Below are 128,293 nucleotides of genomic sequence, written 5' to 3' on the forward strand. Positions count from 1 at the left end.
TCATAGTTTGTTGTTTTTTATTAAGGTCTGCCCTCACTACAACGCGATGCGGTTTTCACGGTCTCGCTACTTCACTGATTTGCATCGCGCATTGTCTTCAGTTCTCTGCTTTCAGTTCACGTTGATTTTTAAAATTAGTATTTGAAAGTACAGTCTACAGTGGTTATTTGTGAGATAATTGTACACAGTACTTTTAATTGTTAAATAAATGTTTGGGTCTGTGTATAATAGAGTATTTATTATACAACAATTTTAAAAAAGAAATGTTTCCACTTCTGGGATTTCGCTGATCGCAGGTTCTTTTTGGAACGTAAACCCCGTGACAAACATGGGTTTACTGTCCAAAAATGACAACTCTTTTTGATTTGCCACATATTTATTCCCTCACATCAAAGAATTTATACTAAAAAAATCTAGAAATGAAACGTTCCGGTGGGTGTGGCTGTTATAAGATCTAAGCATTGAATTAAGGAAACATAACTGAGACTGCTGTGTGTCGATAACATTGTGCAGGTACAGTATTTTCTACTATTTTATATTTTCTTATTCAATGAGTGATTTATTTTGGTCATCGTTTTTACATCTTTTATGTGGCATTTTGTATCAGACTCTTTTTTTCTAACGCTATATAAATATTTTATTAATGGATTTCCTTCTATTTTTATGTATACTGTATTTTTTAGTTTGAATATTTCTTCATAATAGATTTATGATATTGTTGTTGAATGAAATAAAATAGTTTCTGGGGAACTAATGTCATGGGAATTAACTCAGTTGTCCCTCGCAGTTTAGAATAAGTTTTAGCGATGTCAGATTTCTGTTGCATGCTGCCAAATGGAGGAAAACATTTCTATTTAGGATAGAATAGAATAGAATAGAATAGAATAGAATAGAATACTTGTAGTCTTTATTGGCTTTGAAAACAACTGTCAAGACCCGAACAGACGGTGGACCCAGACGCGTAACGGTTTCACACAAGCTTTATTTTACGGGAATGGGGCAGTCATGCGCGTGAACACAAAGGTCAGAGATGCGGTGATCACTAGATAGATAGATAGATAGATAGATAGATACTTTGTTCATCCCCGAAGGGAAATTCACATTTCCAGCAGCATCCCTGAGCTGAGAACAATCGAGAACAATCGAAAATAACACGGGAGCTGCTGGAGTGGCTGCCATTCGTGACGGCGCCGGAAGAAAAGATTCAATTTGAATCATGTACAAACAAACAAACAATTGAATCATGTACAAACAAACAAACAAACAAAATATTCATGTTTCATCCATCTAGGGACAATTTGGACCGGCCAATTAACCTGTTTTTGGAATGTAGGCGGAAGAAGTGAGAGAGAAGTCAGAGGCAGACGAGACCGGGGCCAGACAGAACAGATGGGATCGATACAGGACGGGACAGACAGGATCGATACCGGACACTGGAGCAAGACACCGGGCAGCGCGAGACAGACGGGATCGATATCGGATACTGGAGACGGGAGCAAGATACCGGGCAGGAGTAGACAAACGGGATCGATATCGGATACTGGAGATGGGAGCAAGATACTGGACAGGAGGCGACCGGGATCGATACCGGATACTGGAGACGGGTTGCGTAGCCGGAACGGGAGATCGGAGCGTGGTCGTCGGGCAGAAACGAGTTGAGTAGCCGGGACGGGAGATCAGAGCGTGGTCAATTGAAAGAAAAATCAGGGAGTCGAAGACTGTGGTCTCTGCAGCACTTTGAGACTTCTTGTGATTAATGGCTTCACAAATAAACATGGCTCGACTTGTAGTTTAATAAACTCTAATTGACAAAAAAAATAAGATATTTCTCGCACGTTGATTGTTCACAAATAGCAGTTTGGTATCAACCACACTTTTTCCAGTTTATTATAAGAACACATTTCTTCCAGTCATACATTTGTGGTAGTTTTTATTTATTTTGCTTTATTGAACTTTTGCACACACATTACCATACAAACATTCTACATTCAAACTGTACAACAAACCAAAAAAATCAATACATTTGGGGTAGGTTTATCACAATTTTTGGGATCAAGAGGTCGCAGGTTCGATTCCCGGCTTCTCCGTGTTCTATGTCGAAGTGTCCTTGGGCAAGACACTGAATCCCTAATGCCCCCAATAAGCAGGTAGGCGCCTTGCATGGCTGACTCCCTATTGGTGTGTGAGTGTGTGTGTGAATGGGTAATTGTGAAGCACATTGTAAAGAGCTTTGAGAAGTCTTCATTGACATGAAAAGAGCTATATAAGTGCAGACCGTTTGCCATGTTACCATTCACAACTTTCTACATGACGTCACTGAATTGCACCTGATGCTTTTCCTCATTTGCATAATCGTCATAACCAATGGACGTCAGGCGTACTGGTCACCTAGCAACAGCTCATCCAATAATATTAGCGTTTGGCTTGGGGCTGTCTGTCTCGAGACTTGAAAAACATTCAAGAATTTCTGTCCTCTTTTCTTTCTCGATATTTTGAGATCATTTGTTTTTTTATCCAGCACGCTCTATTTAATGTGTTTTTACTTCATTTTTATAGACTTTTTATGAAAACCAATTTCGACTTCTTGTACGCCGCTGTCGTGGTAAGTCCACATTTTCCTGCACGATCGTTCAAACTCTGTAAGAAACATTTTTGTGTTATTTTGTTTATTTTCATGCTTTTTGGAAATTGTTTAATTATAATTCGACTTTGCATTAACCTTGGGCTTGCAACACCGTGCTCACGATGGTATGAAGATAAGCCAGACTCTAAAGACCTTCGGGGTTTTTTTCCACATAACTTAAATACTTTAGATTATTTTTGCTTTTTATACGCATTTCGACGTTTATGGTGTCGATTAAGTTGGTGGATTTATTGAAAATAGAAGCTTGCTTGGCTCAGCGTTTTCCTCAGGTGAGGTTTACGTGCGTTGCGTTTGGGAGCTGTTTGCTGTAGATAACTTAAGTTAATGTTGTTGTTGCTCTCTGCAAACGCCCGTCCCCCAATAATAAAAAGTAACTTACTTTAAGTACTACCTGGGGGTAAAATGTTTTGCAGTTGGTTTCTTTAAAAATATTTTCTAATCTAGAGCAACCCCTTGATAAGGATTTCGATTTTTCCGATTGTTTCTTAATGCGTCGCGTATGGAGGCATGTGTGCACATGTTGATCACAGAGGGCGTTGCTAGCTAGTTTAACTTTTATATCTAATAATTACTATCCTGAAGGGAGATCCATTTAAAAAGATACTCGAGGAAAGGTAAGAGACTGCAGTATTTTCAACTTTGTTTTTTAATGAGTGACTATTTTCTTGTTGTCATTGACATTTTTTTAATTGTGGCATTTAATATCAGGGATATTTTTCCTACGTTACAGAAACCTCATCTCATTAGCTACACCGCTTATCCTCAGTAGGGTCGCGTGGGTGCTGGAGCCCATCCCAGCAATCATCGGGCAGTGGGCAGGGGACACCCTGAACTGGTTGCCAGCCAATCGCAGGGCACACGGGGACAGACAACTCACTCGCTCAATCACACTTAGGGACAATTTGGACCGGCCAATTCACCTGAAATGCATGTTTTTGGAATGCGGGAGGAAACCGGAGTGCCCGGAGGAAACCCACGCAAGCACGGGGAGAACATACAAACTCCGCACAGTAAGTCCGGTAGTTGGATTTGAACCCACACAGGAGGTTCCCAAGACGCGCTAACCACTGCGCCGCCGTGCTGCCGTTACAGAAACGTTATGTATATTTTCATTATTGTTGTTATTTTATTTAAAAAATATTCATGTAGAACAGGGGTTAGCAACTATTTCGGTGTGGAGTGCCACTTTCAAATTTTCTTGGAAATCGGTGTGCCACACCAAGACCAATGACTCGCACACAATTTTTTTAAGCTGTCATTTTACACAAGTCTGAATATACAACATGATATACCTTAAGTTCCGGACTACAGAGCGCACCTGATTATAAGCCGCACCCACCACATTTTAAGAGGAAAACCGATTTTGTGCTTACTCAAGCCGCACCTGTATATAAGCCGCATGCGCCCACATGAAAAAAATGGAACACAAACACAAAATTAACCCAAACCCGACTAAGTCCTGCGATTGAAACTGAATGTACTTCATAAAAAGCAACACATTAAACGGGTCTGTTAAAAAAACATACCGTACTTGTAAAAATCACGGTAAACCGTCCTCATCTTCCTCCTTAGAACTGAAACCATCGAAAAGCAACTTTGTCATATAGACGTCGTCCCACGCTCCCTTATTCCAAAACACGCTAGCAATACGCTCGCAACACAGTAAACGGGTCTGGTAAAAAAAACTTACCGTACTTGTAAAAATCACGGTAAACCGTCCTCATCTTTCTCCTTAGAACTGAAGTCATCAAAGTCGTCTTCCTCAGTGTCGGAGAGAAACTTCGTCATATATACGTCGTCCCACGCTCCCTTATTCCAAAACACGCTGGCAACACGCTCGCTCCTTCTTTATCGGACTGCTCGATTGCTTTTAGCTTGAAAGCTGCGTCATGTGCCTTTCTTTTTGCATTTTGCATGATGAGGGTATGTTTACGCTAATTTAATTTACTGTATGCACAAGCCAAAAAGTTGCAGTCTTCCTCGTCTAAATCTTATCTTTTGTACTCGAGCGCCGCTGGCGGCCGTTAGAAAAATGACATAAATTGGCCGCATCACTGAATAAGCCGCAGGGTTGAAGGTTTGGGAAAAAAGTAGCGGCTTATAGTCCGAAATTAACGGACATTGAAATCGTATAACTGAACAATTTATCTTCCACTAGTCTTGTTCATCAATAAACTAGAAAAAAATAATAATGTGAGTTATCTATGACTTCAACTTTTTACCACATGAATTAACCAGAATCAACCATTCTTCATCAACAGTGAACTACAATCAAAAACAAGTGCTATGGACAGCTACCATACCATTCATCAATGAAATCTTATTGCAGAAAATATCAAAACTTGAAATAACAGCAGCAAGGCACAAGGCTACTAGAAAATAAGGGCAACAGAAATAACGGCTGATTTGGTCTCTGATATTTCCCGTGCTTTGCTATGCAGTGAGCAATGTGATAACTTGCTTCACTGGTGGCGTTTTTAGCAGTGACAAAGGTTTTCAGGGTCTGTGTTTTTTTGGCGTACCTGGACACAGCGCATTTTAATGTTTCCGCCTTGAATTAATGTTCATGTTTCGTCTTGTAATGACGTTTAGCACTTGATGCGCGATGTACAACGCTCTCGAGGCATAATGCACAAACAGCACGGTCATTTTTTTGCACAAAGCCCCAGTCACTTGTCCACGCTGGTTGAAAAGAACGAGATATAAATCACTTTTGAGAACTGTTATGGACTCTACCATAAAGCTTATTATGCTGAAATAAGCTTTATGGTAGAGTGCATACCAGTTTCAATACGAGTGATTTGAGTAGAAAAAGGCAAAGTAAACCTGTTACCTACTCAAAAGTGATTTATATACAGTGTGCATTACCGTTCGATTACATTCACAACAAATACAAAGACGCAATGGTTTAAGCTGTATTACATTCCCAACAAATGTAAGACGAAGTGGTTTTGGTTATATGTTCGCCATTACATTCCCTAAAAGTGAGATAAAACGAGGTAAAAGTGGTTGTAGTAGCGAGGGGGATGCAAATCTCGGCAGGGATGGGTTTCTTCGCATAACACCGGTCCATGTCCATACCTGGTATGAAAGTATAAAAGGAACATTTAGACCATAATGAGGGTTCAAGCCCTGTTTCGATGTCAATGCCTTTATAGATACCAAACTAAATTTTCTTAGGCCTTCAAAAATGAGCCAAAGTGGCTAACATTGGTTGTCACCCAGACTTCCCATTTAAAAAGAAAAGTCTGGCATTGAATGAGTTAAACAAATACATATTGTGCAGAAGTCTGGGGCAATAATTACAAAAGTTCTCTACAGCCATTTTTTTATCCTCCAAAAACGTACAATTAGAGCCATACACAGGGTAGGATATCGAGATCATACTAATATTTTATTCCTGCAGTCCAAATTATTAAAATCGGATGATTTAGTACAATTTCTCACTTAACAAGTGCTATTTAAGGTCAACAAAAACATAGTGCCAGAAAAGATCCAAAAATTATTCGCTCAGAAAGAGGGAAATTATAATTTAAGGGGCTGTAGTACATTCATAATCCCAAAGGTGAGAACCACCAGGAAAAGCATGTGTGTGTCTGTGTGTGGAGTCAAACTTTGGAACAATTAACAAGATGAGATCAAACGATGTCCAACAATTCATGTGTTCAAATTTAAATACAAAAAAACATTACTGGCAGAATACAGAGATTAAGAAAATTAGGTATGAGTAATACGAGAGGTTTGAAATACTGGGTTTACAACTGTAGTTAACCTTGTTGTTATTTTTACGATTATTACATCAGAACTGTTATAAGTATTGTGTTTATTTTATTGTTATTATCACTGGTGCCGCAGTGACATTATGCGCATTATGACGTTGAGGGATGGGTATTGCAAAGATTAGTGTATAAAATATGTGATTATTGTAACTATTATAATTACTGATATCTGACCTATGTAATAAGTATATCCATGAGATTTTGTTGTATCGGACACAAGAGGAGCTATCTATAAAATTTATTTAATAGGGAAGACAAAGGGGTAGGAAAAATAAGCATCTGCTTCTGACTACCCCTTTTCGAACATGTTATGTGACATTATTTTGTTGTTGTGTAGGAGAAAATGCAGGTTCGATAATCTTTTAAGTCTTCTTACGTGATTTAATAAAGTACACCAGGGCTTGCCATGAGGGGGAGCTCTTTATTTCGTCATCCCAAAGAAACTCAGAGAACTCCAGACATAACAATGCTTTTATAGCTTCAGTTTGAGTACAACCCAAAAGGCGGCCCTAGTCCTCAGTAACAACAAGGAAGATGCTGTCGTACCCTTATTAGGACATGTTGTTCGCCTCAGTTTGCTCAGAGAGTCCTTGAAGGTCCCAAGGACCTTCCCGAAATGATGTCAACATTCTGTCACACTGTAAGCAAGTCTTTCTACATTTCTTTCTAAATGTATGCAACTCTATTCTACAAATGCAAGTCTATTTTCCACAACAGTTGACTCATTGTTTTTGTCCTGTTTTTATTTTTATGTTCGAAATAAAAGTTTTCATTCATTCATAACTGTCATTATTGCTATTGCTGTTATTATCATTGGTGCCGCAGTGATGTTTGGTGACTAGTGGCATTATAACGTTGAGGGATGGGTACTACCATGATTAGTGTATAAAATATGTGACTTGTTATTATGATTATTGATATTTGACCTATGTAATATGTATATCCATGAGACTTTCTTATATTAGACACAAGAGAAGAGGATCTGTAAAATGTATTTAATAGGGAAGATGAAGGGGTATCGAAAATAAGCGTCTGCTTCTGACTACCCCTTTTCGAACATGTTATGGAACACTATTTTGTTGTTGAGTCATTGTTTTTGTCCTGTTTTTATTTGAATGTTCGAAATAAAGTTTTCATTCATTCAAATGCATTGGTCAAAAGATATACATGTGTCTGTCTCATGGTGCCTCGTGGTTGGCAGGCGACCAGTCAAAGCTGAAAAGGCTCCAGCTCAACTATGACCTAAATGTGGATACTCGAACATTATTAAAAAAATACTGCCCCACCCCTGTGATGTTTATTTTTATCTTTTTGAACCTAAATCCCACCCTTCCTGGTGCACATCTGCCTTTATAGCTTATGTCCTCTGTGCTTTTGGCCAGATTATCCATCGCCACTCCATCTCACCGTTTCATGCACAAGAGTCCCCAGCCAGATTTTGTGATCCACCGTCTGACAAATAATCCTCTCCGGCTGATAACTTGTGACCCGACGTCCTTGTGTCCTCATGCGTCGGTGAAATGGGTGAACGGTGGACATCAGTGTCAGGAGACACATCCATGGGTAATTTTTGGATTTCTTTTATTGGAGGATGACCCAGATCTGTGCTATTTCAAGCAGCAGCCTACTTCAGTTCAGAGAACGTTCCAGATAGAATACCGTTTCCGGATTCCTTTCAACAGAAAACGTGGACGTCTCCAGCATTTCGCAGGCAAGGATGTCTCCGTCATGGGAGAATAACCTTGCGCCCCTGCAGCCTTCGACCAGGAACTCGTATCGTCGGCTCACGGTCTTTTGCACTGATGAGAACATCCCACAATGTGTCTCCTACATCAATCAGGTACGACTCCGAAAGGTTTATGAATTGTGGTTGCCGCTTGCAGTGCTGGACTGAAGAACCTTTTAGTTTTTAAGGCTGAATTTTGAGCTATGTTTGTAACTCGTGTAGCATCCATCCATTATCTCCACCGCTTATCCTCAGTAGGGTTGCGGGGATGCTGGAGCCCATCCCAGCTATCTTCAGGCTGTGGGCAGGGGGACACCCTGAACTGGTTGCCAGCCAGTCGCAGGGCACACAGGGACAGACAACTCACTCGCTCATTCTCACCTAGGGACAATTTGGACCAGCCAATTAAATTGTCATGCATGTTTTTGTAATGTGGGAGGAAACCGGAGTGCCCAGAGGAAGCACAGGGAGAACATGCAAACGCCACACAGGAAGGTTCGATCTCATGACCTCAGAACTGTGCCGCACACGCGCTAACCACTATGCTGCCGTGCTGCCCAAGACTGTACAATACAAAAAAAGGCACATTTTCTGCTATTAGGATTAAAACATATTTTATATAGCCAGTAGATGTGCTATGCAACCTTCAAGGTCTGTACGGGTGCTTGAAATCCTTGAAGTTTAATGATGGTTTTCAAGGATTAAAAAGTGCTTGTATTTTCGGGTGAAGTGTTCGTAAATGCTTAAAATTATTCTCATGTGTCTGAACAAGTCTGCCTAAAAATAACGCCGACGCTGCTCTCTGGTGGCTCCGCTTTGCCATTGCATTTCTTCTTCCTTCGTTATTAACGGCACCTGGCATTAGTTTGTACGGCATTGTCCCATGAAGCGTCATCACAAACTACGGGTAGCGCCCAAGAAGACCGGTGCATGCTACACATAAACAGGGCACTATCAAATCTTTGTTAGTACAAAGTAATCGAAGGTTACCAAGTGACATTACTTTAATATTATAGTATTCAGATTACTGATTACATTTTCAATAGGTTATTAGTAACTGTATCAAATTGCCAGCCAGTCGCAGGGCACACAGGGACCGACAATTCGCTCGCTCATTCACACCTAGGGACAATTTGGACCAGCCAATTAATCATAGATTTACACTACATATGGATGGATATGACTGTTGTATCCACTAATATAGATAAATAGATTGATACTTTATTCATCTCCGTAGGGAAATTCACACTTCCAGCAGTATCCTTGTGTTAAAAAATAAAATGATAAAATAAAGATATAGAATACAAAAATACCCAATATAACATTTTGCTATAGAGTATTTAAATAGTGCTACGGAGAAAAAAAACACACTGTAATAAAAAAAGGTTAATATGCAAATGTGGGGTGGGGGTTAATGTGGGCTTTTACTCCCCCGGGTGGAGATAAAGAGCCTCATGGCATGAGGAAGAAATTATATCCTCAGTCTGTCCATGGAACGAGACTGTTACAGCAGTCTGTCGCTGAAGCTGCTTTTCTGTTTGGAGATGATGCTGTGTAGTGGATGTGATGAATTGTCCATGATTGACCGCAGCTTGTCCTGTGCCCGTCTCTCAGTTACAGTTGTCAGGCTGTCCAGCTCTAGTGTATATATATGACTGTAGGATTTTTACTGGGGAGGCAGAAAATAAAACGCATGTTTTAGAGAAATCAACAAATACACGTACTTTGTTTTTTTTTTTTTAGCACGTAAGTCAGAGCTTGCATACATGATTTGTCTCTGTACTACACAGAGTCCACAGTGCTTTGCTGCATATTAGTATCCGGGATGAGGGTAACTGCTCATACGTAAAAATGCCCACTCTCTTTCTGTCCTAGTACATAGTACATGGTGCCTACTTTGCAGAAATTAACTTGGAATATATGGTTCTGAAATGTATTACCCATGAAAATCGTTGGACTTCTTTAACTTTCAATTTAATTGTCAAATATGCTATATGCACATTATACAACACTGATGAATTATTTCCTCTTCCCCGCGTGCCAACATGCATATAAGAATAATAAGGTTAAGACAAAAAAAATGTGCAAAGTATAGTCAGAATCAAAAGAGAACAGTTTTGCATTGATTTTGCAAAAGGGTTGGACGGGGTAGGGCAGAGAGAGAGTTAAGAGTCCTGAGAGCCTGAGGGAAGAAGCTGTCCTTGAGCCTGCTGGTTCTGGCTCTGAGCCTCTGCAGTCTATTCCCTGACGGCAGCAGGTTGAAGAGGCTGTGAGATGGGTGGGTGGGCTCACCTGCAATCCTGGTAGCTTTGTGGGTGAGGCGGGGGGTTGTAGATGTCCAGGAGGGGGCGTGAGGGGACACCAATGTCCTTTTCTGAATACATTTCAAAAACAAAATACAGTACAAACTACAATCCTCTCTGTTGTACAGTACCGTACTGCAAAAAAAAGTAATTATTACACTACTTATTAAAAGACCTCTTTTGTCCCTCACTGCATGTCAAAATGTGTAGTTATTGACATTTTTTTGTTCTATCAACCTCATACAGGAACTTTCCTCCCTGGGTCTTTCTTCCTGCATTAAATTAAACTCAAAGAGCAGTGGCCTGAGCGCAGTGCCGGCTTTGAACGCTGCTTTTGAGCTGCTGCAGATCCACAGGCGCACCATGGACACCTTCGAGGAGCTTGAGAGTGAGCAACTTAAGAAGATCAACTCCTTGGATAACATGCAAATGAGCAACTCAAGACTTAAGGTACATGTGTCAGTTAGAGTTATTTAGTTGTTGTTTTTTAATTAATCAACCAATAAATGTCATGCTTTTTAACAGGATCAGCTTGAACTGTCCATTCGGGAGAAATCGGGGTTACATGAGACCGAAAGACAGCTTCAACTCAAAATCAAGACACTGCAAAGATGTCTGAAGATGGAGAAAGAGGAGGTAGATGCCACGCTGGCTACACTCTTATTGACTGATAAAATGTAAAAAAAAGAAAAAAAGAAAATCTGCTTCTACAGGTTCAGAAGCTCCAGAATATAGTTTCCAGACGAGCTTCGCAGTACAGCCATGATGCCAAGAGGAAAGAAAGAGAGTCTGCCAAGCTCAAGGAACGCCTCAGTCAGCTGCTTGTGGACAGAAAAGACAGGAAACTGGGTAACCTTATGTGTCAAATGTATGTAGTAACAAAGAAATGCTCAAATTATAAATAACTTGGTGGAAAAATGAAAATGGAAACAAAAATAAAAGCCCCAAATTGATTAAAAACTATAAACACGACACAAAATATAATTAAAGTAGAAAGAAAATGACTAGAACTCTATTAAACCTCAAATGAAATGCTTTGCTATCGTATTTTATGCTGCAGAAGCTGCAGACCTACTTAATATGTGAGTGCAAAAAAAAGGGAATTTAGTATTACTTAATAAAATACCTCTTGAATATATTATTTTATGACACATTTCAAGCTGTTATCAGTTTTGCGTGTATCAGCATGAAATAAATGAGTTGAATGCAGTTTTTTAATAATTTGTTTTGGAACTTAATTTTATTGTAGTTCTTTCCCCTTTTTGAACAAACACCAAACGTAATAAAAAAACTTTGCATTGTAGGGGAATATGTTAATGCTCAAGTTATTCAACGTCCTGTCTTCATTGTTCAGAATTTGTGTCCTTAGTTTTCCTATAGTTCATTCCTTTTTTCTCATTTGTCCAAGAATTGAGTTTAAATTTGAGGTTTGGGCAGGTTCGGGTTTGTATATCCGTGACTCGGGTCCGGTCTGGCTGAAATTTTTTTTTTAGGCCCGATCTTACCTCTACCAACAAGGTTGTTGAACCCCCAAAAAATCTTTCCTAATTTCGTTGGGGGTTCATAAAAAATCACGTTCTTTTCAGTTGACTTCTCTCCTAATCCTGTTATTTTTGATGATTTGATAAAAATTATGAAAAGAGAATAATGCCAGAGCCCGTGTCCCAAAATCAACAAACATACCACTTTAAACTTGTCTCTTTCTTTTACAATTACTCAAGATCGGTTAAACTCATTTTGACCCTTTTTTTTATATATATTGGTTTCAAAACGAGATGCAAGCAGTTATTTTGTAAAAACGTCACAACATTCTGCAAACAGGGAGCCTGTTGTGCTTACCTTTGGCGCAGAGATGGGAGGGAGTGCTTGCACTTTTTGCATAGCTCCACCCATCCCTCCCACTCACCCAATCAAATAACTAAGTTCTCTTTCCGGTGTTTTGGCGTATTTACAGTTTGTTCTGTGGATTCATCATAAGGTATCTGAACACTGAACACAGATTATATAGTGAGCTTTTATATAAATGATTCTTTACTGTTGTACAGCCAAAACGAGTTTTTTGGGTTTTTTTTGGGGGGCTTGACACCTTGACTGTAAATTGTAGTGAAAAACGTGCCCTATATATTCTGCGAAGTACTGCTTTGAAATAAGCTTTGGTTTGGCTTTGCGTGTATCTGAACAGGATTAATGGCTCAAGTTTTGAACGAGATGGAGAAAATTTGCATGCAATCAAATTTGTCTCTGAGCCAAAGGTACTCATAGAAAGAGCCATATATGGCTTGCGAGCCATAGGTTCCCGACCCCTGCTGTAGCTAGTTGATGTGCTCTGTATAAGATTCATTCTTTAATGTTTTATATTCAATTGGGGATTTATTAAATTAATAAGCCGATTAAATTTTCTTATATTATGTATTACGTTTTTTATTATAGGTTTTATTTTTATGAATATACTGGAGCAGGGGTTGCCAATCCCGTGCCCGCGGGCACGCTATCGACCATATCACATGCTCGCGGGCCCGTTCCAAAAATAGACCTAATCACGAAATATCGATGTCTAAAATGTGATTAAGGGCAGCACGGTGGATGAGTGGTTAGCGCATGAAGTTATGGGTTTAAATCCGGAGTTTGCATGTTCTCCCCGTGCTCACATGGGTTTCCTCCGGGCGCTCCGGTTTCCTGCCACACTTCCATTTTATCCAAGATCCAATGTACTCAAGATCTAAAAATCATATGTCTTGATAAATTCACACGCAATATTAAAAATCGTGTGTGTAAATCGCAAATATATTTGTGGATCTGCAAAATACATGGTTCACATCGGATTACGTCTTTTTAATGCAGGGATGTGATTTTTCCGCTAATTCGCGGAATTCCGCTTTTTTTATCTCCAAAAATAAAATTTTAAAATTTCCGGTGTTTTAATTGGTAAAAAAAAACGATTTCGTCTCGACAGCATGCCATTTGAGTGTTTCCGTAACTGAAATGAAACGTACTTGCGATTGGTTGAAGTCTCGTGTTGACCAATAAACGCGCTTGTTATAGGAGTGTGCCATTGTTCATTTCTCACACGTTTTTGCCGGGTGTTTAAAGAAAGATGTCCGTGATCGAACGCAAAGATGCTCCGCGAGCTAAAGAAATTGATAAGATTGTAAAAAACAAGTTTCGATGGGACTGGTTGGAGAAGGAATTATCTACGAATGTTGGAAAGAAGACTGTGACGAATTTGTTCAATGACTTTATTCGGAAGATCGATCGTGCCGGGAAAGCACTTTGCATTTGGTGTCATGATACCATCGACTATGGTGGGAGAGGTTTCAAAGCTCTTGAAAGTCACGCAAAGAGCAAAAAACACGTGAAAGAACTCCAGTCAAGAACGACAAATTATTCCATCGCTGGAAGTTTCGGTGCCCAAACGAAAACTCCAAAACTTTACGGCCTCCATCCCTTATTGACATCACAATCGGAAGCGGTAATAAAGAGACGTGATCCACCCCAACAACCTGTACCAGTTGCTGATAGAGTCGTGAATTTTGAGGTAGGTGGTAAACTTTTCAAATTTATTTGACAGTTTTCCCATTTTTTTCGAAAATATTATAACGTAATAAAAATGGCCATAAATATTTAACAATTACAATAATAGATTTTCATGTGTACATTACACCAACACTTTACTGTAGGGCCTATACTTATTGTACTTTCATTTATCAAATACTTGGATACGCTGCTATTAAAGAAATAAATTATTACATTTAAAATATGATTTAGGAAATTTAAAAATATTATTAAGCCTAATAGTAATCAAAACTATTGTCAGTATTTATATTTTTTAAATTAAGTACTTGTATGATATTCTACCATTGATTTTCTTAATGGCCACGATATTATTATGGTACATAATTTACTTAATATTAATAACATGGTTAATCATTGACACAAACTCAAATGAATGCTGCATGTTTGCACTTTTTAGGTTTCAAGATGTTGAGTGTCTTGATGTATGCAGTTACAGAGATGATCTTAGTCGAATGCATGATTGTGTTTTTATCAGAGCTTGCTGCATGAGGTATTTTATGTTTTTGTTATCCATTATGTATTAAGAATGATTGATTAAATGATTTATTGCATGGTAAATATTATTTCCAATGGTTTGTAGCTAATTTTCAACATTTTTTTGTCACCATAATAAATACTCTGACATGTGAATGTGCATGAAAGTTTAGACTAAATCCTTTTTTATTTACTTTGGTCGCATGACATTTTGGATTATAATTCAAATAATTATTTAAATTATTTAATTGTTTACTGATTATTGTTAAATTTCTTTTATTCTTCAGGCAATGCTGTTGGGAGTGCTGGCCGAAAATTCTCTTCCGTTCACCATGGCCCCAAAGCTCATCACACTGTCAAAGGAACTGGCAAGGGATCCAAAAGCTCTGAATGGACTGTCCATGGATAGAACCAGTGCATCCTACAAAACAAAGTATGGCCTTGCCCATACTATGCTTGATGAGACTTTAACAAACTTAAGATCCTCCCACTTTTCAATGAACATTGATGAGTCCACCAGCAACAATCTACACCGTGTCCTGTGTGTTCTCGTCAGCTATTTCTCCCCGTCGACAAAGTCTGTTGTGGTGGAACATTTAGCATCTTTGAGTGTTGTTAAAGTTGACGGCAAATCTCTCTTTGATGAACTCTCAGCCCTCATGACCAAGAACAATATTCCCTGGAGCAATTTGGTGTCTGTGTTGATGGACTCATGTGCAGTGATGCGGGGTTCCAAATCTGGAGTTGAGACGCGTTTGCGAGAGGGACCAGCACCACATCTCCTTGACATAGATGGGGATACCTGCCACCACATCCACAACGCCTCTAAGCATTTTTGCAAGCCATTTGAGTACAAGATTGAAGGACTCCATAATGATCTCTTCAACGATTTCAAGTGGTCAACCGATCTGAAGGAAGCTCTTCAAGAAATTTGCTTTCTGACAGGCATCACCTTCACCATGCCAGAGAGATTTGTCAGCCATCGATGGCTTTCAAACTATAATGTTTCAATGTCCACCTTACGCCTCATGGATGTCTTTACCATCTTCTACTATGCATTTCTTGGCAGAGGCGATAAAGAACTCTATCTTCCCACCATCATGGCCATCTACCACAAGAAGGATCTTTCAAGAGAAGTCAAAGCCAAACTCAAAGACATACAATCAGCTTTAGGCCAAAAGAACATGACTGAGGAAGGAAGGAAGAGGAAGCAGAGGATCTATGAGAAGATATTCTTCACAAGATTGGATACGCTTCTCACCCTCAACCTGTACACAGCAGTTCTGCCCTTGCTGAAGAACTATGTGATCACCTTTGAGACGAAAACGCCAATGATCCACAAGCTGAACGACAAGCAAGTGTCCTTCTTCAAGAAGTTCTTGTCCTGTTTCCTAAAGCCAGAGTCCCTTCAAGGCTGTAAACTGACAGAAATTGAACTGAACAACAAAGCCAACCAACTCCGAGAAAATGATATTTTCTATGGTGGTGTCACCAGCAAACTGATGGATTCTTCTAACAAGTCGTCAGTTGTGTTCAAGTTCAAAGCCAAAGCCAAGGCAGCATATCTGGCATGTGGTCTGTACCTTCAGAAAAAGTTGCCCATGAACAGCAAGCTTCTGAGAGCAGCCTCTGCCATTGACCCACTTGCCAGAGGACACAGCTCAACTTTAAACCAACTGAAGAAGCTGTCGTCGTTGGTCACCAATGTCCTTGATGAGTCAGAGCTGGGGAACTATGATCTCGAGGTGAGAGAATACCAGTTGGACAGTGAGTTGCCAACACCTTTGGACTCAGAGGGGAAGGCAATTGCACTGGATCGTTGGTGGGCCCAAGTCTTTGCTGTTGGAAGATACCCAACCCTGGCCAAGATGGTGAAGGCTCTCATGAGTTGCTTCCATGGGCCGCAAGTAGAGGGGGCTTTTAGTGTCATGGGTGATGTCCTGAACCCCAAAGCATGCAGAATGGACATAGCCACATACAGTTCTATCCAGACTGTAAAATATGCCCTAAGAGCAAGAAATACCACCTCTGTCAGCCATTTTGGAAGGAAAGACATTCTGATGGATCCTGTGCAGTCCATACTGTGCCTAAATCTGAGGACATCCTCCAAAAGGTACAGGGAGGAGAAGGATGCAGAAGCAGCTATGTTGTCTGCAAAACGAACAGAACTTGCTGTGAAACAGGACACCCAAATGAGCAAGGCTGCCTCAAGAAGAACCATCAAAGCTGCACAGAAGCAGGCTAGAAAGACCCATTCCAAAGCAATGAAGTCTAGGAGGAAGTAGTGTTTGGGTCATGTGAATGGATTTAGCTGTGTCCCGACGGATCACCACCTTATCGTGGTGGGGCACTTTGCGCGTCTCCATGACCCCCAGAGCTATGTCGGCGGGAGTCTCGTACTCCTGGTAGGGTTACCCAAGCCGAACAGGTCGAAGGGTAGAGTCCAGACTAAGAGTGATCCCAAAAGCTGGTGGCGGCACGCTTTGAGGCGGTTTCCTACAGACCTGGATCCCGTTAGCCGCCTGCAGTTGTAGAAAGATGCCGGTCGTCTAGGGTCTCCCTTGCCACTGGAACCATCTTCTTTACAATTAAGATAGTGGCGTTGGGGAAATGTTTTTTAATGTGACTGATTTTGAGTTGACTTAAACTGTAATTTTATATGGGATAGTTCAATATACATTGAAAATTTATGCTGTTGTCTTGTCTATTTCTTTGTCATCTGAGTGCATTGAAAGTACTTAAAAAAACCCATGAGCTCCGGGGGGGGGCTTCGCCCCACTTTTCCCCCCACCAGGGCACTGCCCTGGTCCTACCTGGTTTCCCCCCCCCCCCCCCCCCCAGCTAGCAATCACCCCCCCCCCCCCCCCCCCCCGCTAATTTTCAGATAATTTCACTTTGGTCAAATCACATCCCTGTTAATGGTACTGGATGAATTGAAAATTTGCCTTTTGAAAGTACCGTATTTTCCGCACTATAAGGCGCACCGGGTTATAGGGCGCACCCCGAAAAAATAGTTTTTGGTCCTATTTTTGACACACATAAGGCGCACCGGATTATAAGGCGCTACAATGGGAACGTCGACAAAACAGTCAGATAGTTCAGTCAAACTTATTACCCTCTTAACATTCCCAAAGCTTGCAAAGACGCAAATACGTGTCGAGAACACGTGTTGATGCGGTGTCCGTACGATGTCACTCAAATGCATCGTTCCATCATTCGTAAGGTTAAAGTCTTGGGATTCAAGAAATGCCAACCATTCCTTAGTTTCTATTTTCTTTTTCGCTCGCAACTTTACTGTGCATATGACAATAAACACTTGGAATTGAGTTTAATTTAAAAATAGACACTCCACTCCATCCATTATCTGCACCGCTTATCACAGAAACATCGAGTTCAGTCTGAAACAAGATACAGGGATAATATATAGCCGGAGTAGCTCACCGAAGTCGTTGTGTTCATAATAATGTGCAGCCAATGTCCTCTTATATCCGTGAGTGTAGTAAATCCAGGAGAATAAAATTTTACTAATACAGTATAGTAAAAAAAGTCTTTCTGTATGCCGTCAACCACGTGCTATTCACATTCATCTTTTTTGGCCAATTGCAGGCTTTGTTTTGCCGTTCAAGCCAATGCCAGCCTGTAAATGATAAAAAGGATCCGCCCCTTGACCTCCGAATAACTTTAGCCAATAGTGATCCATTCAAATGATGATTGACACATTGGTTAGCCAATGAAACGCCGGTAAATAAATCCCAGCATACACCGCGGACTACTTGGCGTTCGGCGGAAAATCTGGTCGGCGGCTGCAAGTTAGTTGCAAGACTTTGCGACTTAATGTTGATCCATAAATAAGGCGCACTGTATTATAAGGCGCATATTCAGCTTTTGAAAAAAATAAAGGCTTTTAAGTGCGCCTTATAGTGCGGAAAATACGGTACTTAAAAAATGCTAGAAATCTGTTTTGTTACTACTGCGTCCCTAGTTTGGATAAACAGTTAGGACAATGAATTGATTATATTTTTGTCCTCAAAATGTTTTAGTACCTGTCATACAGTCTTGACTACACTGTCCTAAGTAAAGGATTTTTAATCTATGTTCTAATCAGCTATCGAAATGCTAAATTGCCTTGGACGAGCAGATGGCAAAAGGAACCACTGGAGGACGACCAAAGTCGCAGCTAGGTACCGGGCGTAACCTTGTCACTTGTTTGTTACTTTAGTGTCCATAAGTTTGTAAAATACGTATCCATTTTACTTTGCTTAGCCATGAAGGACAAATGTACAATTCGCTGCTGCGTGACTACGAGGCCAGCCAGCGGTCACTGATGCTAGAAAACGCAGAGCTGAAGAAGGTCCTACAGCAGATGAAAAGGGAAATGGTAAACATGCTGAGTCCAAGACAGGCGCCGTGCAGAGGAGCCGGTGCTGATGACAACCAGGAGCCGGTAAAAATGAAAAAAGATGATGATGCGTATTTAAGAACTCTTGTTTTTTGGGGACATTACAAGCAGAATGGCCTGGCATTGCTGGGCATTCTCTTTGCATGGGGTTGTTAGTAGAATAGAATAGAATAGAATTTACTTTTATTGTCATTCTTTGTAACCATGCACACGGGACGAAATGTCGATACACCTGATCCATACAGTGAAACTGCAACGAGCCGATGCAGCCGCAGCCAAACATGGCGCCGCCATTTTAGACCCGACTGCTGTGTTGGGAGTCATTAGGTGACCAAACCCCCCCAATTCCAACCCTTAATGCCGAGCGCCAAGCAGGGAGGCAATGAGTACCAATGTTGTAAGTCTTAGGTATGACTCGGCCGAGGCTTGAACCAGCGACCTCCCAGTCTCGGAGCGTGCGCCCTACCATCTAGGCTACCGAGCTGTGAGCCAAGCGAAAGTGCCATTTCCTGGAAAAGTCCCATCACTAATCGTGTGTCCGAAAAGGACCTACCTTGCAAACAACCGGTCCTTCCCGGCACTCTTATCCCTCCCCCAGGGTTGGGTAGGGTTACTTTAACTGGATTACTTTCAATTACTTTTGGATTACTCCAATGCCAAATATGCTAATAAAAGACAAAAGAAACTAAATATGAATAAAATCATGACTCACAACACGTGGTAAGCTTTCTCTTCTGGCTTTGATCTCTTTGATCTTCGGCAAAACTGACGTAAAATGCGACAGAAACAAAATGAAAATAAATCCAAACAGCTTGCCAACATCATTTTTGCCGTTCTATGTATTCTGTTACTCCCCAAGCCTGCACAAAATGTAGTCATTTTATTCATATTTAGTTTATCTCATCTCATTAGCTACACCGCTTATCCTCAGTAGGGTCGCGGGGGTGCTGGAGCCCATCCCAGCAATCATCAGGCAGTGGGCAGGGGACACCCTGAACTGGTTGCCAGCCAATCGCAGGGCACACGGGGACAGACCACTCACTCGCTCAATCACACCTAGGGAAAATTTAGACCGGCCAATTAACCTGACACACAATTATTGGAATGTGGGAGGAAACCGGAGTGCCCGGAGGAAACCCACGCAAGCACGGGGAAACCATACAAACTCCGCACAGGAAGTCTGGAGCTGGATTTGAACCCACGCAGGAGGTTCCCAAGACATGAACTGTGCCGCACATGCGCTAACCACTGCGCCGCCGTGCTGCCCCATATTTAGTCTTCTATTAGCATATTTGGTATTGGAGTAATCCAAAAGTAATTGAAAGTAACCATACCCAACCCTGCCCTCCGCAGCTCGGTAACAGCTTGCAGGAGTACGGCTTCCCACTCCGCAGTGAAAGAATCCCCGCTCAAAGCGAATGGCTACAGGACAAAAGAGACCCTGCCTCACCAGCTCTCGCCACCAATGAGCTATATGTCCAATGGTTAATTGTAACGCACAAGTTTCAGCAAACCACGGCCCTCCAAGTAGAATGCCCGACAATTCTAGGCCACGTTTATCAATTTTGTTGGTATTGTTGGGAATTAAATAACAAAAAGTACCGTTTACCAAATTGTTCGAATTAGCTATCTGACTCCATTAACCAAACACAACCTACATTCACCCAACAATTTGTGCGCGCTCGTTTCTTGAGGGAAAAGATGAACAGGAAGCCGACATTTCCACACGGGGTTAGATTTATTTTCCCTAAAAATTTAACTAAGTGTAATCCATCGAAAACAGCCGAATTAGTGACGTTGGAGTCTATGGGAAGCCTTTTTCTCAAGTCCTTTAGTTTTCTCCTATTGGCCATCTTCTCCCTGCATAATGGCGTGCCGACTCCTCCCATGGGCGCGCCAAGGAAGCCCCCTGGGCTTGACCATCTCGTAGAAGAGCGTCCCGATGTCTGGGGTACTCAAAACAACACCAAGCGTTTCTACGTAATCAGGGCCTTTCTGCGTCAACAGTGTCTGGATGTGCTGATTATCTTATCAGCCGTACATCCCGTTCCTGCCGTTCCTGTAAACAACATTTTCCACCAGGGTGCCCTGACCTCGCACCACAGCCCTTTCAGTGAATATCTTTTGCATTAAATGTAATTTGTATTCAATCGTATAAAATCCTTTATAGTCCAACGTATAAAATCCTTCAGTATTCATTGGGGTGCCTTGACGTGAAACCTAGCTAAATCACTCCCAGAGGTGTAAAGTAGTACAGTTTCCTGAAAATTGGTTCTGCCGTTTCGGAGTCTAAAAGTCTCATACGAATATACACACACACACACACACACAAATTGGGATATATAGATGAGTTTAGGATTTGGATAAGTTACTGATAGATTGGCCATTTTTTTATGGTCCAGTTGGACTCAGATGGGGAGGAGAAAGATGGCAGCACAAGCAAGGAAATACTGGACCCGGCGAGGGAACAGCTCACTAACAGCATACGCCAGGAGTGGAGGAAAGTGAGGAGCCACATGGAGAAGTTGGACCACCAAAGTATGCAAAAAACAACAACCCATTTGATATATGAGCATAGGGGTGGTTGATATGATGCTATTAGCTCCATTGGATAATTAATGAGGTCATGATCTTATACAAATTACACGATACTTCGACCCTCTATTTATTATCTGCAGGGTTGGGTAGGGTTACTTTAACTGGATTACTTTCAATTACTTTTGGATTACTCCAATTTCAAATATGCTTATAAAAGACAAAAGAAACTAAATATGAATAAAATGATGACTCACAACACGTGGTCAGCTTTCTCTCCTGGCTTTGATCTCTTTGATCTCCGGCAAAACGAACAAAAAATGCGACAGAAACAAAATGAAAATAAATCCAAACAGCTTGCCGACATCATTTTTCGCCTTTCCATGTATTCCGTTACTCCCCAAGCCTACACAAAATTTAGTCATTTTAATCATATTTAGTTTCTTTTGTCTTTTATTAGCATATTTGGTATTGGAGTAATCCAAAAGTAATTGAAAGTAATCCAGTTAAAGTAACCCTACCCAACCCTGATTATCTGAAATCCAAACTTTATTGTTGAGTCTCCATGTGTGATACATTCATTAATTTGGGTTCCTTTGTGCTTTTCACTTTATTTAATCTTTAAACTGGATATAGCTTTGTATGACACACATACATCGTGCTAGGACACACATTGTACTCTCATTCCGTGTTATTACAACTATTAAGTCAACAGTAGATCAACTGAGTGTTCAATATTAATAGTTTTTAAATTGCTCATTGATGCACTCAGAGGACACAGCCAGGTGAAAAAATCTGGAAGTTTACTGATGGTTCAATGGCTTTTTGGTGAAAAAAACATTGAAAATGATTAATGTTTCGTGTCAAAATATAAAGTTTGAAAATGATATTATAGAAATGTTTAACTAAATGCATACAAGAAATGTACCAATAATGCATTGTTAGCATAATTGTCAGTATTATTAACCTCAATTGTGACATATATTTGGGGTTAGGGATTAAGCATATACAGGACTTTTTCCAGAAAATACGAATATTGTGATAAAGTTAAGTATTTTCTGTAATGCAATTAAAAAAACAAATGCCATATATTCTGTATTCATCTGATATATTGCAATTTTTTTTTTTAATATTTCAAAATATGACAAATACTTAAATATCCCATCTGAAAATATTAGAATATCATGAAAATGTGTAGTAGTAGGCTGTAAACCCATCCATCCATTATCTGCACTGCTTATCCTCAGTAGGGTTGCGGGGATGCTGGAGCCCATCCAAGCTGTCCTCTGGCAGTGGGCAGGGGACACCCTGAACTGGTTGGCAGCCAATTGCATGGCACACAGAAAACTCACTTGCTCATTCCCACCTAGGAACAATTTGGACTGACTAATTAACCTAACATGCATGTTTTTGGAATGAATGAAACCGGAGTGCCCGGGGAGAACATGCAAACTCCACACAGGAGGTTCGATCTCATGACCTCAGAATTGTGCCGCACACGCGCTAACCACTGCGCCGCCGTGCTGAGGCTGTAAACCATACTTAGCAATATTAAAATTAAAAAAGGCTTGATATGTCTCAGTTGATTTGTAATAAATCCAAAATAGATGACATTACCACAAGAAATATTTATCAAGATATTCTCATTTTTAGAGACAGTCTTGTAAAAGGAATCCTCTTGGTTAATTGAACAAAGCTCTATTCAGATTGTTGGGTCTAAAATGACCACTGAAGTGTGGGAGAGCTAAGAAAATATTGGCTAACCGTAAGAGGAAATTCGGGCAAAGACTATTTTTACAACTGCAGTTGGAGAAGGAGCGGATAATTTACCCGCTGATCAAAATCCTTCTGGCTCTTCCCCAGCCTGCCTTTGTGTTTTATTGAAACAAGAAGACACGGACAAAAGGCGAAAGACAAAAAATGAACCCCCCACCACTGGAAAAATACCCACACCTTCAAACAAAGACAGGGAGACTAAGAGACGCCAAAAGGGAACATCAAACTGATTATAAATACACACTTTGAGTAAATACGTTTAAGCCTACTTTACACAGATTATAACCTGTTCAAAAGGGCATAACTGGCATAACAAATAAGATTTTCCCCCCTTTTAAGTCAAAATTATAAAAAACAAAGGTCGGAAATTAGAAAATTACTTCAAAAAATAAACATATGTCATTAAGGAATCATAATTAGAATTAAGACCAGGATTATATTTCATAATAAACATGATTTTTTTCCCCTTTTTTTACTATATAGCGCACCCCTATATGAGTATATTTTATTGACAATTTGCAAACAATCATCTCGATATACTTGTACACCCTAAAAGTCCAAAATCAAGCCGTGTGCAACAAGGAGGCGATCCCGAGGGAAACCTACGAGGACGAGATGGAGAGAATGCAGCGGGAAGTGCAACAGTGCAAGGAGTTCATCCACACGCAGCAGTTACTCCTCCAGGTCAGTCTTGATGGAAATGCAGCACAGATGACGTCGTCCGCTGTAATAACATTTAGACTTTTTTGCAGCAACAACTGAACTCGTCACTGGACAGCGAGACGGCCGAGTTCCTCAAGGACTGCTACACCCTGGAGGAGAAGGAGCGGCTCAAAGAGGAGTGGGAGCTCTTCGAGGAGCAGAAAAGAAACTTCGAGAAGGAGAGAAAATACTTCACTGAGGCCGCCATCCGCCTCGGTCGAGATGTATGTTAATTTCTTGACATTCGCAGTGTTTTGCAAAACTAATAAACCCCATACATCAATTACCTGCACCGCTTATCCTCAGTAGGGTCGCGGAGGTGCTGGAGCCCATCCCAGCTATCTTCGTGGGAAGGGGACAACCTGAACTGGTTGCTAGCCAGTTGCAGGGCACACAGGGATAGACAATTCGCTCGCTCATTCACACCTAAGGACAATTTGGACAGGTCAATTACCCTAACATGCATGTTTTTGGAATGTGGGAGGAAACCGGAGTGCCCGGAGGAAACCCACGCAAGCACGGGGAGAAAATGCAAACTCCACACAGGAGGTTCATTCTCATGACTTCAGAACTGTGCCGCACAAGCGCTAACCACTGCGCCGCCGTGCTGCCCGACAATTTATTCATGTAACTAAATTGAGTCAAGTCATGTTTATTTGTATAGCGCTTAATCACAAAAAAAATTTATTAATGTGTTCTCATTTTCAAGACTTTGGCATTAAAATGTCATAAATCCCATTTTCCAATCTAGGACTTATTTATAGAATAAAGAACTCAATTGTCACGGTTGCCATGGCGCCCAATTGGCCCCGCATTTGTCAGCCCGCCAACGAACTTCTGCCCCGCAAGACATGTGTTTCGACTCGGTCCTGTCCCTGTTGGTATTTATTGTACGGTATTGTTCCTGTTTATTTTGTCCTGTTTGATATCGGTTTTCAGTTTAATTTCCGTCAATTTTCTTCCTGTTTATTATCTTCTCCAGTTTTCGTTCCAGTCTAGGTTTTCTTGTTTATTTTCGATATCCCGATTCATTATCTATCCTGTCTGTCCCGTCCTGTCCGGAATCGAAACCCACGCAAGCACGGGGAGAAAATGCAGACTCCACACAGGAGGTTCGATCTCATGACGGCAGAACTGTGCCGCACACGCGCTAGCCACTGCGCCGCCGTGCTTCCCCTAACCCCCACCCATTAAGAGGTTTTTGACATTTTGCCATTTTTCAGGCTCTAAACTTATTTTTTACCTATATCTTCTAAGAATCAACCACTTGTGAGACATAATCGTGAAAAGAATTCAAATTTATCCATCCATTACCTGCAAAGTTTATCCTCAGTAGGGTCCCGGGGGTGCTGGAGCCCATCCCAGCTATCTTCGGGCTGGGGACACTCTGAACTGGTTGCCGGCCAGTCGCAGGGCACACAGACAACTCACGCACTCATTCACACCTATGGACAATTTGGACCGGTCAATTAATTGGGAGGAAACCCACGCATGGGAGAACATGCAAACTCCACTTGGGGAAGCTACAGTAGCTGGACTTGAACCCTGAACCTCAAGTCAAGTCACATTTATTTGTATAGCCCTTAATCACAAAAATGTCTCAAAGGACTGCACAGGATTACGATCACACCATCGCCTGATCTTAAACCAACATGCGGGCAAGGAAAAACTCAAAACTCTAGCATGAGGAAAATGGGGGCCTCACAAGTGGTAATCCCCTTTCCATGGGGCTATGCGCTAACCACCGTTCCACCCGCAAAATGTATCCAACTTTATCTCGTGCTAACAGATAAAAAAAATGCAAAGTAGGTGTTGCAAAAGTATTGCCCCCTTCTCTGGGATGTGCGTGCGCACTGTTTTATAAATAGGGAAGTTGCATTGTGAGCAAACTGTTTTTTCGATTCCCCACAGAAAAAGGCGTTTGTGGAGGACCGGGACGCATGGCTTAAAAGTCAGTTCTTAAACATGACTCCCTTTTCCAACCGCAGTCGAAGTTCTTCGACTGATGATTACAGTGCCTTATCAATCTGTGAGTTTCTTGATTTTTCTTCCTGTTTGTCAGTCTTTTGCAATTTCCACCAGGACACGGGTTGAAGACTACTGTATAGGCTTTAAATAATTTCATGATATAGATATGATATCACATTTTTTTTTATTTTCTGTTATTGCTGAATTTTTTTTTTTTTTTTTTTTTTTTTTTTTTTTTAGATTTTTTTTTCATTTTATGATTATTTTATTTTTTTTATTTAATGGGTGGAGGGTTATTTAGTCTTTTTTTTTTTTTTCATATATTTGAGTTTTTTTCCCCCCGTATTTAAATTTTATACATTTTCAATTGCCCTGGACCACGACTTTAAACCCACTGTTGAATAGGCTTAAAATCTTGTTTTTATTTATATTGATTTCATTGAATCGCTTTAATGCCTCTGTTTTTTTGGAGGGCTTTTCATTTTTTTTGGGTGATTGCCGATGTATATTTACTGTAGTTTGTAATTTATTGTTTGTTGCTACTTAGTCATTTTATTTTTAAATTCTGATTTGAGGGTTTCGTCCCAATTTAAATTTTGTACAGTTTTAAATCACCCCTCAGTAAAATATGCTTTAAAAGGCGTTATTTATTGTTTTTGCTTGTTGTGGGGTCATTTTAAATTTTTATTTGACTACGGGTGTGTTTTTTAAAATTTTCTAATATATTTTTTTTTAGTTCCCCCCGCCAATTTAAATTTTGTACAATTTAAATCATCCCCTTGTCGTTGTTTAATAGCCTTTATAATTAGTTTTTTATTTCTCTGTATTAACATTTTATTTTGGGGAGACCTTTTAATTTTGCATAATTTTTGTTGGTTATTCTGTTTTTATAATAATATATTTTTATTTAGTCACTTTATATTTTTTAATTGATATTTCTAGGTATTTTTAGTTTTTTTTCCCCCCTTTAATTTAAATTCGGTACGGTTTCAATTGTCCATTGGGTTAAGACCATTGTTTAATAGGCTTTATAAACTATTTTTATTTATTTTTATTAAGGTTTACTTTATTCACTTTAAGTTTTTGAGGGGGTATTTATTTTATGCAATTGCTGGTTATTTAGTTGTTTTGGTTTCTTTTTTTTATAAATATTTTTGAGTTTTTTTTAATCTAATTACATTTTTCCACAGTTTCAATTGTCCCTTAAAAGGTGATTTTATTTATTTTGATGTTTATGCATTCACATTTATTTTAGGGGGATTTTGTATTTTCGATGATTTTTATTTATTTTCTATTTTTTTAAATTAGCTTATAGTACTGCCCAGATTTAATCAAGGAAGCATGGTTTTGTGTGCTCTGAGGAGAGTGATGAGCAACAAGAGTATGAGTATGGATGTTAAGAGGAGACTGCATGAGAGTGTGATTGTGCCGACTGTGTTGTATAGTGCAGAGACTTGGAGACTGAACGCAGATTTGAGAAAGAAATTAAATGTTTTTGAGATGATGTGCTTGAGGAGTATGTTAGGAGTGAAGATTAGATGGAATGAGAAATGAAATCGTGAGAGACAGAACCGTAGTAGTCGTGGAACTGAGCAAGCGTGTGGATAAGAGAGTACTCTGTTGGTTTGGACAAATGGAGAGGCTGGATGAGGAGCGAATGTTGATGAGGATCTACAGAGCAGAAGTCAATGGAAGGAGACCAAGAGGAAGGCCGCGATTGACGTGGATGGATGGTGTTATTGCAGTGTTACTGCAGGAAAGAGGTCTAAATATAGTGGAAGCTAGAGCTCTTGTTGGTGATAGGAATGAGTGGAGCAGTGTTATGAAAGGATAGTGTGATGTTTGGACGCGTTCTAAGGGATTGGCAGGGAAACTATGATGCAGCAGGGGTAAACCAGTGACCGCTGTCGGGCCCTGCTGTTGAACAGAAGAGTGACATGGCCGCTTTCTTGTGTCCCGTTTCATCTGGAGGGACGAAAGCATGACCGACTTGGGTGCCGAGGTGCTTAACTTGTTTGGGCGTTTGGGTTGGCCATGGTCCAAAAAATTTTGTGTGTGTTTTTTTGCTCTTTTTCCCTTTTTTCTTTGTTTTTGTATGTGTTTGTCTTGCTGTCGGTCACCCTTCTTGAGGGATATGACCAGGGTAGATAGATACATAGATAGATAAATTGCCTATAGTAATTTCATTTTGCCATTTATATGTAGGAGGGTTTTTTTCCTCTTAATCTAAGTTTTGTACAGTTTTAGTGGATTTTTCTCCTTTGCATCTGCTGTGCTGGTTTGAAATATGTTTATTTAATGTTCTTCATTTCAGTAAGCGAGCCAGAGACGAAGACTCCTTCTACCAAAAGCCAGCAGTCTAAATCCTCAAATTACGCGTCATTCTCTACTCCGAAGCCTGCGAAAAGCCCCGCTTTGCCATCCACTACCAAACTTAACCGGACACTCCATCTCGCCTCTGAGTCCAGGTTTGATAAACATCATCACTCAGACTGAAATCTTGTTCTATGGCAAGAAGACAAATCCAGAATGCACTTTTAATGCAGGCTTCCCCAAACGTTTTCTTGTGAGGGTCATATCACTTTCCCGATTGCACTAGTGGCTTAATGTATTTTTCTTTCTTTTTCCAGAAAGCCAGAATCAAATAACTAACGCTTCTTGATACTTAGCATGACGTTTACTTAGCATGACAAATGTCAAAATAATAATAATAATAATATTTATGAAATGAATAATGATTACAAAAAATACTATTTATTTAAAAAGTAGTAACCAGATAACCATGTAGGTTCTTCACGTAAGAATAGTAAATGGAACATAACCAGGGTTGGGTAGGGTTACTTTAACTGGATTACTTTCAATTACTTTTGGATTACTCCAATACCAAATATGCTAATAAAAGACAAAAGAAACTGTAATCGGGTAATAATGACAATTTTGTGTCAAAAAAAGTTGCGTCCCGGGACGCACGCTGATTTGACACTACGCGTCCCCAGCAAAAATAATGCGTCTAGGACGCAGGGACGCGGGCAAACGGGAAAACTGTGTTCAGTGTCATTTTATAACATTTTTGGTTAGTGGTGTGCCGCAAAATTTTTCCAATGTAAAAAACATGCCCTGGCTCAACAAAGGTTGAAAAACACTGGTTTAGATGGCCGGACCAAATGCGGAGGCGGGCCGTATCTGGCCCGTGGGCTGTAGTTTGGGGACCACTGCATTAAAGGATAAATATATTTTTTTTACGCCCACTGAAATATTTGTGACATGCTTTCAGTTCTTCTGGGTGCTCAAATCGAGGACGGCGGCGAGGGGCCAGCAGCATCACGGAAGACTGCGAAGACTCTCTGGTCAAGGTCCACACTGGAGACTCCAGTATCGTCTCTTTTGGCGACGATCACAGCCTTACTTAAACGAACACCCGATTTACACGCTTTTTGTTTAGTTGCGGCCGATATTGTATTTATTAATGATTTTTTTGTTGAATCACTCGTACCAATCAGTCAGTTATTTAAATATAAAGCACTTTGAGAATTCAGTGCTGAAAGGACTGCTCTGACATGTTTCTATATTTAATTGAAGGCCACTTTCGCGTCAACGTTTACAGAAATCACGTGATGGACAATCGCAGGTTCAGAAGTTTTAATTCAGCAATATGTTACACTACATTAATAAAATTATACGATTACAGTTGAAAGGCATGTTTTTTTTTCCTCACATACGAATCTTTCAGTTGTGCATGTTGAAAACGTTCCACAGTGACTTCTAACTACGTTAACTGTGACGTTGGCTTCCAGCAGAACTCTGAGCAGATCTGATTAGCACCAACGTGGTTCCCGGGGGCACCAGGTAGCAGTGTTCCCTCTAAGCTGCGCGCGTGCGCACAAGAAAATCGAGCCGGCGCACAAAAATGAGGGCTAAAAATTACTAATTAAGAAGCGACTTAAGTCAAAGTTACAGTGCATGAAGGTAAAAATACACGGGTTCCCCTGACGTGTCCTAAATGCGGTATTTTGAAGTTGAATCGAAGTAGAACGAAGTTGAGTAGAGTTTGTCGAGAACCGGCTTCTTCGGCTCGGCTCACTAAAAGGAACCGGCTCTTCAGGTTGTTTTTGCTTCTTTAATCCCAACATGACCAAATATTATGTAAAACTATGCACAAAATGACTTAAAATAAGGGGGGAATAGAACAAAAAAGAAAAATGAAAAAGTAGTGAAAAGCTGAGATAAAAGGAAACAAAAGGAAGAGGATAAAAAGAAGGAAACCTTTAGAAAAAAGCCAGAAAAAAAGAAAAAGAAATGTTGGAAAAAAAGTAAATAGACAACAAAAAGAAAAAAGTAACAGCTCGGAAAAAAATAAACACAATGAGATTTTTTTAAAGGAATTTAAAAAAAGTAGAAAAAAACACGGAAAAAAGAAGAAAAAGTTTGTGTTGCATTCAAATAATTTCCAATTATATCAAGTGAATCGTGTTGCCAACATTGTACTTCCACTAAAAAATGTAATTAAATACAGTTGTGTATCGTGCAACCGACTAAATAAGCCCCCAAAAATGTTAATATTATGCGACAAAATATATCAGGAAAAAAAAAGAAATGGATATCTTGTGAAAGAATTGTAAGAACAAACGACGTTTGTAGGCCCTGCAACCTTTGCAATCGTACATAAGTCAATTCATTCAAAAGAGAAAAATAATTTTGCATTGCCGGAAACTCAGCAAAATGCAACTTGATTGAAGTTTTGGACATGTTTGATAATTTTTTATCTTGCCACACTTGGGATTATGGTGGCTCACTGTTGTTTCAAGCGTTGCTCACTGACTTTGTGTGAACGCTCAGACCCGTAAGAAAAATTACAGGGAACATTGATCATGACCATAGGTTCTTCTCATACCAATAGGTAGTTGTCCCTCAACTTGAAAATCCTCAGATTTACGTTTTGTTTCTAGCGCCCCCAAGTGTCCCTAACGCGCATTGCATCCCCAAACCGGAAGTTGTCACCGCGTCCGCGCTTCTCTCTTATTCTTCAGCTGGAAACGAGGCTAAAGAAAACCTCGCAACGAGCGATAAAAAGCCACAATGTCGAGTTCCAACAACCTCGTCGCCATGAAAAAGGTCGTACAGCAGCTTCGCTTCGAGGCGAGCATCAACAGAGTGAAGGTAAGCAGACGCGGTGGTTTTACGGGCTGGCCTTTCTTTCCCGTTATTTTTCGATGTTAGCATTAGCCGCCTATATATTAGCATCAACCGGCGCTGTGTCAGGGCGTTGGTTTGAGCAAAAACGGGAAGTTTTAGGACTATAGCCTGACATTTTTTACTTTACAATAATAGATTGGTTACAAAAATCTTCTTGAGGTTGCCTGGATTTAAGTTTGGGGGTTTAATGATAATTTTCCAAGTTTGCGTATCTAAAAATGACTCAAGTTACGCTGTCAAATTTTAGTCTAAGGTGTTTTTCATGCGATGCCAATTTCTTGTACCTACTTAAAACTTTTATCTCAAATAGGATGTTGCAGAAAATATCTTGCCAAAAATAGGTTGCGTGTATGGGTGTGAGTGTTTTAGGAACAAAATCATCTATTATCTGCACCGCTTATCCTCAGTAGGGTCGCGGGGTTGCTGGAGCCCATCTCGGCTATCTTCGGGCAGGGGACACCCTGAACTGGTTTCCAGTCAGTAACTAATAAACACAGCTCCACAATCATTTTAAAATTTATGATGGGCTCTTTAACAATTCCACTACATAATAGTAAACGTTTTTTTTGTAATAGTATTCTGAGGTGGGGATCATGAATTGAAATTGTAATATTGCGGCGGGTGGACCCCTTTGGAAACTAGCTATTGGGTTCCCAACCCCAGTTTCCTGCGTAAAAACATAGATTTGTATGTATATATATATATATATATATATATACACACACATTAAACTTTAGTTACAAAATATCACATAGAAAGTACTACTTGACTATATGTATATAATTAGATGTCAGTATGAACATACTTGCTAAAGTAAAAAAATGAAATTGTATTTACCTTCAGTGTTATGCTAGAGTTGGTATAGTGGAATTAGTGGGTGGAGGAGACTGCAGATTAACATTAAAACTGATTGAAAAAAGTACTCTTTCAGGGATTGTCATCGCCTTAAAATACTTAGTATATCTAAGCGCCTCCTTATTCTTAATAATTGTCTCAATTGTCGATTGGTTACGATCTTATATCTTAGTGAGAATAATTGTACATTTCTTAATAAATGGCCAACTTGATTTCCATTTTAATCCTATTTTTGCTTCTCCTTTTTGCATCGCTTCATGTCTTTGGACCCACAACTAAACAAATTAAAGTTTGTTATCAGTGTCTGAAATAACGTCTGCCCGGACGCCCAGGGTGTGAATCTTTTGCGTCGGGCTCACAACTTAAACGCCTCCGCCCAGGTGTCCGACAACTTTTTCGGAAAAAAAACAAACCGAAAGATTTTTTTCAAATCAAAGGTTTGCTTTATTCCAATTATGAAATCTTCGTTCAGTTTGGAAATTTCGGAATTTCGGTTCGTTTGACAATTTGCATACTCGGCAGCCAATCAGAAGCCTGCATCGGAATAACTTTGTGCTTCCGGACTCTCCCGAGTCGTATAAGGTCGTGCATTTGCATATAATTTTCCAAAGTAGACGCACAGAGAACACAAGAAAATGGAGAAGTGGTTAGGACTCAAGCCAAAACCTCAGCCCCAGAAGAAAGATTCAAAAGAAGCTAACAAAATTGATAACGCTACAAAACGTAAACGTAAATTAAAAGCATCGTGAAAGAGGAGTTGGCGTGGCTTGTTTTAGACGAAACAACAAAAGCATTGCATGAATGAAGATGAGTAAATACAGGTACATACTGATGGCAGATGGAAAACAGCAATGTCGTATACATGCAATGAAGAAGATTTATAATAAACTTCATTGTCAAGTGTTGTTCTGTTATATATTATCAATCCATAATACTTTACAACAATGTTTTTTTTCCGATGAGTCGTCTTATTGTGTTTCAAGTTGTGAAAAATGGGGGAGGCAACTTTTCAGAGTTGTCTGCCCTGGTGTCCGCTAACTTTTTCTCATGAGTTTCATACACTGTTATTAGTCTAGGAACAGCTGTTGCCTAATCTTTGAGGGACTGGGTTGGGTTTCTTTGTCAGTGATTGACAATGCATTTAGTTTTGGAGCCAATTATATACAGACGCTGCGCTACCAACGATTGTTTGTAAGTAGTTTCAGTGATATATTTTGTATGTTTAAGGTTTGTATAAGTATGATTAAGACTTGTACAAGTAACCCGTTTTGTACTAAAAAATAAACATTTCATAGAATAATATGCTCCATAAAGATAAATAAAGTAAAGTTTAACTTACTTTTGGAAGATGAGCTTCAACAGTTAGAAGAGTTTCCTCCTTCGTGGTAAAAAGTGGCGGAAAAAAAGCTTTCCAACTATCTTCACACCAACCATATTGAATGGATGTGCGAGATATTAAACAATAAAAACGTCAAAGTTCTTAGCGTGCTAGTGATACAGTATAGAATGTTTACACACAAACTAGAAAGAGGAACTCATTTCTTCTCTGTGTGGATGCTGGTTGTTCGCTCACAGCGCCACACGCCGGTGGGAAGGAGTATTACAGTACTGCCCTGTACTCGAAAATGGTTCACACAATACAAAATCTAACTTACAGCAATATCTTTTGACATTCCAGGAAAAAAATGATCGTATCTACCGTTTTACATGAGTCAAATGGTCGTAAGTTGGGGAGCGTCCGTAATTGAAATACAGTGGAACCTCGATTCTCGACCATAATCCGTTCCAGAACCCTGTTCGAAAACCGATTTGTTCAATCACCGAAATCGTTTTTCCCATTAAAAGTAATGTAAATCGTTTTAATCCGTTCCAACACCCTGAATGTTTACCATGAACGTAAACATGAAGCTAACCCAGGCTAATCGTACGTTCGCGTTAGCGTAATCTTCCGTACGAAAGATTACGCTAACATGAACGTGTAAAAATAAAAAAATCAGGTCGTTTACACGTCATTTAGCACCTGGGTCTCCACAAAAAGTGGTGAGCGGTTAAAGGATAAAGAAAAGAATTATGAATAGGATTTCTTACCTATGTGGTGGTCTGCAGAAGCCATGCTCTATTCCCTCGAAAGAAGGGAAACTCGCACACCTTCTTCATATTTTGCTATTATTTCTTTCTTAAATGCAATAGTTGTACGCACTACTCTTCTTTTTTCACCTGTAGCAACTTTGCTGCTTGCACCGACCTTCTTCCGAGGCATAATAAGGGGCTAAAACACTCCGTTCACCGAAATTAAAAGCGAAAGCGAAAAGAAGCAAGTGCGCACGTGATAACAGTTAGTCACAAGGGGTGGGGGCGACCTACACCCGTACGCCGCTCAGCATCTCACTCTAGCGTACCGACGTACGAACTCCGATTCTTTGAACGAAAAGCGGAGCAAGAATTTCTTGAAATTTTTGGTCGAGAACCGATTTGTTCAAACTGAGAGGCGTTCGAAAACCGAAGTTCCACTGTAAGTCCAAATGGGGATCATTTTCCTGCTTTGTCTCATTTTCTTACTTTTTCCTGTTCTCACTTTCACAGCTGCCATGCTGCCCGCATTTCTACACAATCAAAAATATTAGATATTTTTTATAAAACAAGTTTATGAGACTCTGGCAGGACAAATTAGACCTTGGTGCCCCGCCAGAGACTTTCAATCGTATTGGAAACAACTGATGTTTATTATGGGGCGGCAGTGGCTCAGGAGGTAGAGAGCTCGTCTTGGGATCAAGAGATCGCAGGTTTGGTTCCCGGCTCCTCCGTGTTACATGTCGAAGTGTCCTTGGGTAAGACACTGAACCCCTAATACCCCCAATAAGCAGGTTAGCGCCTTACATGGCTGCACGGCCGCTATTGGGAAATGTAAAGCACACTGTGAAGCGCTCTGACTTGACTTGAAAAGCGCTATATAAATGCAGAACATTTCATTTTCATTTCATTTCATGATTGTTTGTTCATCATGATACATTCTTTGGACTTCATTACCTGGTCGAGGTCTTGGATTTACGTTGTAGTATTCCTTTTCAATGGCAAGGTTTCCCAAGCAGCTGCGGACCTCCAGCAGTTCTGCATGCAGAACGCCTTACAAGACCCTCTGCTCACCGGCGTGTCGTCCAGCACCAACCCCTTCAGACCGCAGAAGGTCTGCTCCTTCTTGTGAACCCGCCGAGATTATTGGGTGAGTCGCCGCCATTTGTATCCACACCTTCTATTACACCGATTCTAATCTGCGCTTTCGATCCCCCTCGCAGGCCTTCATTTTGATGCTACAGGGAAACGTCGACCTCAACACTGCTCCTCATGCCAAGCCATTAAAACTGCCACGGAGGAAGGGAAGGAAGTTCCTCGAGTGTATTATACATCACAACCACGCAAGAGAAGACCACCGTTTATTTTCAGCCACCGTAGAAGACATCGATGAAAGGAAGCCATTTGATTTTTTTCATGGCACAGTGTGGATTTTTGATTAATCGTGCCTTTTCTATTCTATTTTAATCATCATTCTTCTGAAACTTTTTGTATTTAATGAATAAAAACATTCTTTGTTACTCCAAAAGCTCCTTGAATTTATTTTTTGGTTGTTTAAATTTGAAAAATATTTGTGAATTTCCCTACGGGGATGAATAAAGTATCTATCTATCTATCTATTTAGTCTCAAAGGACTACACAGACTATAGGCTATTATGACACCATCCCCTGATCTAAAGCCTACATGAGGACAAGGAAAAACTCAAAATCTAAAATATGTTAGACAAGTCATGTTTGTTTGTATACCCTTAATCACGAGGAGTCTCAAAGGACTACACAGACTATAGACTATTATAACACTTTTCCCCGATCTAAAACCTACGTGAGGGCGAGGAAAAACTTAAAAACCTCAATATGGTAGTCAAGTCATGTTTATTTGTTTCCCCGTTATCACAAAGAGTCTCAAAGGACTACACAGACTATAGACCAGTGGTTCCCAAAGCTTCTTTAAAAACCTTCAATATAGGATAAGCAAAAAAATCAGCAGCCGAATTGAAATATGAACCTGAAATAATGCTAATTGCTGTACTTCAACCGTGCATGTGGGTTATGGAAAACCCATTTAAGAGTTACGTATTGCAGTTTGTGTGTGACACTGGATCCTTAATGCCCCCTATCGGTGTGTGAGTGTGTGTGAATGTGAGAGTGAAGCACATTGTAAAGCTCTTTGGGAGGTCTTCAGTGACTTGAAAAGCGCTATATAAACGCAGATCATTTACCATGCCCCCCAATCAACCAGCAAAATTCCAAATACAGACAACATGTTAAAATTAAATACAAATACTATTATTGCAATGTACAGACTAAACCTGAGGAATGAGGCGCTTGCACAATGGTAAAGCACAGTGGTTACAGCAAAATAAATCTGTAGTACCCCAGAAAATATGATTCATATGGCAAATATTACCATTTCTTCCTCATGCCATGAGGCTCTTTAACCACCCGGGGGAGTAAAAGCCCACATTAAACCCCACCCCCACATTTGCATATTACCCTATTTTTATTACAGCGTGTATTTTCCATAGCACTGTTTAAATACTCTATATCAAAATGTTACATTGGGTATTTTTTGTATTCTATATTGTTATTTTTATTTTTCAACACAAGGATACTGCTAGAAGTGAAAATTTCCCTACAGGGATGAATAAAGTATCGGGGCGGCAGTAGCTCAGGAGATAGAGCGATCGTTTTAGGATTAAGGGATCCCAGTTCGAATCCCGGCTTGTCTGTGTTACATGCCGAAGTGTCCTTGGGTAAGACACTGAACCCCCAATACCCCCAATAAGCAGGTTAGCGCCTTACATGGCTGCACAGATCACGGCCGCTATTGGGAAATGTGAAGCACAATGTAAAGCGCTTTGGGAAGTCATTGACTTGAAAAGCGCTATATAAATGCAGATCATTTCATTTCACATTTCATATGATTAACATCAAATGCTGTTTAGTGTAATATCCCACAAAAAGCAAAGCTGATTGAACATTTTTGTATCACCTTTTACAAATGGGGCAAGTGTCCGATTGAATTGTCTTTATTGTCATTGGTATCGTCATTGTATGCATTGAGATTAGACATTGCACTCCGGGACACAATGTGTAGTAAAGACTTTGAAGAGAGAAAGAGATATAAGACTATCGGGATTGTTAGGTTTTAAATACTAAAATGTATCGTTTACCAAATTGTTTGAATTAGTTATCTGACTACATTAACCAAACACTACCTACACTTACCCAACAATGCGCGCTCGTTTCTTGATGGAAAAGATTAACAAGAATAGCCGACATTTTCACATTTTTAGCAATTTGACTAAGTGTACTCCATCGAAAACGGCTGAATTAGTCGAATTAGTGTCGCTCGAGTCTCCGAGTAGCCTTCTCTTAAGTCCTCCAGCTTTTTACCTCTCGGCCCACGTCTTTCCGCAAGATGGTGTCCCGGCTCCTCCCATGGGCGTGCCAGGGAAGCCCCCTGGGCTCCACCACCTTGCCTCGATGTCTGGAAAACTCAAAACAGCAGAGCGTTTCTCAAAACATTGCCTACTGTCCTCCGTCATCAGGGCCCCTCCGCATCTGGAAGGCTGATTATCTTATCAGCCTCACGTCCCGTTCCCGCCATTCTTGTAAACAATATTATCCACTAGGTTGCATTGACCTCACACCACAGTCCCGCCAGTGAATATCTTTTGCATTAAATGTAATTTGTATTCGATCATACAAAATCCTTTATATTCAAATGTATAAAATCCTTCTGCATAAATAGGCAAAAATATTTATATATAAATATACAACGTAGTGCTTAGAAAAACTGGCCTAAATTATTAAAATAATGCAATTAAAAAGTAGTGAATTGTAACGACAGTGCAATGAAAAAAGTGCAATAATATTTAGCAGCATTTATTAAACAAAACAATGTAATACACAAAATATATACTTTTATAGTTTAATAGTTTTGTGCGCTCCTTTAGGGTGGTGATTACCCTAAGGCACAGGTGTCAAACAGGCGGGCCGGGGGCCAGATCAGGCCCGCTAAGGGATTGAATCCGGCCCCGAGACAACAATCAGAGAAGCGCAAGAGAAAAACAAGCTGCAGGTTGAAATATGTCAATATGTCAATCGAACAAAGACACTGTACTTTTTCTCTCTCTCTCTTTTCCACCCCTTTTCTCCCACTCTCTGTCTCTTTCACTCTCTGTGTCTCTCTTTTTCCTCTTCCTTTGTTGCTCTTTGTTTCTTTCTCTCTCTGTGTCTTTTTAACTTCTTTTGCTCTAACTTCCTTTTCCCTCTTCCTACCCTTCGCGCTTTCTTTTTCCTCCTTCTGTCTTTCTATTTCTCTTTAGATTTCTTTCCTCCTCTCCCTTTCTTTTTCCCCTCTCTCACGACTTTTTATCTCTTTTGTTTCTCACGCTCTCTCCCTCTCTCTCTTTTTCTTTCTTGGTCCCACCCTCTCTCCTCTTTTGCTCTAACTTCCTTTTTTCTTTCTCTCTTCATACCCTTTTCTCCCCTTCTGTCTCTCTTTTTCTCTTTTGATTTCTTTCTTCCTCTTCCTTTCTTTTCCCCCTCTCTCACGACTTTTTATCTTTTTCTCACGCTCTCTCCCTCTTTTTCTTTCTTTGTCCCGCCCTCTCTCCTTTTCCCTCCCTCTTTCTCTTATTTCCTTATCTCTTGTTCTTTCTCTTTAATCTACTAGTCCGGCCCCCGGCATAATGTTTGTTCTATCGTGTGGCCCCCGAGTTAAAATGAGTTTGACACCCCTGCCCTATGGGATGAAGCTGTCTCTAAGCTTCTCCTAGTTTGGAGATTAACTGAAACTATTGCTTGTATATTGTGCTATGAACTGATAAATGGTGAATGGTCTGCGTCCATATAGCGCTTTTCAAATCACTGAAGACCTCCCACAATGCTTTACAATGAGCTTCACACTCTCACATTCACTCACACACTCACACACCGATAGCCGTGCAAGGCTCCTACCTGCTTATCGGGTGCATTAGGGATCCAGTGTCTTGGTTACGAGCACACACAAACTCTTCATTGCTTTCTCGCTTTTGCTAAAATCGAAAGAGTATTTTATATTTATTATTTAATTCCAAAAATTAACAAGTACAATTAAATTAAAAAAATACTTGTTAAAGAAATCCATCATTCACTTTCCCGCCGAATGGAGGCGCAATCACGCCTTTATAGCGCCGTACGATTTATTTACAGTAGAAGAAGAATTAGATAAGAAGACATGTCTGAATGAAAAGAGGAACACGCTGAAACGCCACCACGCACACTGGAGCCTTCACCGGGAGGGGTTATAAATTCCCGTCCACTGCCCGTCGCTCTTCCCGAGACGGACCCACGACCGCGACTGTCCCACGAAAGGTTGCTTTTGGACCGGCCCAAAATGAAACGCTCCCCGCCGACGCCGGTCGAAGAAATGAATCATGGGACCGCGTTGCTGTGGAAACGACGGTAACCCGTTTCCCTTCACCCAGCATGCTCGTTCCTCCTTGACAGAAATTAAAATCCCAATGGAGGAAAAAGCGTCCACATTTGCTGCATGGTAGTCTAAGTTTAATGTTAGTAAGTAATTTAATGTTGCTAGTGGTAGCAACCGATGCTAACGATTTATCCGCCAATGAGTAGCGAGCTAGCTTGGTAGCTAGCATGACTGTTATGTATCCCCCCACCCACAACGATACGAAGCATGAGGAGGGCTGGGCGATACTTCCATAGGATATTTGTTTAATAATATATATTTTTGTGTGTGCCAAGATTACAATCACCCACCCTTTGTCTTGTTCTCATTCAAAAAACATTTTAACGTCGTAGTATTTCATTAATCAAATAATTATTCATATTTATTTATTTCTTTTCAATTGTCTACGGACACTATTACAAACAATTACCGTTTTTGGTTAAGTACATTTTATTATTTTTAGAAAAATGATACCACTATTTAAACTACAGTGGAACCTCGGTTCTCGACCATAATCCGTTCCAGAACCCTGTTCGAAAACCGATTTGTTCGATCACCGAAATCATTTTTTCCCATTAAAAATAATGTAAATCGTTTTAATCCGTTCCGACACCCCTGAATGTTTACCTTGAATGTTAAACGTAAACCTAAAGCTAACCCAGGCTAATCGTACGTTCGCGTTATCGTAATCTTCCGTACGAAAGATTACCCTAACATGAACGTGTAAAAATAAAAAAAAATCAGGTTGTGTACAAGTCATTTAGCACCCGGGTCTCCACAACAAGTGGTGAGCGGTTCATTGGAAAGGGGGCTCCGTTCCAACACCCTGAATGTTTAACGTAAACTTAAAGCTAACCCAGGCTAATCGTACGTTCGCGTTATTGTAATCTCATGAATAGGATTTCTTACCTTTGTGGTGGTCAGCAGAAGGCGCTCGCACACCTCCTTCATATTTGTCTATTATTTCTTTCTTAAATGAAATAGTTGTACGCACTACTTTTCTTTTTTACCTGTAGCAACTTTGCCGCTTGCACTGACTTTCTTCGGAGGCATAATAAGGGGCTAAAACACCCGTACGCCGCTCAGCACCGCACCCTAGCGTACTCATTCACGCATTACCGGCGTTCGAACTCAGATTTTTTGACCGGACAGCGAAGCAAGAATTTCTCGAAATTTTTGGTCGGACACCGATTTATTCGAACTGAGAGGCGTTCGAAAACCGAGGTTCCACTGTATTTTAAATATCACCTTATGAAACGATAAGAAATATTTAAAATCACAATATTTAAATGGCCAATGTTTAATATTTAGTGCCTCCTAGTGGTACAAAAACTTTCATTCCTTGGAAAAAAAAAACATTGATTTCAATATTTTTAAATCTTTCATCATACTTATGTTATTTTTATTTAGAATTAAATTAGACATTTTTTTTTTGTAGTGTAATCCCACCATGTATGTCTGACGTCTTGCTGCTTACCGTGGCACTGGTTTTCGTTCGCATTAAAGAACAGTGTCATCTAGTGGTCAAATATTTCATACTGGGGTTTTGAAGGAGACATATCTGGCTGAATCCCTGTTTTGGAGATTTTACAATTAGAATTGTCTTTATTGTCATTGATACCAAAGTAGTAAACATTGTTTTCAACAAAATAAGAGGTGGCATTTCAGTATAATAGAAGACTTCAAAGAGAAAAATAAAGTAAGGTAGGTGTGGAAAGTTAGCCATTGCTCCTGTGCGTGCAGACATTTTGTTTTGGTAATCATAAAATGCCAATTCCGCACCAAAAACACAGTCAATGTTGTGTTTTGCTCCAATTACCGACTGAGAGTATCCAGCTCAAGCTCGTGAAAACGACTGGGTACACAGTATGTAAAACTGTGGTAACCCTTCACTGATAGTCCTCAGTTGTTGTAGTGATCGTGATACAAGTAGATTTTATCAAGTGGAGCTTAAGTGAAAAAACAAAAAACATACAGACACCAGAGCTATTTCTATGAATATTTTTTTTTGTTTTGAACAATTTTATTGACACTTTTAACAGCAATCAAGCATATTCACAATTTCGTTGTATCTGACGATATGACGTTTTAACAATTTTTTATGACATTTTTAACAGCAATTAAACACACAATTTCATTATATCATATCCCAACAATATGAGTTGTTATCGACACTTTTATGATAGTTTTTTTTTGTTTGAACACTACGAGTCTCGTCTTTGAATGCACCGCCAATGACTTTACCTGGGAGATGTGTAGTCTTTATCAACCAGGCATCTTACCTTTAGGGAAGAATCATCTGCACCCCAAAAAACGTTTTTTAAAAAATATATATAAACGGGTTAAGACATTCCCTTTGTGTCTACGTAAGGCGAAATCTTGTTAATGACTATAGTATAAAATGGCTTAAATTCACAACATATGTGTTTAAAGTGAGTATGAATGATCTGATTGGTGAAAAACCTCACACCAATATCTTTTTAGCTCCTCCCTAGTAAACACAGCTTGTCCCTTAGTCAAGATGTGCCACTCCAAAATATTTTGTTGACACTAAGTATTAAGCCGTGATCTGAGCACCTATTTTTTTTTTGCCAATGCTGACCTGCAAATATGCAGGGAAAGATTTTAGTCGATTAAAAACTAGAAATCGCCCAGCCCTGACATGAACTCTGTCCAGATCTTGTGCCTCACAGCCAGCAGTGGTGTTCCCCTGTTCACAAGGGGGGGCTCCAGGCAGCTTCCCTTCTCAATTATTGGCTCCCTCAATGGGGTACACATGTTCGGAAGCGGACAAGGGGTGGAGTTGTCCAGTTGCGAGACCGAGGGTGGCGGACAAGTAGTGTGGCGAGTCTTCCAGGACAGCGTGATGCTCATCGCTGTGAGCCCCAGTCGACAGGCGGGCCTGGGTGAAGAGCTCAGTAAAGGGGAGCTTCTGCGACTCCAGCGCCTTCTGGAGAACGTGTGGAGCAGCATGGTGATGGTGCTGGGCCAGGACGAGCTGGTCAACGCCAGGAATTTGGAGCGGCTCAAGCGGGATCTGAGAGCTTGCTTTGGCCTGATCGATGCGTTACTAGAGGAGCGGCACCCGGGAGTCCTGGGTAACTTGACGCACTGCGCCGATTGCCTGCTTCCACCGCTACCAGATGTCCTCCAGGAAGCCATAGAGGGCTTTGCGAAAGCAGCCCACAGTGAGTTTGGCTGCCTCCTCATCCACGGCCGCGTGGCTGCCGCTACAGAGAAATGGTGGCGCCTGGCCCCCCAGGAAGTCGTCCTGCTCTCGGCTTTGACCCGAGTTCTCTCAGAGTCGGGCTCCGCCTCCTGCGACTACCCGGTGTTCCTCCCTCAGGGCAGCCCCACCGTGGCCCACCGCCTTCTCCGCTTCCAGTTGCTCCCCGGGGCGGATGTATGCGTGCTGTGCGGCCCCACGCCCTCCCTGTTTGCCGCCGAAAGCACCCTGGTGGGTTTATGGTCCTCCTTGGCGGACACTCTAAGGGACTGCCTAGCCATTGGAGAGCGCTGCCTCCCTGCTTTCATCACCTTAGGACCGGATGTCCTGGCCTTCCTTCTCATCAACCGAGAGAATCGCCGCTCCGTCTCCGGCGTTCCTCACCCTCAAAACAACCCGTCCTCCGAAAATCGCCGCTGGGAGCTCCTGAAGCTCTTCTACATTTTCTGCATGACGCGCTACTTCAAGCAGGAGGCCGTCGAGGAGGAAGGGGGCGGCCTCCCAGGCAGCGCAGACAACTTTGCACGTGGGTTCTCCCACCAGCCAGTGCAGTGTTATTTAGTCACAGATGAGTGTAAGAGTTTCGCCCTGCAAACGCCGCAGCATCGACTCTTCCTGTTGACCCCGCTTTCGGCGCCTACGTCCGCGCTGAGGAGCATCGCTATGGAAACGCTCTCAAATATTACCGCTGCAACTGGTTTCTAATGATTTTTTTTTTTTTTCGGACTATGATCTGCGACTTGATGCTGAAATGTTCATCTTAACAGGGGTATCCCGATACTTTTCACCTCCGATACTGAAATAGTCCGATATGATGTCATCAACATTTATCCATGCTATAGTCCAGGGGTCGCCGTGTTGAACCTGAGAGATACTTTTTGTTACTGATAAGCTCGAAAGATTTCTAGTTTAAAATGTATTTTAAAAATATCAACTATTATTATCATTATTTTATTACCAGGTTGTTTTTAGTAAGAGTAAGGTTAAAATAAGATCAGTCAGCCACCAAAACCTAGTTCTCTAAGACACTTATCATGTTAAGGATTTCTCATGCCAGTTACAGAATCAAATTTCCTAGAAAATCACTACAACCTATTACTGCTAAGCTATTTTCAACCCCAGTCCAGATAGGTGCTCTTAGGAGTCAAGTCAAGTCAAATCACATTTATCTATATAGCCCTTAATCACAAAAATGTCTCAAAGGACTGCACAGGATTACAATTACAAAATTACACAATTACCTGATCTTAAACCAGCATGCGGGCAAGGAACAACTCAAAAACCTCAGTGTGAGGAGAAAAGAGAAACCATTTGGAGGTGGGCACCATGTTTGAGACCTCTGCTATACTCCTTAATTTACTACAGGTATATTTAATATCAGTGTTTATTTTGCCACTTTTCCCCCTCTGTTACGATACCGATATCAGATGTCCGATGTCAGCTACAGAACCAACTGCATCCGATGTTGTTAGAAGATATAGTTTGTATTGTACTGCTCCTATAATAGCAGCACTAAAAAGAGTATATGAGAGATTTGGGATGGGATAAACTGGTATCGGACTATTGTGACACCCCTACATTGTAAACAAATCTTTATAACAGAACTGCATTTTTTGACTACCAATGTAAAAAGTATTATCGAACTGTAGGTTTGTATCGGTCCTTGAAAACGCTTTCATTTTAATGTTGTGTTTTCAAGTATTGAAAAGTGCTTGAATTGTGGGTGAAGTGCTTGTGAATGTTTGCCATTGTTGCCATGTTTCTTATCTAGTCTGTTTAAATGACGATAACAATTCTCTCTGGTGGCTTTTATTTTTCATTGCAGTTTTTTCCCTTGTTGTTAACGGCAGCTGGCATTCGTTTGTGTGGCATTGTCCTCTGAAGCGTCATCTGTATGGGGAGAGATGTGTCTTTAAAACAAATATATTCTGGTTACTCAAAATCTTTGTGCCATATATCTTGATGAATGCACACACAAGATTAAAAATCACAGATGTATTTGCAAATTTGCAAAAAACAATATTCACAACGAATTTATTTTTTTGATGATACTGGTGAAATTGTAAAATTGGCTTAAAAGTCCTTAGAAAGTGCTTGAATTTGGCCATGAAAAAAGTGTACGAACCCTCTATTGTGAAAAACAAATGATTATAAAGTTTCTTTTGTGATCGTTCCCCTCCAATTTGTGATATAAAGTATTTTGAATAGACCCAGTTGAAAACAAAATTAACAGTTTTTGTTCTGTTTTCTCATCTCATCAGCTGCACCGCTTATCCTCAGTAGGGTCGCGGGGGTGCTGGAGCCCATCCCAGCAATCATCGGGCAGTGGGCAGGGGACACCCTGAACTGGTTGCCAGTCAATCGCAGGGCACACGGGGGACAGACAACTCACTTGCTCATTCACACCTAGGGACAATTTGGACCGGCCAATTCACCTGAAATGCATGTTTTTGGAATGTGGGAGGAAACCGGAGTGCCCGGAGGAAACCCACGCAAGCACGGGGAGAACATACAAACTCCGCACAGGAAGTCTGGAGCTGGATTTGAACCCACGCAGGAGGTTCCCCTGACATGAACTGTGCCGCACATGCCCTAACCACTGCGCCGCCGTGCTTGTTCTGTTTTATTTGAAGCAAAATTTTCAAGTCCATCTTATTCCGGATGGAAACCTTGAGAAGTCATTTATGATACATGGTAAACCCAATTACCTATAATATATACCTCATCCCAAAATAGCCCTTTTCCACTTAATATTGCATGACATTAGTAGCAATTGTAATGATTGTAATTGGTAGTTGTTGGTAATGAAATTACCAAAACTTGATGACTGATACTGGTATTAGCTACTGTAACACGTATTTACATGATATTATAAAAAAAAAAAAAGCTATAGGCAGTGTCTGAAACTCATGACAAAAAGTTAGCGGGCACCAGGGCAGACAACCCTGAATAGTTGCCTGCCCAGCCATAAAGTTGCCTGCCCCATTTTTCACAACTTGAAACAATAAGACGACTAATCAAAAAAAAAACATTGTTGCAAAGTATTAAAGATTGGTAATCAGAATATACAAAACTTTAAAATTTTATTAAAGTTTATTATAAATCTACTTATAACTTTCATTGCATATTACATGACATCGCTGTTTTCCATCTGCCATCAGTTCGTACCTGTATTTACTCATCTTCATTCATGCAATGTTTGCGTTGCGTCGTCTGCTACAAGCCACGTGGACTCATTCCACAATGCTTTTAATGTACGTTTACGTTTTGTAGCGTCATAAATTGTGTTAGCTTCTTTTGAATCTGTCTTCTGCGGCTGAGGTTTTGGCTTGATTCCTAACCACTTATCCATTTTCTTGTGTTCTCTCTGCGTCTACTTTGGAAAATGATATGCAAATGCACGACCTTATAACGCTCGGGAGAGTCCGGAAGCACGAAGATGTTATTTTTTTTCTCGAAAAAGTTGTCGGCTACCCGGGCGGAGACGTTTTGTTAGTTGTACGCCCGACGTGAAAGATGCACGCCCCGGGCGTCCGGGCAGACATTATTTCAAACACTGCTACACAGTAGGTACTTGCTTAATCCTATGTTTTCATACTATTGGTTTAAGGGATTAAGTAAAAAGTCAAAAGCAAACATTTATAATTCCCCTGTAAAATAGTTACGTGAGAAAGTTTAGGAAATTATGTCAAATATTCTTTACTGATTAATAGAAACTTGCTCTTCTGGTAGAGAATAGATAAATAATGATTAATATGTATTTTTCTGGCAGCACGGCGGCGCAGTGGTTAGCGCTTGTGCGGCACAGTTCATGTCATGGGAACCTGTCGTGGGTTCAAATCCAGCTCCAGACTTCCTGTGCGGAGTTTGTATGTTCTCCCCGTGCTTGCGTGGGTTTCCTCCGGGCACTCCGGTTTCCTCCCACGTTCCAAAAACATGCATTTCAGGTGAATTGGCTGGTCCAAATTGTCCCTAGGTGTGAATGAGTTGTCTGTCCCTGTGTGCCCTGCGATTGGCTGGCAACCAGTTCAGGGTGTCCCCCGCCCACTGCCCAGAGATGGCTGGGATGGGCTCCAGCCCCCCCGCGACCCTACTGAGGATAAGCGGTGTAGCTGATGAGATGAGATGTATTTTTCTGTATGACTGAGGAATTATATTCAATAAAATAAAAATAAAAACATTTCAAAATATTGATGTTCGCTAACCAATTTTACAGTCTGATATTGATACCCAAATATTGAGTAATCAATATCAAAATTGTATACAAGTACCATTATTCTACAACATTACATTTGCAAGAACGAATGAATTTTTTTAAAAACATTTTAAATCAATATTGTCCTGATGTCTATTTATTCAGTAAGAATTTACTATTCCTTGAATTGCATTTTTCAGTTTTTTGTAATAGCAAGACATCTTCTCTTCACAAGTTCCTAATATAGTTGAAGTATTATTAAAGTATTTTTCCCATTTTACGAGACAAAAAGATTAAAATCTTGCCAAAGCGGTAAAATAATACTTCATTAGTAAAGTTATTTCGTTGACCAAATCCTGAGTAATCAATTGTGATACCCTAAGTGCATAAAATCATTTTAATTGTGGGTTTCTGATTATGAAATGGCGTCCAGAAGGCTTCTGGCACTGGCGATGGTATTGGTTACGGTTACCAACATAAACAACTTGATAATATAAGTATCGTTAAAGTATTTTTCTTGTTTTACGAGAAAAAAAACGTTTGAAGTATAGTCAAATTGGAAAATTTATACTTAATAAGTGAAATGATCTATTCTGATACCCGACCGAATCTTGAGTAATGAACACTGATACCATATACTTCTAGATCACAGGTGTCAAACTCACGGCCCGCGGGCCGGATCAGGCCCGCTAAGGGATTGAATCCGGCCCGCGAGACAACACTCAGAGAAGCGCAAGAGAAAAACAAGCTGCAGGTTGAAATATGTCAACTTGATGTTGCCAAAGCAAGGTGCCTCGAACAAAGACACTGTACTTGTATTTATTTATTTATTTATCTCTCTCTCTTTTCTCTCTCGCTCTCTCTCTCCCTCTCACTTTTCTCTCTCTCTCTCCTCACTTGTCTCTCTCTCTTCTCTCGCTCTCTCTCTCACTTTTCTCTCTCTCTTTCTCTTTTCTCTCGCTCTCTCTCTCACTTTTCTCTCTCTCTCACTCTCTCTCTCTCTCTCACTTTTCTCTCTCTCTCTCCTCACTTTTCTCTCTCTCTCTCTCTCTCTATCCTCACTTTCTCTCTCTCTCTCTCTCTCTCGCTCGCTCGCTCGCTCGCTCTCTCTCTCTCTCCCGCCCCTTATCTCCCTCTCTCTCTCTTTTTTTTCTCCTCATATTTCTCTATTTCTCTTTTTCTTTCTCTTTAATCTACTAGTCCGGCCCCCGACAGATTGTTCTATCGTGTGGCCCCTGATTTAAAATGAGTTTGACACCCCTGTTCTAGATGATATGACGATCGGTGGGTGCAATTTCTTTCCTGTGCAAAAACAAACACTTTTCCTAAATATATAATTTATTTAATAAGAATTTACTATCCTTTTAATTGCAGGGTTCTGATTGTTAAAGGTTAACTTAAAGACAGCTAAAAATGTTATCGCTTACCATTTAGAGGGCCAATACCTTAAAGCGACAGTGTGGAATATCCAGTGCCTCCGATTGGTACAAAAAACCTTCAGTAACATTGATTTGAGTCATAGGTCGAGAAATTTGCATCTCTTTTACATAGCGGAATCCCGCCCCCCATGATTGTCTGGCATCTTGCTGCCACGCTGTGCTCATTTGGCACATTTTCCGTTCGCATTAGACAATACAGTGCAATCTAGTGGTCAAACATTACACAATGTACCTTTTAGTATCGGCATGGAGGCCTGGTAATGGTATCTGCCCATATTTTCTTATTTCGGTTGAAAAACAACTTCACAATAAAGTTTAAGTATCATTAAAGTATTTGTCTTATTTTGCCGGAGAAAACGCTTGAAAGGTCGTGAAATTGTGAAAATAAGACTCGTTAAGTAATATTTATCTATTCAGATACCCGAATCTTGAGTAATCAATCCCGTTTCCATTTACCGACACCAATGTAAACATTTCACTTCCATATTTGTATTTAATGACAAATTTCTATTGCTTTAATTGCAGATTTCTGATTGTTAAATGGCAACTGAAAGGCAGCATGAAATGGTATAAGTGATCATAGCATAACCGATACTCTTCAGTATTGCCACATATACCTCGTGCTTATATAGTATCATTTGTGTACAGGATTTCCCTTATTTTACTGAAGAAACAGTTTAGAATGTCGTAACATTGGAAAAATAATACTTCATAAGTTGTGTTCAAAATCTTGTTAAATCCCCAAGAGTTGTAAAAGATGTGAAGAGACGTTCTATTTCAGGCATGTCCAAGTCTGGCCCGGGTCCAGTTACAGCCCGTGATCAAATTTTTACTGGCTCTTGGCCTCATAAAATTAATAATAGGTGGCTAGTAATGTTGACCACACTATAAAATAAAATTGTACCCAAAAAAATAAATAAAAAATCACCATTTCACCAGATGATGGCAGTAGCCCCTTGGTCACCTTGCCCTTGGCACCCTGTGAGACTTAAAGCTTACCCCAATTCCGATTAACAACTGTAAATAAAAAAGGAAAGTTGAATGTGAGGGCCGCTGCTGAAGTGGAAATTGGAGTACTTTTTCACTGAAATCTGAAACAATTGCCTAAGTTGGGTACAGAATATAATATCAAGAGGTACTTCCAGAAAAAAACATCTAGACTTCAAAAACTGGAACTGGACGCTGTGAAATGGTGAAACTGGAAGATGTTTTAACGGCACAGGACACTTTTTCACAAGACCCTGCGGGTTAAATAAAAATGCTACAAGGGCGAGCTACGAGGTCGCAATATTGATTGCCAAGCATTGCAAACCTTTTACGGAGGGTGAATTTATTCATGTCAGTTCAAAGAATGCCAGGCTGAATAGTCGGCCGCCACACATTTTCACCATACCAAATCTGGCCCGCTTTTTGAAAATTTTCGTTCCTGTCAAGCTCCATGCTCTTACAAAATGTTGTATTTTCCCTTACAAAATACAAAATCTTACACCATATTTTTTTTTCCGAACGTGTTTATTTATGTAGTTTAATATGTTATATTGTACATGCGTTTCGTTGTATCATATATATTGTTAATTAACATGTTGTGAGATACGGAGTTGCTCGTCATGAATTAGGTTTATTATAAAAAAAAGTTTAAAAAATGAAGTGGCTTGGACGTTCACTTTGGAAAGAAAAAATACATGCAAATATCTCATCTCATCTCATTAGCTGCACCGCTTATCCTCAGTAGGGTCGCGGGGGTGCTGGAGCCCATCCCAGCAATCATCGGGCAGTGGGCAGGGGACACCCTGAACTGGTTGCCAGCCAATCGCAGGGCACACGGGGACTGACAACTCACTCGCTCATTCACACATAGGGACAATTTGGACCGGCCAATCTACCTGAAATGCATGTCTTTGGAATGTGGGAGGAAACCGGAGTGCCCGGAGGAAACCCACGCAAGCACGGGGAGAACATACAAACTCCGCACAGAAAGTCTGGAACTGGATTTGAACCCACGCAGGAGGTTCCCAAGCCATGAACTGTGCCGCACATGTGCTAACCACTGCGCCACCGTGCTGCCCCATGCAAATATCATTAAGTAGAATTTCCTTATTCAAATTATGAATTCATTTTCTGCATTAAATTATTGTCGGTAATATACTGATTAAAGGGATAACCACAAATCCGTCTTTTTTCATTTTCTCCTTTTATACTTCCTTTTTTTCTTAACTTCTTTATACAACATAATAATTCAAAATATAATGCATCAAAGCAAGTGAGCCGTTCGAGAGCCGGCTGTCTTTAATGAGTTGAGCCGAAAAATCCGGTTCTCAAAAAAGAGACGGACTTCCTTTCACTACACAACTACCACGGAATGATGCATGATGGGAAATCCCCAGGCGGCAGACGCATGCGCACAGAAGCATCAAACCGCTCGCTCGTTTGCAACAAAAAAACGATACCGAGATAGAGGCCACAGCGGCGAACTCCTTTGACTTGATCGATTTGCCGTTTGGTGATAGTCGGTGTATACCGGGTGGTACCCATCATTGACAAATTTGCGTTTTTCCGTATAGATTTTCTTGTACGTCGTACACGTCTCAAAATGCATGATAAACGTACTTTTTAGGGCAAAAACGTACAGCTTGACAGGTATGAATTTTGGTCACCCCTGATCTGTTTGAATAAAAGTAGGCGGGTCCAAATTGGGAGGTGTGTCCAGAGTTAATTTGCATACAAGAAAATCCCCTCGCACTGTCTCCTCCGTGTTGCGTTCACTGTCAATCTGTCTCTCTAGTTTCCACGCCACGTCAGGGTTCACAACTTGAGTCTGGTGCGTTGAAGAAGGGGAGGAGTAACACACAAAAGGGGGCTGGGATACCCTTTGCTTGAAAGTGATGCCATGTGTGAAGAGTTCCAAATCTCCCCCCGTTTTCCCCCAAAAGAAAAAAGCCCACACAGATGCTCCATTTTTCTTTCGAGAAGTTTGGACTTCCTCTGATCAAAGTCCAAAGAGACTCCCGTTCAAAGTGGCAGACGCGTTTGTCCGGTTTCTCTTTCAATTTCTTCCGTTAACTGCATTAAAACCCATCGGGAAGGAAACATGGCAGCGGCGAGGATAGGGAGGCTGTCACCCGGCAAAGTTACCCGCCTCGGGTGGACTCAAATCCGGGGAGACGCGTTAGCCGTTCGCGGTGTGCCCGCGGTGCGTTCACTGACCTCTGCCCGTCTGTCCGCTAGAACCATGGCCGGCCTGAGCGCCGCGCGATGCGGGCTGCCGAAGGAGAGCGTGGCCGAGAACGGAACCGCGGCGCCGCGGGGGAAAGTGCTGACCATCGACACCATGAACCCCACCGTGAAGATGGTGGAGTACGCCGTGCGGGGGCCCATCGTGCAGCGGGCGGTGGAGCTGGAGAAAGAGCTCTCCGAGGTGGGTGACTTTTTTTGGTTTTACGAGTATAAGTCGCAATATTGGATACGGCTTTCTCAAATGGGATCAAAGATCGCTTTTATTTGACATCCTCGTTTGATGATTGTGGTTTGCAGGGGATCATTTTTTTGTATTTGGCCTTTGCAAACAGCCTAAAAATTACTGTTACATCTCTATGATCTTTGCATGATGATGAAACGCTGGACTTCTACTCAATTCTTTCCACGTTTAACTTTTGACTTTACATATTTTATTCCTGCAGTCCAAATGATTAAAATTGGATGATTAAGTAAAATTTTTCACTGCATTCAGATTCAGATTCAGATCTACTTTATTGTCATTCTAGTACACGTGTATACAGAACGAAATGTCGATACATCTGACCCGCACAATTTCCTTGAATGTACAGATATAAATAAAATGTTGTATTGAGTTGGAGTATTGAGTACTAATAATATACTAAATAATTATGGCTATGTATAGTATTTTACAGTAGCGCAAATAGTGCAAGAGGAGCAGCTAACCAGATGTGCAAAATGGGCATACCTGCTATTTAAGGTCAACAAAAACAGTGCCATAAAACACCCATAAATTATTCATTTGGAAAGAGGGAAATTATAATAATAATAATAATAATGATAATTTCCTTTGTATTGTCATTCTTTGCAACAATGTACACAGAACGAAATGTCGATACACCTGACCCGTAGCGAGCCGATGCAGCCGCAGCCAACAGAGGGCGCCGCCATTTTACCAATTAATTAAGGGGCTGTAGTAAATTCATAATCTCAAAGGTGAGAACCACCAGGAAAAGTATGTGTGTGTCTGTGTGTGGAGTCAAACTTTAGATCAATTTACAAGATGAGATCAAACACTTGTTCAAATTTAAATACAAAAAACATTCCTGGCGGATACAGAGATGAAGAAAATGGAGTATGAGTGATACGAGATCGGGAATAGTGCGTCTAGAACTATGGTTAACTTTGTGTTATTGTTGCTATCTTTATATCATTACTGTTATTATTAATATTATTACAATTGTTGTTATATCATTGGTGTATTTAATAGGGAAGATGAAGGGGTAGAGTAGCTCAGTAGCCTAGATGGTAGGGCGCCCGCTTTGAGACTGGGAGGTCGCTGGTTCGCGCCTCGGCCGAGTCATACCTAAGACTTATAACATTGGTAAAATGGCGGCGCTCTCTGTTGGCTGCGGCTGCATCGGCTCGCTACAACGGGTCAGGTGTATCGACATTTCGTTCTGTGTACATTGTTACAAAGAATGACAATACAAAGGAAATTATTATTATTATTATTATTATTATTATATAAGCATTTGCTTCTTACTACCCCTTTTCTAACATATCATATAACAATATTTTGTTGTTGAGTTATTGTTTTTATTCTGTTTTTATTTCAATGTTCGAATAAAGTTTTCATTCATTCATACATAAAATGCCCCGGTTTATAAAGTGCAATATCCCGGTTAAGCGCAATACTCCGGTTGTGCAGTTTTTACTTTGGATGAATTTTATGGTTCTAGAACTCTTGTATTTTGCTTCTAAAACAGTTGTGCAGTAATCTTATTTGCAGAAGAAGTGTTTAATTGCAGTAGAATTATTTTCTTATTTTCGTACTGTTTAATGTTTTTGCATTGTTCTATATCTATGCTTGACTTATTTTCCATCATATTGTGCAAATAGAAGGTATTTCATCTGTCGTGTTTACCTGTTTTTTGTTTTTGTTTTAGTTTTTAGTCCAATACCCCGGTCCTCAGTGCAATATATGTGTATATTTTGTATTTCCGTTATGACTACTTAAAGATGAGTCATGTTTATTTGTTTAGCCCTTCATCTCAAAGAGTGTCAAAGGGCTGCACGGGTCACAGATTATTGCAAACCATCCCCTGATCTAAAACCTACACGAGGGCAAGGAAAAACTCAAATAACATTTCGGTCTTTTCAGAGTTAAGGCGCAAGAAGTAAAGTGACATCTATTATTTTATCTCAGTGAGGCAGGCTTCCATCGGAAGATATAGTCCAGTGTCATCTGCGTAGCAATGGAAACTGATATTATACTTGCGAATAATATCACCTAACGGAAGCATGTAAATGCTGAAAGGAAGGGGGCCAAGTACTGAACCCTGCGGAACACCACAGGTAACACTAAAGGGCTCAGATGTCATTTCACCATATTTAACGCAGTGCATCCTATCTGAGAGGTAGTATCTGAACCATAAGAGGACGGTTCCTGAGAGACCATTTTTCCAACCGGTCTAGTAAGAAATTATGGTCTACAGATGACCACTTTATGTCTTTTTATTTATTAGTCTTTTTATTGTACAGTATATTTTTTGCCAACTGGATTGCAACCTTAATTCGTTGTAGCAATACAATTATTAGAATGGGTGATTTTGATTCTTCGGATTCTGAAAGGATATCTTTTCGTGTCGCTAACCAGATCCAACTAAATACAGTTTTCATTTCCTCTGCGCTTCAAAGATTGAGGTCCGTTGTTGTGCTCATTCCTACCGCCAGAAGTATGGACTTACACTATAAACGGCTAGATACAACTGTGGAATCCATCATACGTGGATAAATACACCTGTTACTTTTTTTTAATCTGAATGAATTGTTTCGTTCCTTCAGACAAACAAATAACCGCGTATACAAGAGCAAAGCGGGACGTCAGAAGCATACACTTATTGTATTTACTGGTGTAAAATGTGCACTCGAATATATTATACACCCTTAATTTTTGATTAAACAAAGGTATAAAATTAGTTAACTTTTTATCATTTTGAACTTAGCAGACCATTAAATAACAATCAATTATTAACTACAAACACAATATTTACAAATTTACAATATTTATTTAACGTCTTTCAGATGCATCAAGGAGTTGTTTCCCTCGTTGGGCTTTTTTGGTTTTATTTATATCTTTCAGGACGACTTTCTGTTTTCTCCATTCTTTACCACTCGTCTCTGGTACAGTGAATTTTTCGGCTGACTGCTGGATTTCCGTGAATTTTAGCATGATCGGCAACTTTGAGCTGGAAAGAGGCAGAACGTTTCCTTTTCACAGGCCAAGTTGCCATCTAACAGGTCCTAATGTATCATTACAAATATAAAGAAGACTGAATTGAATCTGTAGGACTCTAGATCAGGGGTCTCTAACCTTTTTCAAGCATCAAACTATTTTTTGTTAAAAATTAGCAGGGTTGGGTAGGGTTACTTTAACTGGATTACTTTCAATTACTTTTGGATTACTCCAATACCAAATATGCTAATAAAAGACAAAAGAAACTAAATATGAATACAATTATTACATTTTGTGCAGGCTTGGGGAGTAACGGAATACATGGAACAACAAAAATGATGTTGGCAAGCTGTTTGGATTTGTTTTCATTTTGTTTCTGTTGCATTTTATGTTCGTTTTGCCGGAGATCAAAGCCAGGAGAGAAAGCTTACCACGTGTTGTGAGTCATAATTTTATTCATATTTAGTTTCTTTTGTCTTTTATTAGCATATTTGGTGTTGGAGTAATCCAAAAGTAATTGAAAGTAATCCAGTTAAAGTAAGTAACCCTACCCAACCCTGCTAATTAGTGTAAAGGGCACCCAGTTTTATATGAAGTCCTAAAATAGAAACCTAGCTAGATGACTTGCTAATAGCTAAACAGGTAGTTTGATAATTAGCTAGAAAGGTAAACAGGTAAAAAACAAAAACAAAAGGGAGCTAGCTAAAACGGTATGAAGCCAACTAAATAGCCAGATAGAAAGGCTAAAAAAAAACAAAAATAAAAGATAATGGCTAGCTGGCTAGAAAGTAGTTCAAGATTTAGCTTGATAAATAGCAAACAAGATACAATTTTAGCTAGATAGCACAGAAAAAAATGATAAAAAGCTAGCTAGGTAGCTTGCTAAGTGGTTAAAAAGCCAGGATGATAGCTACGTAGCTACAAAGCTAAATAGGTCGGCAGGTAGCTAAACAAACCTCCACTTTTTTGCTCATTTGCGTTATAAAATTCTCAATTTGGAATTTCATTTTCTTATATTTCCTGTAAAATAAATCAATTACATGAGGAATAAATCAATTAGTTTATTACACGATTAAATTCTCATTCTACTTACTACTAATAAATTATCAATACTTGAATGGATTTTTCTTTTTACTATGAATCTCATGAAGTGGAATCTGCCCGCGGGCACCACGTTGGAGACCCCTGCTCGAGATATGGGCAAATGTGCAAAACAGTAATGCTTAACTCAAGTTTCAGTTTAGGTAAAGCGAAAAAAGACATGAAGAGCCGTCAAGAATTACCGTATTTATCATAAAACGTCCACGCAATGAATTTGGATATTCGGACTACAAATAGACTGAGAGACGTGGTTGCATTCGATGTTTTGCGATTGTGGTCAGCAATATTGTCAACTGAGCAATCTTTGCACGTATACGGTAATAAGTAAGACCTTGAGTATAACGTGCACCCAAACTTTGAGTTCTTTTTTCGAAAAAAAAAGCATGTTATACGCAAATCAATATGGTACACTATATACAAATAGAAACTGTGGCTTACACTATATATAGATGGATACACCTGTTGCATTTTTGTCTTAGGGGCAGAAAATAAAATGGAAATCCATTATCTGGACCGCTTATCCTCAGTTAGGGTGCTGGAGCCCATCATAGCCATCTTCGGGGGACACCCTGAACTGGTTGCCAGCCAGTCGCAGGGCACACAGGGACAGACAATTCGCCTGCTCATTCACACCTAGGGACAATTTGGACCGGCCAATTAACCTAAAATGCATTTTTTTGGAATGTGGGAGGAAACCGAAGTGCCGTAGGAAACTCACGCAGGGGAAAACATGCAAACTCCGCACAGGAAAGCTGCTAGCAGCTGTATTTGATCCCATGACCTTAGAACTGTGCCGCGGTCACGCTAAACACTCATCCGCCATGCCGTTAAAATGGAAATGTCCCAGAAAAATCAACCAGTACACATGAGTCTTTTTAGCGAGTCCACCGGAATTGACATGTATCGTTTGTCTCCGTACAACAAGTCCCACATAACTTTGAGGCGTGAAATTATCCGTGGGTGTGCACAAGCAATCAGATTACTCGAAGATGTCTGTGAAATAAGGACAAAATATGTCCATACATCAGAAGAAAAGAGGACTGTACAAAATTGCCAAGATATATAATATCCAGCCTGTTCTAAGGGTCCTCACCTGAGCTAATTTTATAAAGATATCATAGGTCACAAACAACAGCTTAACCTTAAAGGGCGTGGAGGTCAAAGAACAGTGACGTGAATTGGAAAAAAGAGACAATGATGCAAATTGTGTTTAGGCGCTCGATAATAGTAAAAACAAGTTTCAACAGTGTTTTTAGAGTGAAAATAACCCGCCAATGGCAATATAAGCAATCTTTTTTGCAAGTGTTCAATATAGTTAAATAAAATAACGTTCTTCATTTTAAACTAGCAGAATAAAAACTAGTCAAGTCATGTTTATTAGAGTCTCAAAGGGCTGCACAGACCACAGATTATTGCAAACTACAGACTATAATTACACCATCCCCTGATCTAAAACCTACATGAGGGTAAGGAAAAACTCAACATGAGGAAAATGAAGAAACATGAATGGGACATGAGGTAAACCTTCTTCCAGGATCACCAGGCTGCAACGAATGTTGCGATAAAAAATAATACACAGATATTGTCAATGTGAAATATAGGTTATTCATAAGCTATAGAATAGAATTGTGTTTGAAGCTTAGATTTAAACATTTCCACTGAGGTTGCAGATCGAATCTCAGTGGGCAGAGCATTCCACAGCACCTGGGCCCGAATGGAGAACGCTCTGGAACCTGCGGATTTCTTCTTGGCTCTTGGGATCACTAGTAGACCAGGATTTTCAGAGCAAAGGCTCCGGACCGGAACATAGGGGAACAAATGTATCACTGATTTCAAACAAACATAAAATAGATATTCGTATCTTTTCTGCCTGCACGAGTTTTCAGAATATGACAATAACTTAACCAACCATTGCATTCCCAATACTCGAAATTGGACTAAGCCCTTAATCGAACTTTCATCCATGTTAAATAGCTTTGCAGAATCGGAATACTGGCAAAAGTTTGTTTCCAAAGAGATTTTTGAATGCATGTGACATCATCATCCCTTGGCAGCACCTCTCGAAACGGCTAAGAGATGAATTAAAAACAGATGGATATTGCTTGACTTAAATTCTAGACTAGTAACTTGTCATTTACGATAATATTGTTAGAATTTTTTTGGGGTGGACCTTTATTATAAAATAAAACTATTTTTTGGGCACAGATAACTTCCTCTCAAGTACAGAATACCTTTGAGACCTCTGCATGTCCTAGAGCACAGGTGTCAAACGGGCGGCCCGCGGGCCAGATCAGGCCCACCAATGGTTTAAATTCGGCCCGGAAGACAACAGTGAGAGAAGCGCAAGAGGAAAATGAGCTGTAGTTTTAAATATTTCCACCGGATGTCAACAAAGCCGGTTAACACTTGCAAAACAATTGTGGTAGTATTTCTCCATTTCTCTCTGACTCACTTGATTTTTATTTATTTCTCCCTCTTTTTCTTTCTCCTGTTCACTCTCTCTTTCTCTTTTCTCTATTTCTCTCTCACTCTCTTTCTTTTTCTCTGTCTTGCTCTCTTTCTATTTTCTCTCTCTAATTTACACTTTAAATCACTTTCTTTCTGTCTTTCTATTTTTCTCTTCTCACCTTCTTTCTTTCCCTTTTTTGACCTCTCTCTCTCTCTCTCTCTCTCTCTCTCTCTCTCTCTCTCTCTCTCACTTTACTTTGTGTCTTTTTCTCCTACTGACTCTTTCTCTTTCTGTCATTTCACTTCTCTTATTTTTTTTCTCTTTCTCTTTTTTCACTTTCTCTCTATATTCATTTCCCCCTTCTCCATTCATATCTCTATTCTGCTCTCTTTTTCTCTTACTGTTACTCTGTCTCCCTTGTCCTCCCTATCTGTTTACCGCTCTCTTTCCCTCCCTATCTTTCTCTCTTTTTCTCCCTCTCTCTTTCCCTCCCTCTCTTTCTCTCCTTTTCTCCCTCTCTCTTTCGTTTAGACTTACTAGTCCGGCCCCCGTGAGATTCTTTTATAGCATTTGTGGCCCCCGGCTAAAACGAGTTTGACACCCCTGTCCTGGAGACAGTTGGATTTGTGTTGTTTTGACATGTTTACAAATGTGTTGAAGGTTGCATGATACTAAATTTGCAGGTGTGACATTTCAAGCATTTCGAGCACAGGCTCTAATGCACGGGTGTCAAACTGGCGGCCCGCGGGCCAGATCAGGCCCGCTAAGGGATTGAATCCGGCCCGTGAGACAACACTCAGAGAAGCACAAGATAAAAACAAGCGGCAGGTTGAAATATGTCAACTTGATGTTGCTAAAGAATGGTGCTTCTCACAAAGACACTGCACTTGGATTTATTTCTCTCTCTCTCTCTCTCTCTCTCTCTCTTTTTCCACTCCTTTTCTCCCACTCTCTGTCTCTTTCACTCTGTGTCTCTCCTTTTCTCTTCCTTTGTTGCTCTTTGTCTCTTTCTCTCTCTGTCTTTTTAACTTATTTTGCTCTAATTTCCTTTTTTTCCTTTTCTCTCTTTTCTCTTTCTCTCTTCCTACCCTTTGCGCTTTCTTTTCTCTTTTCTCTCCTTCTGTCTTTCTATTTCTCTTTAGATTTCTTTCCCCCTCTCTCATGACTTCTCTTTTTATCTCTTTTGTTTCTCAGGCTCTCCCCCTCTCTCTCTTTCTTTATCCCCCCTCTTTCTCTTATGTCTTTATCTCTCTTTTTCTTTCTCTTTAATCTACTGGTCCGGCCCCCAACAGAATGTTTGTTCTATCGTGTGGCCCCCGAGTTAAAATGAGTTTGACACTCCTGCTCTAATGCAACCGGACTGTAGTACCCCCAAAAAATGTCCGACTAGCATAACCATCCTTACATAACATCTACATTGATCCCCTTGTGAAGATTAGCAAGCCCCCCTTAGCTCATGAGCTCAAGCACTGTTTCGATAAGTCTTGTGTTATCACGGAGGTGAAAACTGACAGGGGGTATTTACTCTGTGCTGCTAAAAGCTTCTCGCGTGTGTTGTTGGCACTTCAAAAATACCCCCGCCGACGAGTCGGGCATTTAGCATTCGGACCCTTGCGCCCGTATACTCTTGGCAAAGTCCCCTCTGTTGGTTAATCATTGAGGTGTCCCAACCGAGGCCTCTCGTCAGGTTCGAAAATATGTTAAAGAGCAGATTAATGTGCAATTTTATGACGTAATTGCTTGCTGAGTTGGGAAAACTGTTGGACTCATCCAGGGGTGTCAAACTCATTTTAACTCGGGGGCCAAATGATTAAAGAGAAAGAAAAAGAGATAAAGAAATAAGAGAAAGAGGGAGGGAAAAGGAGAGAGGGCGGGACAAAGAAAGAAAAAGAGAGGGAGAGAGCGTGATGAACAAAAGATAAAAAGTCATGAGAGGTGGGGAAAAGAAGAGGAGAGGAAGAAAGTAATCCAAAGAGAAATAGAAAGACAGAAGGAGAGAAGAGAGAAAAGAAAGCGCAAAGGGTAGGAAGAGAGAAAGAGAAAAGAGAGAAAAGGAAAAAATGAAGTTAGAGCAAAAGAGGTTAAAAGACAGAGAGAGAAACAAAGGAAGAGAAAAAGAGAGACACTGAGTGAAAGAGACAGAGAGAGAGAGAGAGAGAGAGAGAGAAAGAGAGAGAGACAAAGTGAACCAGAGAGAGGAAGAACAAGAGAGAGAATAAGAGAGAGAGAGAGAGAGAGAGAGAGAAATACAAGTACAGTGTCTTTGTGAGAGGCACCTTTCTTTGGGAACATCAAGTTGACATATTTCAACCTGCAGCTTGTTTTTCTCTTGAAATAGAAATAGAAGGACAGAAGGAGAGAAAAGAGAAAAGAAAGCGCAGAGGGTATAAAGAGAGAAAAGGAAGTTAGAGCAAAAGAGGTTAAAAGACACAGAGAGAGAGAAAGCAACAAAGAGCAACAAAGGTGGAGAAAAAAAGAGACACAGAGAGTGAAAGAGATCGAGACAGAGTGGGAGAAAAGGGGTGAGAGAGAGAGAGAGAGAGAGAGAGAGAGAGAGAGAGAGAGAGAGAGAGAGAGAGAGAGAGAGAGAGAAAGAAAAGAAATACAAGTACAGTGTCTTTGTGAGAGGCACCTTTCTTTGGCAACATCAAGTTGACATATTTCAACCTGCAGCTTGTTTTTCTCTTGCACTTCTCTGAGTGTTGTATCGGGGGCCGGATTCAATCCCTTAGCGGGCCTGATCTGCGGCCTACAAACGCCGTTTGTTCTTACAATTCTTTCACAAGATATCCATTTCTTTTTATATCCTGATATATTTTGTCGCATAATATTAACATTTTTGGGGGCTTATTTAGTCGGTTGCACAATACAGAAGTGTACTTAATCACATTTTTTAGTGGAAGTACAATGTTGGCAACAAGATTCACTTGTTATAATTGGAAATTATTTGGATGCAATACAAACTTTTTCTTCTTTTTTCCGTGTTTTTTTTCCTCTACTTTTTCCTTTTAAAAAAATCTCATTGTGTTTATTTTTTCCGAGCTGTTACTTTTTTCTTTTTGTTCTCTATTTACTTTTTCCTACGTTTCTTGCTTTTCTTTTTCTCTAAAAATTTCCTTCTTTTTTCTCTTCCTTTTGTTTCTTTTTTTCTCAGCTTTTCACTACTTTTTCATTTTGGTATTTTTTTCTTTTTTGTTCTAATCCCCCCTTCCTTTAAGTCATTTTGTGCATAATTTTACATACTATTTGGTCATGTTGGGATTAAAGAAGCAAAAACAACCCGAAGAGCCGTTTAGGACCCGAAAGAGCCGGTTCCTTTTAGTGAGCCGAGCCGAAGAAGCCGGTTCTTGAAAAACTCTACTGACTTAACTTTTCAACTTCGTTCGACATTGACTTCAAAATACCGCATTTAGGACACAACGTCAGGGGAACCCGTGTATTTTGACCTTCATGCACTTTAACTTTGACTTAAGTCGCTTCTTAATTAGCAATTTTGAGCCCTGATTTTTGTGCGCTGGCTAGATTTTCTTGTGCGCTGAGAATGTGCGAGCAGTGCGCTATTGAGGGAACACTGCTTGTAAGGTATTGGCGAGAAGAAGAAATGATGTCTGATGTAAGGGACGTAGAGGTGGAAAAAGGAAGCGTGACACAGGATGAAAATTTCTTTGAATTTAGTGATTTGGAGTTAAATGGTCATAAATCTAGCGGAACTAGAAAAAAAATTAAGGATAATACAAAGATAATTTTTTTAAAGTAATAAACCTGTTCCAACTCTTCAGCCAAACCTGAATAAGAAATTCTATTCGAGACACTTTGATGTGAACAACTTTATTGACGGGGCAGCACGGCGGCGCAGTGGTTAGCGCTTGTGCGGCACAGTTCATGTCATGGGAACCTGTCGTGGGTTCAAATCCAGCTCCAGACTTCCTGTGCGGAGTTTGTATGTTCTCCCCGTGCTTGCGTGGGTTTCCTCCGGGCACTCTGGTTTCCTCCCACGTTCCAAAAACATGCATTTCAGGTGAATTGGCCGGTCCAAATTGTCCCTAGGTGTGAATGAGCGAGTGAGTTGTCTGTCCCTGTGTGCCCTGCGATTGGCTGGCAACCAGTTCAGGGTGTCCCCTGCCCACTGCCCGGAGATGGCTGGGATGGGCTCCAGCCCCCCCGCGACCCTACTGATGATAAGCGGTGCAGCTGATGAGAACTTTATTGGCTCATTACAGGTCTGAATTGACCATGTAAATGTTTAAAGATTAAACTGGAGCTGAGAATTTAAAAATCATAATTTTTCGATGAGTAGTGTGCCTCCAGATTTTTGTCCAATAAAAAAAAGGTCTTGGCGACAGTCCCCTGTGAAAACAAATGTGCGTCCTCCCATCGGACTTCCAACCGTGGGTGGTGAACCTGCAGTCGACCCTTTTGGGTGTACTAGAGGACATCTGTTTGGACCTTTAACCGTTGGAATGCCGTCTCATTTTTATTATACCGTTGGAACGAGTCCAAAAACCTTTCAAACATCTTTTTTTTCCCATTTCAAACACCGTCATTCAAATATATAAGGTTGAGGCTTCTAAAGTAAGATATTTTTGTTTATTACTAGACCCTTTTTAATCAAATTAGTTTTGAAACACTTAGAATCAATTACCTTATTGTTTTATGCCGCTGTTTAAGCACTAAAATTGAAAATGGGCATTAAAAAATGCAAATGCAAAAAAACAAAATGCTAAAGTACTTTCTTTTGCCGGACAGTTGATAAATGTCTTGATAATAAAATAAATATATGATTAATAAATACAGAAAATGCACAATTAAAATTATTTTCATTATTTTTTTCAAACATATACCGTGAATATGTATCTGAACACCCTGCTAGTTTTGTCACGAGGTGGACCGGACCAGAACGGTGGCAGGAGGCAGGAAGGGAGAACTCAATTGCGTTGACGATCAAAACTTTTATTTACCAAATAAAAAGTCGTCCAAAACTCAGGGACAAGACAGAACAAACAGGCTTTAACAAAAAACGGGCGGCGCCCCTGTTCGGCTGCGGCTGCATCGGCTCGCAACGGTTTTTTACACGTCGGCCATAAGATCCAGTCTTCGACTCAGTTTTGACGGCGCACAAAGTCGGCTCGAACTGCAGATTAAGATACGATCGCAGCTTTTTTTGCTGGATATGCGATCATCCAGACATCAAGCGCTCGGTGCTACGACCACTCGGGAGTGTTTATTAGCCACGGACTGCTATGTCAACAAGACCCAGCGGCCTACAAAGCAGCAAAGCAGAGTGGCAGGAGAGCGGTGTGACCGGAGGAGGAAGCGAGGTTGTCGGGCCGGGCTAACCACTAGGCTGAAGGCTAAACCCTTCAAAACGCCTTTCCCATCCATTTTCCTCTCCAACGTTCGCTCTCTGGACAATAAACTGGACCATTTAACAACTGGAAGTGGCATCGAACCGCGAGATGACGAACTGTTGCGCTAAAATTCTGACGAAGACATGGTTAATCTTATCTATCCCGGCTGACGTTCAAAGAAACTGTGCGGGTCAGATGTATCGACATTTCGTTCTGTATACACGTGTACACGAATGACAATAAAGTAAATCTGAATCTGAATCTGAATCAAACAAAACAGGACAGAGCAAAACAGAACGGGAAATGCAGACAGAAAATGCAATGAGCCAGCACCCGCAAAACCCCAAACCCCCCTTAAGAAGCAAATTAGGCGATCTGCTTCAGCTGTTGCCCAGGGGGCGGGGCCAGTCAGTTGCCACGGCGACCATGCTGGACACAACAAGTTTGCTTTTTCTTCCACTTAAAAATCAGTGAGGGGTCTGAAACTTTCATCGTAGGTACATGTCCACTGTGAGAGAGATAAACTAAAAAGAAAAATCCAAATTTTTACTATGCAGGATTTTTTTAACGATTTATTTGTGTGATATAGCTGCAAATAAGTATTTGAACACCTGAGAAAATGAATGTTAATATTTGGTACAGTAGCCTTTGTTTGCTATTACAGAGGTCAAACGTTTCCTGGAGTCTTTCACCAGGTTTTGACTCACTGCAGGAGAGATCAGTCAAGTTTCTGGCCGTCTCTGAGAAACACGGATTTTGAGCAGCCACTCCTTGGTTTTCCTGGCTGTGTGCTTCAAGTCGTTGTCGTGTTGGAAGACCCAGACACGTCCTATCTTCAATACTCTGACTGAGGGAAGGAGGTTGCTCCCCAAAATCTCCCAAAACACGGGCCCAGTCATCCTCTCTTTAATGCAGTGCACTCGCCCTGTCCCAGTAGCAAATTCATGATGCAGTAATGAGAATCCATAGCAGGCTAACTTAGAGACATAACTCTATATAGAAACAGACAATGGAAAGTTTGAATATTTTGGGGACAGGTGTGAAATGATTTGTTTTTGATATTGTGTACAAACGCTCCCCTACTTCATCCATTCGACTTACGAAAAATATCAGGACATTGCTGTAGGTTAGATTTTGTTTTATGTGAACCTCAGGTGCGGTCCCTTCTCAAGGTTTCTTCATTTTCCTCGTGTTGAGGTTGTTGCAATGATCTGTGGTCTGTGCAGCTCTTTGAGACTCTTTGTGATTAAGGGCTATCCAAATAAACAAGACTTGACTTGAAATGAAGGCACTGATTGTCAAGTCATGTTTATTTGTATAGCCCTTAATCACAAAGAGTCTCAAAGGGCTGCACAGACCACAGATGAGTGCAAACCACAGACTATTATCACACCATCCCCTGATCTAAAACCTACATAAGGGCAAGGCAAAACTCAAAACCTCAACATGAGGAAAATGAAATTAACAATGAGCTATTTTCAGAACTGGTCCACGGGCTACTCTGCTGTTTTGAGGGGGCTACCTGTTGCCTGCGGGCACCACGTCGGTGACCCCAGTATTAAATAATCGATCGTGTTTCCCTGTTATCAATTATGGGTACTGAATCAGCCATCTCTCTTCATTTTGTGTTTCAAAATAATGTATTAAAATAAAACTAATTTAAAACCAAACTACACATGAGAGTATACCTTCATGAGCGTTGTTAATCTGTCAGTTTACCACTAAGTAGCAGAGGCTGTATGGTGTTGCGGGCACTGGAGAAGTCCAAAAATGTAATCCTCATCATTTCTTCCTCATGGCATGAGGCTCTTTAACTCCACCCGGGGCAGCAAAAGCCCACAATAAACCCCACCCCCACATTTGCATATTACCCTATTTTTATTACAACGTGTATTTTATGTAACACTATTTAAATACTCTATATCAATACGTTATATTGGGTATTTATGTATTCTATTTCTTTTATCTTATTATTATTTTATTTTCAACTCAAGGATACTGCTGAACTTCCTTACGGGGATAAATAGTATCTATCTATCTATCTATCTATCTATCTCTCCCTCTATCTCTATTTATCTATCTCTCCCTCTATCTCTATTTATCTATCTCTCCCTCTATATCTATCTATCTATCTATCTATCTATCTATCTATCTCTCCCTCTATCTATCTATCTCTCCCTCTATCTCTATCTCTATCTCTATCTATCTATCTCTCCCTCTATCTATTTATCTATCTCTCCCTCTATCTCTATCCATCTATCTCTCCCTCTATCTATCTATCTCTCCCTCTATCTCTATCTCTATCTATCTATCTCTCCCTCTATCTCTATCTATCTATCTATCTATCTCTCCCTCTATCTCTATCTCTCCCTGTATCTATCTATCTATCTATCTATCTATCTATCTATCTATCTATCTATTAATCTAATCTAATCTATAAAAGATTAGTGCCACCGTTTGGCAAGCGTCCCACTGAGGTCCCCCCACACTTGCATACTACATAGCTTTCTTTGTTTTGTCCTCACTATTTTGCAGGCTGATAATCAACCGGGGCTCTGTGCCACATACAAGGCTTTTTTTTGTCTGTCTTCCTATTTGTTCTCACAAACAGAGGCATCCAGACTAACAGAGGAATAGATTCTAAACCGTTACGCCAATCAATCATGGTCTTACATGGTACACTTCCTGCTTTCCCTCCTTCATTTAGAAAAAAAAACATTTTGCTACTTTTTTAATATAAGTCAAATTGATAAAGGAATTCCACTATCGACGTTTCAGACTTTATGTAGTCCATACCTGTCAAGCTGTACGTTTTGGCTGTACAAAGTACGTTTATTATGCATTTTAAGACGTGTACCACGTACAAGAAAACATCACGAAACGGCAAATCAATCAAGTCAAACGAGTTCGCCGCGGTAGCCTCTATCTCGGTATCTTTTTTTTTCGTTGCAAAGGAAGCGAGCGGTTTGATGCTACTGTGCGCATGCTACTGCCGCCTGGGGATTTCCCATCTTGCATCATTCCGTGGTAGTTGTGTAGTGAAAGGAAGTCCGTCTCTTTTTAGAGAACCGTCTTTTTCGGCTCAACTCATTAAAGAGCCGGCTTTCCAACGGCTCACTTGCGTTGATGCATTATATTACGAATCATTATTGTTGTATAAAGAAGTTAAGGGAAAAAAAGGAAGGAAAAAAGGAGAAAATGAAAAAAGACAGGTTGGTGGTTATCCCTTGAATCAGTATATGGCCGACAATAATTTAATGCAGAAAATGAATTCATAATTTGAATAAGAAAATTCTACTTAATTATGTTTGTATGTATTTTTTCCTTCTACAGTGAATGTCCAAGCGACTTCATTTTGAACTTTTTTTTATAATAAACCTCATTCATGTCGAGCAACTCAGTATCTCACAACAAAATGTTCATTAGCAATATATATGATATAACGAAACACATGTAGAATATAACATGTCAAACTTCATAAATAAACACGTTTGAAAAAAATATGGTGTAAGATTATTTTGTATTTTGTAAGGGAAAATATAAAATTTTCTAAGGGCATGGAGCCCTGGAGCGCGACAGGTATGGTAGTCCATCCTGTAAATAATTTGCACTTGACTCTACAGAGTAGTCCCGAGTTCCATCATGGGGTGACTTTGGGGTGTGATGCACACCGGCAAAGCGGATTGGCTTAGAGTCTTTTTCTCCCTGACCAATGAGGCGGACACAGCATCACATTTCCTCCGTTTCGTCGTTGTTTTGATTGCGGGGGAATGTCGAATGTAAGAGTTTGTGTTCCCCTCCCTTTCTGCTAGCGTGCTAGCGCCAGGTCTGGTTTGTGTTTACGCGTGTCTGTTAGCGTCCCGTTAACTCCCTCCTTGCTCATGCGGTCGACGCAAACTTGACATTGCAGGAAAACAGACCTCTTTATGGGGGCCCATAAACACAGTTTCCTCTAAAGCCATCACTTAGGAGGTAAAAGTATGTCTGTGTCATGTAGAAAGAAGACCGCTGGCAGGGTTCCCGCCGAAAAGTCTCAAAAGCTGTCATGAACCACAACAGGATCAGGACCCAAATGCGTGACGTACTCACACAAGCCTTTTATTTTACGGGAAATGGGGAGTCATGCACGTTAGGCATCGGTCTGGCGTGGAATGATAAGAAGCCAGAGACCGACGAGATTAATTCAAATTGCCCAAGTTGATATCAGACAGATTGGGTCGATACAGGACGGGACAGACAGGAAAGATAATGGATCAGGATATCGAAAATAAACAGGACAAACTTGACAGGAACAAAAACTGGAGAAAATAATAAACAGGAAGAAAATAGACGGGAATTAAACTGAAAACCGATATAAACAGGACAAAATAAACGGGAACAATACAGGACAGGAAATACCAACAGGGACAGGACCGAGTCGAAACCCATGTCTTGCGGGGCAGAAGTTCGTTGACGGGCTGACAAAGGAAGCGTGAGAGCGCTGAGCTTAACATAGACAGAAAGCCATGCCCTCAACAAGCCGCAGATGGCGTCACACAAGCAACCGTCACAATTGGATTTTTTTATTCTAAAAATAATGCCTTGATTGGCATTAAAATGTCTTAAATCCTATTTTCCAAAATCTTGAAAATGAGAACACATCAATACAATTTTTTGGGTGATTAAGCGCTATACAAATAAACATGAACATAAACATCAATTTAGTAACATGAATCAATTGTCACCAATTTAGGTTTGTGGCAACATAGCGTGACCACAATAACGAAACTCTCAAAACGGTGATGTGCTTTCAGTCGGGCCTTTCAGAGCAGATGCAGGTTTTGGGTCACATAGCAACAAATCGGGACAGATTGGTTTACTTTGGACCATGTCTGAAAAATGGGCATTTAATGAGATCTAGCTGTCCTACGGACATTTTTGGCCATGGCTAAAAACTGCCAGGTAACGTGTACAAAGCACACTATATTGTACACAAGAAATATTTGTGGTTTTTGTTTTGTTTGTTTCAATAATGTTTTTTTTTCTAATTTGTCTTAAATTTGATTTCAAAAGGCAATAAAAAGTCTAAAAGTCTTGAATTCAACCTGCCTTAAGCAGTAGAAACCCAGGATACAACATTTATCCATTCTGAGGTGGGGATTGCCGTCATGATTACTGATGTGACTCCCCTGTGCCCGCTCATTTGACGCCAACCGCCGCGGGTTCTGATTGGCTCCCTGTCACTATTTGAACCCAGTCCTGTCAATCCCCTGTTGTCAGTCCGTCTGCGAACCTCTGTTAATACAAGGCAAGCCTTTTTTCGACTCTGACTCCCGCCTGTCCCGTTTTTGCTCACGTTTGTCTCCGGCTACGACCTGTTTTGATCTCGACCGCGTCTCCTCTCTCGTCCCGACTTACGACCCATTTTTTATCCCGACCACGTCTGCTCTCCCGTCCTGGCTTACGACCCGTTTCTGTCCCTGACCACGTTTTTGCTCTCCTGTCCCGGCAATCGACCTGTTTTTCTGTCCCTGACACTGTTATCGCTCGCTACGGAAGATCCACTTCCGTGTTCGGATCACAATCCGATTGCGAGAGCGACTAGCTTCCCGCGTCTAGCGAGCACTGGATCGTGGGCACTGCCCTTCCTCTCTATTTCAATAAACTTGTGAGAAACGTTATGCCATTGGGTCTTGTTCTGGACGTGACAATTGCAAGGTGAAATTGCTGTATGACGAGGAGAGAAACCTACAGTAATTAGCAAACCCCGATACCCAATGTAAAAACAAACAATTGTATATTATCTCGGTGGGTCCTCATCAATTTTGAAGGATGCCTCTCGTCTCAATAAACTGGCGAGGAAAGCGAGCTCTGTTGTGGGCACAGAGCTGGACAGCCTGACAACAGTAGCTGAGAGACGGGCACTGAAAAAGCTGCGATCAATCATGGACAATTCATCACATCCACTACACAGCATTATCTCCAGACAGAAGAGCAGCTTCAGCGACAGACAGCTGTCACAGTCTTGTACCACGGACAGACTGAAGAGATCTTTTCTTCCTCATGCCATGAGGCTCTTTAACTCCACCCGGTAGAGTAAAGGCCCACATAAAACCACACCCCCTACATTGCATATTTCCGAATTTTATTGCAATATGTATTCTGTGTAGCACTATCTAGATACCCTATATAACACGCTACAGTGGGTATTAGCTATCTATCTATCTATCTATCTATCTATCTATTATTGAGTTTAAACTTGGATATTAAACTTCCAGAGAGGAACGCTCAGATAAGAGAATTCCGTCCCTTCTTGAAGCCCTCCTCCGATCCCCCTCTCTTTATTAAATATAAAGGTTACAAAAAACAGATCAGCCCGAAAAAATGTGTGCGAATCAATGAACAGAAACATGATCAGACCGCCGAAATGTGGTCAACGGGCCACAAATAGCCCCCGGGACATAGTTTGGAGACATTTTCCTGCGAACGGCTAAAAATGCAAAGTAAAACAACACACTAAAATCCACTTGGATAAATCCCAGCGTCTATTTTTCCATGGTTGGCCTGCAGTTGCAGTGCTCTTGTTAAAGGGGCCACGATCTGTTAGTAATTAAGTTGGAGGTCTTTGCAAACGATGGAATTTTAACAACAAAATGTCTGCCAAACTCCAAAACGTGGCAGAGACAAAAGAAAAGCTCCACTTGAAGGATTTAAATTGGAATTTGTTTGTGTTTTTGTTGTGCAGGGCAGGAAAAAACCTTTCCAGGAGGTCATCAAAGCCAACATCGGGGATGCGCACGCCATGGGACAGCAGCCAATCACCTTCTTTCGGCAGGTTAGCTCCTCCCCTTTTCACCTCTTTTTGGTGTTTGCCAAACCCTGATTTGATGACGTTGGTGACACCAAATTTATAATTATTCACAAAAAGTTCTAAACTATATTTGCTTAGTAAATGTAATATTCCTCCGGACCAGTAGGTGGCAGCAAAGGCCGACATATCAATAAAGGTTACAAACAGCTAACGGTGCTGCAGTCCCAAGTACGCGACAAACGTTTATTTAGAAAGAAATGAAGTAACAAAATTATTTCAAAGTAAAATTTTTGTCAAATAAAAATATAATACTAAGAATTGAAGTTAATTTCTTATCCAGGAGGATTTATGGGTAATAAAAATTGGAAGATGAATGTGTTATAAGGCAATGTTCGAACATAAATAAGAAAAAACATATACCATAAAAAAAAAATATATATATACATATATATATATATATATATATATATATATATACCAAAAATAATATTCTAAAATGTATTATTGGGCACTGCATGAAAAGACATTTTTTGTCAATAATGTATTGTTTTAGTTATTTTACAATAATTTAAACTTTTTGGTGTAAAATAAGAATAGATATCTACACTTTTTGGTATTGTATATGAGTCCCAGCCACCACAAATTATTTTTCCTAATCAAGACATTTTATTTTGAGGCTACACAATAGCCCATCTTGAAAATAAAACTGATAAAAAAACAAAACTGGAGCTGAGAATTATTACTTTTTATATACAGTGAAGAAAATAGTATTTGAACACCCTGCTATTTTGGTATTTTTCCCACTTAGAAATCATGGAGGGGTCTGAAATGTTCATCATAGGTGTATGTCCTCTGTGAGGGAGATAAACTAAAAAGAAAAATCCAGAAATCACAACAATTAACAATGTATTTGTGTGATATAGCTGCAAATAAGTATTTGAACACCTGAGAAAATGAATGTAAATATTTGGTACAGTAGCCTTTGTTTGCTATAACAGTTATCAAATGTTTCCTGGAGTTTTTCACCAGGTTTCCACACACTGCAGGAGGGATCTTGGCCCACTCCTCCTCACAGATCTTCTCTAGATGAGTCAGGTTTCTGAGCTGTCGCTGTGAAACACGGAGTTTGAGCTCCCAATATTTTCGATAGTGTTCAGGTCTGGAGACTGGCTGGGCTATGCTGGAACCATGATGTGCTTATTACAGAGCCACTCTTTGGTTTTTGTGGCTGTGTGCTTCAGGTCGTTGTCGTGTTGGAAGACCCAGCCACGACCCATCTTAAATGCTCTGACTGAGGAAAGGAAGCTGTTCCCCCAAATGTCACTATACACGGCCCCAGTCCTCTCCTCTTTAATGCAGTGGACTCGTCCTGTACCATGTGCAGAAAAACACCCCGAAAGCATGATGCTACCACCCCCATGCTTTACAGTAGAGATGGTGTTCTTCAGATTGTACTCTTCATTCTTCTGCCTCCAAACACGCTTAGTGGAATTATGACCAAAAAGTTCTATTTTGGTCTCATCTGACCACAAAACTTTCTCCCATGACTCCTCTGTGTCATCCAATCGGTCATATGCAAACTTGGGACGGGCCTTGAAGTGCTGGTTTAAGCAGGGTAACCTTTCGTGCCATGCATGATTTCAAACCATGACGTCTTAGTGTATTACCTACAGTAAACTTGGAAACAGTGGTCCCAGCTCTTTTCAGGTCATTGACCAACTCCTGTCGTGTAGTTCCGGGCTGATTCCTCACCTTTCTTAGAATCATCGGGACCCCACAAGGTGATAATTTCTTGCATGGGGCTTCACTCTGATTGAGATTGACCGTCACGTTTAACTTCTTCCATTTTCTAATGATTGCTCCAACAGTGGACCTTTTTTCACCAAGCTGCTTGGCAATTGCTCCGTAGCCCTTTCCAACCTTTTGGAGGTGTACAATTATGTCTCTGGTGTCTTTGGACAGCTCTTTGGTCTTTGCCATGTTACAAGTTAAAGTCTTACTGATTGTATGGGGTGGACAGGTGTCTTTATGCAGCTAACCACCTCAAAAAGGTGCATCTGATTTAGGATGATACGTGGAGTGCAGGTGGACTTCTAATGAAAAGACTTACAGGTCTTTCAGAGTCCGAATTCTAGATGATACACAGGTGTTCAAATGCATATTTGCAGCTGTATCACACAAATACATTGTTAAAGTTATGCTTTGTGATTACTGGATTTTTCTTTTTAGTTTATCTCTCTCACAGTGGACATGCACCTACGATAAAAATTTCAGACCTCTCCAGAGTGTTCAACTTCTTAATTTCTTCACTGTATGTACTTCTGGCTGCTGCTTGAGGGGGGCTTTGGATCCTCACCTAGCAAAGATAATAAATCAGAAAGCCCATTTTTAGATAGAAATTAATCGAAAAACGCGAAGTTCTTTCACTCCAACAGCACTTCCATCTTTTTGCAGGTGCTGGCTTTGTGCTCCTATCCCGAACTTCTAGAGGACAGCACGTTCCCCGAGGACACCAAAAGTCGAGCCCGCCGAATCCTGAAGGCCTGCGGCGGACACAGCATGGGTGATTTGCACTTGTTGTATTTTATCCAGCTTGAACAACAAGCTTTTATACACGTGACGGGCCATTATGCCCCTCGGGCGCTTCTTTTGTGCTGTGTTGTCATGGCGACTTGTAGTGGAATTTCTAAAGTAGGTTCTAGAAACCTTGGGGGTTGCATTCAAGGTCCTCACTATTGATCTACGTCACGGGTGTCAAGCAGGCGGCCCGCGGGCCAGATCAGGCCCGCTAAGGGATTGAACCCGGCCCGCGAGACAGCGCTGAGGAAAGCACAAGAGAAAAAGAGAGAATGGGAGAAAGAGAAGGAAGGAGAAAGCAAGAGAGGGAGGGAGAGAGAGAAAAGACAGAGAAAAGGAAGAGAGATCAAAAGAAGGTAAAAAAGACACAGCGAGAGAAAGAGACAAAGAGAAATAAAGAAAGAGAAAAAGAGAGAGAGACAAGTGAGAAAAAAGGGAGGAAGAGAGAGAGGGATAGAGAAAAAGAAATACACCGTCTTTGTGAGAGGCACATGGCTTTGGCAACATCAAGTGGACATATTTCAACCTGCAGTTCGTTTTTCTCTTACGCTTCTCAGAGCGTTGCCTCGCGGGCAATCCCTTAGCGGGCCTGATCTGGCCCACGGGCAGGGTTGGGTAGGGTTACTTTAACTGGATTACTTTCAATGACTTTTGGATGACTCCAATACCAAATATGCTAATAAAAGACAATAGAAACTAAATATGAATAAAATGATGACTCACAACACATGGTAAGCTTTCTCTCCTGGCTTTGATCTCTTTGATCTCCGGCAAAACGAACATTTAGTCATTTTATTCATATTGAGTTTCTTTTGTCTTAGCAAATTTGGTATCGGAGTAATCCAAAAGTAATCGAAAGTAATCCAGTTAAAGTAAACCTACCCAACCCTGGTTATATTATAGCCTGTTTTGGGGGATTAATAAATTACGAAACAAGACTGTAGAATGACTTATAAAAAAACGTTTTCTACAGGCAATGATTTAGATTTGAGATGTTTACAATGCCATTCTTGAAATAATACTCACGTGAAAATAGAATTCAGCCTCAATATTTTCTTGTTTTGCAGCTTCTAATGATATTTTTTGAAATGATTCTCCAGGTTCCTACAGTGCCAGTCAAGGTATCGGTTGTGTGCGGGAGGACGTCGCCCGGTATGTTGAAAAAAGGGACGGGGGCGTCTACTGCGACCCGGAAAATATTTACCTCACCACGGGGGCAAGCGATGGCATTATGGTAAAGATTCTCATCTTTTAAATCTCAATTTTTATGGATTTGTTCGTTTGTGTGTCTCGAAGTGGGTGCCGAGTTGTAGTTTCACGCTAAGACCATTAGAGGTCAGCATTCAATCGTTGCTTGAAACGCAAATGTGATTAAGGAAATCATATTTTTATATTTATTATATTTATTTATATATTTATTATATTTATTTTTATTTTATATTTTTCGTGTTTTATTCCAGGGTTGGGTAGGGTTACTTTAACTTGATTACTTTCAATGACTTTTGGATGACTCCAATACCAAATATGCTATTAAAAGACAAAATAAACTAAATATGAATAAAATGACTTCATTTTGTTCAGGCTTGGGGAGTAACGGAATACATAGAACGGCAAAAATGATGTCGGCAAGCTGTTTGGATTTATTTTCATTTTGTTTCTGTCGCATTTTATGTTCGTTTTGCCGGAGATCAAAGAGATCAAAGCCAGGAGAGAAAGCTTACCACGTGTTGTGAGTCATAATTTTATTCATATTTAGTTTCTTTTGTCTTTTATTAGCATATTTGGTATTGGAGTAATCCAAAAGTAATTGAAAGTAATCCGGTTAAAGTAACCCTACCCAACCCTGTTTGTTTATTTGTGTTTCCTGAAGCGGGTGCCGAGTTGTAGTTTCAGGCTACGACCACTAGAGGTCAGCATTCAATAGTGGCTTGAAACGCAGATGTGATTAAGGAGAACATATATTTTTTTTCTTATTTTATCCCATACATTTAGGCGGATACTTAAGATAAATAATTCTTGAAATAGTTTTAATGATTATATATTGGTTTTTGAGGTAAAGCAAAATATTAAATGTTATTGTCCTTATTTTACTTGATATATACAGTAATCCCTCGGTTATCACGGTTAATGGGAACCAAAACCACCCACGAAAAGTGAAAATCCGTGAAGTAGCGACGCCCCTTCAAAAATGCTTAAAATAATTATTATTTTATTTTATTATTATTATTATTTAGATCTGCGAAGCTCTGAACCCGCAAACGTGGAACCGCGAAGTAGCGAGGTCCCACTGTAGCGTCAATTAACAAAATAAATAATGATTTAAATCAAGGGGTGTCAAACTCATTTCAACTCAGGGGTCACACGATAGAACAATCATTCTGTCGGGGGCCGGACTAGTAGATTAAAGAGAAAGAAAAAGAGAGATCAAGAAATAAGAGAAAGGGAGGGGAAAGGAGAGAGGGCGGGACAAAGAAAGAAAAAGAGAGACAGGGAGAGCGCGTGAGAAACAAAAGAGATAAAAAGTCGTGAGAGAGGGGGAAAATAATGGGGGGGAGAAAGAAATCCAAAGAGAAATAGAAAGACAGAAGGAGAGAAAAGAGAAAAGAAAGTGCAAAGGGTAGGAAGAGAGAAAGAGAAAACAGAGAAAATGAAAAAAGGAAGTTAGAGCAAAAGAAGTAAAAAAGACACAGAGAGAGAAAGAGACAAAGAGCAAGAAAGGAAAAGAAAAAGAGAGACACAGAGAGTGAAAGAGACAGAAACAGAGAGTGGGAGAAAAGGGGTGGAAGAGAGAGAGAGAGAGAGAGAGAGAGAGAGAGAGAGAGAGAGAGAGAGAGAGAGAGAGAGAGAGAGAGAGAGAGAGAGAGAGAGAGAGAGAGAGAGAGAGAGAGAGAGAGAGAGAGAGAGAGAGAGAGAGAGAGAAATAAATAGTGTACACTATTTAGTTTCTTTTGTCTTTTATTAGCATATTTGGTATTGGAGTATTCCAAAAGTAAATGAAAGTAATCCAGTTAAAGTAACCCTACCCAACCCTGAATATAATATATATATATATATATATATATCAAAATAGGAAGCCCTTTCTTGAATTTCAAGCATTTTCTGTACATTTATTTGCAACATGTTGCTTTTAAAAAGATTTTAGCTGTGTTTTATTTGATAAGGTCCTGAAATTTGCAGAAACAGCCCATGCGTATGATCCAAATACCCAGCTCTGTGAATAATTCACAGTGCTCGAAGAGTAATTAACGCTTCTATTGTATTTCGATAAGTGTTTCCACACAATTTACCACAATATGTCAAGTATGGAAGGACCCAGGTACAGTACAAAGTACAGAGTGTGTCCTTATCAAGAACTGGTTTTACCTAGTTCAAAACGGCAAGACTTACTGTGCTAGATGTCCGATATATATATATATATATATATATATATATATATATATATATATATATATATTGGCTGCGGCTGCATCGGCTCGCTACAACGGGTCAGGTGTATCGACATTTCGTTTTGACCAGCTCAGTAGCCTAGATGGTAGGGCGCCCGCTTTGAGACTGGGAGGTCGCTGGTTCGCGCCTCGGCCGAGTCATACCTAAGACTTATAACATTGGTAAAATGGCGGCGCCCTCTGTTGGCTGCGGCTGCATCGGCTCGCTACAACGGGTCAGGTGTATCGACATTTCGTTCTGTGTACATTGTTACAAAGAATGACAATACAAAGGAAATTATTATTATTTTTTATATATATATATATATATATATATATATATATATATATATATATATATATATATATACCAATATGACATATTTCTTTTTTCATTAAAAAACTCAATGGTTAAAGCACATGTGTCAAACTCCCGGCCCGCGGGCCACATCCGGCCCGCCATGTAATCATATCCGGCCCGCAAGACCATTTTACATTATTGTTATTAATGTATAAATCATATTTTGACGTTTTAGTCACTGTACCTATTCCTTCATATATGACGTATACTATACTCGTTCAAAGTTTGAGCACTGGGAACTATTCAGATACACGCAAACTAAAACTGAATTACAGAGCAGTACTTTTCAGAATATATAGGACACGTTTTCACTACAATTTACAGTCAAGGTGTCACACAAAAAAAACTTGTTTTGGCTGTACAACGCTAAAGAATAATTTATATAAAAGCTCACTGTATAATCTGTGTTCAGTGTTCAGATACTTTTTAATGAATCCACGGAACAAATTGTAAATACGGCAAAAGACCGGAAGAGAATTTAAAGTTATTTGATTGGGTGAGTGGGAGAGATGGGTGGAGCTATGCAAAAAGTGCAAGCACTCCCTCCCATCTGTCCCCCTACTCCGTCTGCGCCAAAGGTAAGCACATCAGGCTCCCTGTTCTCAGAATGTTGTGACGTTTTTACAAAATAATTTGTGTAGCATTTTCACATTTCTACTTTTGACAGGAGATATATTAAGGAAAGCAAAATCTTTTGGGATGTTTATGTTTTTTTTAATATATACATTGACATAGGAGCAAAGGAATTTGAATGTAATTTTAATGTTAAGTTGTTTAAGTCCTAAGTTGTATAATTTCACAAGCTATTTTTATTTACAGCAAAATAATAAATACTGTATAAGTGATTTAAGGTTTAAATTGAATATTCTTGTCTGTTTTTATTCATATTTATGTTCCAAAAACACTCCGTTTAAGTGTGTTCAATAAATGTTTATCCTGGTTGGCCCGCGACCTTAAGTGTGTTTTGAATTTTGGACCCTTGTGCAATTGAGTTTGACATCCCTCGGTTAAAGCTTCTATCATTCATCAATAGCCACAGACATGTGTGAAACAACATTATATTTTAAAGAATTGTGAATATAAATAGCAACCCTGCCACCCTGATTTATTTCCTCTGCTTGTATAATTCAATTCATACCCATTTAGACAAAAGTCTATATCTTGTTGGGAATGAAATATCAAAAAGTACTGTTCACCGAATTGTTCGAATTAGTTATCTGACTCCATTAACCAAACATAACCTACATTCACGCAACAATTTATGCGCGCTCGTTTCTTGAGGGAAAAGATGAACAGGAAGGCCGACATTTCCACTCGGGGGCAGATTTAATTTCATGAACAATTTAACTAAGTGTACTCCATCGAAAACGGCCGAATTAGTGTCGTTGCCGTCTGTGGGAAGCCTTTTTTTCAAGTCCTTTAGCTCTCTCCTTATTGGCCATCTTCTCCCCGTATAATGGCGTGCCGACTCCTCCCATGGGCGTGCCAAGGAAGCCCCCCCCCCCTGGGCGTCGCGATGTCTGGAATACTCAAAACAACACCGAGCGTTTCTACGTCATCGGGGCCTTGTTCTCAAAACAACGCCTGCCGTCCTCCGTCTGGATGTGCTGATTATCTTATCAGCAGTACGTCCCGTTCTGTAAACAACATCTTCCACCACTCATGCCTGCCCTGAACTTTCACTGCTCATTGAATAAAGGCACAGTCAGTACATAACTACAGCATTAAACTCTATAAATGTAACTTGTATTCAATCATATAAAATCTTTTATAGTCAAATGTATAAAATCCTTCAATCTTTCTCAACATTAAATAGCTATGACTCCAAAAGGAGAAGAAAATTCTTGCAAATATTCCTTAATGAAATCCAAATTTGCATACGTACTTCTTTTGAAGTGACGAAAGCTTTCTATTGTGTTTAAATGTGTTATTATGTTGCTCCTGGGTGAAGTAATTGGAGCTCTCCACAAGGAGGGAAAATTGTTTTTGCAGAAAACCTCAGGGTCCGTTTTTTTGGTAAACACTGCAAAGTCTAGTTCCTTCACCTTTTGTTGTAGTATTGATTTCAACATTTCCAAGTCATTCCCAGGGGTATTTTGAGATGTGAGTGTATTTGTCATTTGGTTGTCAATACAATTGCTGACAACTTTGATACATTGCTGTTAATTGGATTATCTAATATAACAAATTATTTTGCTTATTATAAGTACCTGTGTAAGTATTTTTCCTCATTTTAGTATGAAACAAGTTATAATTAGGTGAAAATAAGGGAGATTAGTCGAAAGGGCACAGTGTTTCTGTTTTCTAATCGGTTGATTGATTGATTTTTTGATTGACATTTTCATTTCTTTCCACTGATTATCATACACAAGGTTATTGTGAAGAACTAGAACAGGATCAGGACCCAAACGCGTGACGTTCTCACACAAGCCTTTTATTTTACGGGAAAGGGGGAGTCATGCACGTTAGGCAGCGGTCTGGCGTAGGAAGCCAGAGACCGATTCCAATTGCCTGAGTTGATATCGGACCGATGGCGTCGATACCGGACAGGACGGGACAGACAGGATAGATAACGGAACAGGATATCGAAAACTAACAGGAAAAAATAGACGGGAACGAAAAATGGGGAAAATAATAAACAGGACAAAAACAGACAGAAACTAAACTGGAAGCCGAAATTAAACCGAACAACAATAAACGGGAACAATACCGGACTGGAGATGTCACAGGAAAACAGGACCGAGTCAGAACCAACGTCTTGTGGTGCAGATGTTCGTTTGATGGGCTGACAACGGAAGCAAGAGAGCGCTGAGCTTTATATAGACAGAAATCTAATCTCTCAACGAGGCCGCAGTTGGCGCCCCACGGGCGGGGCCAATTGGGCACCATGGCAACCATTACAAATTCCTAAAATTAAAGCAAGTACCGATACCTGGTATCAGTGCCGTTATATTTTAATATACTTTTTAAAAATATATTACATTGGCAGAAAACAGAAGTTAGTATAATCATCAGTTTAGTATATTATCTAAAATTATTTTTATTTCAATGATAAATAAATACATGTTCTTGCTTTACAGTATTTAATATGATGAATGAATGAATCAGGATGTCGAAAATAAACAGCACAAACTAAACGGGAACGAAAAAGGGAGAAAATAATAACAGGACAAAAGTGGACGGAACTAAACTGAAAACTGATATTAAACAGGACAAAATAAACAGGAACAATATTGGACTGGAAATACCAACAGGAAAACAGGACCGAGTTAGAACCCACGTCTTGCAGGGCAGAGGTTTGTTGACGGACTGACACAGAGCATTTGCACCTTGGGGGACATTTCATGCAAGCAGAGGGCAGGGGGCGCCAAATGGTCGCGAAAATCCGGTAAATGTTTTGTTGCATTTGTTGCAGACGATTCTGAAGCTGCTGGTATGCGGGGAAGGCGCGTCCCGCACGGGCATCATGATCTCCATCCCGCAATATCCCCTTTACTCGGCAGCGCTGGCCGAGCTCGGCGCCGTGCAGATCAACTACTACCTCGATGAGGAAGCGAACTGGAGCTTGGACATCAGCGAGCTGCAGCGGGCTCTGGATGAGGCACGGGGCCACTGCGATCCCCGGGCCCTTTGCATCATCAATCCCGGGAACCCCACCGGTAAATTGTTTTTTTATTTTATTTGAACGAGCTCAGTGCCAGACAATTCTCTCAAAAAGGGAGTGCGGATTCCAGCCAATTTTGCAAATTTTGATAATAATTTTGACTCGTTATTGAAGGACTAAAGAAAACTCTATATACCTGGGTAGGGTTACTTTAACTGGATTACTTACAATTACTATTTGATTACTCCAATACCAAATATTCTAATAAAAGACAAAAGAAACTAAATATGAATAAAATTACTAAAGGCTTGGGGAGTAACGGGATACATGGAACGGCAAAATTGATGTTGGCAAGCTGTTTGGATTTATTTTCATTTTGTTTCTGTCTTATTTGATTTTCATTTTGCCGGAGATCAAAGAGATCAAAGCCAGGAGAGAAAGCTTACCACGTGTTGTGGGTCATCATTTTATTCATATTTAGTTTCTTTTGTCTTTTATTAGCATATTTGGTATTGGAGTCATCCAATAGTAATTGAAAGTAATCCAGTTAAAGTAACCCTACCCAACCCTGTACAGGACATATCAAGAGAATGCTTGGTCCATCACCTTTAATTTTTTTTTTTTTAAAAGGATGTTTCTAGCTTTTATCATCGTTTAGTAATCAACAGTTGGAATTTGCTAAATTTTTGGAAAATACAGACGCTGCCCTACCTACGAACGAGATCGTCCGCAAGTTGTATTTGTTTGTAAGTTGCTTCAGTGCTATATTTTGGTTTGTTAAATGAAATTAAATGAAATGTTCTGCATTTATACAGCGCTTTTCAAGTCGAGGCTTCCCAAAGCGCTTTACAGTGTGGTTCACATTTCCCAATAGCGGCCTTGCAGCCATGTAAGGCGCTAACCTGCTTATTGGGGGTATTAGGGGTTTAGTGTCTTACCCAAGGACACTTCGACATGTAACACGGAGGAGCCGGGATTCGAACTGCGATCTCTTGATCCAAAGACGAGCTCTCTACCTCCTGAGCCACTGCCGCCCCTGCTGCCGGCTTGTATACATAACCTGTATTGTTTTGTACCAAAAAAAAAAAACATTTCATAAAATAATATAATAATAATAATAATAATAATTTCCTTTGTATTGTCATTCTTTGTAAGAACGAAATGTCGATACACCTGACCCGTTGTAGCGAGCCGATGCAGCCGCAGCCAACAGGGGGCGCCGCCATTTTATCAATGTTATAAGTCTTAGGTATGACTCGGCCGAGGCGCGAACCAGCGACCTCCCAGTCTCAAAGCGGGCGCACTACCATCTAGGCTACTGAGCTGGTAATATGTTCTATAAAGATAAATAAAATGAAGTTTAACTTACTTTTGGAAGATGAACTTAAAGAGTACGGCATCTCCTTCTTCCGTGGTAAAAAGCGGCCAAAAACAAAGCGATCCAACCATTTTCTCAACCGCATCAGGCTTTCGTATTCCACTTTCGGCTCGCCTCTTCTTTACACTTTACACCAACCATATTGAATGGATACACAAGATATTAAACGATAAAAATGTCAAAGTTCTTAGCCGGAGATACAGTATAGAATGTTTACACATAAACTAGGAAGAGAAAGCTGGATTTCTTCTTCGGGGTGGATGCTGGGTGAGCTCTCACAGCGCCACACGCCAGCAGTGGCGAAAAGAAGCACTACAGTAATGTCCTGTACTCTGAAAAAGGTGCACACAGTACAAAATCTATCTTACAGCAATGTCCGGATATTTTTCGACATCCCCAAAAAAATGTTCGTATGTTGTTTGTAACTCAAATGTTCGTAAGTAGGGGAGTGTCTGTACCAATTTAAGAAGATAACTTTTTGTGATAGGAAATCAAGAACTTTCACTTCGGTGCCTCTTTTTTTGCATTCATGATATCTCCAATACCTACACCAGGGGTCGGCAATTGATCTATAGATTGATTTTAAAAACATTATTGTTTTATTGAGAAGAGCCACTAGGTGGCTTCCAAACAACACCTCCACTCGCCTCACAGTGCTTCTTTATGTCCGCAGGCCAAGTCCAGAACCGAAAGTGCATCGAAGACGTCATCCGGTTCGCGGCCAAGGAGCGTCTGTTCCTCATGGCCGACGAGGTAAGCGCTCTGCCACTCTGAAATAATCGGTGATGGCTTTCAGTCGCTCGGCCGTTATCTCTTCAGGTCTACCAGGATAACGTGTACGCCGACGGTTGCCAGTTCCACTCGTTCAAGAAGGTTCTGTTTGAGATGGGGCCAGAGTACTCCAACACGGTCGAGCTGGCTTCTTTCCACTCCACCTCCAAATGTTACATGGGAGAGTAAGTAAAGACTTTTTTTCCACTGAATCGAATAGAATAGAATAAAATATAGGGCAGCACGGCGGCGCAGTGGTTAGCGCGTGTGCGGCACAGTTCTAAGGTCTTGGGAACCTCCTGTGTGGGTTCAAATCCAGCTACCGGACTTCCTGTGTGGAGTTTGTATGTTCACCCCGTGCTTGCGTGGGTTTCCTCCGGGCGCTCCGGTTTCCTCCCGCATTCCAAAGACATGCATTTCAGCATGCATTTGTCTGTCCCTGTGTGCCCTGCGATTGGCTGGCAACCAGTTCAGGGTGTCCCCTGCCCACTGCCCGATGATTGCTGGGATGGGCTCCAGCACCCCCGCGACCCTACTGAGGAGAAACGGTGCAGCTAATGAGATGAGATGAGAATAATATATACCTTTATTGTCATTGTTACAAAATGGTTAACATATTGTGACAACGAAATTGGGCATGACACTCCAGTTTCACACATTCGCAGTGAGGTAAAGAAACCAAGAAGATAAGGAACAGAGAAGATAAGGTTATAAAACAAGGAGTATAAGGTTATAGTTATAATTTACACAATATCTACACAAGAAATGACGGCATGTAGGATGTTACATACAGTTGGTATCGTAAGGGTTAGGGTTAGGGGTCGGAAACCTATGGCTTGCAATCCAGATAAAGCTCTTTTCTGCAGTACTCCTGGCTCAGGAGTAGAATTTTGCTCGTGCAAATCTTCTATGTGGTGTTCCAGGTTAGGGTTGAGAGATGCAGGTTTTATTTTCTCTCGGTTATTGTAGTTAACAAAACCCTAACCCTAAATCCGTGGTGCATTCATTAAAACCTTACCTTGAGATGACGTCTTTACCAACTGAGAGTATACCACTATAACAAAATAACAACTATCTATCTATCGATCTATTTATCTATCTATCTCTCCCTCTATCTATCTATCTATCTATCTATCTATCTATCTATCTATCTATCTATCTATCTATCTATCTATCTATCTATCTATCTATCTATCTATCTATCTATCTATCTATCTATCTATCTATCTATCTATCTATCTATCTATCTATCTATCTATCTATCTATCTATCTATCTATCTATCTATCTATCCATCTATCTGTTTATCTATCTATCTATCTATCTAGCTAGCTAGCTATCCATCTATCTATCTATCTATCTATCTATCTCTCCCTCTAACTATCTAACTATCTCTATCTATCTATCTATATCTATCTATCTATCTATCTATCTATCTATCTATCTATCTAGCTATCTCTCCCTCTAACTATCTAACTATCTCTATCTATCTATCTATCTATCTCTCTCTCTATCTCTCTATCTATCTATCTATCTAGCTATCTCCCTCTATCTATCTATATACGGTATCCATATCTATGGTTTCTATATCTAAAGCAATTAAAGACTGCTTTGTTACTCTTATTATTCTCATTATTATTAGCGGGTCAGGAAATGAATGGATGGATATTAATCTTCATTGCCATAAGTACACTCTCAACATGACTCATATTTCGTATTATTTCATTTGAGGTGCGGTTTCCGTGGCGGCTACATGGAAATCATCAACATGGACGAGGAGGTGAAGACCCAACTGACCAAGCTGGTATCGGTGCGCCTGTGCCCGCCGGTACCCGGCCAAGCCCTCATGGACCTGGTGGTCAACCCGCCGCAGCCCGGGGAGCCGTCGTACGAGAAATTCATGAAGGTAACAATGAATCTTGTTACCGTATCTTCCGGGCTACAGGGTTTGTACGGGTGCTTAAAATCCGTGAAAATGCTTGCATTTTAATGTTGTGTTATAAAGGACTGAAAAGCTCTTGAATTTTGGGGGAAATTCTTCTCTAGTGCAGGGGTCAGGAACCTTTTTGACCCAAAGAGCCATAAAAGCAAAAAATGTTTTCAAAAGAAATTGAGAGAGCCACATCATATATTTTCAGACAAAATTGAAAAAACTGCCAAACACGCTCTCTAGACAAAAGCTAATTCTTCAGCACATTTTATTTCACTGTGTGTCATTTGATGATTTAATCAAATGTATGAAATGATAATAATGCCAAATCCTGTGTCCCAAATCAATGTAAATATGCCATTTACAATTTGTCTTCCACCTTCAGTTAAGAGTGTTGAGGCCATTGTTTTCCCATGAAATTTGTCCTTAATAACGGTTTCAAAACAATGTGCATGCAAAGTTCTTTTGTAAAAATGTCACAAATTACTGCAAACGATAAGCATATCGTCATATTCACTTTTGGTGTAGACTGCACTGAGCGAGAGAGAAGGAAGTGCCTTGCGCTGTGTGCAGGGATTTTATTTATCAGTCGAAATGGTTTCCTTTCGAACTCAAGCATTAAGTTGCTTCGGCTTTATATGGACCAAAATCGGGATGAAATCACTTGACTTTGGAACGCCACAGAGAGATGTGCAATAGTTACATTTTATTTCGGAGCCATACATACTCATGAAAAGAGCCATATATGGCTCCCGAGCCATAGGTTCCCTACCCCTGGTCTAGTGGGTTCACTTTGCCATTGCATTTCTTCCCTCGTGATTAACGGCAACTGGCATTAGTTTGTATGGTATTGTCCTAAGAAGCATTAATGTTTATAAGTGCAAGGATTACTTTTCAATTGTCTACATTTATTATTGCATTCTCCGGTGGTAAATTGTAATGGGAAGAACTGCAACTGAAAATGTGAATTACATATTAAAATTATCTTACCCAACACCTATAAGGGGAGAGATTTGTGTCAAAAATATTTACACACAAATTGTTCAGACCCACAAATATTTTTGCGATTTCTCACACTGTTTATAGTGCGGAAAATATATGATTTTTTTCACGAAATATTTGTGCTAACCAGCTCGGTGGCCTTGGGGGTAGGGCGCCCGCCCCGAGACTGGGAGGTCGCTGGTTCAAACCTCGGAGTCATACCTACAGGGATGTGATTTTTCCGCTAATTCGCGGAATTCCGCTTTTTTTATCTCCAAAAATAAAATTTTAAAATTTCCGGTGTTTTAATTGGTAAAAAAAAAACGATTTCGTCTCGACAGCATGCCATTTGAGTGTTTCCGTAACTGAAATGAAACGTACTTGCGATTGGTTGAAGTCTCGTGTTGACCAATAAACGCGCTTGTTATAGGAGTGTGCCATTGTTCATTTCTCACACGTTTTTGCCGGGTGTTTAAAGAAAGATGTCCGTGATCGAACGCAAAGATGCTCCGCGAGCTAAAGAAATTGATAAGATTGTAAAAAACAAGTTTCGATGGGACTGGTTGGAGAAGGAATTATCTACGAATGTTGGAAAGAAGACTGTGACGAATTTGTTCAATGACTTTATTCGGAAGATCGATCGTGCCGGGAAAGCACTTTGCATTTGGTGTCATGATACCATCGACTATGGTGGGAGAGGTTTCAAAGCTCTTGAAAGTCACGCAAAGAGCAAAAAACACGTGAAAGAACTCCAGTCAAGAACGACAAATTATTCCATCGCTGGAAGTTTCGGTGCCCAAACGAAAACTCCAAAACTTTACGGCCTCCATCCCTTATTGACATCACAATCGGAAGCGGTAATAAAGAGACGTGATCCACCCCAACAACCTGTACCAGTTGCTGATAGAGTCGTGAATTTTGAGGTAGGTGGTAAACTTTTCAAATTTATTTGACAGTTTTCCCATTTTTTTCGAAAATATTATAACGTAATAAAAATGGCCATAAATATTTAACAATTACAATAATAGATTTTCATGTGTACATTACACCAACACTTTACTGTAGGGCCTATACTTATTGTACTTTCATTTATCAAATACTTGGATACGCTGCTATTAAAGAAATAAATTATTACATTTAAAATATGATTTAGGAAATTTAAAAATATTATTAAGCCTAATAGTAATCAAAACTATTGTCAGTATTTATATTTTTTAAATTAAGTACTTGTATGATATTCTACCATTGATTTTCTTAATGGCCACGATATTATTATGGTACATAATTTACTTAATATTAATAACATGGTTAATCATTGACACAAACTCAAATGAATGCTGCATGTTTGCACTTTTTAGGTTTCAAGATGTTGAGTGTCTTGATGTATGCAGTTACAGAGATGATCCCCCAGCTAGCAATCACCCCCCCCCCCCCCCCCCCGCTAATTTTCAGATAATTTCACTTTGGTCAAATCACATCCCTGTACCTAAGACTTACAACATTGGTACTCATTGCCTCCCTGCTTGGCGCTCAGCATTAGGGGTTGGAATTGGGGGGTTTGGTCACCTAATGACTCCCAACACATCAGTTGGGTTGAGCGAGGGGGCTGGGAACCCCCTCCTCTGTATCAATCTCCCAGAAAGAGTCAGAAATATGAACGTGTTCCTGACTCTAGCCACCTCCGACTAGGGGGATATGGCTCCGGTCTATAAGCCGCTACTTTTTTCCCCAAATTTTCAACCCTGCGGCTTATTCAGTGATGCGGCCAATTTATGTAATTTTTCTAACGGCTGCCAGCGGCGCTTGAGTACAAGAGGTAAGATTTAGACTGCAACTTTTTAGCTTGTGCAAAAATTAAATTAGCGTAGACATATTTTCATCATGCAAATTGCAGAAAGAAAGGCACATGACGCAACATCCAAGCTAAACGCAATTGGGCAGTCGGATATAGAAGGAAACGGAGCTATCGCGCGCAAACTTTACTTTGCGAGCGTGATGCTAGCGTGTTTTGGAATAAGGAAGCGTGGGACGACGTCTATATGACAAAGTCTCTTTCCCAGACCAAAGGAAGACAACTTTGATGACGTCAGCTATAAGGAGGAAGATGAGGACCGTGCTCACTATAAGAACGAAATGTTTTTTTAACAGAGCTGTTTGCTGTGTTGCGAGCGTGTTCCTAGTAGCGTTTTGCTACCCTTCACAGGCACGGTTTGGGATAAAAGTTATATTATTATTAAAGCTTTGAAAACTCTCTCGGTGTACCGTCTTTCTTTGTAAATATGTGTAACCGTGTATAATATGTATTTGCAACTGTATATTTTTGAAACTTATTCTGATATGTTTTGTACGAGCAAATGAGAAAGAAGGGGCGGGGCAAACGCGGGCTGACGGGAAGTGGAGTAAAGGTGAGACGTGTTTGTGGATGCGGCCGACAATAGTGGATATATATTTTTCCCACCCTTACCTTTGGAAATATACACTTTTTTCCTTGGATTACTTTCAACGGGCACCTGGACTCTGCAGGTCTGCATTAAATGTTAAGTACCAGTATCATTTTCCATTCACTTAGATGGCTGTGTTTTTTGGTCTCTATCGGGTATGGGCTAATTTCGTGTTTGTATTGCGTTTTTCAATGTGGGCGCATGCGGCTAATATACAGGTGCGGCTAATATACAGGTGCGGCTTGTGTATGTACAAAATCTGTTTTTCCCCCGAAATGTGGTGGGTGCGGCTTATAATCAGGTGCGCTCTATAGTCCGGAATTTACGGTGTGTATGTATATATATATATATCTATATCTATATATTTGTGCTAATGTCTTTCAACTTTGATTCTGCAATCCAGGAACGCACAGCCACCTTAAGTGCCTTAGCAGACAAGGCCAAACTGACAGAGGAAGTGCTGAACACTGTGCCAGGCATCAGCTGCAATCCCGTGCAGGGCGCCATGTACTCTTTTCCTCGAATTAGCATTCCCGAGAAGGCTGTCAAAGAGGCCAAGGTAAGACGTTTGCGCTCAAAGTATTTGACGGGGTAAAAATCAATGATGACTCAAAAAAAGGATGGGCTTGTCTGTTAAAATGAATGATTCTTCCACCGTAAAGCCCTTTTTTGTAGATTGAGCGCTACGTAAGTATTGGAGTTAAACGGATACTTTATTCAAGTTTGATGTTGAAACAGAATTATTCTTAGAAGTTGAGGCATACTTAAAATACGCTTCTTTTTCCACAAACTGTTACAATTGTTTACTCACAATTGCACTTTATTATTGACTTATTTAATCATGCTGCTATTGAGTTTCTATCGTAGCATTTCTTCCCTTTTAATGTTTGTATTGGGTTATTGATGGGTAATGGGTTTTATCAGTGTTTGAAACTCAGGAGAAAAGTTGCCTGCCCCATTTTTCCCAACTTGAAACACAATAAGACGACTCATCGCAAAAAAAAAACATTGTCGCAAAGTATTATGGATTGATAATCAGAATATATAACAGATAGATAGATAGATAGATAGATACTTTATTCATCCCCGTAGGGAAATTCACACTTCCAGCAGTCTACCCCGTTGTTTATTAACAGATTAACATGATGCCCTAGGGGTGCTTGTAGCGGAGTGGATGACGTCACGCTAGTCCAAAAGTTCGACATCCCTGCGGCAGATGGAAATCTTTTCTTTGTGAAAATCCAGGGATACACCACCTCGTGTTAGCAAGTCCGCCTCCCTCTGATTCCCCCCGGCTTTCGTGTCTCTGTTTAGCGGCGTTGAAGCCGGATAGCTCCGGGTAGCTCCGGGTGGCTACACGTTAGCGTCCGGAATGCTAAACGTGAGCCACGTTTCCGCAAAACACAGCAACTGCGCTCCCTGTGCGCTTCGATGTTTTCCACCAGCACTGGATGATCTTATTTGGTCGTGAGTTCGCATTTACCATGATTACGGATGGTACCGAAGACTTATAACGCCGCTAGCCGCTTCGCTAGCTCCGGCTCTTCTTCCACGATAGGCCCCTTCATCACGCCGGCACGAGAATTCTTCAGGGCAAGGAGTTGAAATTCCTTGAATACACGCATTTTTTGTGCGCTAAAAGCCATGTCCCATAGGATAGAAGTGATCCATAGTGTAGTTGTCAAAACGGGAAGAAAAGATAGGAGCAAACAATAAAACAATAGGGCAGCTGCTGGAAAAGGCAGCCGCTCGTGGCAGCGCCGCTTTGATCAGAACAACACTTTCAAATTAAGTTTATTATAAATATACTTATAACATTAATTGCATGTACATGACATCGCTGTTTTCCATCTGCCATCAGTATGTACCTGTATTTACTCATCTTCATTCATGCAATGTGAACTCCTCTTTCCACGATGCTTTTAATGTACGTTTACGTTTCGTAGCGTCATCAATTTTGTTGGCTTCTTTTGAATATTTCTTCCGGGGCTGAGGTTTTGGCTTTGATTCCTTACCACTTATCGATTTTTATTGTGTTGTCATTGCGTCTACTTTGGAAAATGACATGCAAATGCACGACCTTATAACGCTCTGGAGAGTCCGATTGGCTGCCGAATATGCAAATTACCAAACGAACCAAAATTCTGAAATTTACAAACCGAACGAAGATTTCGAAATCGGAAAGCAAATGTTTGATTTGAAAAAAAATCTTTCGTGGGTTTGCACGTCCCGGGCGTCCGGGCAGACATTATTTCAGACACTGTTTTTATCTATATTTATTCTGGATATTTATTCAGTGGATCTTTGCATTTTCGTTTAACCGTGAATGAATGACGGAAAGTTTTGTTTCTCTTTGATAATGAATACATATTATTAATAAATTATTACTAAATATTATTAATATTATTAAAATAAATATTGTGACTCTGAATTCCCCCCCCCCAAAAGTTAAATAATAATAATAATAATAATAATTTCCTTGTATTGTCATTCTGTGTAACAATGTACACAGAACGAAATGTCGATTGCACCTGACCCGTTGTAGCGAGCCGATGCAGCCGCAGCCAACAGAGGGCGCCGCCGACCACTTTTTAAGTCTTAGGAATGACTCGGCCGGGGCGCGAACCCGAACCTCCCAGTCTCAAAGCGGGCGCCTTACCATCTAGGCTACTGAGCTGGTAACGGGTAGTTTGACAACAAAGCGGCACCTTTTCACTGAAAATACAAATTAATTGTACACTGAATTTAACAATTTATACAATTTATACATATATATATATATATATATATATATATATATATATATTATTATTTTTTTTTTTTTTTTTTTTTTTTTCTTATTTTACTAAAGTTACTTTTAAAGTTTTACAACATTTTATTTATAAAAAAATCACAATATTAAAAATGGTCTGCATTGATATTAAGAAAAATACTATTTTACATGTATTTATTTGATTATATGCTTTGGTATTTTTCGTATTTAAAATAATTTCTAAATATAACTATATATCTAAATACATATATCTAATGAATCACTACTTTATTATTTAGCTTATTTCATTGTATACTTCTGTATTATTATTATTTTTATTTTATTTCCCTAAAGATAATTCTTAAAATAAATGGTAAAAAAATTAAAATGGACTTATTGCAGGGAGTTGGAGCTTTAAAACTCTGATTTATAATATCTATGTTATCCCCATTACACAAATAAAAACAAATCGTCACCATCATAAAACCTTGATTAAAAACTTTGCAGGCAATTCTTCATGTAACACCCATCAATCTGTTTTCTTTAGCGCTTCTCATTAGGGTGAGCTGGAGCCTATTACGGCTGAATTTCGGCAAAAAATCCTCGTCCAACCCGAGCCGGTCGGCTGTAGAGTCGGACAGCTGTCAAAAAGACGGATGCGTGACCTCAGAATAGAGCGCTAACGGCTAGGCTAACGTGATGCAACCATTGGAAAAAAAAAAACTTTTCAGCTGTGTTCTTGTTCATCTCGATTAGCTTCTGTGTGTTTGCATATTATAGTTTTAGCTGGTAGGCGTAGGTTGCTTGTGTGCCGGGGCTAGCTACAGACGCTGCCCTACTTACGATCGTTTGTAAGTTGAAATTGTTCGTAAGTTGCTTCAGGGCTATATTTTGTACGTTCAAGGTTTATATTTCTTGTGTAAATATTGTGTAAATTATAACTATAACCTTATCCTCCTTGTTTTATAACCTTATCTTCTCTGTCCCTTTATCTTCTTGGTTTCTTTTATCCAACTGTTAATATGTGAAACTGGAGTGCCATGCCCAATTTCGTTGTCACAATATGTTAACCCATTTTGTAACAATGACAATAAAGGTATATTATATTCTATTCTATGTAAGTATGTTTAAGGCTTGTATAAGTAACCTGTATTGTTATGTACTAAAAAAAAATCAACATTTCATAAAATAATATGCTCTATAAAGATTAAAAAAATTGAAGTTTAACTTACTTTTGGAAAATGAGCTTCAAGAGATCCTCCTCCATGTTAGAGAGTGGCCGAAAAAAAGCGGTCCAACCATTTTCTCAACCGCATCAAGCTTTCTTATTTCACTTTCATTTCAAAAGAAACGGCTCGCCTCTCCTTTACACTTTACACCAACTATATCGAATGGATGCACGAGATATTAAACAATAAAAATGTCAAAGATCTTAGCGCGCTGGAGATACAGTATAGAATGTTTACAGATGAAATAAGAAGAGGAAGCGGATTTTTTTCTTTGGGGTGAATGCTGGGTGAGCTATCACAGCGCCACACACTGGTAGCGGCGGAAAGAAGCACTAAAGAAATGTCCTGTACTCGGAAAAACGTGCACACAATACAAAATCTAACTCACAGCAATGTCCGGATATTTTTCGACATCCCCGAAAAAATGCTACAGGAAATTGCGCAATTTTATCTTTGCAGAAAAAGCAAGCCATTTTTTTTCAGTTTCTTTGCATTTCCATTGATCAGTCAAATAACTGTAACATTCATCCATATCAGTAGGTGGCAGAAGATTACTATTCATTTTCATCCTGTGTACTAATTATATGCTAAAGTGGTGTTGCAAGTAATTAATAATAAAACAGGTCTAAAAAAGTAAATATCTTGCATGTAAATTTGCTGATTTTGATTTTGATTTATCAGAAAAAAGAAGCAGAATCTAGAAGCGAACGAATAGTTTAGATCAGGGGTGTCAAACATGCGGCCCGGGGGCCAGATCAGGCCCGCTAAGGGATTGAATCCGGCCCGCGAGACAACGCTCAGAGAAGCGCAAGAGAAAAAAACGAGCTGCAGGTCTAAATATGTCCACTTGATGTTGCCAAAGACAGGTGCCTCTCACAAAGACGGTGTACTTGTATTTCTTTCTCTCTCTCTCTCTCTCTCTCTCTCTCTCTCTCTCTCTCTCTCTCTCTCTCTCTCTCTCTCTCTCTCTCTCTCTCTCTCTTCTTTCTTTCTTTCTTTCTTTCTTTCTTTCTTTCTTTCTTTCTTTCTTTCTTTCTTTCTTTCTTTCTTTCTTTCTTTCTCTTCCTCCCTTTTTCTCTCACTCTCCGTGTCTCTCTCTTTCACTTTCTGTGTCTTTTTACCTTCTTTTGCTCTCTCTTCCATTTTTCCTTTTCTCTCTTTCGCTCTCTCCTGCTTTCCCCTTCTCTCTTTCTCCCATTCTCTCTTTCTCTCCTTCTCTTCTCTTCTCTCTCCTTCCACCTTTCTCTCTTTCTATTTCTCTTTGGATATCATTCTTTCTCTCTATTTCTTTCCCCCTCTCTCACTATTTGTCTTTATATCTTTTTTGTTTCTCACATTCTCTCTCCCTCTCTCTTCTCTCCTCTCTCTTTCTCCCTTCCTCTCTTTCATTTTCCCACCCTCTCTCTTTTCTCTCCTTCGCTTTGTCTTATTTTTCTCTCTCTTTTTCTTTCTCTCTAATATACTCGTCCGGCCCCCGAGAGAATGTTTGTTCTATCGTGTGGCCCCCGAGGTAAAATGAGTTTGACACCCCTGCTTTAGATGAACGACTGGTTCATTGAAATATTGATTGAGCTATATTCTACGTGGATTTATTTATATTTGTATTTATTAGCATTTAATTATATGTAATATTTCAATCGTAAAATCATAGCATCACATTGATCTCTGGTTTATAACCTAAATGTCCAACTAACTACTAAACTAACTGTTTAACAAACAAATGTGGACACAAATAAAATCATTGGACTTGATTCTAAGTTGTAACCGACTTCTTGTTGACACCCTATTCGGTCAAGTCAAGTCGCATTTATTTCTATAGCCCTTTATCACAAAAATGTCTCAAAGGACTGCACAGGATTACAATGACACAATGACCTGATCTTAAACCAACATGCGGGCAAGGAACAACTCAAAACCTCAGCGTGAGGAAAAAGAGAAACCTTGAGAAAGGACCTCACAAGTGGTAATCCCCCTTCCAGGATGACCAGGGTGAATCACAATTAGCATTACTATACACAAGCATAGTAAACACTAGGTAAAATGTTGAAAATTTGTCAGTAGCGACGCCCCCAGCCTGTAAACTAGTCCAGAAAGTCTATGACGGCCACGACGCAGTTTCCCATCTCTGCCAGCTGGTCCATGCAGGCGTTCACATGCTTCAGGTCAAACACTGATTCGGTGGGGAATTTAAACAAATATGAATAATGTGTGAGGGCCGACTCTTCAGCCTGGCATGCTTTAAAGGGTGTTTAATAAATTCACCTTCCGTGAAAAGTTTGCTGTGCGACCATTTGCAGGTGGGAAAAGAGCTGCCGTACCGTTAAAACAGCTTCCAGTTGCTTCACCTTTTCACAGCGTTTGTTTCTACTTAGCTGTGCTTGTGTGGGTTTCTTCCGGGCACTCCGGTTTCAAAAACATGCATTTAAGGTTAATTGGCCGGTCCAAAATCGTTCCTCGGTGTAAATGAGTATTTGAATGGTTGTATGTCTCTGGTTGCCCTGCGACTCCCCGATTATGGCTTGGATCGGCTCCAGCAACCCCATGTCAAAATATGTATGAATTAAACAGCCACAGTCTCTTGGCAAATACGACAGACACAGTTGTTTCGGAACTTGGTTAAAAATACTCAAATGTAATTGTCCTGGAAGCGGCAGCCCTCACAGTCAATTTTCCTTTTTTTATTTACAGTCGCCATGTCGAACATGGTGGGCTAAGAAAGGCAAGATGGCTAAAGGGCTACTGCCATCATCTGGTGAAATGCTGAACTTTGTCTTCTTTTGTACAAAATCATTTTTTACTGTGACCAACATTACTGACCACGTATTGTTAATTTTCTGACATAGTCCTGAATGGCCGGTTTTTGCATTCCTACTCTTTCACAGGACCAAATATTTTTTTAAAAACAAGCCCTTTAACGCGACACGGCTGTCGATTAGCTCCCCGCTTGATAAGGTCATCTGACCCTCCGATTGATCCTTGTTAACTCGCCTCGGCGTGGCCAGTTATCGGAGCGGAGCCGTATCACGTCGCGAACACGCCATGGGACGTTATTAAAACCAGCAACCGGCCTAATCCATTATCCCCGCATATCGCCCGTCTTCCGTACGGAATCTATCGCTTTCTTTCCATCGAGCGCGTGATGTCGCCGGACAAATCCTCGTTTCGAAGCGACCCCGGACGAGGAAAACGAACCCCCTTCCCCGCTTAAAGACGGAACGACGATTTCCAAGAATACCCGAGAGCTTTCCGCTCTTAATTAATTCATTCGCTGTGCTTGTTTGCGTGGAAAGAAAAGCCTATTTACTTTTATTCACTGCATTGTCCTTAATCTAAACCCTAAACCCTGGTCAAAAACACACAAACTTGGTCAGAACTTGGTAGAACTAAAATCTTTGCCAAAAGGTCAAAAAGTTTGAAGCATTTTGTTCTGTAAATTGGTCCCAACCCCCCCTGTACACCAGGTAAAATCATTAAAATTGTATATACCCAGTGTCTGAAACTGATGACAAAAAGTTAGCGGACAGACAACTCTGAAAAGATGCCTGCCCAGCCATAAAGTTGCCTGCCCCATTTTTCACAACTTCAAACACAATAAGAATATATAACAGAACTGTCATGATTGCTGATTCAGGGCACCTGCGAATGCCCAGTTGGCGCCAACAGCCTTGAGCGCTGATTGGTTCTCTCTTTTTAAACCCCCGGCTTCCAAGAGGAAGCTGTCAGACCGTCCTGCGAACCTACGCTTTTGCTAGGCAAGCTCCGTAATCTCCGACAATCTCCTGCCCTGTTTTCTCCTGCCTGTTACCTGTTGCCGACCTGTTTCTGGACCCGTTTCTGCCCTGCTCTTCCGTCCCGGCCATCGACCTGTTCTGCCCTGTTTCCTGCCTAATACTTGTTGCCGACCTTTTTTCTGGACTCGTTACCGCCCTGGCTCCCCTGTCCCAACTCTTGACCAGCTTTCCTGCCTCCCATGACTTTCCGCGCTTCCTGCCATCAGCTACCCGTGTCCGACGATCATCTGATCCTGGAGGCAAACACTGCTCTCTTTTTCAATAAAACTGAGTTAAACGAACGCTATTGGGTCCTGTCTCCGTTTCTGGCTTGTGACAAGAACAACTCTTTAAAACTAAGTTTATTATAAATCTACTTTAACATTCATTGCATGTATATGACATCGCTGTTTTCCATCTGCCATCAGAATGTACCTGTATTTACTCATCTTCATTCATACAATTTTTGCGTTGCGTCGTCCACTACAAGCCACGTGAACTCTTCTTTCCACGATGCCTTTAATGTACGTTTACGTTTTGTAGCGTCATCAGTTTTGTTCGCTTCTTTTGAATCTTTCTTTGAGGTTTTGGCTTGATTCCTAACCAATTATCCATTTTTTTCTTGAGTTCTCTGTGCGTCTACTTTGGAGAATGATATGCAAATGGACGACCTTATAACGCTCGGGAAATTTTGGAAGCACGAAGTTTTTCGATGTGGGCTTCTGATTGGCTGGCCAGTATACAAATTGCCAAACGAACCAAAATTCTGAAATTTCCAAACCGAATGAAGATTTCGAAATCGGAATAAAGCAAACGTTTGATTTGCAAATAAATCTTTCGTTTTTTTTCCTTTTTTTTTTTTTTTTTTCTTTTTCTTGAAAATGTTGTCAGCCACCCGGGCGGCAGATGTTATTTCAGACACTGATATACCTATTAAACAGTAGTAACAGGTTGGAAAGTTACAAAATAGAATACATACACTTTTTAAAATTAGGAGAGCAGAAACGTGGTCTGGATCGGAAACAAGTCGAGAGCCAGGAGAGGAGAGTAGACGTGGTCGAGATCAAAAACGGATCGTTATTTGGGACGGGAGAACAGACATGGTCGAGATCAAACAGATCGTAGTGGGAGACAAACAGGAGCAAAAAACGGGACAGGCGAAAAAGGGCTTGCTGTGTAAAAACAGAGATTCACACACGGACCGACAAAAGGTGACTGATAGTTTAGATAATGACAGTGAGCCCATCTGTCAACAAACTGCAGCTGGCGCCACACGGGCGGGGCCAATTGGGCGCCATGGCAACCGTGACAATGATATACCTTAACAGTATTAATTGACAGCACTATATAAATAATTTCAGCACGAATGTATATTTGAAAATATGAATTAGAAACGCACAATGAAATAGAAGATTTCAGATCGCTGTGAACTGGTGAAGCAACTTGTGTTTTTTTGTCTTATTTTGAAGGGAAAAGGCCAACAGCCGGACATGTTCTACTGCATGAGACTTCTTGAAGAGACGGGGATCTGCCTTGTTCCTGGAAGCGGATTCGGTCAGAAGGACGGGACATACCATTTCAGGTAACGGTAACATATATAAAGGGACAGTGTGTTGTATTCAGTGTCATCCAGTAGTATAAAAAAACCTTCGGTCAGTAGAAAAAACAAATGTTTATTTATTTTACATAGTGGAATCCCTACCTAGAGGTCACCACCATGTTTGTCTGGGATCTTGCTGTGCTCTGTGGCAAGGTTTGTGTTTGCATTAGACAACAGTGCCATCTAGTGGTCTAATATTACACACTGGGGCTTTAAGCACTTTTGAAATTAGGGCAAGCTGTCAAGACCGGAACGGAAACAGGACCCAATTGCCTTACGTTTCTCACAAGTTTTATTGGAGGAAAGAGAAAGGGCTGCGCCAACGATCCGGTGTTCGCTGGACGCGGGACGCAAGTCGCTCTTGTACTCGGATCGTGCTCGGAACGCGGAAGTGGATCTTCCGTAGCGAGCGATGGCGGTGTCAGGGACGGAAAAAACGGGTCGGTAGCCGGGACTGGGAGAGCAAGGCGTGGTCGGGGTCGGAAGCGAGTCGTAAGCCAGAACGGTAGAGTAGACGTAGTCGGGGACAAAAAGAGGTCGTAAGCCGGGACGGGAGAGCAGACGTGGTCAGGATCAAAACGGGTCGAAGCCGGAGACAGACGGGAGCAAAAATCGGGACAGGTGGGAGTCAGGCTCGAAAAAGGCTTGCTGAGGTTCACTGAGGTTCGCAGACGGACTGACAAAAGGGGGACAGACAGGACTGGGTTCAAATACTGACAGGGAGCCAGTCAGAACCTGCGGCAGTTGGGGCTAAATGAGCGGGCACAGCTTAACCTTTTTTTTCTTTTTCTTATTTCTTTCATATCAGATGAACTTACAAATGTTTTTAAAGTATTATTTCTTGTTTATCTGATCTAATCTTGTTGTAAGCCATATTCTTTACGTCAGGAGTGGGCTACTACTTGGAGTCGGGGGCCAAATTTGGCCAAGGGGTGTTCAGGAGAACTATCCAATTTTTCCATCCATCCATTATCTGCACCGCTTATCCCCAGTAGGGTCGCGAGGAGCCCATCCCTGCTATCTTCGGGCAGTGGGCAGGGGACACCCTGAACCGGTTGCCAGCCAGTCGCAGGGCACACAGGGACAGACAACTCGCTCGCTCATTCACACCTAGGGACAATTTGGACCGGCCAATTCACCTGAAATGCATGTTTTTGGAATGTGGGAGGAAACCGCAGTGCCCGGAGGAAACCCACGCAAGCACGGGGAGAACATACAAACTCCGCACAGGAAGTCCGGTAGCTGGATTTGAACTTATGACCTTAGAACTGTGCGGCACACGCGCTAACCACTGCTCCGCTGTGCTTCCAATTTTTCCATTTATGTAGAAATCCACATGTTATATTTCTTTTTATATTTTTTTTTAACTCATAAGTTTAATCAACCAGGCGGCATTAGTTCAGGAGGTAGAGCGCTCGTCTTGGGATCAAACGATCATAGGTTCGATTCCCGACTCTTCTGTGTTATATGTCGAAGTGTCCTCGGGCAAGACACTGAATCCCTAATGCCCCCAATAAGCACGTAGGCGTCTTGCATGGCTTCATGGCCGCTATTGGTGTGTGAGTGTGTGTGTGAATGGGTAAGTCTGAAGCTCATTGTAAAGCGCTTTGGGAGGTCTTCATTGACTTGAAAAACGCTATAGAAATGCAGACCATGCATTTATTAATCTCCTTTTACATTTTTTACAAAAAATAAATTGCACATTGTCTCCGTAAATGAACTTTTCCGCGAAGCCTTTTAATGAATTCCTCTTCGTATTTGAGTCCAGCGTTCGGAATTGACTCCGCAGCGGCCGGATCGATTGTTTTTGTATCCGCCGGCACAAAATTAGGAGGAGAAGCTTTTTGCTTTATCGCGCCTATCGAACGGCTTCTCTTAACGGTGATCCTTCAAAGTCCGGACTAATCTTTAAACTAGGGGTCTCCAACCCCCTGCCGGCGGGCACGCTGACGCCCGGGACAGCATTATCACAGGCCCCTTGTAAAATTAGACCTAATCACGAAATATCAATATCTAAAATGTGTTGTTGTTTTTTTAATTACACTTATAGTGAAAAGGTAAAAAAATATATAAAAACGTTTAAAAAGTAGCAGAGTTTGATAATCCAGGATATCCACAACATCGGAGCCCGAAAGGAGAACAGTCTGGAACCTGCAGATTTCTTCTTGGCTCTTGGGATCACTAGGAGACCCCAGCGAAGGCTCCAGACCGAAACATAGGGGGAAATTAAAACTGAAAGTTATGAGGGAGCAAGTCCATCTATGATTTGGTGTACTACCAACAGAACCTTAAAATCACATCTTAAGCGAACAGGGAGCCAATGCAGGTTAGCTAAAATCGGGGTCATGTGATCAAACTTTCTTGTCTTAGTTAAAAGCCTCGCTGCAGCATTTTGTACCAGCTGAAGGCTCTTGATTTTGGACTTCGGGAGACCGGAGAGTAGTGCATTACAGTAATGGAGACGAGAAGTAACAAACGCGTGAATTATAATCCCCGCATCCGACTGAGACAGCATAGGACGAATTTTAGCAATGTTGCGAAGATGGAAGAAAGCTGTTCTAGGAATATTCTTAAGGTTTGAAAGGACGGATCGGGGTCAAAATGACACCTACATTTTTGACTGAGTCACTCTGGGTGATATTACATTTGTCAACGTTCAGAGCCGATTTTGAGAACAAATCACGGCATTTAGATGGACCAATGACTAACATTTCCGTCTTTTCAGAGTTAAGACATCTATTCTTTTATCTCAGTGAGGCAGGCCTCCAAATTTCCAGAGTTTAGTGTGGCAGATTCCTCCATCCGAAGATGGTTCACTCCTTTGCAAATTTTTATTTTTGTCATTGATATCAACGTATTGTGCATTGTGTTCTGCAGACTGATTAGGGAGGGTGCTCGAAGCTCTTGGTTGGGCGTAATTGTCTGTTTGCGCTTCTGTGATAGGCTGTTGCATGGTGTCAATCACACAGCGGGCGACCGCTAACTTTTAGCGGCTCATTACATTGAAAATGAATTAAATTGAATTGACTCGGACTCTGAGGAAAATCAGAAGAGCGCAAGGAAATGGGAGCGGGTGCTCTGTGGATTGTTATCGCGTCTGGGAATCGACTGCGGTGGCGTCGGAAGGGAAATCTATAGCCTGGCTGCAGGTTGGGGTAACAAATCTGCTAAGCTAACGCTGCGGACCCTGTGTCTTGATAGGTCTATTACACTAAAGCGGGAAAAGGAAGGAACCATATAATTTTCATAGTGAATGGGAGGAAGAATGTTTTTTTTTTGATAAGGTGAAAGAAAAGTCTGTGTATGTCTCATTTGCGGCACGATTACCATAATTATCCCCCCGACAGCGCACCGCGAACAGAAACAGCAGTCTGTTTTTACAAGGCCGGTAAAAAATTCTCTATGATCCAATTAGTTGCCTACGCTTTCAATCATCGATTTGAATCGATTTTGCCGATTCGTTGTTGCAGCACAAATTCTGACATCACAATTATGTAGCTGCAATACTGCATTAGTGCAGCAGAGGTCAGTAAAGAGATGAATGAAACAGTTGTGAAACATCGTGTGACACGTCTCACCCAAGGTCTCATTGGATCATGAGGTTTCACTTTGGCTAGAGTCTAGAATTGGGTTCCCGTAGATCAGGAGTGTCAAACTCATTTTAACTCAGGGGCCACGCAATAGAACAAACATTCTGTCGGGGGCCGGACCAGTAAGAAAGAAAGGAAAAAAGAGAGAAAGAAATAAAAGAAAGAGGAAAGGAAAAGGAGAGAGGGCGGGACAAAGAAAGAAAAACAGACCAGAGGGAGAGAGCGTGAGAAACAAAAGATAAAAAGTCGTGAGAGAGGGGGAAAAGAAAGGGAGAGGAATAAAGAAATCCAAAGAGAGAAAGAAAGACAGAAGGAGAGAAAAGACAAAAGAAAGCGTGAAGGGTAGGAAGAGAGAAAGAGAAAAGAGAGAAAAGGAAAAAAGGAAGTTAGAGCAAAAGAGGTTAAAAGAGAGAGAAAGAGAAAAGAGAGAAAAGGAAAAAAGGAAGTTAGAGCAAAAGAGGTTAAAAGACACAGAGAGAGAAAGAGACAAAGAGCAACAAAGGAAGAGAAAAAGAGAGACACAGAGAGTGAAAGAGACAGAGACAGAGTGGGAGAAAAGGGGTGGAAGAGAAAGAGAGAGTACTGTACAAGTCCAGTGTCTTTGTTCGAGGCACCTGGCTTTGGCAACATTAAGTTGACATATTTCAACCTGCAGCTTGTTTTTCTCTTGCGCTTCTCTGAGTGCTGTCTCGCGGGCCGGATTCAATCCCTTAGCGGGCCCGATCTGGCCCGCGGGCCGCTTGTTTGACACCAGTGCCGTAGATCCTTGAAAGGTCTTAAAAGGCATTGAATGAATTATTTTACAAATAAGGCCTTAATTTTCATTAAAATGTCATAAATCCAATGTTTAAAAACGTGAACACATTAATGAGATTTATATATCTTTAATCTGAAGATTTTTGTAGAATTCACCCATTTGCTTTGGTGGCAACATGGCGCGAGCTCAATAACAGTGATGTGCTTTCAGTCGGGCCTTTCAGAGCAAACACATGTCTTGGGTCCACCCACAATAGCAACTTGGGACAGAGACATTTACTTTGGACAATGGGAAAGTGAACATTTAATGATAAAATGTAATGTTTTTGGCCATGGTTAAAATAGGTGCAAGGCACGGTGTATCGTGTGCAAGAAATATTTGTGTTTTTTGTTTTCAATTGTTTGTTTTTTTGTGGATTTGGTCTTAAATTTGAATTCAAAAGGCATTAAAAAGTCTTAAATTTGAGTCTGAAGGAGGCTACAGTTGGCTTGGTTGTGATCCTCCACAAGAGGAGGAAGAACTGGGACCTCCGTCTTGGTGGGTGTGTCACATAACACTATGTTTATCAATTTTGTTGTTATTTATTAGGGATTCCTTTACAAACCCTACCTAAAAACACTCACAGAGCCCGAAAGTACAGCTGTGTAAATTTTCACTCAAATGGGTTTAGCTGTTTCGGAGCCTATAAGCCACATACGAAGACACACACACTCACAAATCGGGATTTATCGATTAGTTTGGATGTAGATTAGATATAATATTATAATTTGCGCTTCTTTTTCTTCCCGTTGTCCAGGATGACGATCTTGCCTCCCGCCGACAAACTGAAGATCCTCCTGAGCAAAGTCAAGGAGTTCCATCAAAGATTCACAAAGGAATTCTCCTAAATCCCCAAACACACTTTTACAAAAACTCTAGCCCAAAATCCCAATCCCCATTTTTATTTCAAGTGCCTTCACGTCGACTCTTCTTCCTATCGCACTTAAATCCACGTGGAGACCACGGCGCTCAAAATTCTTGTACGGTGTGAACGGTGAGTATGGAAGAAAAAGTATGTGCCAAGGTTTTTTTTTTTTTGTGATTAAAAAAAAAAAAAAAAAAAAGACGATTAATGCTGCTTAAGAAACAAACAAACCATGAAGTATTCATTGTGGAAATTTGCATGACCCAAATAAATCACATTCTCCGCCCAAGCTCTTGTTTGAAAAAAACAAAAAAAAACAAAAAACGGTTCGTACAGGTGCTTGAAATCCTCGGAAAGGCTTGAATTTTGATGTTGTGTTTTCAAGGTGAGGAAAAACGCTTGATTTTGGGGTGAAATGCTTGAAAATGATTGAAATTGACATCCATCTATCCATTATTTCCATCGCTTATCCTCAGTAGGGTCGCGGAGGTGCTGGAGCCCATCCTTCGGGCAATGGGCATTGGACACCATGAACTGGTTGCCAGGCAGTCGCAGGGCACACAGGGACAGAAAACTCGCTCGCTCATTCACACCTAGGGACAATTTGGACAGGCCAATTAACCTGATATGCATTTTTTGGAATGTGGGAGGAAACCGGAGTGCCCGGAGGAAACCCACGCAAGCACGGGGAGAACATGCAAACTCCGCACAGGAGGATTTGATCCCATGACCTCAGAACTGTATTGCGGACATGCCTACCACTCATCCACCGTGCCACCCGCCATTGGCAATCTGACTCTATAAACCACGCAATACATTTTATATACTTTTTTTAAAAAAGTGCATGAAAATGACGCTGACATACCTGCTCTGGTGGCCTTTCATTATAGAGTCATTTATAGCGTCACCGCCCCTTCCTGGTCGCACCCAAGTGGACAGATCTATTTAGAAAACCAGCTGTTTTGTCTCAGCTCACTAAGAAGTTCGTACGGCTCCTCAGATATTGTGTTTTCGATTATCTATTATCAATCGTAATAAAACCATTAGGCACCTAATCATATATTTTGCAGGGGATCCCTGAAAAAACACATGAAATATGAAATGAAAATATTCATAGATCCACAAATATTTTTCTATAAAATACAAAACAATTTCAGCTCAATTATTACCCGAAACCCGTAGAGCCCTTTAGAATGGAAAATGACACTAATGTGCCCTCTCGGCCTCCGCACTTAGCAATATTCAACTAAGGATAACGGATCGAGCCCGCGAAAGCGTGCTGTTCATTTAAGGCAAGTACAATGGGGAAGAATGCGCTTTGCCGGCCCCTACTCTGAGCAATAGTCAACCAGAGGTAATGGATTCTAGCTATGATCGTGCATTCCATTTTAGGCAGGTCAGAATGCCGGTCCTCTTTCGCAGTGATATGGGATTGAAGATAATGAATCGCGGCCGCACAAAAGCAGTTCCTTTTAGGTTGAAATACAGTCCAGTTATGGTAAAAAAAGAGAAGACTTTCCAACAAAAATATACTTCGCTGGCCTCCACTCCCAGAAATATGCGATTGGGGATAATGGATCGTGACAACACGACAGCAGTTCTTTTTAGGTGGGATTTGGATAACACCAACAAAGAGTCGCCAGGCCCAACAAAAGTACGTTCTGCGGATCCCCACTCACAGTAATATGCATCTAGGGATAATGGATCACAGCTGTGAGTGTCGTTCACTTTTTGGTGGACAGAACGACAAAAAAGGATGGTAAGCTTGACAAAAATGCACACTGCTGACTGCTCATTCCATGGATATGTAATTGGGGATAATGGATCGCAACCACACGACAGCAGTTCTTTTAAGGTGGAATTTGAATAACACCAACAAAGAGTCGCCAGGCCCAACAAAAGTACGTTCTGCGGATCCCCACTCACAGTAATATGCATCTAGGGATAATGGATCACAGCTGTGAGTGTCGTTCACTTTTTGGTGGACAGAACGACAAAAAAGGATGGTAAGCTTGACAAAAATGCACACTGCTGACTGCTCATTCCATGGATATGTAATTGGGGATAATGGATCGCAACCACACGACAGCAGTTCTTTTAAGGTGGAATTTGAATAACACCAACAAAGAGTCGCCAGGCCCAACAAAAGTACGTTCTGCGGATCCCCACTCACAGTAATATGCATCTAGGGATAATGGATCACAGCTGTGAGTGTCGTTCACTTTTTGGTGGACAGAACGACAAAAAAGGATGGTAAGCTTGACAAAAATGCACACTGCTGACTGCTGATTCCATCAATATGCAATTGGGGATAATGGATCATGGGATATTTTTCAACTTTCGACAACCGAAGTAGCAAGAGATTACAATACAGCGACCCCTCGCTGCTTCACTCTTCCAGTATTGCTGGTTCACTCCTTTGCAAATTTTTGTTTTTGTCATTGATATCAACGTATCGTGTATTGTGTTCTGCAGACTAATTAGGGAGGGTGCTCGAAGCTCTTGGTTGGGCGTGACTGCCTGTTTGCGCTTCTGTGATAGGCTGTTGCATGGTGTCAATCAAACAGCGGGCGACCGCTAACTTTTAGCGGCTCATTACATTGAAAAGAAATTCAATTTAATTGAATCGGACTGTGAGGAAAGTCAGAAGAGCGCAAGGAAATGGCAGCGGGTGCTCTGTGGATTGTTATCGCGTCTGGGTATCGACTGCGGTGGCGTCGGAAGGGAATTCTATAGCCTGGCTGCAGATTCGGCCTACTGCTAACGGCTAGGCTAACAACTCTGCTAGGCTAACAACTCTGCTAAGCTAACGCTGCGGACCCTGTATCTTGCTAGGTCTATTAGTTATGAAACCTATGAACTGGAGCTACAATTCTGGGAAACCATTTGGGACGGTTTTATTTTAATCATCAAAGAGATGTGGCTCAATTCAAGGACACTCATTTAATAATTTAATAATAATTTCCTTTGTATTGTCATTCTTTGTAACAATGTACACAGAACGAAATGTCGATACACCTGACCCGTTGTAGCGAGCCGATGCAGCCGCAGCCAACAGAGGGCGCCGCCATTTTACCAATGTTATAAGTCTTAGGTATGACTCGGCCGAGGCGCGAACCAGCGACCTCCCAGTCTCAAAGCGGGCGCCCTACCATCTAGGCTACTGAACTAGCCGGCTGCTCTCTAAATTTATCTTATTTTACTTTTGCAAAATGACAATAAAGTAGTGTGTTATTTGTAGATCTATAATTGTTATTTTTTTTGACAGTCATGAACTCTTAGACGATAACGACGCCATTTTGAGGTAAGTTTAACCCTTTGTGGGCTTTTTTTATTTTATTTTATTTATTTTTTTAGAATAGAATTTTTTTAATTTTTTTTTTAATTTTTATAATTTTATTTATTTTATTTATTAATTTTATTATTTTTTATAATTTTTTTTTTAAAAGGTTTTTATTTTTATATGGTGTGACGCTACTTAGCAGAATTACACTTTTCGTAGCTGGTTCAGGTCCCCAGTGAAGGATTTTATACATTTGACTATAAAGGATTTTATACGATTAACCACAAATTACATTTATTGCAAAAGATATTCACTGACTGTGCTGTGGTGCGAGGTCAGGGCACCCTGGTGGAAAGTGTTGTTTACAGGAAAGGCGGGAACGGGACATAAGGCTGATAAGATAATCAGCACATCCAGGCGCAGAAAGGCCCTGATGACGTAGAAACGCTCTGTGTTTTGAGTATTCCTGACATCGCGATGTCCAGGGGGGGCTTCCTTGGCACGCCCGTGGGAGGAGTTGGCACGCCGTTCTGCGGGGAGAAGATGGCCAATGAGAAGAGAGCTAGAGGACTTCGCAGAGACTTCAACGATACTAATTGGGCCGTTTTCGATGGAGTACACTTAGTTAAATTGTTAATGAAATTAAATCTGCTTCTGTGTGGAAATGTCGGCTTTCCTGTTCATCTTTTCCGTCAAGAAACAAGCGCGCATAAATTGTTGGGTGAATGTAGGTTGTATTTGGTTAATGGAGTCAGATAACTAATTTGAACAATTTGGTAAACGGTACTTTTCGTTTGCAGTTTTTGGGAACATTTTTTACAATAGACCTCTGCTTGCACCTTGTTTCGAAACAATCATTTGGAACATAATATTGGACACAGGCATTAATATTTTATCAATTTGATGAAATCATCTCAAAACATCATTGCTATACTGTAAAAAAATATGTTTTAACAATTTATGACGGCTGTCGTTATTTTTCTTGTATCGCTTTTTTTCTTCAACTCAAAACCTGAATGGAAATCACTTGTGGCCGCTTTTCCCTCAAGAAACGAGTGCGCATAAATTGTTGGGTGACTGTAGGTTGCATTTGGTTAATGGAGTCAGATAACTCATTCGAACCATTTGGTAAACGGAACATTTTGAGATTTAATTCCCAACTCCAGTAACCCCGAAAACCGAGGGATCGCTGTTCATTTGTTAACTTTTCGTTTGCAGTTTTTTGGAACATTTTTTCCAATAGACCTCTGCTTGCACCTTGTTTTGAAACAATCATTTACAAAACAATGAAGGTCCAAACAAGTTTAAAGTGGAACATAATATCATCTAAAAACATCATTGCTATACTGTAAAAAAATATGTTTTAACAATTTATGACGGCTGTCGTTATTTTTCTTGTATCGCTTTTTTTCTTCAACTCAAAACCTGAATGGAAATCACTTGTGGCCGCTTTTCCCTCAAGAAACGAGTGCGCATAAATTGTTGGGTGACTGTAGGTTGCATTTGGTTAATGGAGTCAGATAACTCATTCGAACCATTTGGTAAACGGAACATTTTGAGATTTAATTCCCAACTCCAGTAACCCCGAAAACCGAGGGATCGCTGTTCATTTGTTAACTTTTCGTTTGCAGTTTTTTGGAACATTTTTTCCAATAGACCTCTGCTTGCACCTTGTTTTGAAACAATCATTTACAAAACAATGAAGGTCCAAACAAGTTTAAAGTGGAACATAATATCATCTAAAAACATCATTGCTATACTGTAAAAAAATACGTTTTAACAATTTAAGACGGCCGTCGTTATTTTTCTTGTATGGCTTTTTTTTCTTCAACTCAAAACGTGAATGGAAATCACTCGTGGCCGCTGCCCAGCAGGGCGGCACTCTTGGCATTGATTGCGACGTCGTTTCCAATGAATGCTGCTAATTGAGACTATGTCGATGCAAACTCTCCTTCATAATGACATCGGCACTACAGGAATGGGTTTAGGCTTTAAATATTTCAACAATTTGTTCTGGGAGTAGCTTCGTAACCTGAAAACTTCATAAGTAGAGACGCATTTTGAATGTAAATGCGCTAATTCGTTCCAAGCCCGGTAAAAGTACAGTATGATGTTTTTTAAAAATCGTAAAAGAGCATCAGAACATGATACAAATACATGTTGAAATTAGATTACCGCACAATATACCTAAAATGAGAAGCACATGATGTAAAAAAAAAAAACCGGAATAAAGTCAAGTCATTTTTATTTGTATAGCCCTTAATCACAAAGAGTCTCAAAGGGCTGCACAGGTTATTACATATAAATAATAATAAAGGAAATAACATTTTTCATTTACATTTTTGTGTCGCTTTTTCTGAAAAACTGATCCAATGACGTCTGCTTTTGCCGGACTTGACAATTTCTCAGAGATACTCGAGGTGGACGTAACCATAGCCCGACTTGTAAACACTTTTTCCGGGTGATTCCTTCCCACAAATTCTGAGACATCATGGAATTTTTCTAAAATGTCTTTCATTTGCGCTATTTTGCCGGAAACCCTCCCCCCCTCGTCTGTGAACTCTAAACTGTGACGGTGACACGAAGAGCATGAGGGGAGCACGTATGCGCACTGGTTGCCAGGCAGACTAGAAGCGATTGCCGGTTATTTACTTTGGGAAACTCAAAGGGCTGCACAGAACATAGACTAATGCAAACTACAGACTATTATGACATCATCCCCTGATCTAAATCCCACATGAGGGCAAGGAAAAACTCAAAAACTTCAACATGAAGAAACTTTGTAAAGTCTCGGTTATTTGTATAGCCCTTTATCACAAGAAGTCTCAAAGAGCTGCACATACCACAGACTATTACAGACTGCAGACTATTATGACACCATCCCCAGATCTAAAACCTACATGAGGGCAAGGAAAAACTCAAAAACTTCAACATGAAGAAACTTTGTAAAGTCTCGGTTATTTGTGTAGCCCTTTATCACAAGTCTCAAAGGGCTGCACAGAACATAGACTATTGCAAACTACAGACTATTATGACACCATCCCCTGATCTAAAACCTACACGAGGGCAAGGGAAAACTCAAAAACCTCAACATGCAATCTCAGATTCGTTCATAACACCTAAGTGAAATTGTTAGTCACTAATGCTTGTGGCTAATGCTAGCTTTAGTAGCATTAGATCAGAAATACTCATCATAGGTAGTTGTTAATGCTAGCTGACATTACTAAGAGCTTCATGCCCTTGCTAAGAGCGGCAGCCTTTCCAGCAGCTCCGTGTTATTTTGCTCTTTTTGTGATTTATTGTTTTAAGTGTCTGCTTCTATCGTGTTTTTCGTCCCGTTTGACAACTACACCTTGAATTACTTTCTATCCTATGGTTATGGGTTTTAACACACAAAAATGTGTTTATTCGAGGAATCAACTCCTTGCCCTGAAGAATTCTCGTGCAGGCGTGGATGCAGAGCCGGAGCTAAGGCTAAGCGGCTAGCGACGTTATAAGTCTTCTGTACCGTCCTTAATCAGGGTAAATGTGAACTCTCGACCAAATAAGACCGACGAACTGGCTGTTCTGGTGAAAAACATCAAAGCGTACAGAGAGTGCAGTTTGCTGTGTTTTACGGTCACGTGGCTCATGTTCCGAGCATCCCGGACGCTAACGTGGAGCTACCCGGAGCTTCAGCGCTGTTAGACAGAGACATGAAAGCCTGCGGGAAGCGGAGAGGAGGTGGACTCGCTAGGTGGTGTAACCCTGGGGACAACGATTTCCATCTGCTGCAGGGACTTCGAACTTTTGGCCTAGCGTGAGACGTCATCCACTCCGCTTTGGCTAAACTACAACACAGCACCCCGAGGCCATCCTGTTAATAAACAACAAAGGATACTACTGGAAGTGTGAATTTCCCTACGGGAATGAGTAAAGTATCTAACCATCTATCTATCTATATCCATAGTATATATCTATCTATCTATGGTATATATCTATCTATCTATGGTATACATCTATCTCTATCTATTTATCTCTATCTATCTCTATCTATTTTTCTCTATCTCTATTTATTTCTATCCATCTATCTATCTCTATCTATCTATCCATCTCTATTTATCTATCTATGGTATATATCCATCTATCTATCAATGGTATACAGTATGTCCATTTATCTTTCTATGGTATATATCTATGGTATCTATATCTAAAGCAATTAAAGAGTGCTTTGTTTGTTTGTTCTATCTATCTATCTATCTTTATCTATTTTTATTTACGTCCATCTATCTCTATCTATCTATCTATGGTATATATTTATATCTATCTATGGTGTATATATATATATATATCTATCTCTATCTATTTATCTCTAAGTATTTTTCTCTATCTACCTATCTCTGTCCATCTATCTATCTCTATCTATGGTATATATCTATCTATCTGTGGTATCTATCTATCTATCTATCCATCTATCTATATCTCTCTCTCTCTTTCTCTCTCTCTCTCTCTCTCTCTCTCTCTATCTATCTTTATCTATTTTTATTTACATCCATCTATCTCTATCTATCTATCTATGGTATATATCCATCTATCTATCTATAGTATATATCTGTGGTATCTATATCTAAAGCAATTAAAGAGTGCTTTGTTTGATCTATCCATCTATCTATCTATCTATTTATCTATCTATCTATTTCCCTTTATCCATCTATCTCTATCTATGGTATATATCTATCTATCTATGGTATATATCTATCTGTCTGTGGTATCTATCTATCTATCTATCTCTATCTATTTTTATTTATATCTATCTATATCTATCTATCTATCCATGGTATATATCCATATATCTATCTATGGTATATATCTATGGTATCTATATCTAAAGCAATTAAAGAGTGCTTTGTTTGTTCTATCTATCTGTCTATCTATCCAACTATCTATCTATCTATTTATCTATCTATCTATCTCTGTCTATGGTATATATCTATCTATCTATGGTATCTATCTATCTATCTATCTATTTTTATCTATCTATCTCTATCTATCTATCTATCTACGGTATATATCCATCTATCTATCTATGGTATATATCCATCTATCTATCTATGGTATATATCTATGGTATCTATATCTAAAGCAATTAAAGAGTGCTTTGTACTATCTAACTATCTATCTATCTATCTATCTATCTCTGTCTATTATATCTATCTATCTATCTATGGTATCTATGGTATCTATCTATCTATCTCTATCTATTTTTATTTATATCTATCTATCTCTATCTATCTATTTATGGTATGTATCCATCTATCTATCTATGGTATATATCTATGGTATCTATATCTAAAGCAATTAAAGAGTGCTTTGTTTGTTCTATCTATCTATCTATCTATCTATTAATAACATGTTTGTCCGGTATACTAATAGATATAGAACTCAATGAATGCCGACCTCGAGTAAAAGTTGCGAGATATTTTATGGAAAAAACGAAAAAACTGTTAATGAATCCATCATCTTTGGTTATTGCGCAGGGTGCACTTTGGAGAGACGGATGGTGCCGCAGCGCCTGCCTCGGACGTGTCGAGAAGAGAGTGAGTGAATGACATTTTTCCAAACCGTTTTCTGCCCGTCTCTTTCTTCTTCTTCTGTCAGCTTCAATTAAAGTTGACAAAGGGCTGCCGGAATCCTAATTGCCGAGGTTTTTTTTTTTCTCCTCGACCGAGAGGCCCTCCGGGAGTCGGTCGGACGGCGATCCAACCCCCTCCCCCTCCGTTTTAAGTGGGGTCGGTTCTCCAAAGGTCATCATTAGCCGGCCTGCCGACGGAGAGGGGACACGGGGGGGAGACAGCGCTGTCATGTGGCTGTCTCCGCCATGACAAGGACCGCTATGCTAGTTAGTCGGCGCTCGTCTTCGGGGCTAACTTTTTCCACCGGTGCGATCCAACTCAATATTTTGTTGTATATTGTTTGTTCTGGGGGTTGCCAGTGCACTTATTAAATTTGGGCACATTTGCAAATAAATCAGTTGCATATTTTGTCCCTGGTTTTAATGTGTTTTTTGTGTCACTGTCTCCGATATTGAGCATGTCAAAGCCAGAACGAAAACAGGACCCACGATGCGGTGTTTGCTGGACACGGGAAGCAAGTCGCTCTTGTACTCGGAAGTGGATCTTCCGTAGCGAGCGATGGCGGTGTCGGGGACGGAAAACGGGTCGGTAGCCGGGACTGGGAGAGCAAGGTGTGGTCGGGGTCAGAAAAGAGGTTGTAAGCCAGGACGGGAGAGCAGACGTGGCCACTGTTGCAAATATACTGGCACTGATACCGATACCAAGGTATTGATACTTGCTCGTCCCTACGGTAAGGATTATTTAATGCTTTTTAAAAATTATTATTGTATTACAGATATAAATAAAAATGTAGAAAGCAAGAACATGTATGTAATTGTCATATTACTTTTCTCATCTTGAAACAGAAATAACTTTAAAAAACATAATAAAATAATCGTTTTTCCAGTCTCCAGTATCCGATATCGATCCCGTCCGTCCCGTCCTGTCAGGGATCTTGCTCGTGTATCCAGTATCCGGTATCAATTCTGTCTGTCCTGCCCTGTCCGGTGTATTGCTTTCGTATCCAGTATCGGGTGTCGATTCCGTCTGTCCTGCCCTATCCAGTATCGATCCCGTCTGTCCCGTCCTGTCCTATCCGGTATCCAGTATCCGGTATCGATCCTGTCTGTCCCGTCCTGTCCGGTATCTTGCTCCAGTATCCGGTATCGATTTCGTCTGTTCCATCTTGTCCATGTATCCAGTATCTGGTATCGATTCCGTCAGTCCTGTCCGGTTTCGAACTCGTCTGCCTCTGGCTTCCTGTTTTCCCGCGCCTGACTTCTCTGTCTCACTTCTTCCACCCAGCGATCGCCAAATCACTGGCGTTTATGTTCACACGCATGACTGCCCCATTCCCTTAAAACAAAGCTTGTGTGAAAACGTTACGCGTCTGGGTCCTCTGTCTATTCGGCTTCTGACACTAACTCCTGTTTTCTACCGAAAGAATGTTTTTTTAAAGCATAATAAAATACTGGCACCAATACTAGGTATCGGTACTTGCTCATCCCTAATCTTAGGAATTCTTTTATTTTTGTTCCACTACGGATATAGATATTAAATACTGTAAAGCAAGAACATGTATTTATTTATTTATTATTGAAATAATTTTAGATAATATACTAAACTGATGATTATACTAACTTTGCCAATGTAATATATTTTTTAAAAGTATAATAAAATATACCGGCACCGATACCAGGTATCGGTGCTTGCTTTAGTTTTAGGAATTTGTCAAGGTCGCCATGGCGCCCAATTGGCCTCGCCCATGTGTGTCATGGTTGACGTGGTGCCCAATTGGCCCGGCCCATGGGGCGCCAGCTGCGGCTCATTGAGAGATTGGATTTCTGTCTATATAAAGCTCAGCGCTCTCTTGCTTCCGTTGTCAGCCCGTCAAACGAACTTCTGCCACACAAGACGTTGGTTCTGACTCTGTCCTGTTTTCCTGTGTTATCTCCAGTCCGGTATTGTTCCCGTTTATTGTTGTTCAGTTTAATTTCAGGTTCCAGTTTAGTTTCCGTCTGTTTTTGCCCTGTTTATCATTTTCCCCAGTTTTCGTTCCCGTCTAGTTGTTCCTGTTAGTTTCCGATATCCTGATCCGTCATCTATCCTGTCTGTCATTTCCTGTCCGGTATCGACTCCATCTGTCCGATATCAACTCGGGCAAATGGAATCGGTCTCGGCGGTCTCTGGCTTCCTGTCTTTCCACGCCAGACCGGCTACCTAACGTGCATGACTCCCCATTTCCCGTAAAATAAAGGCTTGTGTGATATCGTCACGCGATTGGGTCCTTATCCTGTTCTCATTCTGACAGAATTATTTTAAACTGTATTGGTAAAAACTACAGTAAAGCAAGAAAATGTATTATTTTCTTATTGAAATTATTCAAAGGCAGCACGGCGGCGCAGTGGTTAGCGCTTGTGCGGCACAGTTCATGTCATGGGAACCTGTCATGGGTTCAAATCCAGCTCCAGACTTCCTGTGCGGAGTTTGTATGTTCTCCCCGTGCTTGCGTGGGTTTCCTCCGGGCACTCCGGTTTCCTCCCACGTTCCAAAAACATGCATGTCAGGTGAATTGGCCGGTCCAAATTGTCCCTAGGTGTGATTGAGCGAGTGAGTTGTCTGTCCCCGTGTGCCCTGCGATTGTCCGGCAACCAGTTCAGGGTGTGCCCTGCCCACTGCCCGATGATTGCTGGGATGGGCTCCAGCACCCCCGCGACCCTACTGAGGATAAGCGGTGTAGCTAATGAGATGAGATGAGATGAAATTATTCAAAATGATATACTAAACTATTGATTATGCTCACTCTTGTTTTCTGCCAATAGAACATTTTTTATTTACATTATTGCAAAGGAAAAAAAATGGCAACAATGAGAAGCACAAAACAAAAACGTAACGTGAGAAAGCAAGGGGGAAAGTGAAAATCTTGGGATTTGGGATGCTACGAGCGATTAAAGGGCGGTCCAATGAGATGCTGATGTTTGACTTTTATCAGCGAGGGGCGGGGCTAAGTATAGGGTGGGGGGGGGGGGGGTGATTGGACAGACCATCCTGAGCGGGGGTCCGAGCACAATTTAAGGCGAGAAGGGCAGGAACGGAATAGAAGCCAAATGTTGTAGAGCAAGGCGGGGACGCGGCGAAGATTGGGTGATAAATCTTGTTCTGATCAGGTTTCTCTGGCGTCCTCACCCCTCACTCTCTTTCCAGGGGTAATTAATCAATCCCAGACTGCGGCCATTGATCGGCCTCTCTGTATGTTTACACTGGCGGATTGTGTTTGCCGCTAAGCCCCCGGACGGCGCTCGATCTCGGATTGTGACACCGTAAAGCCGGGACGCCGTCAAAACCAAACAAGCCATCGATTGACATCTCCATGAAAATCGATCGACTTATCCTGTCTTTTCTTTTCGCTTTCATCATAATCCTTTGCGGTCACGTCACGCCACGCTAACTGTTTGTGTGTGCGTGTCGTGGTTATTTACTCGATCAACATTGACACAACGGATTTGATGATGAAGTGCTTTAATGCAGGCGCTTTGGTTTTCGACAGGCTCTTGAGGACGGAAGATCCCTTTTTTTGTGGTATGCTAGTGAAGGATTTTTATACATTTGACTATAAAGGATTTTATACGATTGACTACAAATTACATTTACCGTATTTTCCGCACTATAAGGCGACCTAAAAGCCTTTTTTTTTTTCAAAAGCTGACCATGCGCCTTATAATACAGTGCGCCTTATATATGGATCAATATTAAGTCGCAAAGTCTCGCAACTAAGGCAAGCAGCCGCCGACTAGATTTTCCCCTGAAGTAGTACGCGGTGTATGCTGGGATTTATATACCGGCGTTTCATTGGCTAACCAATGTGTCAATCATCATTTGAATCAGTCACTATTGGCTAAAGTTATTCGGAGGTAAAGGGGGCGGATCCTTTTTATCACTTACAGGCTCGCATAGGCTAAAGGGGCGAAACAAAGCCTGCAATTGGCCGAAAAAGATGAATGTGAATCACACGTTGGGTTGCACTACGGCATAAAGAAAACATTTTTTACTATCCTGTATTTGTAAACATTTTACTCTCCTGGATTTACTACACTCACGGTTGTAAGAAGACCATGGTTACGTATCATTATTGAATGTGATGGCTGCAAGAGAACTTAGGTGAGCTATGCGGATTTGTATTTTCCCGGTATCTTGTTTTAGAACGATCTTGATGTTTCTGTGATGAGTCTATTTTTAAGCTAAATTCAATTCAAAGTGTTTATTGTCATACGCACAGTAAAGAACCCCGTTTCCCTGCACAATAAAATTCTTACTTTGCTGTCCACACAGTTGCCAGCAAAAAATGAAATGGAAACTAAGAAATGTTTGGCATTATGCAGGTTTGACTGAACTATCTGACTGTTTTGTCCACATTTCCATTGTAGCGCCTTATGTATGGAAAATATAGGACCAAAAACTATTTTTGGGGGGTGCGCCCTATAACACGATGCGCCTTATAGTGTGGAAAATACGGTAATGCAAAAGATATTCACTGACTGGGCTGAAGTTCTATGTCAGGGCACCCTGGTGGAAAATGTTGTTTACAGGAACTAAATCCAAAGAAATTTTCATCCTTGATGTTGGGGTAAAAGACGCACCGCTTCCTCCTTCCTCCTCCCTTACGTCATATGTCATTTCCGCTTGGTGCAAATAGCTTACAAGCTTTACAAAATTTCTGTTTTTTTGGCCAAATATTTCACTATTCTCAGCTTGTAATCTGCATAATATGATTTTCGTTTCAGCGCCATTTCGTTCACTTTCACTTTTGTACGCCGCACGTTTCCAAAATGCACACTTTGGTGCGTAACCAAGCATAATTGATTTGAAGGACTCGGCCCTAAGTAAACCCCATGATGTGTAGTTCAGCTAGGCTCAATCAAGTTAATCTGTCGGGTTTGCGCAGGTTCGGGTTTATACGTCCGCGACTCGGGTCGGGTCGGGCTGAACTTTACCACAAAATTGTATGTATCTGAGATTTAAAAACGCTAGTGAAGGATTTTATACATTTGACTATAAAGGATTTTATACGATTGACTACAAGTTACATTTATTGAGTGCAATGAAGATTTTCACCGAGTAGGCTTAAGTTCAATGACAGGTCACGCTGATCCGAGTGCAGAATATTTTGTCTACATTTAATACAAAAGATATTCACTGACTGGGCTGTAGTTCAATGTCAGGGCACCCTGTTGGAAAATGTTGTTTACAGGAACGGCGGGAGCGGAACGTAAGGCTGATAAGATAATCAGCACATCCAGACGCAGAAAGGCCTTAATGACGTAGAAACTTTCTGTGTTGTTTTGAGTATTCCCGACATCGCGTCGCCCAGGGGGGGGCTTCCTTGGCACGCCCATGGGAGGAGTCGGCACTCCATTATGCGGGGAGAAGATGTTGAATAGGACAGAGCTAAAGGACTTCAGAATATGGCTTCCCACAGACTCCAACGTCACTAATTCGGCCGTTTTTGATGGAGTACACTTAGTTAAATTGCTAATGAAATTTAATCTGCCCCCGTGTTCATCTTTTCCCTCAAGAAACAAGCGCGCATAAATTGTTGGGTGAACGTAGGTTGTGTTTGGTTAATGGAGTCAGACAACTAATTCGAACAATTTGGTAAATGGTACATTTTGCTAATTAATTCCCAACACCGTGCATATAACACCGAGAATAAACATTGAGTATGAAGTATGGATACGAAGTGGAGCAGACAGTCAAGTGACGCTATGAAAAAAAAAAAGAAAACATTTGCATTAAATGTAATTTGTAGTCAATCGTATAAAATCCTTTATAGTCAAATGTATAAAATCCTTCAACGGCGAAGAGAATAAATGCAAATGAAACACTGCCAATGAGATCACCACTGCTCCCTAGTGTACCGGAGGTGCAATTACACTGGAATCTTCGAAAAATTGGGAAAAAAAAAAAGTTCCCTGTGATCAAACATGCCCGTGACTCCCCAGGGGCCCCGCCCCTATATTTGAGAACCACTCATGTAGTGTAATGGTCAACACGGCGTTCGTCATGCATCCATCACACAACTCACTGCAGAAAACGAAAACCCGATCTTCTAATTCGGTTTGTAACTCGAAGCTCGCTGGAGCCCGACTAAAAATAGAAAGTGCGGGCAATATCAACCAATTAGCATTATTGTTTCTGAAACAATGGCTCAAAAGGAGTTTGGGTGGGCAAACTACGGCCTGCCACACAAAAATGGTCACAATGAAATAAAAATTTCATTTGTATATCTCATCTCATTAGCTACACCGCTTATCCTCAGTAGGGTCGCGGGGGTGCTGGAGCCTATCCCAGCAATCATCGGGAAGTGGGCAGGGGACACCCTGAACTGGTTGCCAGCTCACTCGCTCATTCACACCTAGGGACAATTTGGACCGGCCAATTCACCTGAAATGCATGTTTTCGGAATGTGGGAGGAAACCGGAGTGCCCGGAGGAAACCCACGCAAGCACGGGGAGAACATACAAACTCCGCACAGGAAGTCTGGAGCTGGATTTGAACCCGCGCAGGAGGTTCCCAAGACATGAACTGTGCCGCACATGCGCTAACCAGTATATATATATATATATATACATATATATATATATATATGTATGAATGTGTGAACCTGGAGTGTCATGCCCAATTTTGTTGTCACAATGTGTTAACCCATTTTGTAACAATGACAATAAAGGTATATTCTATTCTATTCTATTTTATTATACATATATATATACAGGGAGTGCAGAATTATTAGGCAAATGAGTATTTTGACCACATCATCCTCTTTATGCATGTTGTCTTACTCCAAGCTGTATAGGCTCGAAAGCCTACTACCAATTAAGCATATCAGGTGATGTGCATCTCTGTAATGAGAAGGGGTGTGGTCTAATGACATCAACACCCTATATCAGGTGTGCATAATTATTAGGCAACTTCCTTTCCTTTGGCAAAATGGGTCAGAAGAGGGACTTGACAGGCTCTGAAAAGTCAAAAATAGTGAGATATCTTGCAGAGGGATGCAGCACTCTTAAAATTGCCAAGCTTCTGAAGCGTGATCATCAAACAATCAAGCGTTACATTCAAAATAGTCAACAGGGTCGCAAGAAGCGTGTAGAAAAACCAAGGCGCAAAATAACTGCCCGTGAACTGAGAAAAGTCAAGCGTACAGCTGCCAAGATGCCACTTGCCACCAGTTTTGCCATATTTCAGAGCTGCAACATCACTGGAGTGCCCAAAAGCACAAGGTGTGCAATACTCAGAGACATGGCCAAGGTAAGAAAGGCTGAAAAACGACCACCACTGAACAAGACACACAAGCTGAAACGTCAAGACTGGGCCAAGAAAAATCTCAAGACGGATTTTTCTAAGGTTTTATGGACTGATGAAATGAGAGTGAGTCTTGATGGGCCATATGGATGGGCCCGTGGCTGGATCGGTAAAGGGCAGAGAGCTCCAGTCCGCCTCAGACGCCAGCAAGGTGGAGGTGGGGTACTGGTATGGGCTGGTATCATCAAAGATGAGCTTATGGGGCCTTTTCGGGTTGAGGATGGACTCAAGCGCAACTCCCAGTCCTACTGCCAGTTTCTGCAAGACACCTTCTTCAAGCAGTGGTACAGGAAGAAGTCTGCATCCTTCAAGAAAAACATGATTTTCATGCAGGACAACGCTCCATCACACGCATCCAAGTACTCCACAGCGTGGCTGGCAAGAAAGGGTCTAAAAGAAGAAAAACTAATGACATGGCCTCCTTGTTCACCTGATCTGAACCCCATAGAGAACCTGTGGTCCCTCATCAAATGTGAGATTTACAAGGAGGGAAAACAGTACACCTTTCTGAACAGTGTCTGGGAGGCTGTGGTTGCTGCTGCACGCAATGTTGATCGTGAACAGATCAAAGCACTGACTGAATCCATGGATGGCAGGCTTTTGAGTGTCCTTGCAAAGAAAGGTGGCTATATTGGTCACTGATTTGTTTTTGTTTTGTTTTTGAATGTCAGAAATGTATATTTGTGAATGTTGAGCTGTTATATTGGTTTCCCTGATGAAAATAAATAATTGAAATGGGTATACATTTGTTTTTTGTTAAGTTGCCTAATAATTATGCACAGTAATAGTCACCTGCACACACAGATATCCTCCTAAAATAGCTAAAACTAAAAAAGCCCCACTCCAACTTCCAAAATATTCAGCTTTGATATTAATGAGACTTTTGGGTTCATTAAGAACATGGTTGTTGTTCAATAATAAAATTAATCCTCAAAAATACAACTTGCCTAATAATTCTGCACTCCCTGTATATATCTGATAAGATTTTAAAATAAATGTTAATGAAACATGATGTGTTCATTCTAGACATGTTATGGTGAGAGTGACATTTAAAATATTTGATAATTGTAAATGTATTCGTAATAGGCGTCACAAACCGGGAATGGAGACGGGACCCAATTGCGTTCGTTTTACTCAGTTTTATTCATAAGGAGAAAAGGACTTGCATCCACGATCCGCCGATCGTCGGTCACGGGTAGCAGATAACTGGAACGCAGAAGTGGCACTTCCATGTTGAGCGAAGGTAGTTGTTGACAGTGAGAAAAAACAGGTCGATGGCCGGGACGGAGGAGCAAAAACGTAAAGGGGTTCAGAAAAAGGTCGGCAACGGGAATCAGACGGAGAACAGGGCAGGATGGAGTCAGGAGTCACAAAAGTTTGCCTAGCGTTTAGCGTAGGTTCACAGACGATCCGACGAGTGTTGACAGGAAGGCGGGGGTTTGAAAAAGAGGAAGCAGCCAATCAGCGTCCACGGCTGTTAGCGCCAATGGAGCAGACTCAGGTGCCCCGCATCAGTAATCATGACAATAAGAACTACTAAAAAACTACAAAAACAATTAAGTCGTCCCAGGTTGGCTTAAGTATGATTTTTTTTTACTCGAGTAATTATTCAGATAAAGAAAATGCTGACTAAACTATCAGTTTAACTCCAAATCACTAAATCCAAAGACATATTGTTGTGGTAAAAGACGCACCGCTTCCTCTTTCCACCTCCCTTACGTCAGATGTCATTTCCGCTTTTTGCCAATAGCTTACAAGCTTAACAAACTTTATGTTTTTTTGGGCCAAATATTTCACTATTTTCATCTTGTAATCTGCAGAATATGATTTTATTTTCAGTGCCATTTCGTTCACTTTGGCTTTTGTTAGCTGCATGTTTCCAAAATGCACACTTTGGTGCCGAACTGAACACAATTGATTTGGGGGATTCGGCCCTATATAAACCCCAAGATGCGTAGTTCAGATGGGCTCAATCGAGTTAATCTGTCGGGTTTGCGCGGGTTCAGGTTGATATGCCCGCGACTCGGGTCAGGTCGGGATGAACTTTTCTAGGCCTGATCTTACCACAAAACTGGATATATTTGATTTTTAAAAAGTCAAATTTATGTTTTTTAGTCTTAATGATAAAAAATACAAAAATTTAGCATGACTTTACTAAGATTGTAATTGAGTTATACCATACCTGTCAAGCTGCAGGGCTCCATGCCCTTACAAACTGTCGTGTTTTCCCTTACAAAATACAAAATAATTTTACACCATATATTTTTTTTTTCAAACGTGTTGATGTATGCAGTTTAATATGTTATCTTGTACATGTGTTTCGTTATATCATATATATTGTTATTTAACATTTTGTTGTGAGATACTGAGTTGCTCGACATGAATGATGTTTATTATAAAAAAGGTTCAAAAATTAAGTAGCTTGGATGTTTACCGTAGAAGGAAAAAATACATGCAAATATAATTAAGTAGAGTTTTCTTATTCTATATAAGACTTATAGACTTTTGACTAGGACCAAAAAGTTTGAGCATATTACTCCTATATTGGCCAACTTGCACTGGCTCCCAGTCCACTTAAGATGTGACTTTAAGGTTCTCTTATTAACATATAAATGTTTGCATGGGCTTGCACCCTCTTATCTCTCCGATTTGATTTCCCCCTATGTTCCTGCACGGAGTCTGCGCTCGGAAAATGCCGGTCTACTCGTGACTCCGAGAGCCAAGAAGTCTGCGGGCTCGAGAGCGTTCTCCATCCGGGCCCCGGTGTTATGGAACGCCCTGCCTCTGGAGATAAGATCTGCAACCTCAACGGAAGTTTTTAAATCGAGGCTTAAGACGCACTTCTATTCCAAAGCATATGATTGATGCCCACCTCATATTCTGTTTTGTCCTGTCTTTTTCCGACGCCTGCCTGGCTGATACGAAGGAGAAGAATGATTTGGGATGGGTCAGCGGACCGGCGTCTGACCTGCAGCATGTCAACCCCTGCATTTACCAGCTGGCAGAGACGGGAGGCAGCGTCGTGGCCGTCATAGACTTTCTGGACTGGTTTGCAGGCTGGGGGCGTCGTTGATGTCATGCACTTTCCGGACATTTTCAACATCTTACCTTATGTTTACTATTATGTGTACAGTAATGCTAATTGTAATTCACCCTGGTCAATCCTGGAAGGGGGATTACCACATGTGAGGTCCTTTCTCAAGGTTTCTCTTTTCTCCTCACACTGAGGTTTTTGAGTTTTTCCTTGCCCGCATGCTGGTTTAAGATCAGGTAATTGTGTAATTTTGTAACTGTAATCCTGTGCAGTCCTTTGAGACATTTTTGTGATTAAGGGCTGTATAAATAAATTTGACTTGACTTGACTCTTATTCAAATTATGAATTAATTTTCTGCATTATATTACAGTTGGTAATATACTGATTAAAGAGATAACCACAAACCTGTCTTTTTTCATTTTCTCCTTTTATACTTCTTTTTTTTCTTCACTTCTTTATACAACATAATAATTCGTAATATAATGCATCAAAGCAAGTGAGCCGTTTGAGAGCCGGCTCTCTTTAATAAATTGAGCCGAAAAAGCCGGTTCTCTAACAAGAGATGGACTTCCTTTCACTACACAATTACCACGGAATGATGCATGATGGGAAATCCTCAGTCGGCAGACGCATGCGCACAGTAGCACCAAACCGCTCGCTTTTGTTTTCAATGAAAAAAAAACGATACCGAGAAAGAGGCTACCGCGGCGAACTCCTTTGACTTGATTGATTTGCCGTTTGGTGATAGTCGGTGTATACCGGATGGTACCCATCATTGACAAATATGCGTTTTTCCGTACAGATTTTCTTGTACATGGTACACGTCTTAAAATGCATAGTGAACATACTTTGTACGGCAAAAACGTACAGGTATGTTATACAGTGACTCATTGTGTTCATAACGAATACAAGCTAAGAATAATCGTGCAGGCGGAGGCAAACGAGAACGTGCGGAAAACACAATCGTTTTGATTCGTTTCGATTCGTGAATGGACCAATGATTAAATATTTTCTGTAAGAAATAGTCGTCATTAAGCTACTCCGCCTCCGGCATTATTGCGGAGAAGGCCAGAGCAGCTTTGAGTGGGCGGCGTCATATCGCAATCTGTTCTCCCCCCTGCGGAGCGGCGCTGTCGAGTCCAGCCATTCCATTTGGCCTTTTGTGCAGGCGACAGAACAAGAGAAGGGAAGGATTAAAGGAAAAACAATTAGGTTTTGATTAAAGAGCACGGCGGGATGCTAAGTTTGGTTAATAAAGTCTTGTGGTAAAAAGTTTTACTGAACTTTGTATGCATTCATACTAGAGCTGCAACAACCAATCGATAAAATCGATTAAAATCGATAATTAAAAGCAACTAATTAGATCATCGATTCGTTGTATTTGTCACGATTGCCATGGCGCCCAATTGGCGCCAGCTGCGGCTTGTTGACAGATTGGCTTCCCTTCTATTTAAACTCAGTGCTTTCACTCACCCTTTGTCAGTCCGTCAACAAACCTTTGCACCTGCATGACGTGGGTTTTGACTCTGTTTGTGTATCCTGTCTGTTTTGATTTCGGTCCCCAGTGTCTGGTATCGTCCTCGTCGTTCCAGTCTCCTATATCTGTTATCAAACCTTACAATCTGTCCGGTATCGACATCGTCTGACCGGTATCGGCTCGTGTAACTGGTATCTATGGCGTTGGTTTCTTGCTTTCTGTTGTTCCACGGCAGACTTCTGTCTTTCTTCTTTCGCCCAGCGATCACCGAATCAATGGCGTTTGTGTTAACTTGACTGCCCCATTTTCCGTAAAATAAAAGCTTGTGTGAGAGACGTCACGCATTTGGGTTCTCCTCCTGTTCCGGTTCTTGAGGGTATCCCGTGATTTATGAGCCACCGAGAACGTTAAATCAATACAAATTAGATTGTGCACCATTCCGTTGTGACGCTGGGGATTGCAGTACCGCTTTGGTCCGGCAGAGGGCGACAAGACAGTTTTTGTAAAAAAGCTATGTTAAGTTCTTTTGAAAATTGCATCATTTACAAACAAAATTGACATAAAAGTTTCAACTTTGTAGTATTGATTGGCAAACACTTTTTATTGTTTTGTATCAAAGAATATTTTGTATTGTGCACCATCGGTTCTTAACTTCAATATTTGAATGACTAGGAAAATAAATTAGAATTCATCGATTAATCGAAAATTATTCGTTAGTTGCAGCCCTATTTCATACTAATAGTACAACATTTCCAGACTAACTTTAAGGTTATTGTGATTAAGGGCTATACATAAACATGACTTAAATTGAAAAAGATTTGGTTTCAAAAGAAAAGTGCTTAGAATGGAACCCTGATGTACACCCTCAATTAAAACTTTGGTTGCACTCGATTAAGCAGGTTGAACAGTTAATCTCCTCTCAGATAAAATTTGAGTATGGTTAATCAAGTCAGTGTATTTAACCGGTTCAAACTATCCCGGGAATGTGTTTAATACAACCTTAAAATTGGGTCGCACAAAAAACTGGTTCAGTTTGGCAAACTACGGCTCGTGGCCTTGGGGCCTTTTATTTCGACCTAGCAGATAAAGACAGAATTAGTGGAACTGTGAATAGACAGGGAAGCAGAGGGTGGTGTGAGGTAGGAAGGAAGGAACCAAGGATGTAAGAAGAAACGGAGAGAAGAGGAAGCCCGGGAAAGGAAGGAATCAGGAAGGGGAGGGTGGGAGCGAGGGAGGTTGGGAAGAAAAGAAGGAAGTACAGGTGGAATCTAGGAAGGAAGGATGGAGGAAAGGAAGGAACAAAGAAAGGAAGCAAAGAAGGAATGGAGAAGAGAAAATTAAGGAAAGCAGGGAAGGAAGGAAGGACATAAAGCGGAAGGAAGGAAGGACAAAAAGGGGAAGGAAGGAAAGCAGGGAAGGAAGGAAGGACATAAAGCGGAAGGAAGGAAGGACAAAGAGGGGAAGGAAGGAAAGAAGGAAGGAAGGGAGGAAGGAAGGAAGGAATAAAGAAAGGAAAGAAGGAAAGGAGAAGAGAAAATCAAGGAAAGCAGGGAAGAAGGGAAGGACAAAGAGCGGAGGGATGGACAAAGAGAGGAAGGAAGGAATAAAGGAAGGAAGGAAGGAAGAAAGGAAGGAAGAAGAGAAAATTAAGGAAAGGAATGAAGCAAGGAAAGAAGGGGAAGGAAGGAAGGAGCAAAAAAGGCAGGAAGGAAGGAAGGAAGGAAGGAAGGAAGGAAGAAAAGAAGGAAAGAAGGAAAGAAGGAAGGAAAGAAGGATGGAAGATAGAAGAGAAAATTAAGGAAAGGAGCAGTGATGGAAGGACAAAGAGGGGAAGGAAGGAAGGAAGGAAGGAAGGAAAGAAGACAAAAAGAAGGAAGGAGGAATGAAAAGGAGGAGAAGGAAGGTGGAAGAAGAGGAAAGGAAAGGAAGAGAAAAAGAGGAAAAGGAAGGAAGACCAAAAGAAGGAAGGGAGAAGATGAGAAGGAATGAAGTAGAAACGGAGAATGAAGAAGAGGAGGGGAACAAGAAGAAAGAATAAAAAGAAAAAGAAGGGCAGAGGGAATGAATTGTGATGGAATCCCTTTGTGTTTTAAAAACACAAGACAAGGAACGTCTGACCATTCCCAATCTTTACTAACTTCTCAAACCCTTCTTCAGTTATAAATTGCCAACTTTTTTTCCATGCTATTCTCAAAAACATTCTTCATTTTTGCTTAATTCAAAAGCGACAGTGTCACCTTGTGTCGTCTCCCACTTCCCTCAACACCTTCTGTTATTTGCTCCTCAGATGCCACCATTAATAAATGCTCCACACCTTCGCTTCACTCTCTCTTCATTAGATACACCTCATCAAAAATCATCACGTCCCACTTTTCCTAAAGCTCACCAATAACCTCCTCTGATTTAGAGCCTATGACTCGATTCTCCGCAAACATGGTCTTGGTACATTCACAATCCGACCGTGTAAAATATTTACTACAGAACACACAAAAATGCTGACAAATTAAAAAAAAAAAAATCCGCCTAAAAGCATTCACTTATCGTTTGATGATCGCTGTTGTTGTCAGAACCAGAACAGAAACAGGACCCAATCGCGTGACGTTCTCACACAAGCCTTTTATTTTACGGGAAAATGGGGAGTCATGCACATTAGTTAGCTGTTCTGCCGTGGAAAAACCAGAAGCCAGAGACCGATTCCAACAGCCTGAGTTGATATCAGACAGAAGGAGTCGATACCGGACAGGAAGGGACAGACAGGATTGACAACAAATCAGGATATCGATAACTAACAGGAGAAACTACACGGGAGCGAAAACTGGAGAAAATAATAAACAGGACCAAAATAGAGGGAAACTAAACTGGAACCCGAAATTAAACAGGACAACAATAAACGGGAACAATTCCGGACTGGAGATATCACAGGAAAACAGGACCGAGTCAGAACCCACGTTTTGTGGGGCAGAAGTTCGTTTGACGGGCTGACACTGAAGCAAGGGGGCGCTGAGCTTTATACAAACAGAAAGTCAATCTCTCAACGAGGTGGGGCTAATTGGGCACCATGGTAACCGTGACACACACGGACGGGGCCAATTGGGCACCACGGCAACCGTGACACACACGGGCGCGGCCAATTGTGCGCCATGGCAAACCTGACAGTTGTAATCCAATCGTTTTGCCCCATTGAAAAAACGCATAACTGTAAATATCGTCATCCAGTAATGACAGATTTAAATGATGATCGACACATTGGTTAGCCAATGAAAATCCTAACATAGATTTATGAATATTAACCATATGTATTCAATTCAGAGCCAAAAATATAAGTACCTAGGGCAACCTAGGATCTTCTCCAATGCACAAGTGTGCACAATCAGTGGTTGACTTCTGGAAAGAGAAGTCAAACATTTACAACTCTTTCACAATGTCGTGAAAATAAGGTACACTTGTTTTGCTATTTTTTTAATTGCAAAACACTTCTATCATGGACACATACATGTCAGGACAAGTTAGCTGAGTTGCCGCTCCAACCTGATTGTTTCTGTTTCAGTGGCTCCACCTCCTGTTGCTTATCCAATCAGAAGGCGCAGGGTGGGTAATGACTAGGAAGGGGGAGGGGAGGAGTAGGTTCAAGGGAGGAAGAGTGGCTGCATCTGAGACTTAATAATCGGCCAGTTGAATAAAAAAATCACAGCCAGTGCTGATACCATAAAAAAGCTGGCATGTAGGCACCTAAATGCTAATCAATTCCAGGGAAAAGTGTGAAGCACATTGTAAAGCGCTTTGGGAGGTCTTCATTGACTTGAAAAGCGCTATATAAATGCAGATCATTTACATATTTACATCTAATAAATACACAGTATAATTGTCACAAGCCAGAAACGGAGACAGGACCCAGTAGGGACACTGGTCACGAGCCGGGACGGGAGAGCAAGGGCGGTATTGAGTTCGGAAAAGGGGTCGGCAACAGGAAACAGGGCAAAACAGATCGGTGGTCGGGATGGCAGATCAGGGCAGAAACGGGGCAAAACAGGTCGGCAACAGGTAATCAGGCAGGAGAAAACAGAGCAGGAGATTGTCAGACGGAATGAGCTTGCCTAGCTGGGAGTAAAGGTTCACAACGATCTGACGCCGGTAACAGAGAGCTGGGGGGTCCAAAAAGCAGCAGGGAGCCAACCAGCGACCAAGGCCGCCGGCAATCAGAAACCACGACACCAGTGTGCACAATCAGTGATTGACTTCTGGTAAAAGAAGTCAAACATTTGCAACTCTTTCACAATGTCTAAAAAATATACACAGTAAAATACACAGTTGCAGAGGTTTTAGAGCCGTAAACTGGTTGTCATCAAATGAACACCTTTGGAAATGCCGTGACATACCTTTAGAAAACTATGAAAAATGTTTAGTTTTTCAGATTGTAATCAAATTTGATCTGGGACCAGGTAAGGTTTGAAGCTATTGTCTCACTTGTTTTCCAGCTAGGCTGCCCATGCTACACTCTCTTGCAGGCATTTATTTTTCAAATTATTTTGGGTATGTCATAGATTGGGACTTTTACGCAATTTTCAGGATTGTTAAGGGGTTAAATCAAATATTACACACTGGGGCTTTAAATATATCAAATTACATTGTTTTGAAAAGTATGTTGTTATCATATCTAAAAAATTATGTAACATTTAATTAAATTAATAAGTTCATTAAAAAAACAACTTTCTTTTAAAAGGATGTTTTTAATAATTGATTGTTGGTTTTAAGGCTGTTTTTATTGTTTATTTTTTGTTTTAAGGCTGTTTTAATTGTTTGTTCGTTTTATTGATTGAATTATGGAACTCTTTGGCTAAAGCTCAGGAGGTAGAGCACTCGTCTTGGGATCAAGAGGTCGCAGGTTCGATTCCCGGCTGCTCTGCGTTATATGTGGAAGTGTCCTTGGGCAAGACACTGAATCCTTAATAGAATAGAATAGAATAGAATATACCTTTATTGTCATTGTTACAAAATGGGTTAACATATTGTGACAACGAAATT

The 128,293-nt window shown here is 40.7% G+C and overlaps 5 protein-coding genes across 8 annotated transcripts; all 5 read left to right on the plus strand.

The window, feature by feature from the left end:
• The first annotated feature begins 2,399 nt into the window (after positions 1 to 2,399).
• On the plus strand, positions 2,400 to 29,573 carry ssx2ipa (synovial sarcoma, X breakpoint 2 interacting protein a). Of its 3 annotated transcripts, none has more exons than XM_088349349.1 (14): positions 2,400 to 2,602; positions 7,806 to 7,986; positions 8,106 to 8,263; positions 10,699 to 10,902; positions 10,978 to 11,088; positions 11,166 to 11,301; positions 18,605 to 18,680; positions 18,763 to 18,943; positions 21,301 to 21,436; positions 23,766 to 23,893; positions 23,950 to 24,135; positions 25,823 to 25,940; positions 28,194 to 28,347; positions 29,154 to 29,573. In XM_088349349.1, exons 2-14 carry the CDS (start codon positions 7,944 to 7,946, stop codon positions 29,287 to 29,289), a joined length of 1,767 nt encoding a protein of 588 aa, XP_088205475.1. In that variant the 5' UTR covers positions 2,400 to 2,602; positions 7,806 to 7,943; the 3' UTR covers positions 29,290 to 29,573. The 3 variants fall into 3 exon arrangements, with proteins under 3 accessions (XP_088205475.1, XP_088205491.1, XP_088205484.1); XM_088349365.1 differs by having other exon boundaries at positions 2,401 to 2,602; positions 23,962 to 24,135; XM_088349358.1 differs by lacking the exon at positions 2,400 to 2,602 and adding an exon at positions 3,141 to 3,258.
• LOC148376631 (uncharacterized) lies at positions 13,281 to 17,289 on the plus strand. Its single transcript, XM_088349334.1, has 2 exons — positions 13,281 to 13,987; positions 14,787 to 17,289. The coding sequence occupies exons 1-2, from the start codon at positions 13,547 to 13,549 to the stop codon at positions 16,782 to 16,784; spliced, it is 2,439 nt and encodes an 812-aa protein (XP_088205460.1). The 5' UTR covers positions 13,281 to 13,546; the 3' UTR covers positions 16,785 to 17,289.
• A 1,284-nt stretch (positions 29,574 to 30,857) lies between the features above and the next one.
• On the plus strand, positions 30,858 to 35,368 carry gng5 (guanine nucleotide binding protein (G protein), gamma 5). The gene is made up of 3 exons (XM_088349376.1): positions 30,858 to 31,036; positions 35,004 to 35,147; positions 35,221 to 35,368. The coding sequence occupies exons 1-2, from the start codon at positions 30,956 to 30,958 to the stop codon at positions 35,127 to 35,129; spliced, it is 207 nt and encodes a 68-aa protein (XP_088205502.1). The 5' UTR covers positions 30,858 to 30,955; the 3' UTR covers positions 35,130 to 35,147; positions 35,221 to 35,368.
• Positions 35,369 to 39,215: 3,847 nt separating this feature from the next.
• On the plus strand, positions 39,216 to 102,812 carry gpt (glutamic--pyruvic transaminase). Of its 2 annotated transcripts, XM_088349397.1 has the most exons (12): positions 39,216 to 39,448; positions 51,541 to 51,730; positions 70,389 to 70,478; positions 72,909 to 73,017; positions 74,132 to 74,265; positions 80,233 to 80,476; positions 82,473 to 82,552; positions 82,619 to 82,755; positions 84,301 to 84,475; positions 88,325 to 88,480; positions 97,142 to 97,254; positions 102,416 to 102,812. In XM_088349397.1, exons 1-12 carry the CDS (start codon positions 39,381 to 39,383, stop codon positions 102,504 to 102,506), a joined length of 1,587 nt encoding a protein of 528 aa, XP_088205523.1. In that variant the 5' UTR covers positions 39,216 to 39,380; the 3' UTR covers positions 102,507 to 102,812. The 2 variants fall into 2 exon arrangements, with proteins under 2 accessions (XP_088205523.1, XP_088205514.1); XM_088349388.1 differs by lacking the exon at positions 39,216 to 39,448 and having other exon boundaries at positions 51,213 to 51,730.
• Positions 40,240 to 44,937, plus strand: fuz (fuzzy planar cell polarity protein). The gene has a single exon (XM_088349408.1). The coding sequence runs from the start codon at positions 42,118 to 42,120 to the stop codon at positions 43,384 to 43,386; it is 1,269 nt and encodes a 422-aa protein (XP_088205534.1). The 5' UTR covers positions 40,240 to 42,117; the 3' UTR covers positions 43,387 to 44,937.
• Positions 102,813 to 128,293: the final 25,481 nt, after the last annotated feature.

Source organism: Urocampus carinirostris, chromosome 1 (assembly GCF_059441175.1).
Source record: "Urocampus carinirostris isolate Australia breed hairy pipefish chromosome 1, RoL_Ucar_1.0, whole genome shotgun sequence".
Lineage (NCBI taxonomy): Eukaryota > Metazoa > Chordata > Actinopteri > Syngnathiformes > Syngnathidae > Urocampus > Urocampus carinirostris.

Coding starts and splice junctions, on each gene's coding strand:
- ssx2ipa (XM_088349349.1), top strand. CDS start 7,944: ATGGGTGAACGGTGGACATCAGTGTCAGGAGACACATCCATGG. Junction 7,987..8,105: donor GTCAGGAGACACATCCATGG/GTAATTTTTGGA, acceptor TCCTTTCAACAG/AAAACGTGGACGTCTCCAGC. Junction 11,089..11,165: donor TGAAGATGGAGAAAGAGGAG/GTAGATGCCACG, acceptor CTGCTTCTACAG/GTTCAGAAGCTCCAGAATAT.
- LOC148376631 (XM_088349334.1), top strand. CDS start 13,547: ATGTCCGTGATCGAACGCAAAGATGCTCCGCGAGCTAAAGAAATTGAT. Junction 13,988..14,786: donor ATAGAGTCGTGAATTTTGAG/GTAGGTGGTAAA, acceptor TTTATTCTTCAG/GCAATGCTGTTGGGAGTGCT.
- gng5 (XM_088349376.1), top strand. CDS start 30,956: ATGTCGAGTTCCAACAACCTCGTCGCCATGAAAAAGGTCGTACAGCAG. Junction 31,037..35,003: donor CGAGCATCAACAGAGTGAAG/GTAAGCAGACGC, acceptor TTCAATGGCAAG/GTTTCCCAAGCAGCTGCGGA.
- fuz (XM_088349408.1), top strand. CDS start 42,118: ATGAACTCTGTCCAGATCTTGTGCCTCACAGCCAGCAGTGGTGTTCCC.
- gpt (XM_088349388.1), top strand. CDS start 51,404: ATGGCAGCGGCGAGGATAGGGAGGCTGTCACCCGGCAAAGTTACCCGC. Junction 51,731..70,388: donor TGGAGAAAGAGCTCTCCGAG/GTGGGTGACTTT, acceptor TTTGTTGTGCAG/GGCAGGAAAAAACCTTTCCA. Junction 73,018..74,131: donor CTGCGGCGGACACAGCATGG/GTGATTTGCACT, acceptor ATGATTCTCCAG/GTTCCTACAGTGCCAGTCAA.